This window comes from Hippopotamus amphibius, chromosome X, assembly GCF_030028045.1.
Source record: "Hippopotamus amphibius kiboko isolate mHipAmp2 chromosome X, mHipAmp2.hap2, whole genome shotgun sequence".
Lineage (NCBI taxonomy): Eukaryota > Metazoa > Chordata > Mammalia > Artiodactyla > Hippopotamidae > Hippopotamus > Hippopotamus amphibius.
In genome coordinates, this window is record NC_080203.1 from 105,389,518 (window position 1) to 105,533,696 (window position 144,179).

Here is a 144,179-nt window from a genome sequence, read left to right on the forward strand (position 1 = left end):
TAAGTAATCTATAAAACAGCTACTGGAACTAATTAGTGAGTTTAGCAAGGAGACAAGGTACAAAAGCAATATATAAACATCAATTTCATTTCTTTATAATAATAATGAACAATCCTGCATTAATATAAAAATACTTGTTTCCTTAATGTTTAGTTTTAAGTGTTATTTGCATATTTTGAATACAAGTCCTTTATCAGATATATGTTTGGCAAGTATTTTCTCCCAGTATGTGATTTGTCTTTTCATTCACTTATTGAATATGTGTCTTTCTCAGAGCATAAGTTTTTAATTTTAATTAAGTCCACTAATCATTTTTTTCTTTCATGGATCATGCTTCTGATGGTGTGTCTAAAAACGTATTGCCAAACTGAAGGTCACATACATTTCTCCTGTGTTATCCTCTAGAAATATTATAGTTTTTCATCTTACATTTAAGTGTATGATCCATTTTGAGTTTATTTTAGTGAAAGGTATAAGGTCATTATTTAGATTCATTATTTGGCATGTGGATGTCTGGCTGTTCCCACACCATTTGTCCAAAAGACTGTCCTTTTTCCTTTAGATTACCTCTGCTCTTTTGACAAAAACCAATTAGCTGTATTTGTCAGTTTATTTATGGACTTTCTGTTCTGCTTGTCACTTTGCCTAGAAGGAGAAATAGCCAGTATGTGTTTATATACTGTTTCATGGACTGTGGCCAATGACTTGGCTCGATGGTCAGGGACTTGAAAGGAACATGACTGGAAATCTATGTGGACAGACCTCATTGAATGGGCAAAAACTATGAAGATCTTTGTGTCCCATATGAGTGTTCACCGAAGGGTTACCTCAGCAGAGAAGAATTTTAAAATCAAGTGGATAGGACGACCTGTTCTGTGGATACCAGTCAGCCTCTTTCCCCAGGCACTCCTGTCATCTCCCAGCGCGTTTATAAGCAAATTGACCTTGGTGGCTAGGATGGAGGTTACGCACGGGCTTAGCAACATGGACTTCCTCTCACCTAGTCCGATCTGACTACAACCACCAATAAATGTCCAATCTGCCATCAGCAGAAACCAACACTGAGTCACAAATAGGACGCTATTCCCCAAGGTAACATGGTGACACGTTGATTACACTGGACTACTTCCATCATGGAAGGCACAGCACTTTGTTCTTATTGGAATAAACACTTACCCTGGATAAGGATTTATCTTTCCTGCATGCACTGCTTCTGCCAAAACTACCATCTATGGACTCACAGAATGCCTTATCCACTTTCATGGTATTCCACATAGCGTTGCTTCTGATCAAGGAATTCACTTAGGAGCAAAAGTATGGCAGTGGGCCCATGCTCATGGAATTCACTGGTATTAGCATGTTCCCAGCATACTGAGTTACCTGCCTTCACAGAATGGTGGAAGGGCCTCTGGAATACTTAATTACAGTGCTGCTAGGTGGCAATACCTTGCAGAGCTGGGGCGAGGTTCTCCAGAAGGCTATATATGCTCTGAATCAGTGTCCAATATATAGTGTTTTTCCCAATAGCAAGGATTCATGAGTCCAGGAATCAAGGGGTGGAAATGAGAGTGGTACCACTCACTACAACTGCTAATAACCCACTAGCAAAATTTTTACTTACTGCTCCAATGACTTTATCCTCTACTGGCCTAGAGCTCTTAGATCTAGAGGGAGAAATGCTTCCACCAGGAAACAGAACAATGATTCCACTGAACTGGAAGTTAAGACTGCCACCTGGCCACTCTGGACTCCTCAGGCCTCTGAATCAACAGGCAAAGAAGGGAGTTATGGTGCTGGCTGGGGTGAGTGATCCAGATTACCAAGGGGAAATTAGACTTCTACTCCACAGTGGAGGTGAAGAAGAGTATGTCCGTAATACAGGCGATCCCTTCAGGTACCTCTTAGTATGAGCACTCTCTATGATTAAAGTCAACTGAATAATACAACAAACTAATGCAGGTAGGAATACTAATGGCCCAGACCCTTCAAAAAAGGAGACCCACACCAGGTAAAGAACCATGACCAGCTGAGGTGTTTGCTGAGGCCAAAGGAAATACATAGGGGTAGTGGCAGGAGATCATTATTATAAATACCAATTACTACAGTGTGACCAGTTACAGAAATAAGGACAGCAATTATCATCCTTATTTTGCTATGAATAAATGTGTGTGTGTGTGTGTGTGTGTGTGTGTGTGTAGATACAGATATAGATGTAGATATCTTTGACTACTTTCTTACTCCTTTATTTTATAAAATGTATTGAGCTTATATCATAGCATTTAAGTATTATTAACTTTACATCATAGTATTTTTTCAGGTTTATATAAATACTTATTTTTAATTCAAAAATTAGAATTATAATCTATTTTCCTCCTTTTAATGTTCTCATATATTTTGTTTCTATGTTCTGAAGAAACATGGGCCACTCATATTCTCATACATTTTCACTTGGAAAAGAGGTAGAGAATGGACTATGCCAGTAGTGTTCAAACTTGTCAGATCAGCAGAACCATCTAGGAAACTTAAAAATATAGATACCTGGGGCCCACTCCTGGAGGTTTTGATTCAGAATACCTGCAAACTTCAAAATCTTTATTTTTCACAACCTGCATGGGAAATACAACTGGTCAGTCAGGTTTGAGAACCAATGGGATAGACCAAGTTTAGGGTCTATTTTAATCCATATATTTTGTGAAATTATAAAATTTTAAATCAAAGTCATTTAATTCCTATTAAAGATCACTTCTGATTTCTGTCATTAGTTATTAGAACTACATTTCTTCCTTCCTTCTTCCCTCCTTCCCTCCCTTCCTTCTAGTCAAACCGGGTAGCTGATTCAGTTGGTTGCCTAATGAGCACCCAAATGCCCTTTCTTTTGTGTTAGTAGAATCCTAATTCTGTGCCAGTATTTATTAAATAAATACTAATTGGCCTAAACCAGTCATATTGGACTCATTCTAGCTGCCAGAAATTGGTTGGTGGTATACTATATTAATCAGTTCTGGATAATGGAAGTGAGGGGAAATCTGCTGGAGTGCTTCTGGGAAAGGTTACTTTGCTCTTACACACAGCACGGAAGAAAAAGTCAACACTTTACAGATGGAGCTGGATATCCTATCTACATGTGACAACTGGAATTGTGATTGACATCTTGTGTACATTGTAGTATATAAGTTACAGGATATCAAGGAGAAGTGTAAACATCACTCAAGGCCTTTACCTCTTCTTCGTGGAAGGGGGTTAATGTGTTTTCAGTGGTACCCAAGATAGTTATATCATGTTAGGTAGAATTAAGACCTTGTTATTGTCTTTATACTGGAGATGAAGTGTGCTTCAAGGCAATGTACACGTATGGGTGCCAAAATGACAAAAGTTGGATTTGTGATGATTTGCTCCTGAATGGAACAAAAGGCAGAAGAAGGAGGAATTTATTCCTTTTATTTCCTGCCTGCCTGATTGAGCTGGGACATCTGTCTTCTGCTCTTGGTCTGGGATTCACTCTATTGGCTCCCCTGGTTCTCAGGCCTTTGTACTTGGGTTGGAATTATACCACCAGCTTTCCTGGGACTCCAGCCTTCAGACAATAAATTGTTGGACTTCTCAGTCTCCATAATTGTATAAATGGGACAATTCATATATATATATATATATATATATATATATATCCTATTATTTCTATTTCTCTGGAGAAGTCTAAGAAAGGTTTTAATGTTTAGGAAAAGGCCTACTTATGGACCCTCCACTAAAATGAGTCAAATAGGACTACAAGGGATCAGGTGGCAGATTTTAAAGACATGATAGCACATATTGTCTCGATCTATTCCTGATGCTGCAATTAATAGGTACTATTTACCACGTAGCTAGATAATGGTTGAATCTTTGAACAAAAATTGGAAGGTTTTTTTTTCTAACATGTTATGAGAGAATATAAATTTTACTCAGAAATGGCTGTGGGAAACTCTAGGGATGGTTGGTAAACAGACAATTGTGGATTAATATTTTCTAAGTGAAAGATTCTACATTCCTACAGCCATTTCTTGCTTACTTAATTGGGTCCAAAATTTCTTTAATGAGATACAAAACTTTCCATTCCAGAACTAGAAAGAATTCTGTCTTGGGAGAGCTCATGTAGCTAATTTATAAATAAGTGAAGTCAGGATATTTCCTGAGAGTGGTAGACTAGAGAAAAAGATACTGTGCTTGAATGAGAGCATCATAACTGTCAAAGACATGGGAAGGAAGCTCACGGATTATAGCAAAAATTTGTTCACTTTCACACTTTTGCCTGGAGCTCACTGCTTGCCTACCAAAGGGTACCAGAGACTTATCTCTGAGGATGATAAAACGCATAACCATTGAAAAACCACCCACAGAATTTTTCCCCTCATAGCACCAACCCAAACCTGAGAGCATGAGTGGCAGAGGAAGGGGTGTGTTAGCAAAGCCTGATGAGTCTACACATTAGGAATATTGCCCTCCCTAACTGTCTAATACAGATCTGTGTTGATTCCTTTGTTCTTGGCTTATCACCTTTTCCTGAATATCCTGCTCCCAACTTCTCAAGATAAGGCATTCACGGGTTACCTCCATGGTTTAAGAAGTGTTGGTAAAGATACTGCCTTTTTCTGAGTCTGTATTGATAAATCAGGTGGAGTAGTGACTCACAGAGTACAGAGGGAAGGGCCAAGAAAAAGATTCCTAGAAGTGGTGCTTTGAAATACCTGGGTTCACCTACAAAATAAATGTATAAAGCATCTAACAAGATTTGAGCTCCATATTACCAGCAGGCCAAAGCAGGCAGACTGTCTCCCTTTCAAGTATCTCTATAAGTAGGGCTTGATAGTCTAGAGATATGTTCCTTCTCATTTATGGGGTTTAAAAAAATACTCAGTGGAAGCCTGTGTTGCTTTGGAGTCACCAAGGGAACAGACCTTGTGACAAGTATTTTACTTGGAAGTTGATATGGGGAAACATCATAGGGCCTAGGGAGGTGAGATAAGGAAGGGAAGAAGCTATAAGTGGTTTGTTAATATGGTAGTAAGGACTGCGCACAAGCAATGAAAGCTCAGGCCATGGACGTGATGGACCTCTGGGCTTCACATCATTGGCTAAGAGCTGCTTGTTGGGCGTACTAATTCTCTTGAGCACTTTGGTCTGCCCACTACAGAGACTCAGCTAGCTTCAAACAAAGCACTCATTAAGGGAGTAGCAAATGTTTGCAGTAAGCAGCTTTTCTCGCATTGCGCGTTGCGGTGAATGCTAACAGAGGAGAAGTAAGACACCAACAGCATCAACTAAAGGGCCCAACTCAACCAAAAATGAGTTGAGAGCACAAAAACTTCCATTTCCCACCCAGAACAATCTAAATGCCATGAAATCTTTGAAAGCTTGTCTTCTGCAAGGTCATTAAATGTGCCAGTTGGGTTTCCAGTTGGCAAACATCACACAGAATGGAGATGAAGGCCAGTTACAACCTAGTGTGAAAGGTATTGCCATTTGTATACTGTACTACAGACACATAGCCATTTAGGAAATTTGCTGCTTGTTAAGTTTTCCCCTGACATCTCATAGACTCACTGGGAATTTCTAGTGTGTGCCAATTCCTGAGCCACACTCTTGCTGCACAGTAGAAGGTGATTATTCTGTATCATGGTCCACTGCTTAACCCCATCTGCCAATAGCTAGAAGGATGGTTTTCTCTCCCACTTGGGTCTGCCAGATGAGAAAATTTCCCAACATTATTGTTATTGTCTTTGTAAGCTGATTTTCCATCAGGGTTAGACCTTTGGGGAAAATAGGTTTCAACTTTTTTCCCAAGAAAGAAATCTTAGTAGTGGTTGTTATTAGAAAGTTCAGCGCATAGAAAACACTGTGTTCTTACTGATAAAAATTAGGTATCTAATAAATGTGTAAATATCATTTCTCTGCAATTTGAAGACTTTTTAAAAAATTCACTAATATTTTGGTTACGAAATATGAATTTTATTGTAGCATTGTTTTATAAGCAGAGAACAGTTAAATGTGTAATGACAAATGCAGTGACTCATCACTTGTAAATCTTATGGAAGGTGATCCTGGAAAACACTTTTAAGGGAAGGGGAAGTGACAGCGGACACAATTTTGTTGATCTGTATTCATTTTGAAATTGTTGAATTGTATCCATCAGTATAGCCCATGGAAATAAATCAGATTTAATAATCTCACAATAGTCTCTTTCCCATAAAAAATTCTCTATTTTCTAGAACCACAGCTCTAGGGTACACATTTTCAACCTGTTCATGAATTGTCCTGTTTACTTACTGCCCTGAGTGAAAGCAATAGGTATGTTAGCTGTAATTTACTTTGTAGATACTCTTTATCAGGTTGACGAAGCTCCCCTCTATTCCTAGTTTTCTAAGAGGTTTTAATATGAATCGGTGTTGAAATTTACCACATTTTTTTTCTGCATTATATAAATTGTGTGATTTTTCTTGTTTTTCCTGTTGACATGGCATATTATATCGATTGATTTTTGAGTACCTATAAAGCCTTGTATCCCTGGAATAAACACAAATTTGTCATCCTGTAAAATTCTTTTTTATATACTGCCAAATTCCATTTGCTAATATTTCATTAATAATTTTTTCCATCTATATTCATGATCGATACTGGTCTATATTTTTCCTCTTTTGTACTTTATCTGTTTTTGCTATTAAGGTAATACTAGCTTTAAAACTGCATTTAAAGTGTTACCATTTTTTTTTCTGGCAGAGATAGGGTATAATTATTGTTAAATATTCTTTAGACATTTGGTCAATTCTCCAGTGAAACTATCTGGATCTGGAGATTTTACTGAGGGAGTGTTTTAAATTAAAAATTGATTTCCCTTAATAGTTATACAGCTATTCAAACTATTTCAGATTCAGTGTGGTATGCTAGTTTACACATTTTGAATAATTGGTCTCTTTGATGCAAATTGTCAGATTTATTTTTTTAGTGCTGTTCAAAGTATTGGTGTTTGCAGGATCTATACTGTATCTCCTTTTTCATTCTTGATTTTAGTAATATGCATCTTCTCTCTGTTCTTTTTTCTTTTATTGTGGTAAGAACATTAACATGAGAGCTATCCTCTAAACAACCTTAAGGGTACAATACATTATTGTTCACTATAGGTACAGTGTTGTACAGCAGATCTCAAGCTAATTCATCTTACTAAACTTAAACTTTATGCCTTTTGATTAATTACTCCCCATTTCCTCCTCTCCCCAACCTCTGGTAACCACCATGCTTGTCTCTGATTTTATGAATTTGACTATTTTACATAACTCATATTAGGCCACAAAACAAGCCTCTGTAAATTTAAGAAAATCAAAGTCATATGGCGCATCATTTCTGATTACAACACTATGAGACTAGAATCAAATACAAGAAAAAAATGCAAAAAATACAAACTTGTGGAGGCTAAGCAGTATGCTACTAAACAACCAATGGATCACTAAAGAAATCAAAGAGGAAATTAAAAAAAAAAAAACATAGATAAATGAAAACAAAAGCATGATGATCCAAAATCTATGGGACACAGCAAAAGCAGTTCTAGGAAAGAATCTTATATTGATACAAGCTTACTTCAGGAAACAAGAAAAATCTCAAATAAACAACCAAACCTTACACCTAAAGCAACAAAAGAAAGAACAAACAAAACCCAATGTTAGTAGAAGGAAAGAAATCATAAAGATCAGAGGATAAACAAATGAAATAGAGACTAAAAAAGAAAAGCAATGAAAAAGATCAATGAAACTGAAAGCTGGTTCTTTGAAAAGATAAACAAAATTGATAAACCCTTAGCCAGACTAATCAAGAAAAAAAGGGACAGGGCCCAAACGAAGAATATCAGAAATGAAAAAGAAGTTACAACTGACACGGCAGAAATACAAAGGATCAAAAGAGACTACTACAAGCAACTGTCTGCCAATCAAATGGACAGCCTAGAAGAAATGGACAAATTCTTAGAAAGGTACTATCTCCCAAGACTGAATCAGGAAGAAATAGAAAATATAAACAGAACAATTACCAGTAATGAAATTGAATCAGTAATTAAAAATCTAAAAAACAGAAGTCCAGGACCAGATGGCTTCACACATGAATTCTACCAAACATTTAGAGAAGATTTAATACTTATCCTCCTGAAACTAATCCCAAAAGCTGCAGAGGAAGGAACATTTCCAAACTCATTCTACAAGTCCAGCATCACCCCAATACCAAAACTATAAAAAGATATCACAAAAAATTGAAAATTACACGCCAATATCACTGAGGAACATAGATGCAAAAATCCTCAACAAAATTAGCAAACCGTATCTAACAATACATTAAGTGGATAATACACCATGATCGAGTGGGGTTTATCCCAGGGATGCAAAGGTTCTTCAGTATTTGCAAATCAATCAATGTTACATACCACATTAACAAACTGAAGAATAAAAACCATATGATTATCTCAACAGATGCTCAGAAAGCTTTTGACAAAATTCAACATCCATTTATGATAAAAAACTCTCCAGAAAGGGGGCATGGAGGGAACCTACCTCAACATAATATAGGCCATATATGACAAACCCACAGCTAACATCATACTTAATGGTGAATAGCTGAAAGCACTTCCTCTAAGATCAGGAACAAGACAAGAATGCCCACTCTATCCACTTTTACTCAAAGTATTGGAAGTCCTAGCCTCAGTCATCAGAGGAAAAAAAGGAAATCAAAATTGGCAAGGAATAAGAAAAACTGTCACTGTTTGCAGAGGACATGATATTATACATAGAAAATTACTATTATATTATACATAGAAAATCCTAAAGACATCAGCAGAAAACTACTAGAGCTCATCAATGAATTTGGTAAAGTCGGATACAAAATTAATATATAGAAATCTATTGCATTTCTAGGCACTAACAACAAATTGTCAGAAAGAGAAATTAAGGAAACAATTCCATTTACCATCACATCAAAAATAATAAAACACCTAGGAATAAACTTGCCTAATGAAGTAAAAGACTCGTACTCAGAAAACTATGCCACTGATGAAAGAAACTGAAGATGACACAAAGAGATGGAAAGATACACCATGTTCTTGGACTGGAAGAATTAATATTGTTAAAATGACCATACTATCCAAGGCAATATACAGATTCAGTGCAATGCCTATCAAATTACCAATAGCATTTTTCACAGAACTAGAACAAATAATTTTAAAATTTGTATGGAAATACAAAAGACCCTGAATAGACAAAACAATCTTAAGAAAGAAGAACAGAGCTGGAGGAATTACACTCCCTGACTTCAGAGTACACTGCAAAGTTACAGTAATAAAAACAGTACAGTACTGGCACAAAAACATACATCAATGGAACAGAATAGAGGGCTCAGAAGTAAGCCCATGCAATATGGCCAATCCATCACAAAGGAGACAAGAATACACAATGGAGAAAAGACAGAATCTTCAGTAAGTGCTGCTGGGAAAACTGGACAGCTATATGTAAAAGAATGAAATTAGAATATTTTCTAACACCATATACAAAAATAAACTCAAAATGGATTAAAGACCTAAATGTAAGACTGAATACCATAAAACTCCTAGAGGAAAACAGAATACTCCTTGACATAAATTGTAACAATGTTTTTAGTATCTGTCTCCTAAAGCAAAGGAAATAAAAGCAAAAATACACAAATGGGACCTAATTAATCTTAAAAGCTTTTGCAAAGCAAAGGAAACCATAAACAAAATAAAAAGATAGCCTACAGAATGGGAGAAAATATTTGCAAATGATGCCACTGAAGGGATTAATCTCCAAAATATACAAATAGCTCATACAACTCAATATCAGAAAAACAAAACAACCCAATCGAAAAATGGGCACAAGAACTAAACAGACACTTCTCCAAAGAAGACTTATAGATGGCTAAAAGGCACATGAAAAGATGCTCAATATCACTAATTATTAGAGAAATGCAAATCAAAACTACAATGAGGTATCACCTCACACCAGTCAGAATGGCCATCGTCAAAAAGTTTACAAATAACAGGGACTCCCCTGGTGGTCTAGTGGTAAAGAATCCATCCTGCAATGCAGGGGACACAGATTCGGTCCCTGGTAGGGGAACTAGGATCTCACATGCTGTGGTGCAACTAAGCCTGTGTGCCACAACTACTGAGCCCACACACCTCAACCTGAGAGCTCATGTGCTGCAAACTACAGAGCCCACATGCTCTGGAGCCCACACATCACAACTAGAGAGAAAAAACCTGCATGCTGCAACTAGAGAGAAGCCCGTGTGCCACAATGAAAGATCCCACATTCTGCAATGAAGATCCCGTGTGCCGTAACTAAGACCCAACACAGCCATAAATAAATAATAAATAAATAATACTTTTTTTAAAAAAAAAGTTTACAAATAATAAGTGCTAGAGAGGGCGTAGAGAAAAAGAATCCCTCCTACACTGTTGGTGGGAATGTAAATTGGTGCAGCCACTATGGAGAAGCACATGGAGGTTCCTTCAAAAACCAAAAAACAGAGCTACCATGTGATTCTGCAATCCCACTTCTTGGCATTATATCCAGAGAAAACTCTAATTCAAAAAGATACATGCACCCCAATGTTCACTGCAGCACTCTTTACAATATCCAAGACATGGAAGCAACCTAAATGTCCACTGACAGATGAATGGATAAAGAAGATGTGGAACATACATAGAATGGAATATTACTCAGCCATAAAAAAGAATGAAACAATGCAATTTGCAGTGAGATGGATGGACCTAGAGATTGTCATACTAAGTAAAGTAAACCAGACAAAGACAAATATCATACGATATCACTTATATGTGGAATCTAAAAAATGATACAAATGAACTTATTTACAAAACAGAGTCACAGATGTAGAAAACAAACTTATGGTTACCGCATAGGGAGGGGGGAGGGATAAATTAGGAGTTTGGGATTAACGTATACACACTACTATATATAAAATAGATAACCAACAAGGACCTACAGTATAGCACAGGGAACTATACTCAATATAGTATGTATAACTAGATCACTGTGCTGTACACTGAAACTAACACAATATTGTAAATCAACTATACTTCGATTTTTAAAAATTAAAAAAAAAGACAAAAAACAGAACAAAAAAGACAACCTACTGAATGAGAGAAAATATTTCCAAATGATATGACCAATAAGGGGCTAATATCCAACATATATAAACAGTCATACAACTCCACATCAAAAAAATAAAAAAACCCATTTAAAAAATGGGCAGAAGAATGGAATAGACATTTTTCCAAAGAGGATACACAGATGGCCAACAGGCACATGAAAAGATGTTCAACACTGCTAATCATGAGGGAATACAAATCAAAACCACAATACGATGGCACCTCACACCTGTCAGAATGGCAATTATCAAAAAGTCCACAAATAACAAATCTTGGTGATGATGTGGAAAAATGGGAACCCTCCTACACTGTTGGTGGGAATGTAAATAGGTGCAGCCACTGTGGAAAAGGGTATGGAGGTTTCTCAAAATAAACTAAAAATAGACCTACCATATGACTCAGCAATTCCACTACTGGGCATAAACCCTGAGAAAACCATAATTCAAAAAGATACATACACCCCAATGTTCACTGCAGCACTATTTACAATAGCCAAGACATGGAAACAACCTAAATGTCCATCGACAGATGAATGGATAAAGAAGATGTGATACAATGGAATCTTAGCCATGAAAAAGAATGAAATAGTGCCATTAGCAGCAACATTGATGGACCTAGAGATTATTATACCAGGTGAAGTCAGTCAGACAGAGAAAGACAAATGATCATATGATGTCACATATGTGGAAACTAAAATATGACACAAACTTATTTGCAAAACAGAAACATTAATGAATTTAAACTGCCTAAAAAGAAAAATATTTTAAAATTGGTTTCTAAAGAAAAATCCAAGAGACAAAATAAGACACGCATCTAAAATGTAGTGATTCAAAATGGTTAAAATTAAAGAGATGGGCCATGATTTACTAGGTAAATGGAGATGATATAAAAGCAGAAGTTGTTATTTTGGTAACAGACACAACAGAATTCAGGGAAAAGATCATTAAATGAGGCACTTTTTTATGCTAAAAGTTTTATTTCACAACAAAGATATAACAGTTATGCACATATATGCATTGAATAACACAGTAAACATATAAAACAGAGGTACAGAAGATGCAAGGAAATGCATAGAAAAATCAATTAACAAAAGATTTTAATATACTACTCTTCATACAAGAAAGATCAAGTAGGAGGAAAAGTAAGCATATAAAGATACAAACAACATAATAAGGTAGATATTTTGGTTATATATCTAACTCCCCACCCTAATAACTGACATTATACTTTCTCAAGTACACATGGTACATTCACAAAAATGGAATGCCTACTAGAGTATTAAAAAGCATCAGTCAACTGTATAAAGTAAAACTATTAAAACAATGTTCTCTAATTATAATGCCAACAAACAGAAATCAAAATGGAAACCATAAAGCAAAATTAAATGAAACAAAAAACAAAACAAGAAAAGTTTACCCCACTTGGAAAAAATAAAAGCGCTATTAAATTCCTCCTGGATTAAAGGAAAAATACAAACAGAAATTACAGAATTTCTCTAAAAAAAGGTAAAATGCTCAATAAATAGTTTCATATCAAAAAATACAGAGTAGTCCTACTTATTAATTTTTGCTTTTGTTGCTTGTGCTTTTAGTGTCATACACAAAAAAGTCATACTAAAAAACTTCACAGCAATCAGCAAAATTAAAAGGCAAACTATAGGGCTTTGCTGGTCGCGCAGTGGTTAAGAACCTGCCTGCCAATGCAGGGGACATGGGTTCGAGCCCTGGTTCAGGAAGATCCCACATGCCACGGAGCACTAAGCCCATGCACCACAACTACTGAGCCTGTGCTCTAGAGCCCGCAAGCCACAGCTACTGAGCCCACACACCATAACTACTGAAGCCTGCCCACCTGGAGCCCACGCTCCACAACAGGAGAAGCCACCACGAGAAGCCCACGTACCGCAATGAAGAGTAGCCCCCACTCTCTGCCAACTACAGAAAGCCTGTGCACAGCAACAAAGACCCAACACAGCCAATAAAAATAAATAAATAAATAAATAAATAAATAAATATTTTTAAAAAGCAACCTATAGAATGGGAGAAAATATTTGCAAATCATATATTTTATATATATAAAATCATATATTTAATATCCAAAATATATAAAGAACTCATACAACTCAATAGCCAAAACAAATAATCAGACCAATTTAAGAATGGGCAGAGGGGACTTCCCTGGTGGCGCAGTGGTTAAGAATCCGCCTGCCAGTGCAGGAGACATGGGTTCGAACCCTGGTCCAGGAAGATCCCACACGCCTCAGAGCACCTAAGCCCATGTGCCACAACTACTGAAGCCCGCATGCCTAGAGCCCGTGCTCCACAACAAGAGAACCCACTGCAATGAGAAGCCTACACATCACAACTAAGAGTAGCCCTCACTTGCCAAAACTAGAGAAAGTACACCCACAGCAATGAAGACCCAATGCAGCCACTAAATAAATAAATAAATAAATTTATTAAAAAATTAAAAATTAAAAAATTAAAAAAAAATTAAGGAAAAAATAAAAATGGGCAGAGGAACTGAATATTTTTTCAAAGAAGATACTCCAATAGGCAAATGAAAAAATACTCGATATCACTAATCATCAAGGAAATGTAAATCAAAACCACAATGAGCTATTACCTCACACCTGTTAGAATGGCTAGAATCAAAAAGATGAGAGAGAACAAGTGTTGAGGAATATATGGAGAAAAGAGAAAAGGGAACCTCTGTGCACCTTTGGTGGCAATGCAGATTAGTACAGCCACTATGGAAAACAGTAGAAAGCTCCTAAAAAAATAAATAACAAAACTATCACATGATCAAGCAATCCCACTTTGGGGTATATATCTGAAGGAATTGAAATCACTATCTTGAAGAGATATCTGCACTCCTATTTTCACTGTAGCACTATTCACAATAGCTAAGACATGTAAACAACTTATGTTTTCATTCATGCATGGATAGATAAAGAAAAGGTGATACACACACACAATGGAATATTATTTAGCTATGAGAAAGAAGGAAATATTGCTATTTGTAACAACATGGAAAGACCTTGAGGGCATTATGCTAAATAAAATAAGTCATAGAGAAAAAGATGAATACTGTATATCACATATATAGAATCTTAAGAAAGCCGCTTGAAGAAACAGAGAGTAGAATGGTGGTTATGGGGTGGGAGGAGTGGGGGAAATGGGGAGATGGTAGTAAAAGGGTGCAAACTTACAGTTATAAGATGAATAAACTTGGGGGATCTAAGGTATAGCATGGTGATTATAGTTAATATTATATACTTGAAAGTTGCTAAGAAAGTAGATCTTAAATATTCTCACTACAATGAAGAAATGCTAATTATGTGAGGTTATGGAAGCGTTAGCTAAACAACATGTGCTACACCTTAAACTTACACAATGTTATGTCTCGGTTATACCTCAATTAAAAATATGGGGCAGGGGACTTCCCTGGCAGTCCAGTGGTTAAGACTTCACCTTCCAATGCAGGAGGTGTGGGTTTGATCTCTGGTTGGGCAGCTAAGGTCCCACATGACTCACAGCCAAAAAACAAAACAAAACAAAACATAAAAAAAACCAAAATCAATATTGTAACAAATTCAATAAAGACTTTAAAAATGGTCCACATCAGAAAAAAATTTTTTTAAATATATGGCAAATTTAAAGCAGTGATCAGAGAGAGTTTCAAAGCCCTAAACACATCAGTAAAAATAAAAGAATAAAAATTAATTAAATCTCTAAATTAAAAGGCTAGGTAAGGTATAAAAAATTAAATCACAAGAAAGCACAAGGAACTAATATAAAAGCAAAAATTAATAAGGACAGAGAAACAGGAGATGAAATGAATAAATCAGAAATGATTCTGTATAAAAATTCAGTGATACAGAAAAAAAAATCATTAGTTAATTTAATCAAGAGGAAGAAAGCACAAACTATATGTGAATTAGAAATAAGGAATGATACAGAGAAAGTAAAAATAATTTTGAGACTACTTTGCACAGCTCCATGAAAATGAATTTGAAAACATAGTTTGATATGAATTGTATGCTTTGTAATAACTTCATTAGAAACTTCCTCGGTAGCATTCTTGGAGGGATTGGCGGGTATGTTAAATGGAATTGTGAATAACTGCCCTTCTCTCAGGAGCCAGTTTTGTGAAGTGGAGATTTCTAGATTCTTTACATGAAGCCAGGTACTTTAATGGAAAGAGCATTAGAGGATGACATCAGGGATTTTCTTTCCCTCTTAAGTTTTGTAGACTTTGAAGAGCTCTGCAAGTTACCTATAAAATTAACCAATGAGTTCTCAAAGATCCTTTCTATTACTAATATTCTATATTTTCCTATCAGTAAACTTTTTGTTCCTTACATGATTTTTTTTCTGGACCTATTTTACGAGCTTCCCACTGTTTTTACCCAGCCCCAATTTACAATTTGGTAGATTTGATAATACCCATTTCATGATGAGCAGCTCTCATTGCAAGGTAACTTGATGTCCGTGGTCAATTGTTCAGTCTTTATTAGGAGCCAGTAGCATACCACTAGCATCACTGTTAAAGAAGAATAGTTTTTTATTGTATAAAGCAGGGCTAGTCAATAGAAGTTTCTATAATGATGGAAATATTCTACATCTGTACCACTTAATATGGTAGCCACCGAGCATATGTGCCTATTGAGTATTTGAAATGTGGGTAATGAGACTGAGGAATTGAATTTTTAATTTTATTTAATTTTAACTTATTTAAATGTAAGTAGCCACAGGTGACTTGTGGTTGCCGCATTAGATAGAATAGGTGTAGAGCACAGCTTTTCCCCAGAATTAGGGGTCCACTCTGTGATTCTATCAAGACCTGCCAGAGACTCTACAAAGTATCCTTGGCATGCTGAAACCTCCAGCCCAAATGAATATGCTAAGTCATATTTCCAAAATGGCATGATAGCTTGCATCTCACTCTGCACCTAGTCAGAGCCTTCCCTTGTACTGTGTGCCACTCAAAACTGGCAGGCTTCTGTGTTACCAGATAGATGGATAGCGCTACCATGAAAGGCAGTATATGCCCTGAACATACATGTGATTATATGGTGTTGTATCCCTAATAGCTAGAAAACACTGGTTTGGAAATAAAAGTGGGATATAGGATAGGCCCATCTTATCTCTCTCACTGATCCAGTTATGCAATTTATGATTCCTGACCCACAATTTTAGCCTCTGATTGGTTAGAGGCCATGATTTCCAGAGGGGAAATACTCTATGAAGTTAACAATGAAGAGCAAGAATGCTACTGCACAATGGGAACAGAGAGAAGTATACCTCACACCCAGAAATGTCCCTGGGGCATCTCTTAATGTTTCCAGATTAGTATAAATCAGGAATTTTAGCAACACCAGATCAGCAAGGGCAAGACAACTAAGGGTTTAGCCCTTGGGGATGAATTTCTAGTTTACCCTACCAGACAAGCAACCCAAATGAGACAAGTGCTTGCAGAGGGTTCTAGTAATCTAGAATGGTGGTAAAGATGAATGTCTATTATAGCCTCAGGATCAAGTACAGCAACAGTCATAGAAGTCTTTGTAACTTTTTAGGAGATTACAACTGACAAAGATTGGATCTTTACCTCTATTTTCAGGGTGTATACTGGGGGGTTCGATTGGTTTACCCAGTTTATGCACCTACTCAGATTCTCTTGGCACCATATGCCACTCTCTCACCCCCACCACCTAAAGACTTCACCTACTAGTGGAGAACCTCATCTATCACTGTCATGGACACATCTCCTCACACTGCCATTTATCTCAGCCTCCCAGTGTGATAAAAAGTTTCTACATGTCTCAGAGCAGGAGCTACTACAGCTCAGACAACCCTGTCCTACAACCCGTAGAAGCTATTGCTACTTCCATCCCTCTGGGTTTAGATGATGTCTTGCAATCATGAATAGGGAAATTTGACCATCCCAGTAGTTTCCTAGAGAAGCTCAGTAACACAACCGGGAGGGTTAGGAAGTTAATGCTCTATGTGGCAAGCTTGAGCCAGTGTGATATGGTAAACAAGAAGATTTTGTTAGATAAATCCCCTCCTTTTCTTCTTCCCATCTATTCTCTGAGGTGCAATGGCTCCATATAGCCTCTCAGGGGATGGTCCATGTGACTGATCAAATGACTAAGTTTTCTTATGAAGCTGTGGCCAATTTGATAATGTTCTATATTGTATTTTCTTTTTTTTTTTTTTTTTTGCCTCAGTTCCCTTTTATGAAGTATTCCTCCCTGGAATTTCACATGCTCTTCCAACCCCCCACCAGTAAAATGTTACTACTAATCTTTGCTGTCGGCGCTGCTTTCTAAGGAACTTGGGCTGAGATAGGAATGTTTAATGATTCTGCACATGCATTCAGTGGACTGTCTATAAGAAGGAATCCTGGGAAGATGAGTGAGACTTCTTGTCATGAAAAGGAACAGGTCAATTGTAAGGAAAATCACAAAGAGAAATGAAGTGATGTGACATGCATGAAACAGAAGAAGAAAAAAACCCAGAAATGTGAGCAGCATGAAGATGGGAAATTACTCACCAGATTTAAACATTAAGTGTCCCTTGAGTTTTCTTTCAGGGACAAAGAAGGGTAACAAATTTGGAATATGAAATTAAGAGTGTGTTGACAGAAAGAGAACAAATGAACTCCCAGAAAAGAGCAGGCTGTCAGGAATCTGTCTTCTTTCTTACCTTTGTAGACTTCTTTAGAATTCCATGCAGATATTCATATCAAGGCCAACATTATTTTAAGTTGAGATAAAGAAAAAGCATGGTGTGTGACCTTGGATATTTATTTGTGAAATGAACAAGAAGCAAAGGAAATAATGGAAGTAAAAGAATATTAAAAGCATCATGCTGTGGTGTTATGGCCGTGGCCATTTTAGGGGTTTTCTTTACAAGTCTGTTTGAATCCTGGTTTAGGGACAGCAACAGATAGACTAATTTCCAAAACTTTATTTATAGCCTAATCAAGGCAAAATTTCTCTGGGGGCAAGAATGTGAATATATAAGTCAATATCTTTGTCTTTATGTTATTTTTTCTCAAGCTTTCATATGCATCAGAATCACCTGAAGGCTTGTTATAATGCACTGTAGCCTCTCCCTCCCCAGAGTTTCTGATTTGGTAGGTCTAGGATAGAGCTACAGATTTTGCATTTTTAACAAGTTCCTAGGTGATGCTGATGTTGTTGATCCCAAGAGCAAACTTTGAGAACCACTGTTGCATGTTATTTGAAGGAGTGGTGTTATAGCCTGGTCAGAGATGTAATTTTAAGAACTATGGTGGTCATAGAATAGTAGGACATTCTCCATGGGAACAGTCAACAGAATATATTTGAAATTTATGGTCAGTCATGTCCTATAGACTTTTACATTTTAATGCAAAAAATATAGTCCCACTTAAGTTCATTTGAATGTTGGAAAAAAATTTTTAAAAAGGTGTTTCAAAAATAGCTGGAATTGATGTTGTCATTTTGTGTAGTCCTATAAATTTTTTGTACTTATATAGGCATGAAGATTTTTTCTTAAAATGACTCTAATATCCTAAAGTATCACCCTGACTATCTGTCAGAAATCTAACATACAATGAAAAGTTGCTGTTTGAGATGATTAACTGCAGTGATAGCAAGGTAGAGTTTATTTAAAAATTCAAGCTGCATAGGATATGATATGAGAAAAACAACTCTTCTCCTCTACAATGCAAAAGGAAACATATAAAAAAGAGTCTAGGCCAATGATCTTGACCTTGGCTGCATATTACAATAACATGGGAACTTTTAATAAACATGATTCCCATGCGTCATTCAATACTAATTAAATCAGCCTAGGAGTGTGCATTGGTTTTATATTGCTTCATAACAAATTACCACAAACTCAGAGTCTGCAAACAACATAAATTTGTTATATCACAGTTTTCCATGGATCAGGTTAATTGGGTTCTCTAATCAGGGTCTAACCAGGCTGAAATCAAAGTACCACCCAGAACTATGATCTCATCTGAGGCTTTGAGTCCTCTTCCAAGCTCACTGGTTGTTGGAAAAATCAGTTCTGTGTTGTTGTTGGACTGAGATTGTCAGCTCTTAGCAGTTAGCCATCATTTCCTGCATGTGCCCCTTTCCATAACATGGCATTTTGCTTCTTCAAGGCTAAAAAGACAGCATGTATGCTACTTTTAATCTCTCTAACTTTTTCTATATCTCATCTATAGTCCCTATTAAAAAGGGCTCACCTGATTAAGTCAGGTCAACCCAGGGTAATCTCCTTATTTATTAATTTAAAATCAATTTATTAGGGACCTGATTACATCTACAAATACCTTCACTCTTTCCATATAATGTAACCTACAGGAGTAATATCCCATCATATTCAGAGGTGTCACCCACACTCAAGGAATATATACACCCAACATTGGAGCACCTAAATATGTTAAGCAAACTGACATGAAGGGAGAAATAAACAATGCAATAATAGTAGGGGAATTCAATACCCCTTTCGTCCATGGATAGATTATCCAGACAGAAAATCAACATGGTAATGTTGGGCTCAAACCATACATTACACCAAATGGACCTAACAGACATTTCTAGAACACTCCCTTTAATGGGATCAGAATACACATTCCTCTAAAGTACACATGGAACATTCTCCAGGATAGATCACATGATAGGCCCCAAAACAAGTCATAGCAAATTCAAGAAGATAGAAATCATGCCAAGGAGCCAATAATCAAGGTAAAATGGAAGAATTTAAAACTGCTTGATTAGTCCAAAAGAAGGCAGGGTGAGTGGGTAAGGTTGAATACAAAAGTGTTTGAGATAATTTTGGTATTGATGGAACTGCACTATACCTTAGTCTGGTTTTGGTTACACACGTATGTATATTTGTCAAAACTTACAGAACTATATACTAAAAAAGGTGAATTTGACTCTATGTAAATATATGTAAGTTATATTTTTGTAAAAGTTGGAAAAAGTTGATTTCCTATTACTCTAATGCAAAAATATTTCATTAAAATAAAACTTGAGCCTTAATCACTAGGACCTGATGTGCGTTTACTAAATGAATTGACTAATGAACAAAATGAAGAATATATAATATATCTGGCTTTCTGGAAGCTACTAGAAAGTCCTATTATTCTCCCTGAGAAAAAAGAGAATAGAAAAACCATTGGCTAAATTTAGGTGATTTTGTAACAGGTTGATTTAGCACGGCAAAATTGATGCTGACAAAATGAGTTGGCATTGCTGTGATAGAAATCTACCACAGGGCCATTTCCATAGATCTCTGTCCTCATCACTTCCCTTTTTATTTGTAACAGTTCTTTGGATGAAGCCTTATCGGTTTCTTCTATCTGTAGATCACAGTAATTGGTATGATATAGACTATATTAAATATCAGAATAGAAATAAAAAGAAAAAACATTGAAAGGTGGAAAGGTGAAATGGACCTACATATAGTCCTATTTGTATTTATTAATTTTTTTAATGCTACAGAGAGACAGGTTATACACATGCTAAGAACTGTTTAAGGGTAGAATTGATTGCTCTGAGAAGCAGTGCTTTCCTCTGGTATTTGTTGGAGTTTAAATTGAGTTAAAGCCAGCTAGTGGCTGATAATGAGAAAAATCAAGGACTAACAACATGGTTTAACTGGCAGGCCTTAAGGAATCTTCCAATTCTGAGAATGTTCAACATTTCTGAAGTGCCTGCCATGAGTAGGTCATTATTTCCAGCCTTGAAGCGGATTCAGATGAGCACAGAGCCTTGGCCTTTAATTGTCTTTCGCTCATGCTGTCCCATCAGGATGCCCTCTCAGCTCTCCCTTCACAAGACACCCAGCATCTGACCACTGCTCAGCATCTCCCCTGTTACCAACCTGGTGCCATGATTTTTATGTTTTGTTTTCTGCTGTATTCTCAGTGTTCAGAACACTGCCCCGCACAGAGTTGGCAATCAATACACAATTGTCAAAGGAATGGAAGAAATGATAAAAGTCCATAGTGGAACCAGCCATATTCATTAAGCACTGGTTCTGGGCCTGGCACAGTGCTAACCACTTCACATGCTAATGTGTCCATGAGTCCTTGTGACAACTGAGCCCCAGGTAAGAGGTAAAGAAACCAAGGTTCAGAGAAATCAGGTAAGTTGTCCAAGGTCTCACAGCTGGTCAGTGCTGGGCCAAAGATAACGTTCAAGAGTCCACAGCCCCACCGTTGCCCAACTCATTAAATCAAAAGTGTATCCCACCTCCCCCTTCTCACTGTCCTCAGCTTGATCACAGGGGCAAGGCACACGTCACCCAGGGAGAGCAGACCTATCAACTGTGATTCTGTTACAAGGACATTTGAGGGACTGAAGACATTTTCCCAGCATGGATTTGGTAGATTTTATTTGGTGCTGCATCTCAGGGAAGTCAGGACCTGTGGGTTGCCATGGTAACAGAGAGCAGCTGCTCACAAACTCATTTCCTGTGGAGTGATAATCCCTTCTCCGTAGTTTGAACTGGGAACAAATCTGGTAACTTGTTATGATGTGGCTGTTGCCAGTGCTGATGGTTCTATTTAGACCTACATCTGATATTTTCTTTTCTCCTTTTCACTTTAAAAGTTAGTTAACCACGTTATAGAAAATTTAGAGAAGAAAACAAAAAGAAAATCCATAATGACCTGGCCCAACACAAACTCATTGTTACATATTCTGATATTTATTTTTCAGAAGGCAATTCTGGTTCTGCCATCTGAGAGTCATTTGACCTTGGGGAAATGTTCTAACCTTTGTAAAACTAAGTGAATCTCAACTCTCAATGATGCTAATAATCATTATTTTATAAATTTTTAGTTTTATCTTTTTAGTTTTTATCTTTGTGGATTAAATGAAATAAAGTATGCAATAGTCTGGTGCTAGAGGCTTCCTAGGAATGTCTGTGTCTCCAGATTTCCTTCTTTTTTATTCATATTATCCACTAACCTGCCACGCAACAGATACCCACCCCCCAATGAGCACTTTTAGAGGTATATTTGAAAAGTTTAATTATTGGAAAATAATATATAACCAATAGTAAGACAGTGCTGATGTGTGAAAGCTAAAACTCCCCTGTGAACTTGGCTTTTCTAAATAACAGTGTTTTCAAAGCCCTTTGCCTCTCTGCATTGTTACTGCTAAGTACATAGGGTCTCCCTGTGCCTCAAAGCCAAAATATCACCTAAAGCTCAAGGATCTGTCTTGCATACCTGCACTGGACTCACAATCACCATCTTCAGAACTTATTTAGACACACAAGTATCTCTTGTCTTCTGTTCTCTGTTCAACATCCTCAAACCTCTGAAAGTAGCATCCCAGCTCTGTCCCGTATTAGCTGTGTAACTTCAATGCCTTGGTTTTCTCATCTCGAAAATGCAGATGGTAACAGATGTAAGTTCATAATTGTTGCCAGGATTAATTTAGGTAATGCACAAAATTTCTTCACCCTAAAGCTGGAAAATACTGCCCACACACAGGATGAACATCTGAGCCTTCAGGAGAGAGTAGGGGGAAATCTTACTTGCCTTCTCTCACTATTCACCATTTCTTTTCTTTTTCACTTACAGTCTGGCCCATTTCTATCTTTGCTAGTTTTTTTTTTTTACAGAAATAACTTTATTTCCTGCTGAGTCTTTGGCCCATTTTCTAGTTCTCTGTCTCTGCAATCATTACATGTAATCCACCATCAAGACCACCACACACGTGTGCAAATTTTGATGTGAAGGAATTTTGTCTTCTGTTATACCAAAAATATATATTAAATACCTTGTAGATTGCCACACACTGTTTCTGGCACTTTAAGGAGATGTTCAGCCAAGTTTCTTTCATTTTTGAAGCTTAATTCTTGTAGGTGTTCACAGCCCTCATAGCTCACATGCTTTCTGTTCCATACCCTGCCGCAGTTTACTGACATCCCTCTGCCTTGGGTCCCATCCCCACTGGAAAAGTTTTTAGTCTTGATCTTGAACTCAGGACTTAACCCAAACTAATGTGCCATTAAGAGTCATGCCATTCAATGAACATTTCATTGAGCAACTGTTTATTCGGCCCCTGCTGTATGCCCAGCTCCATGTTATTCCCTCTATGTTATACATATTCATTTTTACCAAGCCTTTTAGAAAATAGTACTTTAACCCAAAGGATATCAGTTGAAAAATTCAGGCAGGTTGGGAAAATAACTATTCAGGAGGTAAACTTTTTAAAATCATGTTTATGTCTAATAGGCATTACGTATTTCACACTGGATTTGTTAGCCCCTGATGCCACATTTTGAACTGACATACGTGATGACTGTGATCAATGACATTCAGAGGAAGAAAATGAAATGATCATTTTTAAAGTCAAAGAAGGTCATGGCATTCCAAAGCAAACAAGAGGTATGAAACATTAAAACGGCATTTTCTTCAACTAAAATTTGTGTCAAGTGTACAACAAAGGGGAGTCATTGCCAGTGGGGTTATCAATTCTGCTTGAGGTATTAACTTAAGACATCAACTTGTTACCAGTCGAGCATCCATCTTGGAAATGTCTCCCCTGCAGAGTAATGGTTGCATATAACACTACAGGCTAAACTAGTACTGTTGCCATTTGGGGTTCTAAAATCCACCGCACATTAAAGATTCTATCTGAGCTTCCAGCCTCATACAAGAGTTGATGAACCAGGAGCTTTTCTAATAACAGTGAACTCCGCATAAATGGAATGTTCATTCCATAAGCTCCATGGTTAATAGCATAAAACCACTCTGGGTAAATAAAACTAATAGCACTTTCTTCTAATTGATGCTCAAGAGCCACCTACTTCTTCTGTGCAGTAAGACAACAGTAAATTTGTGTTGTTCTTAACTTGCGTGGGATGCTCTCTTGAGACTAAGAGATTTGTTCAGACTTTCAGAGTTTTCCTCATCAGTTAACCTCTGTTAACTTTCTATCTACCTACTTCCTCAGGAGCCTTAACCCAGGGGTGTGCAGGGATTTGTGAGTATGCAAATATCAGGCTCTATTTCCCTTAAAGCTAAAGAAGGGCTCCTCGCTGGCCATGCACAGGTACCCACGTTCACTATGATGGGTTACAATCTCAACACTTTAAAAGAGCACCTTGGCATTTCCTTTATGAAGTGAGGGATGACAGTGGATTTAGTTCACATGCCCTCAAATGAGAAGCTCCAAGATTTGTCTGTGGACAAGTAAGCCTGTAAAATGATGAATTTATATACCTGTGACTGATATGTTACGTTCACTGTTTCCTCAGAGACGACTGAAGCCAGAGACATTCTTCTCACTGTTGGTCCATTATTCATTTGCCTAAAACATCCCCCTCATCTGTAAATTAGAGATGATCACCGGAGTCCTTTCAAGAGATAGTGAAGAGGATATGTAGCAATGCACGCAGAGTATGCTTTGCTTCTGCCAAAGGCTGGTCCATGATAAGCTCTCACAATGACCATTTACAACAATTCTAGACTTAAAACAATTACCAAATTTTTCTCAATGCAGATTGTTTTCATGCCTCCAACATTGTTTCAAGGCAGGCAAAAGGGTAGAGGAAACAGCACAAAATCCTGCAGGATGCAGCCGTCAGTTCTAGTTCTAGTTCTGTGGTGATTAACCACGGAGATGCTGGTAAATCACAATGTTTTAGAACTTGAATTTCCTCCTCTGTGAAACCAGGCTGACTGATGTCTACATTACACAGATGCTAGAAAAATCAAACAGGATAATTTATATAATGCTATTTCAAAAAAAACAGAGCCACATGTAAAGCATTATTGGGATTTTAGGGTTTAACTTTTGTTGAATGAAAAATCAATAATCTCTTTGAAATATCTCTCAGAGGATTGAAAACCCATTAACTTTATTTTTATCTATAACATTATTTTCTTTGGTAGAGGTTTTAAAATGTTTAGCTTATGAATTGCAAAACCATCAAATCAGAGCAAGACTGCCAAGGGCGCAACACACAGAACTAATATATGTCCATGGCCTTACTTTATCTTCTTTCTGCAACTCATCCAGATTGCATTCTGCCTTTCTCATTAGCGAGTATGGACATGTGCTTCTCACCACTAACGTCTTTCACTTTCTCGCACATGACAACTTTAAAGGATGCCCGGGGCCTTGACAATGCCTTAAAGAAAAGTAGAGGAATGTTTTACTTTTTAATTGACCAATGCAGAAGTTAACTTGGAAATGTTCATTTAGTTTGAAACATCCAAAAGTGAGAACTACAAAAAAATGCTGTATAATTTATGTTTTAAATATATGCCTTCATTATATTTTCTAGTGTCCCATAATAATACATAATATTGCCATAACCATCCTCTTGCAGAAATGAAATCCTATTAAAAAGACATTTAAGAGCTTTAAGGAAAATCATTTTTCAAATTATCTTCCTTAAACCAGTTGGCTGTGCTTTTTTGATCTAAATAGTAGGAAGTACTGATAACAGTCAACTGATTTTGAAACTATTTTGATATAATATTTTTAACACTAGTTTAAAGATGCACACTCAGCACCTGTTGTGGTAACTGGTGATGCTAAAATAACTATTGAATCAGAGGCCATTTACTTGTGTTAGTCCCCTGAGCCTGAGAATCCTTTTAGAAGTGAAATAAGAGGGTAGAAGGAGGAAGTATGTTTCACACTACAGTTTTGTCCTGTGATTGTTGCAATGCTTCTTTCTATATCTGATGTCCTTTTCCTCCCTCATCTTGTCGCAGAGAAAGGGCTGTGGGGAATGTGCATGCACTAATATGGCCCAGAGACTTATTTAGACAGGACCAACTATGGTCTGCCATGGACATGTCTTTTTTCTGTTTCTCAGTCCTTGACTCTCGGTTTGTGGCCTGTGGTTGACTTCTACTCCTTCCCCTTCTTTTTCTTATTACAATTCTAGGATCAGTTTACCTGTGCTTTCTCCATCAGGCTGCCTTTGGTCTATCTATGCACGCTGTTCTTCATCTAAAATATGGAAATAACATCTCATCTTGCAGAAGCATTGGCAAGAGTAAATGAGATGATGCTTAGCTCCACACTTGGTAAATAAGCTCAATAAGTTACAGGTATTGTGACATGGATTATCTACTCATATTGCTACCAAGTCTGCTAAACCAGTGATTAAAATGTAAATATCTTCTCTCTGCAACTCATCCAGATTGCATTCTGCCATATAAGTCAGTGAGTATGCTTCTTACCACTAATGTCTTTTACTTTCCCACATATGACAACTATAAAGGGTGCTGAGGGTCTTGAATTTTATATTGAAAAAGGTTATCTGCTGTTTTATTTTTACTTTCCTTCTACTAAGTCTCCTTGACTTGGGGTCTCACTGCGTTGTATTTTCAAGGATTCTCACTGTACCAAACAATTTATTTAGGTTATCTTGTTATCTGATTCCCAAATTCCCATTTGCTTTATCATGTGACCCTTTATTGTCAGAGTTTGAACACCATAACCAGTTTTGTTTTGTAATCTGCTATGGAACTTTTCTTTGGTAAAATGAGTTTGCCATTAAATAAATCCATGCAACAAGTTAATTTATAAGTTGTTAAGATACATCATCATAAATTGCTAAGTCTGACACTTCAGTTGATAAAAATAAAAATTTCTTCTCTTTTTCATCTCTTTGAACTTTTTCCAAATATAGCTTTTTAGAATTTGAAACTTTCTACTGAAGTATGAAATACATACAAAAAAATTTCACAAATTATAAATGCATTGTGCAAAGAATTTCACAATCTGAACCCATGTGGCCTCCCAACCAACCTAATTCTGAATATATGAGCACAAGCCCTCACATCCAGTAGTTCTCTTCCTCCTCTGCAACCACACTCAGAATCTGAGAACATTTCCTATGAAAACTCTGAATACCCACAGGGTGGTGGATTAGTGGGACAAAAATGAAGTCTTGACGTAAAGGGGTGTTCTATGTTTCCATCAAGCTTAAGTATAGAATCTCACTTTCTACATTAAAAATAACAACAATACATTGTAGGCTTTGTTATGTGTGTAAGAATAAAATGCACACAAACAAGGCCACAGTGGCCATAAGAGGAGAAATGGAAGTACACCAATATTAGGTTTCCATACCATTTGTGAAATGGTTGTAATCAATACAGAATAACGACAGCAAGCAATGGAGTAAGTGGAAAAAGGGGGGCCCCCTTTAGGATACTTCTATTTTAAATCTTGAAATGTCTATCCAAAATTATTGTTTTGGGCAATCAGCTGTTCTTGCAGATTTGGATGGAAAGACTCAAGGTTAGTCTGAGAAATGTCAACCCACAGAGTTAAAGATAATATTTAGCTCTGCCTCCTTTTCTTCTTTTGGATCCTATCACTCATCTTTCCTGAGAATTTCACTAGTTAGACCACACTTTCATTGGATATCATTAAAAAATTAAGTGAAAATTGTGACGAACTTTGTTATGGGCCCAGAAAAATAACTTTCCTTCTATCGTCAGGGCAGACCTAACATGCAAATGTCATTAGAAATGCTATACTTTAGCCACCTACAGGAAAGACACCCTACAACTACTTGAGCTTCCTTTGATCTTATTATGTTAAATGCCTGGCATTCCAGCTTAAACGAAAAGCACAGGAGGATCCTGATCTAGGCACTAATAATGAGGTCAAGGTTGTGAGTAGGTTTTACAGAAGAGGCGTGGTATCACAAAGATCAGCACTAAGACAGGATGCAGTTAAAAATGCACATGGACCAGAACCCACTGGCAGAATTGGCAGAGCTCAATAACAGTGAAAAATAAACTCAAAGGATACTGGAAGACCATGGCTAATAGTGTACCTGTAGAGGTTTAGCAATAAAATGACATGTATTTTCAAATTATCTTTGTGTAGTTTCTATGATAAGTAACATGTCCATAGCATTCTGAACCCAGTTAACCTAAAATGCAAGGAGTGAGATGGGTACCTTTAAAAAAATGGTAATTCAATATAATATTGTACCAGAAAGTGCACTCAGTGGCTGGAAGGAGTGAGCCCAGTGCACACCAAGCTGAGCTTCTTTCGAGCTGCGCCTTAGCCGAGTGCCACAAGGTGATACCCAGGTGAGCAACAGGATGGCGGCGAAGTAGAGAGACGTGGAGTGCATCCCTCTCCACAGATGCATTGGGAATGCACGGAAGGACGCAGTCATTCCCACAGAGAACCAGCTGAACACCAGCAGACGGCCTCGGACACCAGAAAGGGCTGCGGGGAGCCTGACATAGCCGGTAGGGAGGCATCTACGAGGGCTCAAAGAGGGTGAAGCGGCGGAGCTGTGGCAGACGGGAGGGAGTGAGAAACATACGGAGGGTCCGCAGCGCAGCTCAGCGTTCCCGGACCGAGACATCGATCCGCGGCTGAACGGAGGGTCCAGGAGCGGGAGCGTGGGAACCGGAGAGCTGGTTCAGGGTGAGAAACATTGTTGCCGGTAGGGTGACGGACCGAGAGGACAGGAGGGAGGAGGTCCGCGGAGAGGAGTGCCGGTCCCTGAGAGCTGCCCGGCCATGATGGCGGCTGGAGGCTGCAGGCTACCGGGCAGGGGGGAGGAGCCGCGCGCATAGCCTCTCCCTCTCTTTCGGTGCCTCTGCAACAGGCAGAGGAGAGACGCCCTGCAGGCCACCTAAGGCGCACAGGGATAACAACCACCCTCAGGCGCTCGGGCGGGGCTAGATTAAAACTCCTTGCAACGCCAGCAGCAGGGAGGCTGCCGAGAGAAAAAAAAAAAAAAAAAAAAACCAGCATCAAAAAGAAAAAACCCCGAGAGAGGCCCAACTCTAAGACTTTCTGTGTACGCCTGAGCCACCAGCGCCCTCTGCAACAGGCACCTCCAAGCCTGACTGAAGCAACAGTGCGCCACTGCTCACTCCCTCCCAGGAGAAGGAGCCACTATTGCACCCTCTCCCTCCCCACACACTGAGGCTTACAGACGAATAATAAAGGAACCTCTGCTGGTCACAGAATAACGCAAAAAAAAAAAACCCAAGGCAAGGAGAAGGACACTTACAGCTGAGACGCTAAGGAAACAGAAATAGTAGTATCAATACCTATTGAACTGGTCCATTCGGGGATCAGTTCTGGATTTTTTTTTTCTTTTTTTTTTTCCTTTCTCTCTCTTTTTTTTTTTTTTTGATTTATTAAATACGATCTTAGCCCTAAGGGATCTACAAGTTTTACAACATAATTTTTTAAGGATATTTTTTACTCTTTTTTTTTTTTTTTGCCTTTTTATATACTTCTATATCTAGCTAAGTTTTTGGTAGTACGGACAAAATATCTTTCATACTTTCCTTTCATCCCTTTCTTTTATACACTTCTATTCCTTTCTTTTTCTTTGCATATTTCCAACCACATTACGCTCTTCTGTTCCCCTTTCTTCCAGCCATTTTAAGTGTATTTTATCTTAACATACTTATAAGCAACACTATCGGTCTGCTCAGACTCCTTGCTCTATTCTTCAGATGATGCACTGCCTTGGTATTAATATTAGGCTTTTGTCTTTATCTTAGTTCTTAGTACAGTTGTCTAATTACATTCTGAGAATCTCCATTCTCTCTGGTGGTACTCCAGCTCATTTCTATATTTGATCCTAGCTTACAAAATCTCCCTGGATTGATGTTTGTATGTGTAGCGTGTTATTTGTTGTTTGTTTGCTTTTGCTTTTGTCTCTGATTTGTTCTGTTTCAGTTGTCAATTTCTGCTGGGTTTCTCTTTGAATATCTGATAGCACACTGGGGTTCTGTCAGGTCTTTCTAGAGCCTTATGTCCTAACGGATTCAATAATTGTGTGTCTTATACATGTATGTGTTTCCTAGACTGAATATTCGTTTACTCCAATACTTGGACATTAGTCTGAGGCTTGGACAGTCTTCTATAAACACCTCTATCACCAGGACAAGCAACCCCAAAAGCTTGGACAACCATGAGGAAACAAAGAAACACCATGCAGGCAAAGGAGCAGGAAAAAAACCCACAAGACCAAATAAATGAGGAGGAAATAGGAAAAATGCCTGAAAAAGAATTTAGAGTAATGATAGTAAAAATGATACAAAATCTCGATAACAAAATAGAGAAAGTACAAGAAACAGTTCATAAGAACTCAGAAAAACAAACAGCAATGGATAACAAAATAACTGAAATTAAAAATACTCTAGATCCTCTAACCAGCAGAATGACTGAGGCAGAAGAACGAATAAGTGAGTTGGAAGATAGAATGGGAGAAATACACGCCACAGAGCAGGAAAAAGATAAAAAAATAAAAAGACTGGAAGACAGCCTCAGAGACCTCAGTGATAACCTTAAACGTACCAACATTCGAATTATAGGCATCCCAGAAGAAGAAGAAAACAAGAAAGGGTCTGAGAAAATATTTGAAGAGGTTCTAGTGGAAAACTTCCCCAACATGGGAAAGGAAATAATTCACCAAGTCCAAGAAGCACAGAGAGTCCCATACAGAATAAACCCAAGGAGAAATACACCAAGACACATATTAATCAAACTAACGACAATTAAACACAAAGAAAAAATATTAAAAGCAGCAAGAGAAAAGCAACAAACAACATATAAGGGAAAACCCATCAGGATAACAGCTGACCTTTCTACAGAAACTCTGCAGGCCAGAAGGGAATGGCAGGATATACTGAAAGTCCTGAAAGAGAGAAACCTACAGCCAAGAATACTCTACCCAGCAAGAATCTCATTCAGATTTGAGGGAGAAATCAAAAGCTTTCCAGACAAGCAAAAGTTAAGAGAATTCAGCACCACCAAACCAGCCTTACAACAAGTGCTAAAGGAACTTCTCTAAGTAGGAAACACAAGAAAAGGAAAACACCTACAAATACAAACCCAAAACAATTCAGAAAATGGTCATTGGAACACACATCTCAATAATCACTTTAAATGTAAATGGACTAAATGCTCCAACCAAAAGACACGGACTGGCTGAATGGATCCAAAAACAAGACCCTTCTATATGCTGCCTACAAGAAACCCACTTCAGACCAAGGGATACATATAGACTGAAAGTGAAGGGATGGAAAAAGATATTCCATGCAAATGGAAGTCAAAAGAAAGCTGGAGTAGCAATACTCATATCAGACAAATTAGACTTGAAAGTAAAGACTATTAAAAGAGACAAGGAAGGGCACTACATAATGATCAAGGGATCCATCCAAGAAGAACATATCACAATGGTAAATATCTATGCCCCCAATATAGGAGCACCTCAATACATAAGGCAAATACTAACAGCTATAAAAGGGGACATCGACAGTAACACAATTATAGTGGGAGACTTGAACACCCCACTTACATCAATGGACAGATCATCCAAACAGAAAATAAATAAAGACACACAAGCTTTAAATGACACATTAGACCATCTCGACTTAATTGATATTTATAGGACATTCCATCCAAAAACGACAGACTACACTTTCTTCTCAAGTGCACATGGAACATTTTCCAGGATAGATCACATCTTGGGTCACAAATCAAACCTCAGCAAATTCAAGAAAATTGAAATCATATCAAGCATCTTCTCAGACCACAACGCCATGAGACTAGATATCAATTACAGGAAAAAAACTGCAAAAAATACAAACACATGGAGGCTAAACAATTCACTCTTAAACAACCAAGGAATCACTACAGAAATCAAAGAGGAAATCAAAAAATATCTAGAAACAAATGACAACGAAAACACAACAACCCAAAACCTATGGGACGCAGCAAAAGCAGTTCTAAGAGGGAAGATTATAGCAATACAGTCCTACCTTAAGAAACAAGAAAATGATCGAATAAACAACCTAACCTTACACCTCAAACAACTAGAGAAAGAAGAACAAAGAAACCCCAAAGCGAGCAGAAGGAAAGAAATCATAAAGATCAGAGCAGAAATAAATGAAAAAGAAAGGAAAGAAACCATAAGAAAAATAAATAAAACTAAAAGCTGGTTCTTTGAGAAGATTAACAAAATTGATAAACCATTAGCCAGACTCATCAAGAAAAAAAGGGAGAAGATGCAAATCAACAGAATTAGAAATGAAAAAGGAAAAGTCACAACAGACATGTCAGAAATACAAAACATCATGAGAGACTACTACAAGCAACTATATGCCAATCAATTGGATAACCTGGAAGAAATGGATACATTCTTAGAAAAATACAATCTTCCAAGACTGAACCAGGAAGAAATAGAAACCATGAACAGAGCAATCACAAGTACAGAAATTGAGGCAGTGATTAAAAATCTCCCAACACACAAAAGCCCAGGACCAGATGGATTCACTGGCGAATTCTATCAAACATTTCGAGAAGAGTTAACACCTATCCTTCTCAAACTCTTCCAAAATATTGCAGAAGGCGGAGCACTCCCAAACTCATTCTACGAGGCTACCATCACCCTGATACCAAAACCAGGCAAAGATGTCACAAAAAAAGAAAACTACAGACCAATATCACTGATGAATATAGATGCAAAAATCCTCAACAAAATACTAGCTAACAGACTGCAACAGCACATTAAAAAAATCATACACCACGATCAAGTGGGGTTTATCCCTGGGATGCAAGGATTCTTCAATATACGCAAATCAATCAACGTGATACATCATATCAACAAATTGAAGGATAAAAACCATATGATCATTTCAATAGATGCAGAAAAAGCTTTTGACAAAGTTCAACATCCATTTATGATAAAAGCTCTCCAGAAAATGGGCATAGAAGGAAATTACCTCAACATCATAAAAGCCATATATGACAAACCAAAAGCCAACATTGTTCTCAATGGAGAAAAACTGGAAGAATTCCCTCTAAGAACAGGAACAAGACAAGGGTGTCCACTCTCACCACTGTTATTCAACATAGTTTTGGAAGTGTTAGCCACAGCAATCAGAGAAGAAAAAGAAATTAAAGGAATCCAAATTGGAAAAGAAGAAGTAAAATTATCACTCTTTGCAGATGACATGATACTATATATAGAAAACCCTAAAGACTCTACCAGAAAACTGCTAGCACTCATTGATGAGTTTAGTAAAGTAGCAGGATACAAAATTAATGCACAGAAATCTCCTGCATTCCTATACACTAACAACGGAAGAGCAGAAAGAGAAATTAAGGAAACTCTCCCATTCACCATTGCAACCAAAAGAATCAAATACCTAGGAATAAACCTGCCTAAGGAGGCAAAAGATCTGTATGCAGAAAACTTTAAGACATTGCTGAAAGAAATCAAAGACGACACAAACAGATGGAGGGACATACCATGTTCCTGGATTGGAAGAATCAACATTGTGAAAATGACCGTACTACCCAAAGCAATTTACAGATTTAATGCAATCCCGATCAGATTACCAATGGCATTTTTCACAGAACTAGAGCAAGAAATCTTACGATTTGTATGGAAACGCAGAAGACCCCGAATAGCCAAAGCAATCTTGAGAAGGAAAAATGGAGTAGGTGGAATCAGGCTTCCTGACTTCAAACTATACTACAAGGCCATAGTGATCAAGACAGTATGGTACTGGCACAAAAAGAGAAAGGAAGATCAATGGAATAGAATAGAGAACTCAGAAGTAAGCCCAAACACATATGGGCACCTTATCTTTGACAAAGGAGGCACGAGTATACAATGGAAAAAAGACAGCCTCTTCAATAAGTGGTGCTGGGAAAATTGGACAGCAACATGTAAAAGAATGAAATTAGAACACTTCCTAACACCATACACAAAAATAAACTCCAAATGGATTAAAGACCTACATGTAAGGCCAGACACTATAAAACTCCTAGAGGAAAACATAGGCAGAACACTCTTTGACATACATCAAAGCAACATCCTTTTTGACCCACCTCCTAGAATCATGGAAATAAAATCAAGAATAAATGAATGGGACCTCATGAAACTTAAAAGCTTTTGCACAGCAAAAGAAACCATAAACAAGACTAAAAGGCAACCCTCAGAATGGGAAAAAATAATTGCCTATGAAACAACGGACAAAGGATTAACCTCCAAAATATACAAGCAGCTCAGGCAGCTTCATACCAAAAAAGCAAATAACCCAATCCACAAATGGGCAGAAGACCTAAATAGACATTTCTCCAAAGAAGACATACAGATGGCCAACAAACACATGAAAAGATGCTCAACATCACTCATCATCAGAGAAATGCAAGTCAAAGCCACAATGAGGTATCACCTCACACCAATCAGAATGGCCATCATCACAAAGTCTGGAAACAACAAATGTTGGAGAGGGTGTGGAGAAAAGGGAACTCTCCTGCACTGTTGGTGGGACTGTAAGTTGGTACAGCCACTATGGAAAACAATTTGGAGGTTCCTTAAAAAACTACAAATAGAACTACCCTATGATCCAGTAATCCCACTCCTGGGCATATACCCAAAGAAAACCATAATCCCAAAAGAAACTTGTACCATAATGTTTATTGCAGCACTCTTTACAATAGCCAGGACATGGAAGCAACCTAAATGCCCATCAACAAATGAATGGATACAGAAGATGTGGCATATATATACAATGGAATATTACTCAGCTATAAAAAGGGATGAGATGGAGCTATATGTAATGAGGTGGATAGAACTACAATCTGTCATACAGAGTGAAGTAAGTCAGAAAGAGAAGGACAAATATTGTATGCTAACTCACATATACGGAATCTAAAAATGGTACTGATGAACTCAGTGACAAGAACAAGGAAGCAGATACAGAGAATGGACTGGAGAACTCGAGGTATGGGAGGGGGCGGGGGGTGAAGGGGAAACTGAGACGAAGCGAGAGAGTAGCACAGACATATATATACTACCAACTGTAAAATAGTCAGTGGGAAGTTGTTGTATAACAAAGGGAGTCCAACTCGAGGATGGAAGATGCCTTAGAGGACTGGGGCAGGGAGGGTGGGGGGGATTCGAGGGGGGGGGGCGTCAAGGAAGGGAGGGAATATGGGGATATGTGTATAAAAACAGTTGATTGAACCTGGTGTACCCCCAAAAAAATAAAATAAAATAAAATAAAAAAATATAATATTGTACCTCAACTCTATTTCAATAATTTTTTTAAAAAAGAATTAACAAAATTATAATTCTACAAGGATGAGTCAAAAATTATCCGCACTTTGGCTGTAGAATTTACAGAAGTTTTAATATAACTGGAGTACAGATAATTTTTGACTCACTCTCGTACATTTGAAAAACAGTTATTCTTTTTTTTCACTATAACTATTATTTTTAATCTACTCGGAGCTTGAACTAAATCAGGCACTTGAAATGAGAGAAAATGACTGCCTGACTGTTCAAATACTGTATTTTCTCATCAAATGATAGTGAGAAAAATACCTCCCTTTACGTAGATTAAGAATAAATGATTATAGTAGGTCCTTCCAGGGACAGCCATTAAAAAAGCCAAATTCTGAATCCCTGAGATATTTTCAAATGCTCTCCATTATCTTATGTGATACTATAGGTAAAAATGCATTAAAATAAGAAAAAAATATTCAGATTTAAAAATTAATGCAAAGAGGAAGACTAGTTTTCATGATGTAAAATGTCAAGTCCTGGTTTGTGTTGTTATAAACTGTTCCCCCTTCCCCCAAGCCATTTAAATATTGTGTATCTTGGGCCCCAGTTATGTTTGCTCAATCATCCACCATCACCATCACGGATTTCCCCAGCATCTATGGATATCTGGTGACTAATACTGCAAGATATACTTCTTAGGTATACTTGTGATTCAGGTTTCTGTATGTGGAAAGTGTTCATTTTAGAGAGTGGAAAGAATGAGGCCAATTCAGAAAGAAAATTAAATTATGGACAAAAACTGAAGAGGGATCCTGAGCTTTTTAAGAACTTATATTCTAGTCGTTTCTGAGTGCTTATATGCCTTAGCGGCTCTGACATAGCCAGAGAAACAAAGAAACAAGGGAAGACTATTCTTTTAGGATGTATCTTGGGAGAGATGTAATTTTACATAAAATTATAAAAATGTTTGGAGGTTTTAGTGAAAAAATGTTAGCAGAACTGAAATTAACCTAAGTTATTTCTTTTCTTTTCCATTTTATTTACTTATTTATTATTTTTTGGGGGGGGTACACCAAGTTCAATCATGTTTTTATACACATATCCCCGTATTCCCTCCCTCCCTCGACTCCCCCCCCCACCCTCCCCGTCCCAGTCCTCTAAGGCATCATCCATCCTCGAGTTGAACTCTCTTTGTTATACAGAAACTGAAATTAACCTATTTCTTTTGAAAAAAAATTATCCAGTACAGAAATGCATGAGTTTTCTCTCATGTTCGATTTCTATATATATTAGATTGAGTATTATTGACTACCTGCGCTTGCAAAAATGTTTCTGTAGTCAATGTCTTTCCTAATCAGATTCATTTGTCAGTGCTAAACATGAAAATATATTATGTGCATGTGAATGTCTGTGTGTATATATGTATGTATTATATTTACATGTGTATATATGCATTGTGTAGATTAGATAGATAATTATGCAGAAATTACTATTTTAAACTAATGACAAGCTCTTCCAAGGAGCTAAGGTTTCTATAGGAGTAAGTAAAAAATGGTTTTTAGAACTGGAAATTGTTTCAAAGCAGGTACCTATAATACCTGCAGGCCTTGAGTTATAACTCAGGAAAAAGAGAACTATGTTTACATTTGAGAGAAGTGCATTATAGGAAGTTTTTCCATACATAAACTTCCTTGACAGTGTATGAAGGCTGGCCTAGTTACAATTACATCTAGTTACAGATATACACAACAAATGCTACAAGTTTAGTGCTGTAAAAGAACCATTTTATTATGCCCATAGATTCTGTGGGTCAGAACTTTGGAAAAGGCACAATAGGGAATACTTGTTTCTTTTCCATAGTGTCTGGGAAACTTAAAGGCTGAGGATGAATTGATGGCAGGGGCTGTTATTAGGTGAAGCTCATTCATCTGGGATGGCAGGACTTGAAGACTAAGGCTGCCAACAGAAAAAAACATCGATACGTGGTCTCCCTCATGACTTGGCGTTCTTACAGCATGACAGTTCCAACATAATTTGACTTCTTACATGGTGGATAAAAGATCCAAGAGCTTCTGTTCTAGTGAAAAAAGGCAGAAGGAACTTTGTTTTCTATGACTGAGCCTTAAAAATCAAGCAGCATCACTTCCATCCCATTCTATTTGTTACAAACAAGTCACAAACCCATCCAGATTAAATAGGAGTGGTAATGTTCTAGAATGGCATGAGGGATGTGGGAAATTGTTGCAGCCATCTTTTGCAAATCCAATATGCCACAGAAGCTAAGGTTCAAAGAGTCTGAATGACTTGCTGAAGCTGAACAATAATTGGTGAAACCAATTCTTGGTGTTTGACTAGAAGACAGCATTTGTGATCTACAAACCATTGTTCAAAGTCTGCAGCAAAAGAAGTGAGATGAAATTGTATCACAGCTACAAAATGGAGGTGTGGGCCTCAGTATAGTAATAATATTTTAAACGTTCAAAATTCAAAACTTTATCTCTGATATCTATTTTTCTCTTGAGGACCCTACTTTTTCTTCTCTGTACATTAAAGTCCTATATCCTGGTTGTTCTGAGCTATATTCAATATTCAGGAAATATCTTAATCTAATGCAACTGTTAGAGCAGATTTCCCATTGCCAAACTCATAAAATGAGACTTGTGTTGTACAATTTAATGATATCTGGGGGGACTACTTCACAGCAGACATACATTTTCCCTGAGGGTTTTCATCAGTGCTGAGTCCATTTTTGTCTGATGTGCTGCTTATTTCTTAGCATATGCTGGATCTTGGAGTTTTTCCCCCGTAGCAACTGAGTGTCATCAATGAGGACATACATCTTAAATAAAGAGCTCTTTCCCATGATGGTATTCAAGATCCTAAAGGGGAAAAGATGACCCCTCTCTGGAGGTGCAATTTAACAAGGACCACAAGGATTTTCCAACTTGGCAGCTGAAGTGGAAAGCTCCTAGTTCCCAGAGCAGCAGCTGGCATCACTGGGGGAGCCATGGCATGATGTTTCCCAGGTGAACTCATGATGGGGTTAGCAGTGCCCTGGCATGTGAGGAAAGGAGGGATTGAATGGCAAAAGGCCATATCATGGCTCTTTGACTTATAGAAGCAAATGTGTTTCATGCCTTCCTTGTAAAATGAGAGTCCATTCAATCATATGTCATTAAACCCATATTCAGGTTACTGCAGCCATCATAAACAGAGGACTTACAGTCTTCCTGCCATCAGCGGATGCCTGACAAAGTACCAAAATGAAGAAAAGATTGTTCAGTGTCTCTCTTTATGTTCCTTTATATGACTTCTTACTATCGTCCTTTTAACTCACACTTAGGATTACCAACCCCATCTGTTTGCCCAGGACATGCCTGTTCTTATCAGACAGCCAATATTTTTCTCAGCCTCAATAAACACAGAAGAGCTACTGCTATTTGACCTAGACTGATGTGTAATTGCTTCCAGAAGGTAAAAACTAATAGGCATACCAAGAGCTTAACCTTTTACAAAATTCAGATGCATTGAAACCTAATGGATAAATCACATATTTGGGGATAAGTCTGCACTTTGGTAACTTCTTCAGTCTTGCTGAATTGTAGTTCCTCCTCTTAAATATCAGTTTTAAATGTAATACATAGAATTGCTATAAACTTTAACTTAGGAAAATATTTCAAAAGAATATTACACCGTGTCAAAATGTCTGTATGTACTATTTACTCAGTAAGTTCATTAAAATTGATGATTCCATGTTCCCACTCTCAATATGTCTGGGACAGGGCCCAGGAATCTTCATTTAACAAGCTCCCTGGGCAACCCTCATCTTAGAATAATACTGTAAGTAGGATGTGTCACTCAAAAGAGAGAGAAATAAAGAACAACAGTAATATCTTTTAAAAACATAGAAAAAAACCAAACACAAGAAGGTATCTTTTTAGGAGCTTTAAAAAGTAATGCAAGAGTCACACAGCTGTGAAAGAGCATGACTGCCACCAGACACACTCACATGCCTTTGCTTTATAATCAAAAGAGATGCTTCACAAGAGAGCAAAATTTATAAACTGCTTTTCTGTAAGTTGACCTTGGACTCAAGTAAAAGTAGCTTCTTTATGGGCATTAAGGGTTTCACTACACTTGGTGTTCCATCAGGTTTTGGTTTCTTTGATGACAGAATTTTGTGAATCCCCATCCCTGATGCCAGCTATTGATGAAAGATCAGACTCTCTTCAGGTAGTGACATCATTGCCCTTGACGTGTCCCCTCTCTTCCACACTCACACACACACATGCTCAGCTGTCAGCCAGCACTAGGGCTTGCGTCTATAGTTACCATGCCCTCCCTGGACAGTTCAAAATGCCCAGCTATCTCCTCTCTCCCAATGAGTTCAGCAAACTTATGTTGAACACAGGTCATGGTCTTTTATTTCTGGTTTCTAATGGTGAGAGGAGAATTTTTTTAATGAATTTACTTATTTATTTATTTATTGGCTGCATTGGGTCTTCATTGCTGCACACGGGTTTTCTCTAGTTGCAGCGAGTGGGGGCTACTCTTTGTTGCGGTGCACAGGCTTCTCACTGCAGTGGCTTCTCTTGTTGCAGAGCACAGGCTCTTGGCGCAGAGGCTTCAGTGGTTGTGGCACATGGGCTCAGTAGTTGTGGCTCGTGGGCTGTAGAGCACAAGCTCAGTAGTTGTAGCGCAGAGGCTTAGTTGCTCTGCAGCATGTGGGATCTTCCCGGATCGAGTCTTGAACCCATGTCATCTGCATTGGCAGGTGGATTCTTAACCACTGGGCCACCAGGGAAGTCCTGGTGAGAGGAGATTTGACTCAGGGGAGGAAAAGGAAGAGAAACATTAAATGGGAGATCCACTCAATACTTGATGATTCATGAATATTCACTAAATGCAAAGTGGAGTTAAGTATCTAACACAGACGCCTCTCCTGCTACATAGTGTGCTCTTTATCTGTATTTTGTACATTTTTACTATGACATTATGAGGATGCTATGTTCATACTGGTTTTACAGATGAAGAATCTGAGGCTTAGAATGCTAATTACCAAATGGACACGAGGAAACATTTCTGAGGTCATTGATTTGTTCATTATCTGGACTGTGATAATGGCTTTATGGACATACACATGTGCCCAAACTTATCAAACTGTAAGTTTTAACACATGCAGTTTATTTTATGTCAGTTACACCTCATTAAAGCTGGGAAAAAAATAAACAAAATGCTACATAATGTGTCCAGGACAGTACAAACAGAACAGTACTTCTACCATCTCACCTCTGAAACCTAGGTTCTTACTCAGCAAGCCTTGCAGCAGAACACTGGGGAAAGATGTCATGGCCTAGCTGGGAGGAAAGGAGATGGAGTGAAGAGGAAGATGCACTTGCATTTTGGTTTTCCTTAGAATATTAGCACCTCCTCCTGACATGCAAACCAACTTCAGGAGAAAATGAAGCCCAAACTGTGGTATATGGATTGTAAGTTGCCCAGGTGGATCTGCTGTGTCCTTTGTTTCTGAGGTAGAGATGCTGGCAGCTTTGGTCCATTCACTCCCAATAAGATTTCTTCTCAAAGAGAAAATTCTATGCTATACCACAGATCACAGCTCTAGTATGGAGGCAGCTGTGAGTCCAAGGATATTGGGATGCCTGTCAACCTTGGAAGAAGGAGAAATAGTGCAAACTCAAAACCGCTAAGTGGTGACGTCTGTTGGGGCTCAGGTTGTGGACGTCCTGTCACAGTTGTAACCCCCAGCACATGTGGCATGTGGTAGATGCTCAATAATTAATTTGAAATAAATGATCCAATGAATCTCCAACTCTACAAAATTAAATCCAAGTGGCTCTTTTGCCATTGGATTTACATGGAAAAGTTACAACACTATAGATATGGTACGATGTTTATTTTGAGAAAGGTAGAGATGAATATCTAAAAGTGTGAATATGATCTAAAGATTTCTATTACCTATGCTTCCCCTCTGAGCTAAAATCATATCATTTACATCTTAATCAACTTTTCTCTACAACTGCACTTTGCAGTAAACCTCTGGCTTTTATTAGGGACAGACATCTGCATTAGCAGACAAAAAAAATATCATATTAGCTTTTAGCTTGTTCTGCTTGTTTTCTCACACAATTCAACTCATCATGACTTCTCTAAAGAAATAACACTTCTGGACTTCCCTGGTGGTACAGTGGTTAAGAATCCACCTGTCAATGCAGGGGACACGGATTCGAGCCCTGGCCCAGGAAGATCCCACGTGCTGCAGAGCAACTAAGCCCGTATACCACAACTATTGAGCCTGCACTCTAAAGCCCGTGAGCCACAGCTATTGAGCCCACATGCCACAACTACTGAAGCCCACGCACCTAGAGCCCATGCTCCACAACAAGAGAAGCCACCGCAGTGAGAAGCCCGTGCACCACAATGAAGAGTAGCCCCTGCTTGCCACAACTAGAGAAAGCCCACGCAGCAATGAAGATCCAATGCAGCCAATAAATAAATTTATAGAAAAAGAAATAACACTTCCATTTTTGTAAATATTCATAAATAGTTATATTTACATATTTATTGATGGATAATGGATATTGATGGAATTTTAGACAGTCTAGCTACATGACAGGACATGAATCAAGTAAATCACAAGGTGTATGTGCCAATGTAATTTCAAAAAATGTAAGAAAATTTTTCTACTATCCCACTTTAAAACTGTTAGTTTAAATTAAAAGAGGGATCATTTTATTCCTTAATGATGGAGACTTACAGAAATTGAAATGCTACTGAACACTTGTCAATTGGCCCAAATTTTTTCCTTGTCACTTCCGCAGGTCACACCATGTTTGTGTGATAGGTAATATGAATTCACTGCGTTGGGAGGTCTGACGCTATTAACTTTCAAAATCTCTCTTAGCAGACAAGTTCAATCAGCATAAAGAGCACAATGAGGCATGGAACTGTTATGGTGTATCAAGGAGCAAAGTAATTTATTCCTTGAAACATCTGAAAATGAACAAATGCATGTCTGAGGCATGAGAACATGTATTCTACATTGTGGGCTAAGATCCATTTAGCCTGACGGATAAAGTTTCAAAATCATATTAGGAAGTATGCCTGTTTAGATGGCTTGGGTGTAAAGCTTGTGATATTAGGAGGGAATAGAGGATACTCGGCAGAAGGTAGCCAAAATGGAACAGAAATCAGGGATTTTGTAGTAGACAACACAGTACGATGAAATTATCGAGACCCTTTCCTCTCCTGTCCATGCTGGGGAGATTGTGCCATTCCATAAGTTTTCCTGTTTAAAAAAAATGTAATTGTGGTGGTATTTGAACTTTTGATCAAAAAAAATCTAATTGGATTGTAAAAATCCATCAAATTGGCTCTATAATTCCTTTGAAGAAAGAGTTAAACTCTTTTCTTTGTGTATTGTCTGTTGAGTAATAACAATATTAGGCTTCTTTATTTTCTTCCTTTGCCATTTTCCTGCAGTGAGATTCTTTCCAATTTAATCCTCTCTCATCTGTAATTAGTAGTGGATAACAACAGCTTGATATGCTCTCTCTCTTTTGCATACACAAAACGATGTGATTAGCAATATGCATTTCGTCATCCATTTAGGAAAATGTGGAAGAATTTCGTTTACTGTCCTGCCTGGCTGTCCTATACCAATCCTCCTACTACTCACCAAAGGGGGAAAATTAAGGCAAAGCTAGTTCACTTGATACTGAAGGGACCAGAAGGTGTGCTGTGGAATGCAGTTTTAGCCTTAAGTTGACCATATTTGTATGGACAAAGTCCATCAAAATGAGAAGGAAGGAGGGGAGGGAAAGGCGACGAGGAGAACCCATTTCTCAAGTGCTGAAAGTGGAGGCCGGTGCTCTGAGTGTGTTTATCAAGGCGCCCCGGGTGTTGGAGTCACCAAGAGGGCGATGGAGGCCGTGCAGTGGGAAGCGAATTTGCACTGCAGGTGATGCTGATTAGAGAATAAGCTAGAAAAGAGGTAATTACAGCTGAGGGTGACAAGTTGACAAGCACAACTGAGAAGGTGCAAATGCAGAGACAGCAGCCAACAGAGCATCTCCACAGGCTGTGGCCAGAGGCTCAGGGGCTCCTCCCAGCCCGAGCCTTTCCGGGCACGTCTTGAAGCCTCATCTTAGATCCAGACAAGTTGCCAGGGTTCCATCTTTCCCTCTGGAATTACTGCCACTGCGTTAAACACAGTCACACTTGATAAAAGCCAAGATGAAGCTGGCACTGCAGCCTCTCGCTGGACAGCTGACTTTATCTCTCACACACCCATTCCAGTTGGCAGGACCAACAAGCCACCCAGTTAAAGAAACCTGCCTGCGAAATTCATGAGGGAGCCTCGCGGGCTCTGCCCCTTCCCCTCTCAACATCTGAGCAAATCATGCCTGTCTAGGCTGGCGAGCGCCACACACAACTGCTCCAGAGGCTGCGTCTGCCGGGTGTGAAGGGATAATGAAGAAACCTCCAGTTAGGGTGAAATGAGCCCTGCTCACGGCATCAGACTAAGTGAAAGGAGGACTCTGTATCCTTCCTCAGGGAGAATTTTCACAATTACATCACATCACCTTCTGCTCCAGCGTCCTTATTTCACCCAGTGTCCCCAAGATGAGCGTTCCTCTGCAAACCTGAGTCTTCTGTTGTGCTGCCACCCGGTGATTTTCACAACATTTGAATATTAGCACTTTTCATAATGTGTTTGGTTAGCACACAGCTTAGGAATTCGTAGCATCGTTAACATTTAAAAGTCTAAACATGGGTCTTTTAAAGATTCCAAATCTTTTTATTTGGCTTTTGCTTCCTAGGGTGTGGGAAGACATTCTGGAACCTTTTTGAAACCTTGAAAATGTTGAAGTATGTGGGCCGAGCGATGGGATTCAGAATGTCCTGCTTGAGCAGCGGAGGAGCTGAGGGTGCGGGGCGTGGAGACTAATATCACCCTGTTTGGTCCTGAGGGATGGCTGGTTAACCAAAGACGGGTAAGATTCCTCAGAGGAGGAACAACCTAAGACAGGCACAGCCGCAGAGGGGCCAACAGGGGTGGTGCATAGAGCCTTCCTTATATCACCGTGTTTGGCCCTGGAGGATGACTGGTTAGCCAGAGACGGGTAAGATTCCTCAAGGGAGGAACAACCTAAGACAGGCACAGTCGCAGAGGGGCCAACACGGGTGGGACACAGACCCCTAATATCTGAGAGAGGTCTCCTGCCCCCAGGGCTGTTTTGCTCTCCACCCCCAGCTCAAATCCACACCTGCTCAACTCGGACCCAGGAAGTAAACAAAGATAATTGCCTCAGTCATGTGAGGCCTTTGATTGTTTATGAGTGTAACCTGAGAATGTTAGCCCACGAACTCAATAAAAGCAACCTGGGATGAGTCAGCAGGGCTCTTGATCCGAGAGGTCTTGAGCCCCCCGTCCCACTTTTCTCTTCAGTCTGTGTCTGTGTCTTCTTGAAGCTTGCGGCACCCGTCACTCACCTCGAGTCGCCGAGCTGGTCTCGGCACTAGGGAAAAAAATTGTTAAAATTAAGAGTCACACCAAGTACGAAAATACTGTAAGATATATGTGAACTATAATATATGCATATGTATCTTATAAGCTACACAAGATGCATGCAGGTAAGGTGTATATTATAAAATATGTAAATATGTTATATTAAGTATGTATACATGATAGAGTAAATACATATATAGCAGATATATGTGATAGATTTAGTATATGTGTAACATGAAAATATTAAAGATATATGTAAGATATATGCATATATTATATATGTGATACCTTCAGTGTGTATACACACACACACACACACACACGCATATATAAAACATGTATATGAAAGCCCCACTATGTGAAAAGCCCTTGTTGGGTGTCCTAGATAAAATTATAATGCATGATAAAATTTTCCTTTTTCTTAGAGGAGTTTAAGATTTTATCTGGGCATAGACATAAATATTTAAATTGAGAATTATGTGACAAGGCAGTGTGAATAGTAACAGTAATTATTGATTAGAATAGTACACATTTTTCTTTATAAATCACCTTTGCTTATTCATATATACATTGAAATAGTGCCAACAGACTACCCTCTTATTTTATTTATCTTTTTAAAATTTTGGCTACACCACACAACTTGCAGGATCTCAGTTCCCTGATCAGGGATCAAACCCAGGCCACAGCAGTGACAGCACTAAATCCTAACCACTAGTCCATCAGGTAACTCCTGACTACACTTGAAACAGAGCAGGACTCTATGGGCCTTGCCCCCATGTTCTCAGCCTACCTTTTGTGTGTGGAAAAACTTTAGCCAAAGAATAAGTTTAATCAGCGAAGTGAGAAAATGCAGAAGCAAAACAAAGCAGTCAAACAGGACAAAATAATAGTTTAGTCACTAAGCAAAGTCAATGACCTTTAGTTCCTTCTCAAGGGCTACAGATGATATTCTGCGCCAAATCCTATGAGCTGTCTTGTAGATACTCAAACCCCCACCAGGTGGAAGACGTTAACTACATGATAACCAGACTGTAGCCATGACATAAGCTGCTGCAATTCCAAGAATTGGCCTCAAGAATATGGGAACAAACTGATCCTGCAACTAAAGATTAACTGTACTTAAAACAATCAAGATGACGTTGGTCAGCCCACAACATGACCAATTTCAAGATGACTGTCAGAACTGACTGTGCTGTTTCTGCATGTAGCCCCCTCCCTCAGCCTATAAAAGCTCTTGCCCACTGATTGTCAGTGGGCGGGGGGGAGTCAGCCTTTGGACAGGAGTCCCCGCCACCCCTCCACTGTTGCTGGCATCCAAAACAAAGCAAACTTTCTTTTCCACCAACCTTACTTCTTTATTGGCTTTTGCGTGGCGAGCAGCTGGACCCCCTTTTGGTAACACCCTCTTCTTAAGGTGAATATTTTGCGAGTTATTTTTCATTTTATTTAACAAGAACAAAAAGCAAATCCAAATAAAGTCATCTTTTGTCCCTTGCAAATTGGTGTAAAACCTCTTCAGCGAGCCCATCATTCAAGTAAGCACGGGCTATCTGCTCCTTTACGGTGGTCCTAACTACTATCACAGGTTCCAATCTTTATTTTTAAATGTCAGAAGGACCCTAAAAAGAGAGGGTCTTGCATCCTTGTGGGATGATTTCGTGTGCAGATTCCCATAAACTCCTACAAGAAGGTAGCAAGAATAAGGAAAGAGAGGAGAAACTTTCCTCAATGTAGTCATCCTAGGAAGAGCCAACAAGCAAAATGGGGCCCTGGGCTTAGAAGGAAGGGGCCGTCGGTGAGGGACCAAGTCATCAAGAGTGTTCTTATTACTCAGGCGGCTCTGAGATGGTGCATCCAGCCCAGCAGTCAGCTGAGGGGTGACTCACACGTTATTCAGGACCCTGATTTGTGGTGCACTGACGCCAGGAAGCATACCTGGAGCCGCAAGAGAGATTCCTACAATCCTCGAGTGCCTCATCCTCACAAGTGGCAGGTAAGGCTTCCCAAAGGAAAAGAAGAGACTCTTACAGAAGGGATCCAAGAAGTGAAAATGAGAGGGAATGGTACTTCTAAATATATATATAGTGCAAAACATGCTTAGGAAACCTTTTTTTTTTTATAAATGAAAAGTTATTGTAAGAGCCATCAAACTTCTAAAACCAGGGACTACATGATTTTTTCCAGAAGAAAACCTACTTTTTACCTAAGGGGGAAAAAATGACCAATAAGCCAAGAAGAGCTACAATGTCTGTGCATAACCTGGAAGGCCATCCAGGGACATAAAGGCGGAATTGACTCTGTATTGAGTCAGTTCCCTATGAGAAAGGCCAAGGACCAGCAGGTGGGATGCAAGGGTGGCTGTGGTCATGTCTCCTGGAGCAACCCAATCTGCTTTAAAGAGTGAGCAAGTAGTCAAAAGTAACCATTAAAAGGATATATTGTAGAGGGAGTTTAAGTTACAGAAAAAAGAACAAGTCCTATTCTTGTGTTATTTCAGGTAATCCATTTATATTTGATATTTAATAAAGATTAGCAGGGAATATTGATCAATTAACCCCCCCCAAATCATACTACCATGAATTTTAAACATTATATATATTTTGCCAGCTTGTAAAAGATATGAAATATTTAATTTTTATTGTGGTCAAATATACACAACATAAAATTGATCCTTTTAATAACCATTTTTTAGTGTATAGTTCATTAACATTGTTGGAGGAGGTCACTGAGAGGATGTGACTTCCAGTTGACCCACAAGCTAGATCCAAGCAATTGGAGGCTCCTCACCCTCTCCCTCCTCCTTGGAATGTACATTTCACCCACCATTCCCACACTAGAAGCTCTTTCAAGGATGCAGCCTTGACATAGTAATGTGTTGTTGAGACATCTGTTCTACGTGTGTGACTAAATCCCGTTAAGGCCTCTATATAAACTTTAAGATTCTGGTGGGTGGGTGTGGCGATCTGCTTATCTTGTGGCTGCCTAAGAAAAGCCTCATGTGTAAGTTCCCTTGCTTATTAACCTACACCCACCAATAAGAAGTGATTTGCCTTTTTCTCTGGTGTCTCCTTGCCTTCCATGTTACGGGGGCCAGGTTGCAAACCAACAAGCATTAAGCATGTTCACATTGTTGTGTAACCATAACGTCCATTATCTCCAGAGCTTTTTCATCTTCTCAAACTGGAACTCTGTACCCATTAAACAGTGACTCCCATTTCTCCCTTCTGCCAGCCCCTGGCAACTACCACTCTGATTTCTACTTCTATGAATTTGACTACTCCAGGTACCTCATATTAGGAGAATCATACAATTTTTGTCCTTTTGTGTCTGCCTTATTTCGTTTAGCATAATGTACTATAGACTCATCTATGTTGTAGCACATATAAGAATTTCCTTCCTTTTTAAAGATGAATAATATTCCACTGTGTGTATAACCTGCATTTTGTTTACCTGTTAATCTGTCAATGGATATTTAGGTTATTTCTACTTTTTGGCTAATGTCAGTAATGCTGCTATGAACACTCTTTCACTACTTTAAATTTTAAACACAAATGAAAACTCCAATTGGTCACATGAAATGACAAGATTGATGTCATGTAAGTTCTTTTTCTTTGCTTGATTAATCATTATGGCAACTGTTCAATTTGAATCTACTTTTTTAACATTCATTGTTCAATTTGAATCTACTTTTTTAACATTCATTGTTCAATTTGAATCTACATTTTTAACATTCATTGTTCAATTTGAATCTACTTTTTTAACATTCACACCACTGAGGGCAGTAGGAACTCTAAGAAAACAAGTAACTGAGTACTGTGTTAGGACTTTTTGTGTAATGAGTTTTGCAAATTAAGTTGCAATGTTTATATAAGAATACTTAATAAAAATGCTTATTTCAAGATTCCATCTGTAGTACGAAAACTCAACAATGACCACAGAGTTTCAGACTTATATCACCTAACAGAAGACTTCTCAGGATAGGAGTATTTTATCCCTGATAATATCTATAATTGCCCATCATATATAATAAAAAGTCAACTGACTTTTAGTTACTTTTGTTACTGTTTGTAAAATCTCCACAGATGTTGTATCCTCTTAGTGCTGACACTCAGGGTAGACAGAATTCTCCCACAGCTGGCCCTTGGTAAGTCACCAGGATAGAAATGGCATTCAGTTTTATCAATTATTCAAGGTGGTCCCTGACATGGAAACTATCATACTTCTCCAAATTTTACTCTCAAGATTAAAGATGTTTTGCAAATGGAATGCTTGTATTTTGGAAAGCTATGCCCCCATATTTGAAAACTGTATAAAACCAAACATTTTAACTGATATTTTTCTTAATCTGATAAGAAATGTATAATTGATTTGACTTAAATATTTTCTAGACTGAAAATCTCTGAGTAGAAAAGGCAGAAGACATAATCCATTCTTTTTCCTTAGATTTTGTTTTTCCTCTTAGACCATTTCCTCCCAAAAGCAGACTCTACTTTTGAGCTGGTTTATAATGAATGTTCTATATCAGACTTGTCCCTACCTTCTCCTCACCCCACTTGAATGGATACAGATTAAAGGAAGGAAATACTATATATCTAGTGTACCCAACCTAACTTAACTTCTCTCCTGCTAAGTGCTTTGTTCTCACATGGAGAATAGTTGTGATTAATTTACTAGTGGTTAACTAGACACTAAACAGTATTTCCTTTTCATTGGTGGATAAGCCTGATCAGGCTAGTAATGTTCCATTAGATGGAATGCCCCTAGAATTTTTGGATCTTGCCCAGGAAGGTGGTTGATATAGGTCACTCTCTCTACTTTACTGGTAACCTCCTCTTTTTATCTTTTAAAAATGTCCACTATTTATTGAGGTTGATGTAATATTGAGCATCACATAGTTGTTGAAAGATAAAATTATTTGTAAATTATGCTTTATTCTGGCACTTTGAAAAAGGACTATATATAGATGTAGACACATTCTAAAATGAGATCCTGTTGGAAATTCAATATACTTTAGCAAAATTAAATATAAATGAGATTACACGGAAGTGAAATTAAAAGTGAGACCGACTACCCACAGAATGACTGATAATTAAAATGTAAGGTGAAGTATGTAAGCAGATGATGAGGTATTGAGTGCAGGAGTAAATGAAGAGGCAAACGAAAGAAATAACTAGGTCAGTGAAATCAATAAATAGATTTTAAGTTTCTCAAACAACTCCTATTTGTTTAATAAGCATATGTTCTTGTTCATTTTCTCTTCAGATGTTGTTTAAGCACAGAACAACATATGAGCTAGCTATTTCTGACATCACTTGATATGTTTTAAAAGCAGTTTGCCAATAGCTTTACTGGAACATGCTTTTCCCAGGAAAACATATGAGGCAAAAACATCAGGGGTCATGTACCTTAATTTTCTAGCATTTCAATCAAGCTGTTTCTTCCTTTAAAAGAAAGAAGACAATTTTTTTTATTTTTATTTTTTGGGGGTACACCAGGTTCAATCATCTGTTTTTATACACATATCCCCGTATTCCCTCCCTTCCTTGACTCCCCCCCCCTCGAGTCCCCCCCACCCTCCCCGTCCCAGTCCTCTAAGGCATCTTCCATCCTCGAGTTGGACTCCCTTTGTTATACAACAACTTCCCACTGACTATTTTACAGTTGGTAGTATATATATGTCTGTGCTACTCTCTCGCTTCGTCTCAGTTTCCCCTTCACCCCCTGCCTCCTCCCATACCTCGAGTTCTCCAGTCCATTCTCTGTATCTGTATCCTTGTTCTTGTCACTGAGTTCATCAGTGCCATTTTTAGATTCCGTATATGTGAGTTAGCATACAATATTTGTCCTTCTCTTTCTGACTTACTTCACTATGTATGACAAAAGAAGACAATTGATATTGATCTTTTACTGTGTTCATGGCACCTCAAATTATCATACAGTCTAAGATTTACATACTTAACCAGAGAGTGTGGTTAAGGGAAGATAAATAGACATTAACAGCACATGTGAACATTCTATTACTTTAAAATAGGAAAGATATAATCATTAAAATTATTTTAGAAAATTCTAGGAAGTTCATAGCAATAGCATCACATTTTAGTTTTGATGATGTGATATATCCCTTAAACTTCTGAATTTTAAACTAAGCACTTATGAAGTATACCACAAACTAACAAATACACTTAACAATGGGCTCCTGTGGAGGAGAAGGTATTCCGATAGTTGATTTGATACATAAATGCTACCAAATGACAGGTGATGAAACAATGAGTAGTGATTTCATCAAATAGTATGTTAACCAGGTAATTAACACTGGATGTTTCAACAAACCACCCAAAATCTCAATGGCTTAATCCACTGAAGGTTTATTTTAAGTTCAATTCACAGACTGATAGTAATATTTAAGTATCAGGACCTTGACAATTTCCATCTTGAAATGCCAGCATCTCCCAGCGCTCCTTGGCATATTCTGCTGCATCCAGTGCATCCAGACAGACAACAAACAACAAGAGTTTTCTTATGGCTGAGCATGGTTATACAGCATATCACTTTCGCCTGCATTACATTGTTCAGAACCTGATTTTATGACCCTAGTCTAAGTGCAAAGGAGGCTGGGAAATGTAGTTTCCCAACATGTCCAAGAAAATGAAACGAGTCAGTAAGCATATGCCCAATTTCTACCACAAATAGCGCTGCTAAAGGAAATTTCTGAGAAAGTATGAACAGAGAAGAAAGATTAGTGGAAACATATTTATATAGGTTTTTGCAGTTTACCAAAAAAAATATTTTCTATGTCAATTTAATTGGATATTTCTTTTTTTCCTTTTCACAGCAGTCATGTAAAATAGGCAAGGGATATATTATTGTAGTTGTTTCACAAATTAAGAAACAAAGATTCGTGGGGGAAAAAAGACACTTAAAGTCATATATGTGCAGCGTCATGCACAAAACAAGTCAGATACTTCTCAGACACTCTACATTATTCTCTGCAAAATCACTAGCTCACTCTCTGAAAGCCTAAAAACAACATTGGATGAGGACCCCATGGAGTGTCTCTATTTAGGAGACAATTTTAAAATATTTTCTAACCCTTTTCTCTTTCTGTTCAAAGTAACCAATTTTATGAACTGCATAGCCAGTTTCTATGTTAAGAGCAAAGTAAATCTCTATAGCTTGGTGAATGGTGACTCTGCTCTGAGAAGAGGATTGTCTGTCCCAGATACAGAGCTAGTGCTGTGGTGGGATAGATGGTAGACTCCAAGCCTTTGTCTGTTCTATTGAGGTTGCCCAAGTGAGGGACTAATCAAGGCTCCTTTTGACTTAAAATTATAGGGAATTTTGGGTATCTGGCCATACTGATACTGTCAAGTTAGCCATAGACCTGGAGTTAATTTGGGTCCAACTGCCATCCTTTATCTGCTCTGTGACTTTAAGTCAACTCACTTGGAACCTGTAAGCCTATTATTTCACTTGAAAACTGGATATCATGATGTGTTTCCAAAATAAGTCATAGATGTGATGAGAGGATAAATAAGTTAGCGGATGTGGAAACGTTGATTATACAATTATATCCTGTGACTGGAATATAGAGCTGGTTTATTGCGGGAGCTCAACATGTTGGAATTACACACAGAAAAGAGGTTTTTATCATTGTTGTTATTATTTCTTCAATTGCTGGTCTTAAACATGTGCTCTTGAATCCCCCTTTCTTTTCTTTAATCATATCTTGGGACATTCCCATCATTTCTGGTCATTATTGGTTATTAAAGCAGATTAATCCAATATAAAACTATCAATCTCATAACCTACTCAGATTTTCCCCCAGCAGCCTTCTCTTACAGATTCTAGCTCTTCTAGACTGTGGGAATAAGGAGGATAGTGGTAGAGTAGGGCAAGGGGCTCCATGTATAACTTGGCTACATTTGTAGCTCACCTCATATTTTATTTCCTGATTTTCTGGGTAACTCAAACTGGACCCCAGTGGCCTCTTTTGGCCCTTTTCTGAGTTATGTGTTTGTTCAGGGGGCTGTTGAAAGGGACCGGTAGGGCCTCCCCAATGAACAAATCTCTGAGATGTGAAAGATTATCCCCCCATCAATTCAGCCCCCATCAGCTCCCAATACCAGCAGTCTCTTATGGCTTGAGTCTTCTCTATCTACGGGTATTTCTCTGAGGTAGGATGTGAACAAGATGACAAAAAGTCAACTACCATCCATGGTGTCCACTGAGCCCATTAGAGCCTCATATAACCTTGCTACAACTGATGGTGAGAACAGAAGGTAACTTACAAGTGTACACTCTCTCCATTCCACAGCCCTCTGCTCTCAGTTCTTTTCTTTCCTAGCCATATAGGTCAGGGACAGAACAGCAAGTTTACTTCCTAAACACACATCTAACTGAGGAGTATATTTCCTATCTCCCTTTGTTACAGCTCCACACCCATAATTTCTATACTTTCTATTATTTGGGTGAGACACTGCTCTTCCTACTTCAGTACATCAGTGCTAGGAAATAACAGATTTAGGCTGATCACTCTGGTTGAAGTGACCAGGGGAGTGTGACTTAACTGTTAAGTAATTGCACACAGTGACCGTGACTAATTCATTGGTGACATACTCTCAAGGAAAAGGATCTAAGTGGAGTGTTGGCTCCTTGAACACCGAGTGACTGAACAGAAGACAGGCTGGTGAATAAACAGTACATTTTTAACTTATCATTAGCTTTCAGGGATTGAGTTTCATATTTAACCCTGCTGGTTTGGGAAACTTGTAGCAGTGAGGATAGGGAATAGAATGTACCTCTGTGTGTGGGTGGGGTGGGATGTTGGGGGTGCGATTGATCTCTACCTCCAGTGGAGAGAGTGGCCAAGTACACTGAGGAAAAGCAAAATACTTGGTAACATTTGTGTTTCCATTCCTCTCCCTGAGGTGCACTGGTTTTGGAGGCTCTGGCCCAGAGGCTCTTATTACAACCGACTCTTGAAGAAATCTGCCCTTAATCTGTGGCCCTTTATCCTATATACAGGACTGGGCAAGAAATTTAGCATGTGCTCAGTATTTGCCTGTTTTCCACTTCTTAAGGCTCTTGGAATGGATCCACTGATGAGTCCCATCCATTGTGTGGCTCCATCCCTTTATGGGCTGGAACACACAGAAAAGCCATGATGGCCAGGTTCTCTCAGGGCAGGGCAGCTACACAGGCCCAGGATTTGGTATGTCAGGGTGAGCCTGGGCAATCGCACGGATTCCCAGTGTGTGCTCTTCTACTCTTTCCACTCGATGCCCACATTTCTCTTTGCAGATGACTGGACAGGGCCCAAGTTTCCTTCATGTGATTTCTCCTGGTGACCATGACTCATATCCTTTAACACAATACCAACTGAAGGCTAGGAGACCTTAATATGCTATTTAGTTCTTTCCACTCCTCCTTCCAAGCATGTTTTTTATACCCATCCCTGACGGTTCTGAAGTACCAGAAAAATACCATATGCATCCAGCCTTCCAACCAGACCATAATGGTTTATTACTAAGACTATTGTGATTTCTTCCCTCTTTGTCCTAGCCCTATAATATCCCAGCCTATCCTAACAGACCACAGTCTCGACAAAGTGTCTGGATGAATGTTTGAATAAATTAATCACAAATAAGTAAACAATAAAGTAACAGGTAATATTGAACATATTCTTCCATTTTGCCCTGACAATTTTTAAAATAATTTCAGACCATTGTCATCTCCCCTGAGCACCTGCGAGGCTTTACTGATTAGTCTTCCTATGTGCGATATTGTCAGTCTACAACATCTTCTCCATATTGTTACTAAGTTATATTTGCTAAAAATACAAACATGATACTGTTGCACTTCTACTTAAAACCTTTCACTTCCATCTATCATTCACAGATCCAGTGTCTATAGCATAAGGAACCAACCCTAGAGCCTGGTTTTCATTGGTCCTCAGTGTCACACTCCAATCTGAGTACCATCTCCTGGCATCATTCCTTATACACTAAGTTATTCATCCATAATAGATTAGTCCCTATCATGCCTCTGTAATTTACCTCCTGAATTTCCTTCTACACCTTTCTCTTCTATAGTGGTTGTGATAAGGCCCATTTTAACCTGCTTTGTGAAGGTTTTCTTACTGATCTCAGACTGTTTCTTCCTCTTTTGTATTCCTAGGGTCCTTTATTCATAATATCATTATATCACTGATCATATCCTGATATATTTATATGGGAATCCAGGTGCTTCCCCCACTGGATATGACCTCCTTTAAGACAGGCCAAGGGACTTCCCGGGTGGTGCAATGGTTAAGAATCCGCCTGCCAATGCAGGGGACATGGGTTTGAGCCCTGGTCCGGGAAGATCCCACATGCCGAGGAGCAGCTAAGCCCGTGCACCACAACTACTGAGCCTGTGCACCTTGAGCCTGTGCTCTGCAACAAGAGAAGCCACCACAATAAGAAGCCTGCACACTGCAATGAAGAGTCGCCCCTGCTTGCCGTAACTAGAGAAAGCCCACATGTAGCAACGAAGACCCAATGCAGCCAAAAATAAAATTAATTAATTAATTAATTAAAAAAAGAGACAGGCCCAGTATCTCCTTCATCTTTGTGCTCTACATCACAGACAATTTCTAGCACATTGTAGCTGCTCCATAATTATTGGAAAAAGTAATAAGGACACAGAATTAAAAAGTCTCAAACCCAAAAATGAATCATCACTTGGAGATTTTTCAGAAGCCTGTCCGTAGCAAACCATAATTCATTACTAACAGTGTAAATTAATATTATAATTGTGGAATGCAATTTGGATATACACATCAAGAGTCTGAAAAGATTCTTATTCTTGGAACCAGAAAAATTACTCTAGAAATCCATTATCAAAATGGAATCAGAGATGTTAAAATAAACAGAAATTTTTCAGTTTTAAGTGTTTAAGTTACAAAATAACTTAAACAAAAAAGTGGAAATAGGATGCTTCTAGAACTTGAAGGAATACTGGTGAAGGTAAAAAAATTGAAGCAAGAGTTGCAGTACTGAGGGCCCAAGGTCAGGCAGTAGGGACCAGTATGTTCCAGGGCTCTCCTGGACTCCATCTATCGTTCTTCTCTGCTAGTTTCACTTGATTTCATTCTTCAGGTAGGTTTCCTCTTAAGGAAGAAACTATGGCCCCAGCAAAGATAGATTCCCATCCTCTCTGCATTAGCAACGTAAGAGGTAAAAGAGCATTTATTCTCCTATTCTCCTAGCATCTCTCTATCAAACCAGAAAATGTATTGAGCTGACCTGCTTAGATCGAGAGAACACCCCATGTCTAATCACTGTTTCCAGGAGAGTTGGATAGAAAGTGCTGGTGAGCCAAGGTGAGGATGCCAGAAGTTTAAAAATAAATGCATTAGTAAATCATATATCCACTGTGAGTCAGAGGATTACATTCAAGGGCATGCATCATATTACAATACTAAAGAAGTGGTTGAAAACAAAAAACAACTAAAAGACTAAATGCCTAAGTTAGTGGTAAGGTTGAATTGTGTGCATACACTGAAACATTATACAATCATCTCAAAATTGCATTTTTCTAGAATTTTTTTGAGGATATGAAAAGGTAGACATGATATAGCAAAAACAAAACAAAAACATACCAAATATTTGCAGGAAATGCACTAAGAATAACTGAAGTTAAATTTAGGATAGGAAACTATTGGGGTTTTATTTCTTTATAATTTTCTGGATTTTCTAAATTTTCTACACTGATAATTAATTTTATAAAAAAATAGTTTAAAATACCTGATAAATATCAGGAAATAGAAATATAATAGCCAGTCTTAGGGCTAGCAGATGAGAGTTTGTAGTCCTGGTAGAGAAACTATATAGAACCAAAGTATTATTTTCTCCACTAACATCCTTCTTTTAGGTCTAGTATAGTTTTTAAATTTGGGGAATATAGGAGGTATGTATTTGAGTTTCTTACTATAATATGTTTTAGGAAAATGGGGATATTGCCCAAGGCTCTTCTAGAATTGATCTCTGAGCTCAACCATCCAAGAATTAATATTCTGCAGCCAGCATCTTTAAAAGCAAAGCCAAATTACCTATTTTTATTGACAATGTGAGTTGAGGCAAAGGTGAAAATTCAAATATATAGTATAGCTAGTAAAAGTGCAGTCCTGGACTTCATTGTCCAATGGAAAACTTATGAAACAATGAACACTGTAAAGAGCAAGCCCTTGTTTATTAACATTTTCTATTTTCTCCCTTGGGAGAGGTAGTGTCAAACCCCATGAAATGGAATGGCACCATAAGGTGAAAGATGTGAGAACAGGTCAAAGAAATCTAGTTACTCTTCTTCCAAATCCAAGAGAGAGCTAAAGGGATGCAGAAAGAAGGGTGATATCCAAAGAACATTAAATTAAAAAGAACTGGTGAGGTCAATCTTACTCTTGATGAGATGGTTGACAATCAAAAATGGCAACAGACTTCCACCTCTATTCAAGATCTATTAATGGGCTGAGTTACCCTCCTACATGAACGAACTGAAAACACTGGCCAAAATATATGAAACAAAATTCTTAAGGTACTGAATATCAGGCAATGAAGGAATGTGATTTCTAAGACTTAGGAAACAAACTGATGAACCCGACTATTGATAAAATGGGCAGGGTAAAAGATGATGCTTTTTAAAAGTGGCACCAGATTTCAGAGGTAGAAATACGGGACAGGTCACATACTATCAAAAATGATGGAGGCACATCGGCAAACAAGATGGGGGAAATGGATGAAGGGGAGTGATTCTTTGGCTTGAGGTTTGGGGGTTTGTTCACTGGCTGGTTGATTTTTTCGTTTGATTTCTTTCTGTGCTCTCCTGTCACATTCTACAAGTTTAGGGATCAGATGAAGAGACCCTAAAAACAATATAATAGGTGGTCAAAGATCAGTGAATCAAGGGCCAGGAAAGATGAATTTAAAAAATGATACATAGACTGTTGATAGCTGTACTTTTTAAAGACATATGAGTTCTGCAAGGGAGCGCAAACCAAAGCAGTTGAATGTAAAGACAGGTCCATTTTCACTAAAGGGTTGGCGAGATGTATTCTCCCTTATGCTAAATCTTTATAACTCAAACTATAGTGAAAGAATGGCAATTGTCTACTGAGTTGAGGCAGTAAATAACTCAGCTTGAATCCTGGTATGCCTTCAATTTTCTAAATAATAGAAGTGGAAAGAAGATGTGTAAGAAATATTCCTCATTTGTCCTCGTCTGAGGTATTTTCCTTTTATCATTATCAGTAACCTAAGTAAGAAGGTTTCCAAGCTATTAAAATAATTTAAATATTCATAAAAAATAAGACAACTTCTTTAGTTCCAACATAAACATACAGGCACCCCTTCTCACTAAATGTGCTCTCATCTTTATGGCTTTCATTTGCTCACTTATAGCTGGAATTTCTGCCAAGTTTCTAGTGAAGTAAAGCGTCTTTATGACTAAGACTGAATTTCACAGCTTCAAAAACCCTCAACGAGATACTTAAGAAACTTGATATCTGAAACTAGATACCTGAGAAATACGTCTCTATGGAACTTGACAAGTGAAGATTTACTTTCTAATCTTGCAGTGTGTCCGGTGCGGGCATGGATGAAGAGAATGAGTTCAGGCTTGACAGCCTTGAACATGGCATATCACAAAGGCCAGCATGGAACCCTGCTGTAACTACACTGGCTGGCTGGCCAGTACTGTCACAATGGAATCCATTGGCTTTCATGCTGCGGAATTTATAATTTAAAGGCCATTTAATAGAACGAACATCTGGAAAGAGTAGCACAGAGTGTGCCAAGAATTCTAAGAACCTTTTTACCCTTTTAACTTTTCCACAGACTCCATGAGACAGCAGTATGAAAAGAGGGCAGGAAAAGGACACTGCTAAATTGGCCACAGGCTCTGGCATGCAGGCTGAGGCAGGGACACATTGCTCTTCTCTGAAGAGGGCTTTGATAAGTCATCCACTTAAGGATATACCTGTCTTTTTTTTTTTTTTTTTTGACCCACCAAAGAAGAACAAAAAGAGTCTTTCTAAAAAAGAAGTTAGAAGATGTAACTTCCCTTTAAATGATGGAAGCACTTGAGTGTTTAATTTTGAGCTGTGGTGTTCCTTAGCAAGTGATCTATAGATGAACTCTTAGAGAGTATAAAAATCAAGAGGCACCAGTGTTAAATTATCAAGAAAAATCAGTACCCCTAGTATGGTTTCTAAGTGAAGCAAATATGGTGTGGGAAGATGACGCCATGAAAAAAAGAAAATTGAAATAGAAGCACTGGGATAGTAGTAGTTTTATCAAGTGTCCTCAGAGACAGCTCAGATTTGTGGTATTTGTTGAAAACAGATGATATGTTTGTTTTGTCAAAATGGCATATCAGTCTGGGCAACATCAGGAAGACAATATTAAGGTTAAATAAAAAGGAATTGAGTACAAGCTTTGAAAGCCAACAAATGAATAAATGATTTAAAGAATAGTAAAGACATTTGTTTGTGCTGGTACCATAGCAGCGGTCCACAACCTTTTTGGCAGCAGGGACCGTTTTCATGGAAGACAGTTTTTCTAAGGACCAGTGGGGGGGATGGTTTTGGGATGATTCAAGCACATCACATTTATTGTGCACTTTATTACTATTACATCAGTTCCACCTCAGATCATCAGGTATTAGATCCCAGGGGTTGGGGACCCCTGCTAGAGCATGCTGGCTTAATGCAAATCACAGAAGGTTGTAGGCAATGCATGTCATGGTGCCAGTCAGGAGACTCTATAATTCTTTGGAGAGTGTCATTCTTTGCTTTCTGAGACTATGTGTTGCATTTTATTGTTTAAGGATGCATTCATAATGCATTATTGCATTTGTCTTTTTTTCTTTTCTTTTTTTTTTTTTACCATTTAAGGCTATTAGTATCTTAAATCTATGCATTTTTCTTATGAATTAAATATGTGTATTGCCATGATAACTGGACTGTAAACCCCCTTGAAAAGATAGAGAGACATAGATACCAGAAATGATTTTCAATAAGCCGATTAGGGAAATGGAGATTAACATTGATGCTAATGCAATTCATGTGCAGATCTCCTCGTAACATATGTTCCTGTCATCCTCCAAGGTCATCTGGTCTCCAAAGGACAAATCCCATATTGAGGAAATGGTCATTTGCGTCTAAGTGGTCAAAATTAAGTGTGCAGAATTCTTCACATATTTTATTACCTTTTAGATACCTGCAGGGTCTTTAGTGATAGCTCCTGTTTATTCCTGATATGGGTAATTTGTGTCTCTTTTTTGTCATTCTTACTAGAGATTTAGCCATTTTATTAATTTTTTCAAAAAACCAGCACTTTATTTCATTGATATTCTCTATCATTTTTCTGTTTTCAATTTCATTGATTTTTTTTCAATTACTTCTGACCTCTGCTTGCTTTGGGTTTATTTTGTGCTTTCTTACATTCTTTAAGTGGGAGCTTAGATTATTGATCTGAAACTTTCCCTTTTCCCAAATAAATGCATTTTGTGCTATCACTTTGTCTTATCCATGCTTTAGCTGTGTCTCACACATTTTGATATGCTGTATTTTCATTAATTTTTAGTTTATTATTTTTAAAAATTTTGCTTGGAATTTCCTCTTTGACCCATTGACTCTTTAGGAGTATACTATTCAAGTTTCCAGGTGTTTGGAGATTTTATATTCATTCATTTTTTTTAGATTCCACATATAAGTGAAAACATACAATATTTTTTCTTCTCTGACTTATTTCACTACACATCATACCCTCTAAGTCCATCTATGTTGTTACAAATGGCAAATTCATATTCTTTCTTATGGCTAATATTCCACTGTATATAAATATCAATTTTTCTTTATCCATTCATCTGTTGATGGACACTTAGATTGCTTGTGTAACTTGGCTATTGTAAATAATGCTGCTATGAACACTGAGGTGCATATATCTTTTCAAATTAGTGTTTTTGTTTTCTTCAAATAAATACCCAGGAGTGGAACTGCTGAATTGTATAAGTAGTTATATTTTTAATTTTTTGAGGAACCCCCATACCATTTTCCATAGTGGCTATACCAATTTACATTCCCACCAACAGTGTATTACAGTTTCCTTTTCTCCACATCTTCACCAACACTTGTTATTTGTTTTCTTTTTGACAAGAGCCATTCTGACAGGTATGAGGTGATTTTGATTTATGTTTCCCTGATGATTAGTGATGTCAAGCATTTTCATGTGCCTGTTGGCCATCTGTACATCTTTGGAAAAATGCCTATTCAGGCCCTCTGCCCATTTTTGAATCAGATTGTTTGTATTTTTTATATTGAGTTGTATGAGTTCTTTTTATATTTTGGATATTAACCCCTTTTCAGACACATCATTTGCAAATATATTCTCCCATTCAGTAGGTTGCCTTTTTGTTTTATTGATGGTCTCCTTCACTGTGCAAAAGATTTTAAATTTGATTAGGTGCCATTTATTTATTTTTGCTTTTCTTTCCCTTGCCTGAGGAAATAGATCAAAAAATAAAATTGCTAAGACTCTGTCAGAGTGTAATGCATATATTTTCTTCTAGGAGTTTTATGGTTTCCAGTCTTACATTTACATCTTTGATCTCTTATGAGTTTACTTTTGTATATAGTGTGAGAAAATGTTCTAATTTAATTCTTTTACATGTAGCTGTCCAGTTTTTTCAGCACCACTTTTTGAAGAGACTGTCTTTTCCCCAAATGGATATTCTTGCCTCCTTTGTCCGAGATTAATTGACCACATATGCATTTGTTCTTTTCTGGGCTTTTCATTCTGTTCCACTGATCTATATGTCTGTTTTTATGCCAGTAACATACTGTTTTGATTACTGTAGCTTTGTAGTATTAGTCTGAAGTCAAGGACCATGATACCCTTGGCTTTGCTCTTTTTTTCTCAAGATTGCTATGGCTATTCAAGGTCTTTTGTGGTTCCATAAATTTTTTGAGGATTACTTGTTCTGGTTCTGTGAAAAATGCCATTGGTATTTTGATAAGGATTTCATTAAATCTGGAGATTGCTTTGGGTAGTATGATCATTTTAACAATATTAATTCTTCCAATCCATGAACATGGAATATCTTTCAATTTATTTGTATCATATTCAGTTTCCTTCTTAATTTAAATGTCGTTTTCAGCATATAGGTCTGTCACCTCCTTGTTTAAATTTATTCCTAGGTATTTTATTCTTCTTGATGCAGTTATAAATGGGATTGTTTTCATGCTTTCTTTTTCTGATTGCTCATTATTAGTGTAGAGAAAAGCAACATATTTCTGTACATTAGTCTTGTATCATGCAACTTTACTGAATTCATTTACTAGTTTTAATAGTTTCTTTGGTGGAGACTTTAGAGTTTTCTATTTATAGTATCATGTCATCTACAAATAGTGACAGTTTTACTTCTTCCCTTCCAATTTGGATGCCTTTTTATTTCTTTTTCTTGTCTGACTGCTATGGCAAGGACTTCCAATACCATGTTAAATAGAAATGGCCAGAGTGGGCATTCTTGTCTTGTTCCTGATCTTAGAGGAAATGCTTTCAGCTTTTTACCACTGAGTATGATGTTAGCTGAGTTTGTCATAAATGGCCTTTATTATGTTGAGATATTTTTGCTCTATACCAACTTTATTGAGAGCTTTTTATCATGAATGGATGTTGAATTCTGTCAAATGCTTTTTCTGTGTCTATTAAGATGATCATGTGATTTTTATCCTTACTCTTGTTAATGTGGTTGATTTGTGGATATTGAACAATCCTTGCATCCCTGGGATAAATCCCACTTAATCATGCTCTATGATCCTTTTTATCTGTTGTCAAATTTGGTTTGCTAATATTTTGTTGAGGATTTTTGCATCTATATTCATCAGAGATATTGGCCTGTAATTTTTTTTTTCAGTGTATTCGACTGGTTTTGGTATCAGGATAATGGTAGCTTGATAGAATGAGTTTGGGAGTGTCCCCCTTCTTCAACTTTTAATGATGGTTTTGAGTGTTTATCTTTGTATAGTTTCTTTAATAATTGCTCTCAGTATCATATTACACATGTATAACTTATCACAATCTTATCGTGTTATCATTTTACCACTGAGTAAAGAAATCTTTTACCTCCCTTTACATCTTTTATCCTCTCCCATTTATAACATGATTATCAAATATTTCCTATACTTGCATTCAAAACTATATCAAACAGTATTATGGGTTTTGATTCCACTGTCATACACAATTTAGAAAACTGAAGAGGAGAAGGAATATTTACGGTATTTACTCATATTTTTGTTTATCATACATTTTCAACCTTCCTGATGCTCCAAAGTTTCTTCTTTCATCATTTTTTCTCTTTTTAGAAAATTTATTTTAAGCACTCAAAGTAGGTATGTTGGTGAAAAATTTTTGGTTTTATCATGTTGTGGATTGGGAATGCTGTTTGTATGCTGTTTGTAACCATAAGAATGAGATGTGTGTGGGGGGGTGTGGGTGTGTGTGCGCTAAGTAAATCGTAGTCAATTTTCATGAATTTCCCACGTGCAACTGGAAATAACATGAGTTCTTGATTCTCAGAGTTTGATATTTATATCAATAAGATCTAGCGGATTGTATTGTGTCATTGAATTCTCCTGTAGACATAAAATTTTTTGGTTTACTTGATCTGTTTTTGTGAAAAGTAAATGTCCTGTTGATACTCAGTTTCCCTCTATTTCTCTTTATATTTCAGGTTTTTTCTTACGAATTTGGTTCTGCTGAGTTATTAAGTGCATAAATATTAATACCTGTTTTATATTCATTGAGAATGTCACTGTAGCATTATAAAGTATTCTTATCTGTCTCTTTTTATGTTTTGTTTGATGTCTACCTTCTCAGATACCAAGTTTAGGACCTTTACTTTCTTTTTATTTGCATTTACATGTTTATCCATCGTGCATTTAAAAATTTTTATGAGCTGTCTTTTCTTTATACATCATAGTTATGTTTTACTTTGTAAGTGAATCTTATTTTTTCTCCTTAAAGTAGGCATGTTAAGACTAGTTGAATATTTTTACATTGTTTAATGTAAAAATACACACACATACATATACATATATACATACACACATATACATATAGTTTTGCACTGTGCCATTTATTTCACTCTGTTTCTCTGTCTCTCTCTCTCACATGCAAACATTTTGGATTCTTCTGGTATATAGTAAAGTTTATATCTTTTGCTCCAATTGATATCATTAAAATATGAATTTTTAATAATATTTTTATTCCATCCAATTTTTAGCTATTGTCTTTTAGTTCTGTATTATGAGCAATATTGAAATTAGCTAAAATTATCTGCTCCCTACCATCTAATATGAAGTAACATTTTTATTCAGTTAATAGCTATAAGGCAATGCGTGAACTTATCCTATTTTATTTACACTTTCTTCATTTTCCTACCATTTTTAATATTTATACTGCATCTACAGTGTCAGGAGGTATCAATGTAATCATTACATACTGTCCTTTCTTCCTTAAAGCCATAATTTTGATTTATGTTTATAGGTAAAAATGAATTTAATGCTTATGTTGATACTGCTCCAGTCATTTTGATTGCCTGAACTTATTTCTTTACTTGATTCTTCAGGAAGGACTTGTGAAAATAATATTCTCTGAGCCTTTATTTTTGAAGATAAGTTTGGGTTGTGTATTAGTTTCCTAGGGTTGCAATAACAAATTACCAGAAACTGGGTGGCTTAAAACAACAGAAATATATTTTTTCATAGTTCTGGAAGCCAGAAGTTTGAAATCAAGATGTCAGTAGGGTTATGCTCCTTCCAGAGGCTCTAGGAGAGAATGCTTCCTTGCCCCTCCTAGCTTCTGGTGGCTCCTGGTGTTCCTTATCTTGTGGCAGCATAATGGTCATCTCTGCTTCTGTCTTCACATGGCTTTCTTTCCTTTATGTCTGTGGGTCTTCTTGTTTGTATGACAGATGTCATAGCTAGATTGCCCTCACATCCTTGTTTGTTTCTTGTAAGGACACATCGTTGGATTTAGGGTCCTATCTAAATTAAAGATTTGGAGATTCTTAATACATCTGCAAAGACCCTCTTTCCAAATAAGGTCACATTCCCAAGTACTAGAGTTTAGGACATAGACATATCTTTTCAGGGCCGTTATTCAATCACTACAATTCACCTTCTTGTCCCCAAAACTTTATTTCTGTCTCATGTGCAAAATACATTCACACCATCTCAACCTCCCCAAAACTCTCAACCTATTACAGCATAAATTCTAAATCTAAAATCTCATCTGAATATCATCAGCTCAAAAAGCCCCAAATCTCATCTAAATCATCTAAATCAGGTATGGGTGAGACTCTGGGTATGATCATTTGGGGCAAAACTCCCCTCTATTTGTGTACCTGTGAAACTACCAAACAAGTTATCTGATTCTGAAATAAAATGGTGGGGTGCTCATTAGTTACATATTCCTGTTCCCATACAGAGAAACTGGAGGTAATGAAAGGGGTCATTGGTTCCAAACAAGTTAGAAACCCACCAGGGAAAAATCCATCATATTTCAAGACCTGAAAATAAGACTGTATGCCTTGAAACTCTACCTTTTGGGCCCATGGAAGGTCTCTGGGCCCACCTCTCTGGCTTCTACACAGCTCTGTATCCACAGTTCTTCCCTTGGAGACATGGTTCCTTTCTCTTGAAGGATATCACATGTTTGTAGCTGATGAGCTCTATCAGCCTGTCTCCTGCCTAGAGAATTTTTGAAGTGGATTGCCCTCTTTCACTTTGTCCTATCTCTGTCCCCTTCAGTCCGAGCTGGCAATGCTTTTGCTGATACAATATTCTCAAAAAACACTGTGGTTCTCCCGTGCTTTCCATGGGGATCTATGCCATAAGACAAGGTCCTCCACAAATCTTTCCTAGGTAACTCCGTATCTTGCCCTGGATTCTGTTGAGATGGTTCAGTATATCCATTAGTCACATGCCTAATCTCTTCACCAAGGGTTGTCCAGGCAACCCCATGACCCTCTCTTCAAGGCATGTTTTTCCAACAATGAGTTTGTTAATTTTAGCTTCATTTGCAATCTGGATAGGTCAAAAACCTCCCAAATCATTGAATATTGGGTTTGTTTGTTGTTGCTTAATAGTGCCGTCCTCAATTTAGTTCTTTCCTCTCACGTTTTACTATAAGCAGCAAGGAGAAACCAGGCTGTACTTTCAACACTTTACTTGGAAATCTCCTCAGCTAATTTGTTTTTTATTCTGGTGTGTAAACAACAGAACAAAATTCAGCCAAGTTTTATGACGCTTTATAACAAGGATCACCTTTCCTCGAGTTTCCAATAACATGTTCCTCATTTCCTTCTGAGACCTTTTATAAGAAGCACTTTTTTTTAAAGCTCTTTATTGGAATATAATTGCTTTACACTGCTGTGCCAGTTTTTGAGGTACACCAAAGTGAATCAGCTGTATTTATACATATATCCCCATATCCCCTCCCGCGACTCCCTTCCACCCTCCCTATCCTGGCCCTCTAAGGCATCACCCATCATGGAGTTTATCTCCCTATGTTATGCAGCAATTTCCCACCAGCTATCTGTCTTACATTTGGTAGTGTATATATATCAATGCTACTCTCTCACTTCGTCCCAACTTCCCCTTTGCCTCCCCCCCACCCCGTGTCCTTGGAATATTACTCAGCCATAAAGAAGAATGAAATTGACTTATTTGTAGTGAGGTGGATAGACCTAGACTCTGTCATACAGAGCAAAGTAAGCCAGAAAAAGAAAAACAAATACCGTATGCTAACTCATATATATGGAATCTAAAAAAATGGTACTCATGAACCCAGTGACAGGGCAAGAATAAAGAGGCAGATGTAGAGAACAGACTTAAGAAGCACTTTTAATGTCCATGTTTCCACTAAATCTCTTCAAGACAATCTAGGCTTTTTCCATCATGTACCTCAAAATTCTGGAAGCTTCCACCCATTACCTAATTTCAAAGCCACTTCTACATTTTTAGTGTTTGTTACAAGGGCACCCTACTTCCAGGTACCAAAATCTTTATTAGTTTCCTAGAGCTGCCTTAAACAAATTACCACAGACTTGGGTAGATTAAAACAACAGAAATGTATTCTGTCACAGTTCTGGATGCCAGAAGTCCAACATCAAGATATAGGAAGTGCCACGCTCCTTCCAGAGCTCTGGAAGAAAATCCTTCTTTGCCTCTTCCAATTTCTGGTAGCTCTTACAGTTCCCTGGCATGTTGTAGCATAAAAACAATCTCTGCCTCCACCTTCACGATACCTTCTTTTTAATGTGTCTCTTTGTCTTCTTTTATGTCTCTTATAAGGATACTTGTTATTAGAGTTAGGGCCCAATCTAAATATAGGATCATATCATCTTGAGATCCTTTACTTAATTACATTGGCAAAGACCATATTTCCAAACAAGGTCACATTCACAGGTGCTGGGGGTTAGTACTTGCACTTATCTTTTTGGGGTCACTATTCAACACACTACAGATGGATATATAAAATCCTTAGCTATCTTTTTATTTTCTTTTAAGTTTCTTAACTCCATCATTTCCTGACATAAAGTGGGACTGCTTAAAAGCTTGATGACAATTTCATTGTCTTCTCTTTGTGAGTTGATCTTTTTGCCTAGATGCCGAAGTGATTCGTTTTCCTTTAAAATATAAATATTTTGTAAAATACATCTCAGTGTAGAGTGTATTGCTATCAGTTTTCCCTATATGTAGTATGTCATGTAGTTTCAAAATTTTAAGCAATTTTTCTTGTATTAAAGTTGTTGTATAACAAAGGGAGTCCAACTCGAGGATGGAAGATGCCTTTGAGGACTGGGGTGGGGAGGGTGGGGGGGGCTTGGGGGGGCGTCAAGGAAGGGAGGGAAGATGGGGATATGTGTATAAAAACGGGTGATTGAACCTGGTGTACCCCCCAAAAAAATAAATAAATAAATTATAAAAAAAAAAAAAAAAAAAAAAATTTCCTCCTTTTAAGGCAATTTCCATGATGCTTATTTACTAATGTCTCTCTTAGTTTACTCTTCACTTCATTTTTTAAAAAAATCATTTCCTTTCTGTCAGCTCACTTTCCCACATCATCTGGTTGAATTTTCTAATTCAGACTTATGTTTTTGTTATATATTTTCTATCTAATTTTAATTAAAAAGTTAAAAAATTAAAACATTAAAATGTAAATTTTAAATTTTATTGTATTTTTAAAATATTTGTTTATACTTTTCATCTGTTTTGTAGCCAAAAATCTCTAAAGTTCCTTCATTTAATGCAAGAATGTAATTTTGCTTCAAAAAACTCCACCCCACTCTCAGAATTGAACAATAGATTTTTAAACAATGTTGAAATAATCAGGTCAACAACTAATTATTTATTATTCTACTGTATTTAATGATTCAATTTCATAGGATCTTTTAAAAATAAATAGTCACATCATGTCACAATATGTACACATTTATTCGTAAAGAGGATGACTGAAAATCCAAACGTTTTATGTAGTAATGCATTAGAATGACATGTTGGCTGTCATTTATGGGCCAAAACATATGATTCTCACAGCAAGACTACAAAATTATTACTTTATCCATTTTATAGAAAATACATTTAGATTTGGAAATATTAATTAACCTAGCTAAGATAACTCAGCAAGCAAGGGGCAAAGCTCAGATTTGGTTTAAAAAAGCCAATCTTCTGAGCCACTCTTAGAAAGCCAGTTGCCTAGGTAAACCTCAATTCTATTACAAGGATGCAAGGTGCTATTTTAGGAATAGTTTCTCCTTCTCTGGAGTACTCTATCCAGCATCCTGGGGCATTAGCAATTATTTTATAAAAGTACTGTCCTAGTTTTACTTTAACAAGGTCTGGCAAGATAGGATTATAAAAGATTTCATAAAGCGTGCACATGCGTGCACACACACTCGCATAAATAGTAATTATATAGGTGACTAACACCAAGAAACTTAGCAGGCAAATTTCAATCTTAACTGTCTAGCAGCATGTCACTTTTACATTCAAATGCATCTTCAATCTGACCACTTCCCAGTATCTCCACAGCTATCACGTTTAGTCCAAGATACTTCCATCTCCCCTTTGTTTTCTGCAATAGTTCCTTAAATGACCTCGCTACTTCCACTTTTGCTGTACAGTTAATTTTCCATATTGCAGCCAAGGTGATCTTTAAGAACATAAAGTGATTCCTATCAATCACCTTTCAAAATTCTCTAACAGCTACTCTAATAGACAACAAAAGGCAAGTTCTTGTACTAATCTAACAGGATTATTTGATTTTTAATTGTTGATTTACGAGTTCTTTATAAATTCTGGATATAAGTACTATATCAGAATTATGAATTGCAAATATTTTTCCTTATTCTTGGGTTGTCATTCCACTTTCTTTATGGTGTCCTTTGAAATACAAGAGGTTTTTAATTTTGATTAAGTCCAATCAATTTTTTTCTTCTGCTGCTTGTACTTTTAGTGTCATATCTAAAAAGGCTTTGTTTAACTCAAGGTCATGAAGATTTTCTTTTTGTTCTAAAATTATAATTTTAGCTCTTACATTTTGGTCCATGACCCATTTTGAATTATTTTTTGTATATGGTATAAGAAAAGAGGTGCAACTTAATTGTTTTGCATGTAGATATCCGATTGACCCAGCACCATTTATTGAAAAGACTTTTCTTTTCCTATTCAATTGTCTTGGCATAATTTTCAAAAACCAATTCACCGTAAATGTAAAAGTTTATTTCTGGATTATCAATTCTCTTCCACTAGCCTGTATGTCTAACCTTGTCAGGACCTGACTGTCTAGATTACTGTAGCTTTATAGTAAGTTTCATAGTTGGGGAGTGTGACTCCTCCAACTTTTTTTTTTCCAAGATCATTTTGGCCATTTTACATCCCTTGAATTCCCATATGAATTTTAGGATCATCTTGTCAATTTCTGTAAAGATGTCAACTAGGATTTTGACAGGGATTGGACTGACTCTATAGAGCAAACTATGGAAAACTGACATTTTAATAATATTATATCTTTTGCTCCAGGAACATGGGGTGCCTTTCCATTCATTCAGGTCTTCTTTCTTTTAAAGACAATATTTTGTAGTTTTCAGAGTATCAGTTTTATATTTCTTTTGTTAAGTGTTCTAAGTATTATATTTTTCAACATGGTATTAATATAAATGAAATTTTATTAATTTAATTTTCAAATTTTTTTTGCCAGTGTATAGAAATAAAATAGATTTTGTGTATTGATTTTGCAAACTGGCTGAAATCAATCATTAGTTCTAGTAGGTTTTTTTTTTTCCTTTTTTAGGGAACTCATTAGTTTCTATATACAAGATCATGTTATCTGAAAAGAAATATAGTTTTACTTTTTCCTTTCTAGTCCGGATTTCTTTTTTAAAATTTTCTTGCCTAATTGCCCTAGGCAGAGGCAATACAATGTTAAGTAGAAGTGGTGAGAGTGAATTTCCTTGTCTTATTTCTGATCTTAAGGGAAAGATATTCAGTCATTTACCAATAACTACAGTGTTTAATGTGGACTTTTAATGTATGGGTCACATTTTCTTGCTCTTTTTTCCATGGATACTTAACATTTTAGATAATATATTATAGCAGCTCTGGATACTAATACCCTCCTCTTGGATTCATCAGTATTGTTTGCTTGCTTAGTGGTTTAGTGGCTTGGCTGGACTATTTTAGTGAAGTCTATTTTCCCAGCAGGATGTACCTTGTGATGTAGCTCGTCAGAGGGCACAGCCTTGGACATGCACACATTCAACGTGGGGTAACAATGGCTTCAGTGGGCTCTCTTTGTTTCTTTCCCTGATCTCTCCAGGCTCTCTGCTGCAGCTGTTAGACTGATGTTGCTATTGGTTTCAGTACTGCCCTGAGGCATAAATTTCTCCACAGTCTGATCTCATTAACAGTCCTCTCTTTGTAGAAGTAATCTGCGAGGCCAGTCGCTGACGTCTGTTCCTACCCTAGGATGACTCTCCTTAGCTACCTTCTTCCCTGGTTCTCTCTGATATACATCTAGCTGGTTTAGAGTTTAGCTTGCTGTTCTCATTGAGCAACCAGCTTTTTTGTAATTGTACTGCTAAACTCTCCATTGGTTTCGGGAGCACCCTTAGCCTTGAACTACCCAAATTTTGTTCCAAATGAAGTAATTTCCCTTGGAAAGAGCTTTAGAACTCTCTGTTCTTACAACCTGCCTCTTCCCCTGAGCAAAACCACACTGACCCAGGGCTGGGGGCATAAAATATGGCCCAGTTCTCTCAGGGACACCTCTGCTTCATGTGCAGGGTACTGGGCTGAGGGACCAGCCTCTGGTCTTCTTGTTTTACTCCTTCCAGCACAGAACCTCCAACCGCTGAGTGAGCTGGGGTGATGGTGACTGGAGACCCAGTATTGTTGACCTGCCAAGGCTAGAGTGAGGCTCTGTCCAAAAAGTGGGAGCTGGGTAGAGGAAGAGATCCCCCAGGTCTCTCAGCCTACTGTTTCCTGGAATAGAACCTCTACAGCTCCAAGCTGCTGGCATTGAGAAATGCTGGTGGCCTGTTCCTCTGGGGGAAATACCACTGTCCTGAACTGGGACCTGGAGGGAGAGAAAGCCCTGTGCTCTTGTCCGTATCCTGTCATAGTGGAGCTCCCATCACACTGTGTTGGGAGGAGGATACAGGGAGGAGGTTGTGGTTCAAATGTGACAGACTCTCACTGTACTTACTGAGATTCAGTAGTTATTCTTGAACTTTTTTTTAATTTGATACATGTCCTTAGAACAATTCCCGGAGATTTTAAGTGTTTGCTTTGAGACAATATATAATTTTCACCAGTTATGGTCGTTTCACTGGAAAAAAAGATCCACAAAGCTACTCATCTCCTCATGCCATCATTCCATAAAACATGTTGAAATTCTTAGCCTATCTCTGAATTTGTGTTTTTAAGTGGATCCCCATGGGCCAGTGGAGAATGTGACAGTGTTTGAAGCCTCCACTCAGATTGCCCCACCTCTTACCACCTCCTGGCCTCTCTGGTAGAGCCTAAGCCCCACCCCAGTGCTCTGGGCTCCACAAAGCCTCTCCTTCCTCCCACCCATCTAGCAACCACTGCTGCCTTCTACCCCATGGGGCATGGGCCTGGACAGAGGCACAGAGAGGGTTGGAGTCAGGTGACTGTGCTCCATGGCACTCTGGGACAGGGCATGGTGATGGCTACCCATGCTCCAGGCTGTCAGTGCCACGGCCCACTTGGAGTCAATATGGAGGGGCCAAGACCTTCAACCATGCTTGATTCAAGTAAGAACCAAGTGTGTCCCAGCATGGAGGTTGAAATCCCTTTGGCACTGTTCATCTGTGGCCCATGGGAAGCTAGGTGCTTGGCTCAACTTCCCCACTTTCACAAGTCTCATTGCTTTGGCTGCTGGTGGGAGATGGAACAGAAGGCCAATGGGCCACATGTGCTCCAAACCTCAGGCCAGGCTCCCAGGAGCCTACAAGTGTTTGCACTTGCCCTGTCCATGTTGACTTACAGGAGGAAAGGTGACGTGAACTAACAGAAAATGAAAAACAAACAAACAAAACACATCACGACAGATTGAGAAGGAGACCACGGAAGGAAATTTTATATTTCAATACCATTAAGAGGACTTTTTTCCAGCATCTCTGACCTAGAGGTCTCACATTTTCATTTTGCACTGGGTCCTGCAAGTTATGTTGCTACACCCATCTTTAGACCTTGGCATAGGCTGTCTCCTCTGCCTACAGTGCCACTTCCCCCCATCCTTCCTTCCCCACTCACCTGGTAGTCACTCCTATTTACTCTTTATGGTCTTAACTTAGAGGTCACTTCTTCTGAGAATCTCTTGCTCCAATTTGGATTAAGTACTCTCACGTGCTTCAATACAGTCTCTCCTTCCCAGATCTAATTACTTATGTTCAAGCATCTATTTGCTCAATTATATCCCACCAAAACTCTTGAGGGCAGAGATTATTTTCTTGGTCATCATTGTATCCTTGAGTTCTCACACAGCGCCAAGTATCACGTGTTTAATACTAATACATCACCATTTAATGATGACTAAATAGACAAAGAAGCCTCTCAGATGTGATGTCTGGGCTGATTTCTGAAAGAGGACTAGGAGATGATAGGAGGCAATGTGAGAGGAACGTGCAAAGGCACAGAGGAGGTGTGGCGTAGCCAGTGCATCCAGGGGCAGCCAGCTGTTTCCTGGGGCTGGAACATAGGGTATAAGTTGATGTGCACAGAGATACCTTGCACATGGTCTCAGTGAGATTGGCCTCCATCTGGAAGGTAATACAGGGCCACTGGAATGATTTAAAATGTGAAGTTAGCACATCTTAGTGAGATCACTCTGGGTCTAATGCAAGAAAGACTGGCTATTGTGGTCACTCACAGGGGAGGAAAAAGAGGGCCTGAGTTAGGGCAGTGGGGGTACTGGGGAAGGAATGGGTTAGAGTGGCCCTTAAATAGGACTCAGTGACTGATGGAACACGGAATATGAAAGAGGAATGACTACAAGTGTTCCAACTCAGGTGTCTAGGCGATGCAGGTGCAGTGAGTCACGGTAAAAGCAGAGAGGGAAGAGAGGATATGAGGTCTGGAGCGTAAGGGAAGATGGAGACTTTGTTGTATATATGTTGGCTAAAGTGCCTTTGGGAAATGTGGGAGGTAAGATGACAGTGTCAACCGGACATATACGGCAGTGTGGACCCAGAAGCACTGTTCCTCAAGTATACAATGGGTGCATGGGCTTAGGGCAAGGGTTCGGGATGCTATTGCTGCCTTTTTTTTTTTAAACACTGCTTCTATGGCTGAACACCATGTGAGTTAGAAAAGCTAACTTAGAAATGGGATTTGAGGATATAATGTATTTATAAGTTAGAGTCAGTCTATATTTAGATTTGTAGTTGACTATTAGGGTTGACACTGAGAACAGTATAAACATGCAACACTTCAAAAAGTAATAATAAAGAAGTCACACTGCAAAGATCCAGCACAAGATGGCCTTAGAAACTGCCTCTCTACCTCAGCCCTCAACTTCTTCTATCTCTTTCTGGATTTCTGCCTATATGCTTGGTTCTTTTTTTTTTTTTTTTTTTCCCCGTTTGATGTCCTTATTCATGGGAGAACAGAAATGTTTCATGTGCCTTGTCTACAGTGGGATTATCCCCTATGCCCTGAAAATATGTGAACATCATATTGAGCCAGGTGACCTACAAAGCACAGACTTATCTTCAGTTATATCATCACTGCTGCACGTGCACAAGCATGCACACACGCCTATACACATACACATGTCATTTGCTTCAGACCCTCTAGTCTATATTCAATTCTTTCAATGTGCTAAGGTCCCTTAAACCTCCAAATCTTTGGCCATGCTGTTCCATCTGCTGGAATTTCTTTTCCTCCTCTTCTGCCTGTATACTGACCTTTCTGGCTAATCCTTACTTGTCCTTCAAGAATCAGCTCACTTGATGCCAATGGGTCCCCATAAGCATCTTCACAGTCCTCAGGCTGACTCAGGAGATGCTCCCTTTTCACCTTTTTTTAAAAAATTAATTAATTAATTAATTAATTGGCTGTGTTGGGTGCTCGTTGCTGTGCACGGACTTTCTCTAGTTACAGTGAGTGCGAGCTACTGTTCGTTGTGGTGAGCACTTCTCGTTGTGGTGGCTTGTCTTGTTGTGGAGCATGGGCTCTAGGCATGCAGGCTTCTATATTTGCAGCACGTGGGCTCAGTAGTTGTGGCTCACGGGCTGTACAACGCAGGCTCAGTAGTTGTGATATATGGGCTTAGTTGCTCCGCGGCATGTGGGATCTTCCTGGACCAGGGCTCAAACCCATGTCCCTTGCATTGGCAAGCAGATTCTTAACCACTGCACCACCAGGCAAATCCCCCTTTTCATCTTATCATACAGTATGGCAACGACTGATGTTCTTCCACATGTCCTCTTCTCTATGCTGAGCATTTTGAAAGTCAGTGGTGCTTAGTGCCTGGCCTTTAATATGTATGAAATGAGTGCATGATCCAGTGATGCTGAGGAATGAGAGGTTATGGGTGAAGGTTAAGGAAAACCTTCAAAGTGCTTTTGGAATAAAGGAACAGAAAGTCCACAAGAAGAAAAAAAGTCAACAGAGAACTAATAAATTTGCTTGGGATAGTCCACTAAATTTCTACACCCTTTTCAGAAAAAAAAGCCTTGATGACACAAGTAAAAGCGTAAGTTTTCAGAATCAATAGGCCAAGATCCAGTTTTATTACCTAGGAATAGAGTATTAAGTTTCTTTGTAAGAAGAGCAACAGGAAGCCTTATCTGCTGGTCATATTTATTGGTAGTTATTTGTAGGGATGTTCTTATGACTTATTATTCATTGATTGCTTCTTTTTTTCTTTTTTTTTAATTTATTTTTATTTTTTTAAGCTCTTTATTGGAATATAATTGCTTTACACTCTTGTACCAGTTTTTGAGATACACCAAAGTGAATCAGCTGTATCTATACATATATCCCCATGTCCCCTCCCTCTCGCGACTCCCTCCCACCCTGCCTGTGATTGCTTCTTATAAACAGGCTATTTCCACCCTAACCAGGTACTAGCAGCCTGGTAGTTGGCAGCTGGAGATAGCATCACATCTACTAGACTGAGAAGGAAGTAGGTTTTCTCTGTTTCCCTGTAAGGACCCATGGACATTTGCTGCCATCGGGAGCTGCTATACTTGGTGTGCAGTCATCAGTAAACCAGGCACTGAAGTATTGAGTTTTATTCTCACTGCACTCACAAATGAGTCATCTTTTCACAACCATCTGTAGCAAATCAAGAATAAAGTAACAGAACTTCCCCGTTAAAACCACTTGTGATTACCAGGGGAAAAACACGGATTCACTGGCTGCAAGAGATTATACTTAGAAGTGAAAATTGTGAAGCATTTGCAGATTCAGCCTATATGGCACTGTTTCCTCAGCACAAGCTCCTTGAGGATGTTTCTATGATGCAAATATCAATCTCTCACGTCCAAAATCAGCCCTTTATGACCTGTTCAAACACCTGTCATATGGAGCTTCACTTTTTCGTGTGTGGTATCATCAAGCAAATACCTCAGCACACCGTACTGCTCGCCACTTCGGATTACCCCCCTTTGGTCAAACAAACCAAAATGCTATTTCTGGGATTTTTTCATCCCACCATCAAGATTCCGCCCTCATTCTGCTACATCCTCCAGTGGTTTTTTTTTTTAATCGCTTTAGAGTTCATGGATAATATTTATTTTGGAAAGAGATCTGTAAATCTTCACATTTCACTTTAGCACCAAACTGATGTTACATAAGGAGAGAAAAATTTGTAATCCATCATATGAAGGGAAATGAGAATGAATGCAGCTTACACCATTCTATAAAATGGTTTTATCCTGCCTGTGGGGAATAAGTTAACGAAATTGACCTGAATAGATGCTTAAATGGAAAACATCACAAGCGAGATTCAGCTGTGTATTGGATGGAAAAGAGGAGGAGCAGAAAACTGCAGGGCCCAAGAAGTCATTTTAAACCAAGGACTTCCAGGTGAATGATCTTTCCAAGAAAAATGATCATGTCCAGAGAGAAAATTATGTATTTAACTCCAAACAAGGCTGTTGTAAGCTTTCTCCTTGAAGTGGAATAATATCAGGGTGAAAAATGATTTTGAGAAATGCTTCATGGGATATTAGAAGCCATCCACACCTTTCTGCCTTAACTAAACTTAGGCCCAGCGGATTTCGGGGACTTGCCTCCCCATCTGTTTTTATCTCACAAAATACTTGTTATTAACATTCAAAGCATAAGCAGCCGTCTTTTGTGCTTAGAATAAGGAAAACACCCTTTCCCTTCAGCTGATGCAAGCGGTGAAGGCACGCTGCCTTTATCAATACAGTGAGGATCCCAAGCTTCTGAGCATCCCAGGCATTTGAAAAGCTGTGTATGGCTGCACAGGATGCATTCTGCCAAACGTGAATGAACCTGCCAGCCTTTGCAAGTCCAGAAATATCTAAAGCTGTTCTTGGCAGACATTCCGGGAACAATTTAAATTTCTGAGGGCTTTGAAAATGTATATTTTTGGTTATCTCACATGGGAAGTGCAATGATGAAATCCTACTGTCTTCTTCTCAGCCCACTGGTTCCCACGCCTAGCAAGCTCAGCTAACTTCTTTGGAGAAGGTTTAAATTCCCCTCAAGCCCTTGTCCTAGCAGACTTCCAAGAGAGTCATCAGGAAAAGGTCAGCACGAGAATGGCTAAGAGCTTTCTGAAGTCCCCAGACTCTACCCTAGCACTTGGTCTAAGGGTTCATGGTAAAAACTGGTAAGGCCACAAGTTTTTGCCCATCTGAATTCAACAAAGTGTCTATGTGGCCACAACTCCTAATAGGAACCCAGAAATGTCACCCTCCCTTGGGAGGTAATTTAACTCCCACCAAATAAGACTATCCCTCATGCTACCAACAAGCTCAGTCACATTATCACGGCTATTATTTCAACTCCTGTTATAAAGGTGGTAGCATGCACCCCAAAGGGAATTGGATCGAGCCCCCTATTTTCAGAATGAAATGTTATATTAGCTTCACTGAATAGAGTTTGGGATCATTTAGCCAATGCAGAGGACATGATAATTGGAATAAGAGGTTTCATTCACTGTGAGATGAAGGTATGCCAGCCACCAAGCATGAGACACTTGATATTCTATATCCCATTTTTCATATCAGAAGACTGAGGCTTAGGGAAGACACATCACTTCTCCATGGTCATGTGGACTAGAAACTGGAAATTTAGAACATACATTCAGGCAGGTGGACACCAAAGCTACCTCTGCATATATATTGTTCATTTTCCCCAGCAGTCCCCATCCCTATCCCTATCATCTGGAAGCAGCACCTCTAATCTTACGGTATGATCATCTTTCCTCTTTCACTACAACAGAGGATCCTGGGGGAGGCCACCCATCACAGGCGGGCATCTTCCTAGACACAACGATGGGTACAGACTCTGTGCCAGGGGGTCAGAGTGCTTCTCTGGGATTTGGGCTCTGCTCAGCCCCTCTCTGGTGGTGAAGGTGTGAGGACAAGAGCTGTGAGAGCCAGGCTGAAGAACTTGTGGAAGACGCTGGTTAACAGCAGATAAAGGAGACCACCACAGAGAAACAGAGGCTGTCAGAGAGAGCACCACTGTTCCCACTGTCTCAGAGGCCTGGCCGCACCACTGCCCTCCTTCCCTTGGTCACTAGAGTGGATCAAGTCCCCTTTGTGCCTAAATTTGTTCAAGCTGAGTTTCTAGGGTAGCCTCTGACTAGGATCTTTAAGATAAAACTATCGACTGTGTTTGGTTTTTGTTGTTGTTGTTTTGTCTTGTTTTAATCTTCTGCTCCTAATATAGTGTTTGGCATGAAGTAGAAACTCAAAAATAAAAACATTAAGAGTAAAATAAAATGAAAAGTAGCTGGGAGTAGTGACCCCCTACTTCCTCTTTCTTGAATGCATATTCATGGTAAAGTGATATGCTAAATACACTAGTAATCTGAGGAAAACAATTACTTCAATATGAAAATGAGAAATTTGACTTTACAAAAGAAGATCAGACACATTCTTTACGCTCTCAGCAAATTTTCATAGAAGATTAGGGAAGTCTTTGAGATAGGCTTCAAAGAGGCAGAAGAGGCAATAGGCAAAAAAGATAAAACAAATCCAGATAGGAAACTTGTGTCAAGATGTGGACACTGCCTGTTTTATGATAAGAATCAAGTCATCGGGAGAAGAGAAATAAGTTTTATATTCTGACTATAATAATAGCTAACCTTTTTTGAATGCTTGCCACGAGCCCAGCATAAGGTATATAATGAAATCTTCACAACCCTATCAGTAAGGATTCCAAATAGCAATTCCTTCCCCCAATTTAGCAAATAAGAAAACTAAAAGAGAGACTTAAAGTGTCCTAAGGATGCCTTTCTAGTCAAGGGTGGGAATGGACTGCCACAAGGTAAAGTCCATAGCCCTCATGGGTTTAACAAACCACTTCAAAGTGTTTAGTATTAAAAACTGTAGGATTAGATAAAAGCCAAAAAAACAAACAAAAAAAGCAAAACAAAAACCAGAAGATGATTTAGTTAAGTGAGGTAACATGAATTTTATTGCTTAATATCATAGGAAATTAAAAAGTCACAAATAATAAAACATTAAATAACACAATATGACAATACATACAAAACATCATTTTCAGAAGTTCTTAGACTATGGGGAAGGAGAAGTATTTAACTTAAAGGTGAATTAAATCTGGTAGGTATACTATTCAAAAAGAAGCAGAGTTCTAGTAGTTTCTGCATGGGATCATATTTCTGTCTCCTGCAGTAATCCTAGATGCCCACTAGAGAAGCCTTTATTAAAGCATTATTAACAAGCCCTATGTCTGTTTGGCCAATGGAGACTTGCATGCATACTCAGGGATAATTTTCCAAACCTAATTAGATGTAGAGAGTTAAGGCACATTAGCTTTTCCCAGGATAACTTCATGTTGGAGCCTACAAAACCCAGCGAAACAGCGTCAGTGGTTCATCCACCTCCTCACAGCTCATTCAACTTCTCAGTGGTTCCCAATGACTTGAGTTTTCTCTCTTCCAAGACTCAACTTCGCTATGTGCTCTAATTATTGCAAATCATGAGCGCAATTTCTATGGCAGATTATGTTGGCAAATTCTCTTCAACTACCTCCTTTTTCTTTATCATTCATTTTGCTATCTCTTTTTGTTGTTGTTAGAGTTTCAGCACTTTCTATAAGATGAAGATTGATGGGAATTGACCAGGTATTTTCATTAGATAATAACTTTTGTTCCAAATACCCCATCTAAAGTTCTCAGAGTTGGAAAATATTCAACTCATTTTTCATGCATTAGAAAAATCATGAAAAGTGCAATCGACAATTCTGGGTCAGAATTTTTAAAATTAGCACTATGTTTCTTGTTTATAACTTACCACTTTTTTGATTACCACTCCAAAAGAACTTAAGCACAAGCTAGTAGCCCCTCAATTACCCTCCCTGCCAGCAGCCTCTCCTCTTCCAATCTTCTAAATTAAATTGCATAAAGTCAAAATCATTATTAAAGGTAAAGAAAAAAAGTTAAACATGTTCCCTAAAGCACAATTTCTAATAATGCCACCATAAACGAGCAAGTAAATTTATATGGATAATATTTTTTTAATCAACATTATAGCAAAATGTAAGTAGAACTTGAGATGTGATTATTCAGTGTTTCTGAACAGAGGCAGACCTTATTAATTTAGAAGAAAAGCAAGAATATACATGAGGGAAGATGAAGCTGGTTAACTGCTTGCACTGCTTCCCACTCCCTTAGCAGATATTACCATTTCGCCCACTTCTCTTAAAAAATAAAATGAATAAATGCTCTTCACTAGTTCTTGGAAAACATTTTCTATTTATTGAGTGCCATTTAACTTTTCTTCATAATACCCTGTGAAATAGTATAAGGGTATCTAATTTTAATCTTAATATTAGTGGGTAACTACCCACTAAGTAATTCGTCTCCAGGTTACAGAGAGGCTGTCAGAACGTAAGAGTATTCAAGTCTTCTACCTCCCAAAATATTCACTTGGCAACACAAAAATAAAATTTTAACTATGGATATGTCTACATTACATCAAAATAGCAGATTGATTCAGCTGGGGAAAAAGCATATACACATTTATGACATTGTATTGTCAAACATATGAACTGACACGTTTAATATTTTCATTTTGATTTGGGTGCTGTGAGGATACAGCGGACATGTGACAAACACTAAGTTAGTAATTGGAATTCAGAGCAGCCAATTTTGAAAAACACTCAATATGCTGATCATCCACACATATTATACTTTTGGCCACACATTTATTAACAAAACCTGTTTCCTATCACTCCTATATGTCCTTTTAATGACCATCATGGCCAAGCATTTCCTATCCTTCAGAGACAGCAGAGTATGAAATGCCACTAATTTCTTAAGATGTAATAATTTCAGAGCAATGCATAGAGAGTAATGAGGAGCTTCTTTTGCATCATGGTGACGACTTGGCTCTCTTTGATTTTACATAAATCTCAACTAGAGAGAGTGTACGTAATGTAGTGAAAAAGAGACCTGGCTTGGGAGGTCTCCTTGTCACAGCTCTGTCATCCCTAATGGAGGAATGTAAAAAATATCATTTAGTCTCTTCTAGCCTCTTCTGTCTTGTCATTTTCAGAAGAAGGGAAAGAAAGCAGAAGGGAAGGAGGTTGGCAAGGAAGCTCAAAAACAAATGCAGGGAGGATAGAGACAGAGGGAGGGAACATATAAAGGGAAGGGAAGGAAAGGAGATAAGAAAATAATGGAGGGAGGAAGAAAGAAAAGGAGATATAAGACAAGCATAGTTGGCTGAATAATGGCCACCCCCAAATATCAAGATCAGATCCTGGAACCTGTACATGTTACTTCATATGGCAAAATGGACTTTGCAGATGTGATTAAATTTAGAATCTTGAGAAAGGCATATTATCATGGGGACTTTACAAACAGAAGAGAAGTAGGCAGTGTGACCAAAGAGGCAGCAATTGGAGTATTGCCTGAAGAGTTCCAACAGCTACCAGAAGCTGGAAGAAACAAGAAAGGATTCTTCCTCTAGACCCTTTGGAGAGATCATGGCTCTGTGGACACCTTGACTTTGGCCCAGGGATACTGATTTTAGACTTCTGGCCTCCAGAATTGTGAGAAAATAAATTTCTACCTCTATAAACTACAAAGTTTGTGACAATCTGATACAGTAGTCATAGGAAGTGAATACAAGTAAGAGGCAAAAAATGTGTTGCTGTTGTTATTATGATCATTAGTTTGCTGGGGCTGCCACAATGAAATATCATACACTGGGTGGCTTAAACAACAAAAAGTTATTTTCTTACAGTTCTGGAGGCTAGAAGTTCAAGATCAAGGTGTCAACAGATTTGGTTTCTTCTGAGGCCTCTCTCCTTGGCTTGTGGCCACCCTCTTGCTGTGTGTTCACATGATCACTCCTGTGTGTGTGTGCATCCCTAGTGTCTGTGTCCAAATTTCCTCCTCCTCTAAAAATACCAGCCAGATTGAATTAAAGCCCACCTTAAGGGCCTCATTTCAATGTAATCCCCTCTTTAAAGGGCCTATTACCAAATATAGTCACATTTTGAGGTACGGGGGGTTAGGGGTTCAACACAGTAATTTCAGCAGGACACAGTTCAGCTCATAACAACACGTAAAACTCATATTATTTTCTGTTTCACCCAACATATCCACTGAAACAGAAACAAGATATGTTCAATCTCGTCATTTGTTCAGCAAGCATTTATTAAGCACTATATGCCAAGTGGCATGCTTTGTGCTGAGAATAACATGATGAATGTGACAACATACTTCCACTCAATGTTTCAGAGTGTAGCATAACTGGTAAAATCATTACAATAAAGTTTGGTGTTCTAAATACAGTCATTGCTTAGAAAGAAGAGAAATCAATTGTGTCTGAGGTTTGGAGGCAGTAGGGTATAAACACTGCAGATAAGAGAATTATTGATTTGGATTAGGAATAGCAGTAAGATCTCACCCATGGAAGAGCTAATGAATGGTGATCCTCTGAGAAAGAAAATTTTCAAAATATGGAAGAGAGGAACATGTAGAGCTTTAAGTAGGTCAGTAGAAGCTAGATTCTTGGATTCAAAAGGGTATATAGTAAGAAACAAGGTAAAAATCTATTCATAAATGGCCTATTTTGCCATCCTAGAAATTTGTGTTTTCTTGGAGGCAATGACGGATAAGTGAAAATATTAAACCAAGGAAGTAATATGATTAGATTTTTATCTTAGCAAGATATTATGGAGGATGAAGTAGTATGGAGAAGAACTAAAGTGAAATAAGGTGGATACAGTTAGAAACTAAAGAGGCCAAGGGAGAAATGATCAGGGCTTCTATTAGGGAAAGATCAGCACAAATGATGGAACAGTAAGGATGTGAGGGATGGAAAAGAAGAAAATTGAATTTAGAACTTGATGTAAAATAGAAGGGGTGAACAAAATGAAGTCAAGCTTCCTTGGATGATGATATCTTCAAGGAGAATAAGGTATATTGTTTTATAATGCATTTATGATAGAACTAATCAACTCCAGTCTGGACATGATGAGTTCAACACACTTATAACTAGGGGTGGGGCCTATCTGCTTAGCAGTGGTATTTATGGACATCAAGGATCCAGGAGCCATATTTGTGATAGAGATTTAGACTTAAGAGTCATCCAGGTATATGGCTATTAATAACATTATTGTAGACACAGTTACTGAATAAGAGTTTGTAGAGTGACAGTTAGTACAGGGTTGCCCAAGGAATTCTAAGGGAAATCAACTCTTCAGATATAAGCAGTGAAAAAATCAAAAGTGGTTAGAGGAGCTGGAAAAGAACTGGTATAAAATAGTACCGCAAGAAATCAAGGTCAATAACATTCAAGAAGGGAAAGGCTTCTGGTGTCAAATGGAGAATAAGGTCAGGAAATAATGACAACCGTCTCCACTGTGTTGAGAATTAAGAGATCATTAATAATATTGGCAAGACCAATTTCAATGGAGTCATGAGGGAAAAATAATTACAGTGGGAATAAAGAAAATGGGAAAGGAAAAATTGATTTTTTTCAGCCAGCTTTTTTTTTGTTATGACTAATCCATAGATACAGTATTGTATAAAATATCTATGCATTGCATCACAATCAGAAACAAAACAAACTTAAAAGTCTCTCTTTATGCTTCCCCCTTTATTTCTCTCCTTAGATGTAACCACCATTAACATATTGATGTGTAACCTTCTGTTTTATTTATTGTACCTTTATGTGAATATATGTATTAAGCACATATTTATTTTTAAAGCAAAACATAATATTTAAAAGCCATAAAGAAAAGGATTGACAGAACAAGCCGTATTAAAATACTTTTGTATTCTAAAATAATTCATAAAGTTTGAAGATAAAAGACTGTAAGATGGGTTTTTTTTTTTTTTTATCATATTCAGCAGACAGGGATGGATAGCCAGAATGAGCGATATGTAAATACAAACTAAATGGAAAAGCCAAACAATTCAATAGAAAAATGACCAAGACTATAAATATGAAAATCACAAAAAGCAAATATAAATGATAGATTGCCATGTGAAATATATTCAACCTCACTGATTATCAGGGAAATTCAAAATGAAACAAGAGTTTTAGTCACCTATAAGATTTACAACAATGTAATAGCTTGTTGTCATCAATTATTGGTGAAGCTGTAAGGAAAAGGGCACTCACATACTCTTGTGAGAGTGTAATTGGAAAAGTTTTAAAAGGCAGTGTTGCAATATCTATTTGAATGTTAAACACACATATGTTTTGCCCCAGCAATTATCCTTCTAAAAATACTCACACATATGTAACAAAAATATAAGCACTAGGATGCTCACTGCTGCATTATTTGTAATGGAAAAAAAGAAAAAGAATAGAGAATCTAGATGTCCATCAAAAAGGGAGTGGTTAAACAAATTACATCTTCTACTCAAGGTCTTACAGACACTAAGAGAAGGGTGAAGCCCTTGTCTTCGCAAAGCCAGAAGCAACAATACCAAGGAGAGTCTCACTGAAATTCAGCAGCTGTCTGAGGTCATATCCTTTTCAAGACTCAAGGCATGACTTGGGGGGAAGGAGGAAATGGGCACTGTTACAAGAGTGAGGTATCTATGGTAAGGGAGCAAAGAATGAGGACTATGGATGGGAAAAAATGTAAAGGGAAAGAGATCTCAAAAGTAGAGGAAGAAAGGGGGAGAATTAAGGAAAAAGAAAGCATCCAGATGATATTATTTTAGAAAACCAGAGTGTATAAAACAACTAAGTAATTCAGTCATGGGTTGATTAATTTTTCACTGGAATACACTGTACATATGAGATTGAGGGCATGTGGGTATCCCATACAAGTAGAAGGAGGTCCTCTCATCTATGATTACTTAGAAAACACAGGTGCAGAATAAAATTTGGGAGGAAGATTAGTCTTCAGAGGAAAACCCAGCAGGAAAACAGGGATTTGATCAAACAATCTAACCATTCTAAAATTTTAGCATGCATCAGAGGGCTTGTTTCAATAGAGAATGCAAGCTCTACCTTAGGCAACTAGCAAAAGAAGAGTAAAGTAAACATGAAGTAATAAGAGGAAAGAAAATTATACAGTTAGAGCAGAAATCAATAGAAAATAGAGAAAATCAATGAAAACGAAAGCTGGTTCTTTGAAAAGATCAACCAAGTTAATAACCGTTTAGCCAGAATAACCAAAAATAAGAGATAAGATACAAATCAACATTATCAGGAATGAAAAAGCAAACAACACTACTGATTCCACTGGCATTAAAGTATTAACTCTCTGCCCTTGAAGTCAGTAACTTAGATGAAATAGACCAATTCTCTGAAAGACACAAACAACCAAAAATCACTCAAGGAGAAATGGGTAACCTGAATGGGCCCAAATCTATTAAAGAAATTGAATGTGTAGTTAAAATCCCTCCTCCCCTTCTCCCCCACCCCCCAAAAAAAACCCCTGTGGTCTGAGTGGTTTCACTATAAAATCATCACCAAAATTTAAGGAAGAAGTAAGATCACTTCCACACTTCTTCCAAAAAAACAAGAGAATACTTCCAAACTCATTTTATAAGTCCATCAGTACCTTAATACTCAAACCAAATGAAAGCATTAAAATTAAACATAGCTATATACTAATATTTCTAATTAACATAAATGTAAAAATCCAGAAGAAAATATCAGCAAACTGAATCCAGCAACATATAAAGATGAAAATATATCACAACTAAGTGGGGTTCATCACAGGAACTCAAGGCCAATTCAACATCCAAAAATGAATATAATTCAACATATTAAAACACGAAATTTTAAAGTATGATTATAATTCATAGGTGCAGAAAATCATTTGACAAAATTCCACATTCATCCATGATAAAAACACTCAAAAACTAGTAACAGAGGGGAGTTTCCTTGGTCTAATTGAAGGTATCCACAAAATCCCTACAACTAACATTACACTAGAAGGTATGAGATTGAATGCCTTCACCTTAAGATAAGGCAAGGCGTTGCCTCTTCCGACCACTGCTATTCAATATTTTATTAAAAGCACTATCTAGATTAGTAAAGCAAGAAAAAGAAATATCAGATATACAGATTGGGAAGGGAGAAATAAAACTTTATTCTCTGATAACATGATTGTCTATGTAGAAAATCCCAAAGAATCTACTGCAAAACTCCTAGAACTAATAAGTGAGTTTAGAAGGTCACACGATATAATGTCAATACACATAAGTAAATTGTATTTCTATATACCAGCAAAAAATAATCAGAATTTCAAATTAAAAAATGATAATGTCATTTATAATTGCACTCCAAAAATGAAGTACTTGGGTACAAATCTAATAAAATATGTGCAGGATCTATATGTGAAAAACTACAAAACAATGATGAAAGAAATCCAAAATTGAGCTCAAAAAGAATCATATAATATATATAACATATATATTAAGTGTACCAGTCTATACTGATATAATAAATAACTGAAGTAATTAATTAGGGGAAGGAAGACAAATCTTCCTTACAGAATAATTCCAATTAATTTATGTCAATACGATCCAAAAAGTGCATTTAAATTCTCCTAACTTCCCTTGAGTGTAGGCTGGACTTAGTGACTTGATTCCAAAGAGAAGGGTATAGATGGGAGGTTGAGTAACTTTACAATGGAGAAACCTAGCATAGCAAATCGGATCCAGTGATCAAGGTTAAAATCGCCAGTGATAAGTCATATTGATAACATGCACACATTTATATAATGTCATTAGAATGACATTTCACCTATGTGGTATTCTTTATAAAATCCCATCACCCAGTCTATTCATGAGAAAACATCAGAAAAACTTAAATGGAAGGACATTCGACAAGATACTTGACCAGTACTCCAAAAAACTGTCAAGTTGTCCCATGGCTACTTTGGCCCTTCAATAGAAAACAAGGAAATTGTGGGGAAATTGTCACAGTCCGGAGAAGACCAAGGAGACATGACAAATGTAATGTGGTATTCTGGATTAAATCCTGGAACAGAAAAAAAAAAATCCAATTGTGGAAAACTAATGAAATCCAAATGAAGTCTGTAATTTAGTTATAAATAATGTGCCAGTGTTGGTTTTTTAGTTTTGGCAAGTGTATCACAGTTTTTAAGATGTTAATCATAGGAGAATCTAGGCGATGAGGATACAGAACCACTCTGTAATCAACCTAAAATTATTCCTTCTTTTTCCAAACTTAAATAAAAATAGTCCTTAAGACCCTTGAACACACACATACACAAAATATACACATATACACAGAGATACACAGATTGCTGGGCCTCAGGAGGCTGCCCCAATAATTATCCTGACTTGGCCATTTCTCTTAATGGTTCTCACCTGCCTCATCTGGCAGTACAGGCTATGGAGCTCACCACACAGATTTTTGGCCTCCTGTCTCTGTATTCACAGGGATCCATGCAAGGAGCCAAGAAGAGATGGTTTGGGCTGATACCAAGGTTCACCCTACTGCTGGACCTGGTGATATACATCTGTTCCCTGTTTTATTTACCTGCAAAATAATTAAACTCTATACAAATCCCTAGGATGGCAGGGCTTTTGAGGCCCAAACTTTATTGCCATCTGTGTTTTCTGAGAATTACTGTGAGACAGATTATGCTTGGAAGGCATTCTCCATTCTCCAAACAGGCATTTATCAATCAGCAGATTCAGTGATTTCAAACTCTCCACTGAGCAAACATCACAGCTCATTTTGCAGGCTTGGAAGACGGTTCATGCTTCCAAGAGCAGGCTCAGAAATACTCTGGGAAATGCTTTTACATGCCATCCTGCCAAATCCCCCAGCAGACAAGTAATGCTCACTTCCTACTCACTGCCAGACTATGTTCCAAAGCCAAGATCAGGAAACAGACTGTTTGCAGCCTCCAAAGGAAGGATGGTTCAACTATTAGAGGCAAACGATTGAGTAAGTAAACCCTACAACCTAAACCAGTTTGTTCACGCACAGCTATTAAGTTGTTTTTGGTAGATACACAACAAGAGCAGCCAAAGCTCTGATGTGGTTAACAGCTGAAGAAGCCCCAAAGCCTCACTTCCAGGTCATACTAAAAGCCAGCTTTGAATCAAATTCTAGCATATACCCATTTATTAATTACCCATTATCAAGCATCCATAAAGCAGTTTAGGCAACTTGGTAGTGGCACCTGATAAGTGCATTTTTAACAAGCATCTCAGATGATCCTGAAGCACACAAAAGTGTTAAAACCACTGCCTAAAGCTGTGCATACATCAGAGCTGATTCCTGCCTTAGCTGCCTCCCATTTGGTCTTTAGGAGCTGGAAGAGACCAGGAAAGAACTGCTGGAAGGACGCCCAGGGAAGGTAACACTTGAGGCAGATTGGAGGTGTATTACACATGCTCTTGAGCTTGTTTATTTTATAAAGCATGGAAATTATCTGAGGAGATTATTTTAAATACAGGGCTATGGAACGTACCCCCGGCATGCTGAAGCTGCATGCTTGCTGTGGGACAGTCACATATATTTTTCAAAAGCTCTGTGATCAATTCTAATGCGTGTTTATGAATCATTGGTATTGTGCTAGCCGAAAGCCCCTTTCCATTTCTCCTGATCTAGTTCTAGAAGTTACCAGCAACAGAAAAATATTGTGTTTTTCTGCACCCGGAGTTGCTATTAATGATCACTGGGTTCTCAGGCAAGTCATTTAACTATATCAGAACTTCAGTTTTCTCACAAGAAAATACACTAGTATAGATGCGCTGATAAAATGTCAGAGCAGTCATCTAGCCACAAATTTTTGTTTGCAGGTGTGGCAAGAGACAATATTTTGATAACAACTAAGGCTTTTCTTTCTCCCATTTTCTTGATAATCTGAGATCCTTCATTCATTGGCTCACTGGTATTACGCGAGTCAGAGCAAGACTTATCCAGCTGAGAATAAGGAAATTTACTGAGTTTCTGAGTATTTTAAACTGGTAGAATACACGAGTTACGAAAACCTGGCACTCCAGTAGACTCAGCCTTGAAGGAAGCAGACCTAGAGTTTATGCTATATGTATTCCATTCAAAGGGTTGTATAACGATGTGAGAACAGTTTCCTAGCCTGTCCTGATAAACAATCCATGCATTTGCTTTAGGGAAAGAAAAATAATTGACAGACTTGATCAAGGAAGTTAAATTGTGGATTAAATGTCCCCAGCCTGTATCCTAAGGCTTAGGGTTAGTGGGACCCAAACATAAGAGGGGTTAAGGAAAGGTCCCTGGAGAAGTCCCATGGCTACTCTGGCACTTCTATTTAGAGTAATTAAGTTATGAGTGTATGTTCTCAATGTGGTGGTTGGAGGAGCATCCAAAAGTGGCTTACAACTTTCAGAGGGACATAAAAATGGCTGAAAGTACACTGGCAACTTGGTTATACCCCAAAATGAAGAAAAATGAACATACACACTGATCTGTAATAAACTGGGCACCACAGAGCAGAGGGGCATGGATGTTTGCGCCAGAGAGGCAGTGGATAGATGTCAACCAGTAATACCACTTAAGATTATGCATTTCAGCCAAAGTCAGTGTTTAGTTGCTTCCAGTGTAAAGTTATACATAATAAATAACATATATTCCCCAAGCACCAGCTTATTCATAAATCCCCTTGGAACACAGAGCACCGCCAGGGCAAACAGAAGGAAAGGAGAAACAGGAATTTCCTGAACTAGGAGAGTGCTATCCTAAATAAAGCAGAATTTCAAACCAGAATTTACCTTCAATTTAAAAGAATACATTTTTCATTACTGAACTGAAATGGAGGCTCAAAATCTAATTTTAGTTCAGGCAAAAACATAAAGACATATTAGCCCTTTTGTGGTTAGTGACTATACTCTACCAAGGACAATTTTGCTTTCCTGATTAAAGAAAAATTATTTACTTATTATCAGATGTGTCTACTCTTTGGTGAATATGGTAATTAAGTTTCTGTCCAGAATTTAGTATCCCCAAATAGTGACTATTTTATGCAAAACAGATCATGCAGTATAATTGAATTTTTTGTTTGTAACTCCTTTTTTATTTCCTACATAATTTTAAATGCAAATATATAAAACAATAATTATACATCTGTATTAATGTGCACACAATGCATAGAGATGTAATTTGTGACAACAATAACAAAGGTGGGAGGAGCTGTATAGGAGCAGAGTTTGTGCATGCTATTGAAGCTAAGTTGGTATTAATTCAAACTAGATGGTTTTAAATTTAGCATGTTAATTGCAGAGCCTATGGTAACCACTAAGAAAATATTTTATAAATACACAGCAAAGGCAATGAGAGAAGAACAAAAGTGGTACACTTCAAAAATTAAACATAAAAGAAGGCAGAGATGAAGGAAATGAGGAAAAAAGGGAATAAGAAATCCAGAAAGAAATAGCAAAATGCCACAAGTATATCCTTCCTCATCAATAATTACATGTATTTGGGTTAAACTCCAAAAGCAATAAACACAGATTTGCACAATATTTTTTAAAAACCCATAATCCAACTATATGTTCTTTACAAGAGACTCACTTTGAATCCAAAAACACAAATTGCTTGAAACTGAAAGGATGGAAAAAGATGTTACGTATAAATAGTAACCGAAAGGGAGTTGGAGTGGCTATACTAATATTAGACAAAACACTAGTACAGGGGACAAAGGATTTTATATTGTGAAAAATGGATCACTTCATCAATTAGAGCTGAAGAAATTTATGAAGGCCTAAAGAAATGGAAAGATATCCTATGTTCATGGTTTGGAAGACTTAATAGCAAAGCTACTCAAACTAATCTACAAATTCAATGTCCTTACTATAAAAATTCCTTTTTTTTCAGAAATGGGAAAGCCTGTCCTCAAACTCATATGGAATTTCATGGGGCTCCAAATAGCCAAAACAATTTTGAAAAAAATAACAAAGAGGACTCAAACTTCCTGATTTCAAAACTAGCTGAAAAACTACAGTAATTCTAACAATGTGCTACTGGCATAAAGACCAAAGGAATAGAATTGAGAGTCCAGGGATAAACCTATATATCTAAAGTCAGTTGATTATTGATAATGATTCCAAGACCATCTCTTAGTCTCCTGGGGCTGCCATAACAAAATATCATAGACTCAGTGGCTTAAAAAAACAGAAATTTGTTTCTCATAGTTCTGGAGGATGGATGTCCAAGATCAAGGTTCCATCAGGATTTGCCTTTCCTGAGGCCATTCTCCTTGGCTTGGAGATAGCTGTCTTCTTGCTGTGCCCTCACATACCCTTTCCTTTGTGTGCATGCATCCCTGATGTCTTTTTTTTCCTTTTATAAAGATACCAGACATATTGGATTAGGGCTTCACATTTATGACCTCATTTAACCTCACCTCTCTTTAAAGGCCTATCTCCAAATACAATCACAGTGGGGAGTTAGGGCTTAAATACATGTATTGGGGGGGAATACAATTCACTCCATAACACTATCCAAAGTAGAAAGATTCTTCTTCTCAACAAATGCTGCTGGCATAACTGAATATCAACATATGAAAGCGAAATTAAACCCTTCCTTCACCTCATATACAAAAGTTAACTCAAAATAAACAAAAGATTAAATGCAAATGCTAAAATTATAAAGTCGTTACAAGGAAATATAGGGATCAATTTCATGACCTTGGATTTGCTGATGTATTCTTGGATAAGATACCAAATGTATGACCAAGAAAATAAAAAATTGAACTTCATCAAGATTAAAAACTTACATTATAAAGAAAGTGAAAGACACCTACAGAATGGGAGAGAATATTTGCAAACTATATATCTGATAAGAATCTAGTATTCAGAATAAAGAATTCTTAATACAAGTCAACCTAATTTTAAAAACAGCCAAAAGACTTGAATAGACATTTCTCCAAAGACATACAAATGGACAAGCACATGAAAAGATGCTCAACATTTTTAGTCATTACAGAAATGCAAATCAAACAGAACTGAAGTATGACTTCACACCCACTAGGATAGCTGTAATCAATAAAACAGAAAATAACAAGTGTTGGCCTGTATGAAAAGAAACTGGAATCCTTGTGCATTGCTAGTTAGAATGTAAAGTGGTTCAGCCATTATGGAAAACAGTCCTTCAAAAACATAAAAAAAAAACCAACAACAGTAAAACATAGAACCACTGTATACCCATCAATTCTGCTCTTAGATTTGTATATACCCAAGAGAATTGAAAGCAAATACTCAAATGCATGTATTTATATGTCCACGGTAGCACTATTCACAATAACCAAATGTGGAAACAGCCCAAATGTATATCAAGGGATAAATGGATTAACATGTGTACATACAGTGGAATATCATTCAGCCGTAAAAAGGAATGAAGTAGTGATACATGCTACAACACAGATGAACCTCAAAAGCATTACGCTAAATGAAAGAAGCCAGACACAAAAGGTTACATATTGTATGATTCTATTTACATGAAAAATTCAGAATAGGTATATTTATAGAGACAGACAGAAGTTTGGTGTTTGCCAGGGACTAGCAAAAGAGAGGAATGGTAACCAACTGCTGAATGGCTACAGAATTTCCTTTGGGGATGATTAAAATGTTTTGGAACTAAATGGAGATGGTGGTTGTACAACTTTTTGAACATATTAAATACCACTTAATATCATTCACTTTAACATGATTAATTTTATGTAATGTAAAGTTCACCTCTATAAAGATGAAAAATCTTTGGATTCTCAGACCAGCCCCCCACTTAGGTTACTACAATTAGCGCAATCATAACATTTGGTGTGCAGAGATATAACTTGTGCTACCAGGTTAAGTACCAAATTTTACTATTTTCCAACTTGCAGAACAAATGACACATAAATTGAACATTTATGGCAAACAGCAATTTCTGGATTTTTCTCAGTATTATTTAGGAAGGAAATTCTGGATTTTCACCTTCGCCATCTGTTTTCCTCTGGGCTATATATCCTGTGGTTGGTGGAGTACTTTATATTGTCACATTAGGGTTTGTGTTTGGTCCATAGCCACTTTCTGCTCTCTATGGCCTCTGCTGAGATGCCTCTAACTTTGCAATCAATCCCATCTTGTTGATTCCTCTCTGATGCCAGATCTACGCAAGATATGTCATCCTCCTTATCTAAACACTGAGTCCCTTCATCAAATCCACTGAGACTTCCTCAAACTGTCTCCTTTCAGGGACACTTGGAATCTCTGGATGTTCAAAATTTGTCTCATTCTCAGAGAGCTAACTATACTGCAAGAAATTTGGGGATGTAAGCAACTTGCGACAGTCAGAATGGCTTTAAAATCACATCTTTCCTATGGCCATTTTTACTGTGAGGCTGCAGATGTTGGCATGTGGCACTCTTGGAGTTCCAAATGAAAAGTGGCCAATAAATCATGTCTGATCTTATGTCACCATAAATTGGCTCTACCTAGCAGCATCCCTTTCTCCAGAATGTATATCAATGACTCTCTCTCTCTCTCCTCTCCCAGTTCTTCCTTTCTCTCCCACTGAGCTGCATTCCAGGGGTGGAAAAGACCAACTCCTTCATAATTATGGGTTCATTCAAAAGTATTGTTCAGGACTTCGGGTCTCACCTCTCATGTTCAAAGCAGAGTTTCTGAAAGCCAGTGAATATTTTCTTTTCTCAAGCAGCAGAACTCAAACTCAAAAAACTTAGGATATCAGGAATATTGTTAGAATTCTAAAATTCCTTGGAAATGGAGTTAACTTTTTTGTTTTGTGCTAAAATGCTACGTTTGTTGAATTTTAATTTCTGGTTAAGGTGGGCTAAATTATTTAGATGAACTCTTTCACTAAAAATAACTTAAAACATTGGATAAAATTTATGAGATCACTTTAAATACACCAAGGAGCAGGTAAGATCATGGAAAAATCCCAGGCCAAGGTTGTACTATAAAGTGAAACCCAGGAAGCTTAGCAGAGAGCAAAGCAATTGGTCTCACCTCACCGCCCCCTCAACCCTGAGAGCTTTGTGCTTCATTCATTTTGGGAGTTAGATTCTCGGGCTTGAGTAGGTATGAGGGAAAGAGGGAAGAAGGAGGGGAACAGAGAAGCCAAGACTCAGGGTCTGCCCAAGGAAGGGAGTCGGTGATCAAAAAGGGCTACATCCTTTGTACTAGAGAAAACCAGAACTAACGTACCCCCAGAGGATGCAGGAAAGTTATCTTGGGGCTGAGCAGAGAGAGGAAAGACAGAAAAAAAAATCAGTTAACATATGCCATAAACAGCCCTACAGTAGATTTACTAAGGCAAAAAAGCATTACAAGAGAGAGAATTCAAAAATCTGAATGACTCATTTCATCAGGAAGATAAAGCAACAGCATAGGCTCAACACACACACACACACAGAGGCAAAATATACAAAATTACAACGAGAAATGGAGAAATGGATAAACCCCATAGGTGTGGGAGATTTTAGCATACTCCTCTTTTGGTAACAATCACACAAAAAAATCAAACAGGATATAAAAGATTTCAACACTACTAACAAACATGGCCTGATGGTTGTGTGTGTGTGTGTGTTTGTTTAAATCACTTCACCCTACAACAGCACAATATACATTATTTTCATTACCATGTAGAATATTTACAAATATTGACCATAAAGTTGATGTACTTAATTGTTTACGCTGACAAAAAGGCAGCAAGTGGCAACCATAATAGACAGGATGTTTTGTATCAGTTTCAGCCTGTCCAGAGTGATGTTATTAGCTAGAAATGCCTGGGGCACTCATCTGGGCCCATAATACTTGTGGGAGCCCCCACAGACATTTCGCCAACCAGAGCCAGTGTCCTGGCTGGACTGGCCCTTATGGTTCTTATTATGATTGCAAGACGCACCTCAGCAACAGCCATAAGGGAAATTTGCAAAAACAAAGCTTATTTACTCACAAGTCCTGGAGAGTACACAGCAGGCCTGGGCCACACAGTGAAGCCGAGGGTAGAGAGAGAGACACAGATAGAGAGCATGCGCGAGCAAGTGAGCACACGCAGCCCTGGGTTCTGCTTTTATTAGGATCTAGTGTGGGGTGCTTAAGGCTTCACAGGTTCGCTCTTTATTGGTAAATTTAAAACATCAGAGTGAGAATTAAAGCGCAGGAAAGGAAAAACAAGAGGTCAGTCAATAATATAAGGTCAACCAGAGCTTTCTAAAAAGGGGCATCATGGCTGGGGCAGCCTGGCTCTTTACTTAGTTGTGTAGCTGGCAATATGTTTATTCGAGATGGATGTCTTTGAAGTGGATGCCTCAACAATCAAAAGCTTCATGTCAGGCACATACATTACAATCAAGAAAGCTCATTGTCAGGTGTTTACACTACACAGAATAAGCTTTACTCTGGTGATTGTGATTGGTAGGGAAATGGGATGGTTACATAAGTATTCACTTTTCAATTTTCTATTTAACTATGTATTTGTGTTTTATGGATTTTTCTATAATTGCATTACATTTCACAATAAAGTTGATTAAAAAGTAAGGACAATCAATACTTTCACTTTCTTCCCAAGTGATACGCGTTTAATGTACTTTAATTTATCCAATCCCAATTTATAAATTATTATTGCCATGCATTTAATTCTATATATAAATCCACTAGACATTATTAATATTTTAACACAGTCAATGTGCATATACCTATGTACTTACCATATTTTGCTCTTACTCCCTTTTTTCACCTTGGACCTTCCATCTGGAATCTTTTTTGCTTTTTATTCTGGAGAGGTGTACCTATAGTCTTAATGTTCTGGCAATTTCTAGGTCTTGAACAGATGTTTACATTTTGATCATTTATTACACTGTACATGTATCCTTTATGTTTCTGTATGCAATATAGTAATAAAATCAGAGAAGGTAAAAAATAATAACCTTAGATTTTATTTCAAATTTTTTTGGATATGTTAGTTTAACCCTCATCCCATTGTTGGCTGAATATAACGTACATGTTTTTCTGTTGTCTCACTCTCCAGTATGTATTTTGCCACAATAAAATATTTCTTTAGTAAGGGATGATGCTTTCCTTAGACACCACAATATCCAAAGAGACACAGAATTGATCGAGTCAGTGATATATTTTTGAGGGTCACAGATTTGGAATCTGAAGTTTTAGGTTCAGATCTAGGCATTACCATTTTTGTAGCTGTCTCAATTTACAAAAATTCTTTAACCTATATGAATTTCAAATTTTTTTTATTTTTTTAATTAATTAATTAATGTATTTAATTGGCTGTGTTGAGTCTTTTTTTGCTGTGTGCAGGCTTTCTTTTGGTTGCGGTGAGTGGGGGCAACTCTTCATTGTGGTGCACGGGCTCCTCATTGCCGTGACTTCTCTTGTTGTGGAGCACGGGCTCTAGGCGCGTGGGCTTCAGTAGTTGCAGCACATGGGCTCAATAGTTGTGGCTCATGGGCTCTAAAGCACAGACTCAATAGTTGTGGCGCACGGGCTTAGTTGCTCCGCGGTACGTGGGATCTTCCTGGAGCAGGGATCGAACCCATGTCCCCTGCATTGGCAGGCAGATTCTTAACCACTGCGCCACCTAGGAAGCCCCTCAAATAACTCATCTTTAAAAAGGGAAAAACTACCATTTGTGCCCATTTCACAGAAATGTTGAGAAGTACTAATGAAACAAAATATGTGAATCTGCTTTATAAAATGGTTAAGCAATGACTTTAAACTAGTATTATTTATGTGTATATGGAGAAGAAGAAAATGAAAATTAAATGTTTTGTGTAAATTGGAGATGAGGATATATTTAGGTATGTGGGAAAAAGCATTATGAAATAATGGACACAGTAGATTTTTTTTTTGAGTCAGATATAATAAATTGCAATAATTTATATTACTGCTCCACTGCCTGCTAGCTCTAGAATCTCTTGCAAATTAACTTTTCTGAGTCTCAATTTCCTCATCTGTAAAAAGGAACAATAATACTTCATCCATAGGTCATTTACTGTGAAGATCCAATAGGATACTATGTCTATAGCATCTGGGGCATAGTAATTGCACTATCAATGTTAATCTCTACAATGAAAATTCAGTTAAAAAAAGAAAAAAGAATAGAATGCAATTATGGTGTTGATAGAAAATGGTCTATGCAGATAGGATTCTGCTCTGGAGGTGAGAATGAACTGAGAAGACTAAATTTCAAAATAATATAACCGTAAACTCCAGGAGTCCTTTGGGCATGTTTAAAAACTGCCCCTTGGGTATACCTATGGCCTTTTTTGAAATCTGACTAATCAGCTTGTTCCAAGGTTTCTCTCCTTTGGTGTTCTCTGGCTCCTGCTGACTTGACAGGAGACACTCTTGCCCAGGGAGTCAACCTCTTGCTCAGGGAGTCAGAGAATACACACGTGTGATACCCAGAGACCAGGTGTGTGTGACAGCTTTGAGGTAACAGTGACTTCATGCACTGAGTGTGTATGTTACTGACCCAAGTCCTTGGACTCTTTAATCAATAGAAATTGATAAGAGGCCAGGCAAGAAATTCAGGCAAGGCTTTACTCGGACTCATGCTACCGCATGAGGGAGAGAAAACAAGAAACAGGTGCCCTTGCTCACTGGTTGGTGGGGGTCAGGGCGGGGGGGGACTGGTTTCGTAAATGATGTGAGAGTAGCGGGTGGATCAGTGGGTTGGGCAGGAGGCTTGTGTTAGGTGGTCTGCCAACCCCCCGTGGTGGTGCTGTGTGCAGGGATAGTGAGCAGTACCCTGCCTTTGTTCTCTGGCACCTCAGAAATGGCAGTTGGTTTGTGGCCTTTTAGTATCTTATTGATTGTAATTGCCCCAGCTGCGCATGTGTGCAGTAATTTTTAGTCCCTTAGTTTCTCTGGATTCCGTTGCTGGAGGAAACATTTGTCCAGGTGCAAGCACTGCAGTAAAGGGTCCTAGGTCCCAGCCTACCTCATTTACTGTGTGCTTGGCACCTACAGGGCATTTCATGCATGTTTTTGCTTTTCAATCTCTCAAGAATCCTATTTTTTTATAATTCAATATTTTTAATATAGTATTACAATTATCAACCATAAGTCAGTTTTTTTTCTAAGCTCTTTATTGGAATATAATTGCTTTACACTCTTGTACCAGCTTTTGAGGTACACCAAAGTGAATCAGCTGTATTTATACATATATCCCCATATCCCCTCCCTCCCACGACTCCCTCCCGCTCTCCCTGTCCTGGCCCTCTAAGGCATCACCCATCATCGAGTTGATCTCCCTTTGTTATACAGCAACTTCCCACTAGCTATTTTACAGTTCGTAGTGTACATATGTCTATGCTACTCTCTCACTTTGTCCCAGCTTCCCCTTCGCCTCCTGCCCCCCCCAACCCCGTGTCCTCCAGTCCATTCTCCACATCTACATCCTTAAAGAATCTGATTTTTAAAGTTATCATTTTACAGACGGGTTGACTGAGGGCCAAAGAGGGTATATAACTTGTCGGAAGTTAGGCAGCTAGGGTTCAGATCACTGTGGTACAGTCTAGAGTTGCTGCAGTGAAGCAAAGAGTAAATTCCTAATCAGTTTTCAGTTTATTCTTCAGAAAGTAAGGTGATTTTTAGATGTGTTCTGATTATCATATTTTGCTCAATAATGAATAAAATTGTTTTCCCACAAATATGTTAGAACTTACAAAGTTTCTTCATAAAGCAATATTTAGGTAAAAATGAAAAAGAAATCAGCCTCTAACACTAGTGGTCAAAGCATAATGTTTTCAGTAAATTAGCCTTCATTGCTGAAGTGCTACACTGAAGTCATGGTCTCACTGTTATATTGGTTAGGCTGTGTTTGCTCTTTAATTATAGTTTATACATGTCCCAGTTGAACCCTGGCTGGTTTCCGATAGTGAGGGTAGAAGGAAATAGCAAGTCCACCAACTGAGAGTCTCTTTACCTTTCCGTCCCCGAGGCTAACCAATTACTAAACTGACAGCCTCTGTGTTGATGCCATTACCTAGGATGATCCTTACACTCACGGGGAAAAGCAACACCAGATCCATGATTCAAACTGCAGAATTCTAGTTTACTTTTATTCACTGTGGGATGTGATCAAGGCACAATATAATAAAAGCTGGTGTTTGGTTGTCATTCTTTGACAGGCAAGTGCCCAGAGAATCTTGTAGAAGATGTTGTTCAGAGATGCAGACAGACTAGCGGACACTGAGACTTGGGGACAACTCTCAGTAGGTGCTAGACACTGGCCATAAACTTGGGTTTCTGGTCAGGACACCAGTACTTAGTAAGGGAAATAGCAAGAGTACATATGGCCCCAAGATTCTAAGGGGGGGCCTCAATATTTGTAGGCAATTATTATAGGAAGGTTGGGACAAGGATTAAAAGAAAAGCTCAGGTGGCAGCAGGACAGTTAACTCAATTCTGAGCCCTGGTGTGTTAAACTCTGTTTTCCCCTAAGAGAAAGCAAAATGAATCTACCTTCATTATTCTTTCAGCCTTGGAGCAGTTGTCAAAAGGTGGAAGAGAGAATAAGTAATGAAAGTACTAATCTTACTAGCCAGAATCAACATTGGCTTTGTCCTTACCATTCACTGTAGAAGAGAGAAGCTCTGTATTTGTTTAAGGACAAATGTGTTAAGAATCACAAATTTATTTTCACAAAGAGTTTCAAAAGGAAAAAATTTAAATTAAAAAGCTTTCTGATGGACAAGTAAATCGATTCCACAATATAGTAGATGCATTACAACACTTAGCAAGGACGGGCATAGATATTGAACTAAACATCAGAGGGCTAGTGTGTACTTTAAATGTTGGTGAGTAAATTCAATTTCCTGTAATAAACACTCTAACAGATAAGATTTTCTATAAAAAAGCATGTACAACAAGCCCTGAGTAATTATAGTCTTGAGGTTAAGGAATACATTGCACTGAAGATAAAAATAAAACTCTAAGAATGCAAACAGAATGTTACTAGAGAATTTCGTCCATTTGCAACAAACTTGCACCCAAATCAATTTTACAACGGCAGGATAAAGAGTATGTATAGATTTAGTTAAATCAGTACATGGCTAATGCTCTTTATACCTTGTGCTTTTATGATGATTGATCCATAAATATTTTTCGACCTTCTCTTTTATCTTTTCAATAAGGATTAAGGAAGAGACCTGTATCCTGGATATGCAAAAGCACTTTTGTCAAAAACAGTTATCCCTCCTAAAGTTTTCTCATTATGTATTATTAAAATATCTAGGTCATGGTTTTATTTTAGCTGAAGTGAATCACAATGTTTGGCATGTAAATATGTCCAATTCTAGGTACTTTCTGGTGGTCTAGTGGCTAAGACTTCGTACTCCTAATGCAGGGGGCCCAAGTTCGATCCTTGGTCAGGGAACTAGATCTCACATGCCGCAACTAAGAGTTCACATGCCACAAAGAAGATCCCGTGTGCCGCAACTAAAAAAGATCCCGTGTGCTGCAACTAAGACCTGGCACAGCCAAATAAATTTTAAAAAAATGTAACTTTTATTTATTTAAGGAGAAAGATGACAATTTGGGGATGACATCTGAATTATACTCTAATTTAGGTGTCTTTATAAGTTAATAGTTTAAAGTCTGTGCAGAAAATGAGTTCTACCCATCGAAAGAACAGGACTACTAAGTGATTTTTGAGGGCCCTTCTGAACTTCTATTTTATGATTATATTTAAAAAAGAAAGTTATACAGGGGTCCTGACAATAGACCTTGGGAAGAAATATGAGGCTGGGAGTTAGGAAACTGATATTCTGATCACAAGATTTTTACAATAACTGAGGAATCTGGAGGAAGTTATAGCATCCTTTAACTTCACTTTCCTATATTCAATATTAGGAGACTGAAGTAAAGCATTTCTAAGATGACATTCAGCTACAAAATTCTACAACTTTAAAACATTTGGATCTCATTTCATTCAGATGGTTTTAGATCACTTTACTCCTGAGTTTATGATTTTCAATTTCCATGTCAATAATGTAAAGGAAATAGAGCAATAAATAACACTTTTTCCCTCAATTTTATGTACCTACACCCCTGTTCTGTGAATAGAATTAGTCTATATTTACAAAAACATAAAAAGTAAGCAACCAATAGTATATAAAATGCATTTATACAAAAAATTAACTCATGATGAATGTAACGTGGGAGGTATGTAAAATATTTAGGCATAGATACCAATAGTTTGGGTGAAAGAAAGCATCTGATATAGACATGAAGAATACCCTCCCTTGCTCCTAAAAGAAAATACACATATGGTTGAGGGTTTCCATCAATACTATTGGAAGTGTAACAAAATACTTGAATAAGTATCTCAAATTATACCCAGCACAAACCATTTGATATTATGACAGAGATAAAGCAGTTTCAGATTTCTGAGAAATCTCACAGAGTACACACATCTATGAATGCCAGTTTTCAGAGTGTTTCCCCAGTATCTTGCCATCACGACCCACTGGCATTTCCAGGATCTCTTTCGTTCACCTGGAGGGCAATCCGGGCCACTCTGGCATTGACAGCACCATGTGAACACCATTATGAGATGGTCAACAGCACTTTCTTGTCCTGTGAAACTAACTATAGCATTCTTTGAATGTGGTCTCAACATGAACTTTTGTATGTCTCACTTAATATCATCAGGGACTAAGATTAGACTCTGGCTATAGAAATACATGATTAAGAATAAGGCTTCACAAAAATAATCAATAATTTGTTTTGCTGATGCTGATTAGGTTGACCACATTTCTCCCTACTTGCTTCTATATGAAATAATATCCTGCCTCCCATATTGTTTGGCAAATTCCTATTAATGTTGCATGCAAGATCAAATGTTACCTCTTATAGGAAGTTTCCCAAATTCCCTCAGGATCAACTGCCTTCTTTCCTATCATCTCATAGCATGTTGCACACAGCTCCCTCAGAGCACTCACATGCTGCAATAGAGTTAGTCTTTTATTTATGTAGCTTCTCACTGCTCAGAATTCGATCAAGGAATTGTCCATCCAAACATTCTTCTGGAGAGTGTCAAGATGTGAGGGCATGATAAATTACTACTGTAAAAAATATAACTGGCTTGCTACTTAATTCAGGCTTGCCCCAAACCACTTGCACAAATGGTGGGATATAAACTGCATACTGCAGTCCAGAGTGGAAATGACAAATGAAAGGATGAAAGAAAGAAGTTAAGAAAGGAAGGAGGGAGGTGGGAGAAAGATAGGGACAGAGAAAAGGAGCGGGGCGGGGGGGAGAGAAACGGTCAGTTTGTAATTCTCATATTTAGTATCATTCACATGTGACTTCATGGTGTAGCTTCATGACATTTTACCATCCCTGATACTAGTCAGCTACTGCTTGAGTGCCATCAATAGCTGTAACTACTGAAATTCTGAAATCAAGTAATGCAAAAGTAAAGTTCTTTTTATTTCTGGGAATGAATGATTTATTTTCTTACCTTATTCAAAATATTTTAGTGTGTTTTTAAGGTGTCGAGTTCAGAAAACTGAAAAATAAAACTGAAAGGGAGAAATAAAAATGGAGAATTAGATATCAGGAAACCTATGTAAAACTCAGAAATACACTTCCAAATGGAAAATCAGGAAAAAAAAAAAAAAGCTTTAAGGATACTTTGTTCAAGACTTTGAAACTATCTCCATGTACAATGATTTTATCCTTGGTGAAAATAACTAACGCCATCCAGTTGTAAGTGTCAGGAATAAGAGATAATTCCAAATAAAAATGTATGCATGCAGTATTAAATCTCTCATTTTTAAAAGCTTTAAATAAATATGAGAACAAAAGCTTGTAGCCAAAAATTTGGCTTCACCCATTTCTAATGAAATGATGCTAATGTTTGAAGTCTACAGGGTGCCCATTTTTCTCAGTCCTGCTCTGCTCTTGCTAGAGTGGGACATACCTTATTTCTTTTTGACCTCAGGACCCCAAAAAGGTAAATGATGAATGCTTTTTGAATGAATGAATTATTGTCTTAAATTTTCTCATTTCAAAGACAAGGCCAAGACTCATTACTTCCTTGCCAATATTATTGTCATCACCATCAGCTTCAAATTAATTAGACCCAGTCTTCTGTAGATAAACGATTGTGGTTGCTGACTGTGAAATTTGCAGAGCATTGTGAAAGCCCTTTCCATCAAAAATAACTCCTTGATTCTACATTAGCCAATATCACATTAAAAGGTGATATTTCCTTTAAAATTGCTTTGTATGGGTCTGGAAATGCTTTCAGTCCTAGAAGGCTAGTGACCTGTTCTTTTTGATGAGCACTCCTTTGCAGAGAAGTTCCATATTCCACAGATTCAATGGAGCATGGAATTGGTATGAGATAAATGCCTTTATTATAAGAGATCAGAAAAACTAAAAATAAAAGTATAATTTTTGAATCATACATTCAGGTTAACTAAAACACTTTATGAAGCTGCAAGCATTGATTTGTATAAAAGAAGTAGAGATATTTCAAAGTAATCCTATCATCAAGCCTCCCCTCTAAAGTTAGTCCTTTCTGTGTCATTGTCATAGATCATTTTGCCATTCTACTTAGTAGCTTAAGTAGAGTCTTCTCCCACGTCACTTGCAATGACTTCTGTTGGAGGAATCGGTAGAGGTAGGCAGGACACCGAGGCTTATAATGCAGGAAGCAATGTTTATTGTACCGGTACAGGGCCAGTGGATTCACATCCAAAGACTAAGCCCCGAACCAAAGGAGACCTTCTCCTTTTATAGACCAGTTCCCACACTTTTGGGAGCCTATAGCTATGTTTATCTATGCAGAAGCAATGTACAGAAGCCAGAGTGCATACGTTAGTTTTTCCTTATCTCGTTGACCCAGATATTTGCGATGCCACTGGCAGGGTCTTGTGAAAGAGGCCATAAGTTATTTATTCCCTGAAGCTTGCATTTTCCTATGTTTGCTTTGTCCTTCCCTGTTTTTGTTATTAACCTGCCTCACTTCCAGGTTAACTTTCCCATTTTATGGCTTCATGTTACATCCCAAACACATTGAGACAAGGGTCATGCAGCATTTTTATCACTGTTTCCTCTGTGATATGTGTATTTTTCCAGAAGAGCTGACCATGAGGATTTGGGGAAGCAATCTGATAACTCCTCCGATTAATGATGTTGCCCAGGTTTCATACATTTCTTATTATATTACATCCTTCTTTGATGGGAATTTTGACCTGTACAAAGAATTACTCTGCTTTCCTTTCCTGAGTTGGGCTGCTCCCTTCCTGCAAACAAACTCCCAGATGTTGGCTTTATTGCCAGCTATTGTTGATATTAATACCATAATCACTGGTGATGTCTGCGAGATTTAAGTTCAACACGGGCAGCAATGCCAAAATCCAGTGGAAAGAAGTGATACCTATTAGAGAACGAAGGGGATTGTTCTCACGCAGAAGGCAAACACTGATGTTAACCTCTTCCAGGAGAGTAGGCAGTGTTGTGCATTATCAGTTTGTGAAGAGGTGGTAACATGTTTCATCACATCAGATTTCAGTATTGGAATCTGGTTTAAGATTACAGCTTGTTGGCTTCATGGCAGCGTTTCAGCACACAGATGTGGCCAAGAAGAGTCTCCCAAAGTTAAAATGTCTAAATGAATTACTTGGACCTCTCAGGTGGTTGGGTGTAATACCAGGAATCCTAACAGTGAAGGGCATTCCAAACAAAGTGTTCACGATTTTGTATCTTAACTAAGAGCTAAAGTGGAAGCAGAAGCACTAATATAGGGACCGAGGAGTCAGGGGACCACTTCTGCCCCACTGCTGCTTCTGATGGATGTCATTATTAATGTTCTGCCATCACTGAAGTAGCAAATGTCATGGTTATGGGGCCTGAGCTGCATTTTAGTTGCATCACTCCTGTGATACTGAAGAAGTCATTTCCATATCTTAGCACCTCAAATTCATCCTCTGTAAAATATGACCTAAAAACCCTGCCTTTTTACATGAGTATTGTGAAGAGTAAATGGAGTAATTATGCAAACACATTTTAGAAGCACTAAAATGTTATTAAAATATAGTTTATTATTAGCCATTCACACATTCCTCACCAATGCAATATTTATTGAGCAGCCACCATACGCTTCTGGACCTTCCCTTTTCCTCTCTTGGGTCTCTGACAATCCCTTCTTCTTCCCTGGCCCTACCCACGCCCGCCACCCCCATCCCATGCCCTGATTATCTCTGACTCATCCTTCAAGATCTGGGTAAATAGTACATTTGCCTTTCCTGTCCACGTATGCCCCTCTCCAGATAGTTGATTCTTCCCTCTTTAGTGCTAATGCTCTACCAAGTGTGCACCTAGGACTTTACGTTTCATTATAATTGGTTTTGGTCCCTCTTGTATTTGTAAGGTCTTTGCTCTCAAAGACTATAACATGTTCATGTTTGTATTTTCAGTGCTGAGCAGAGGATTCTGGGAGATTGGGGATGTTTGATGGAGGAACAGTGGGAGAAGAGGCCTGTAGGTATGGTCCAGACTATTTCATTATTTCAGGTTTAATGAATGAATTTCAGGCATGGCAGCAGAGGCTTAATCCTATGCGTTGTGCCTGTCTACAGGATTTCTGCCTGTCTACACTATCTAACCAACTAGCCATGTGGGCCACCAGAGTCCTGATTACAAGAGGGACTCAGGAAATTTCTTGGTGATAATCTTTTTAAAGGAAGCCTTAATCAAGCAGGCAGCTAAACCTTCATCTGTTGGCAGAGGAATAATTCTAATTCCAGTGTAGGGTGATATTCAGATGTGTCTAACAAGCAGCCCTTTATGAACTCATGTCTGAGCTTGAGGGGGAAAAAATGTGACTATACACCCAAAGAGCTAATTTCACTAAAACCTCTTTATGAAATGAAAGCAGAATGCAGTGGGCTTTTACATTGCCCAACTTGCACTCCTCCTACCCCACCAACCCATGTATAACACAGAAGGGAAGAGGAATGATCCCTACATTCTTCACAGAGTAAAGATTTGGCACCTCAGGGGTCATAAAACATCAGCAGTGATAACCAGCAGAAGCAGCTTGGGCACTGATCATAGCCATGGTGCCCAGAAGGGCAAAAATACCAAGCAGTGGAGGCAGGAATCAGGCAGCAGCAGTGCTCACCCCAGCCTCTGCAGGTGCCTCACCTGAGGACAGGTGAGACAGGATGACAGTTAAGTGGCGAAGGACCCTTTTCCTAAGCAGCCACCTGTTGACTTTCAGACTTCCCCTTCTTCTTCAGTTTTCCCCAGGCAACACTGCTCCCCATCCCAAGGATCACTTTCATCCCACAATTGAGTGACTTCTGTCATCCTTCAAGGCTGTCATTTAAGTTCCTTTTAGCTTGATTCTTCCATCTGCCAAGAAAACACTCTCAGCCACCTTAGTGGCCCTGCAACCCCTTACAAATGTCTCCTCTTTTTTCTAGATCCAACTCAAGTGATTCCCTAGTGAAGTTCTAGCAAAAACACTAGGATTGCAGATGGCATGTGCTCCATCCTCTGGGCCAGGGGCTGGGGATGTGGGTTCTGGAGCCAAAGGGCCCTGGGCTGCAGTGGGAGCTCCACAGTTTATCTGTTGTTTGAACAAATTCCTTTCTTTAAATCTCAGTTTCTTAGCCTGTAAAATGAGGCCACATATCACACCTACCACACAGTCCACTGGCCGGATTTAATTGAGTTAAGCAGTTAACTGAGTGAGCAGCACACTTGAAATGCTTTTAAAAAGTAAGCTGTGCTTATTATTACTTGCTGACCCTATTTTGTGACCCCACAATTATTATTCCTGATAGGCTGTGAACTCTCAGAGGGAAGGGATGGATTTTGTATTTCTTTCATCTTTATATCCTTGTTACTTAGCACGATGTGGGGGCCTGGCTCTAGTAAATGACTCTTAAGATGTGTGCATGATTGGATAATTAACTGAATGAAGGATGTGGTAGTAACAGAGGGGCCTTTAAAATTTGTGCAGTAGGCGATGCCTCCAGGGATGATCAGCAGGCAGAGGAAATTATGCCACTAAAGGACAGTTGAAGGAAAGCAACTCTGAAGAGTGAATTCTGAAGTTATGTTTTTGGTTCTTTCGAGGGGTCATTTGCACAGCGTGACATCCTGTGATCAATGGACTCTAACCAGCCAAGATCTGGTGTCTTACTGTTGTTCTTATTAAATTTCCATTGGTTGTTTACCCTTTAACCTTTCCTTAAATGATATGGTTTTTTTAAAAAACTAAATACTAGTGACTCATTTTCTAGAAGGCAAATACATAAAGGAGAACTGAGAAGTATTCATATGCCTCAGAGAAAGCAGATTTTTTACTATATATACAAGCCATATGCCCTTTTTAAGGGATACATAGGAGAATTCTTTCATTTGGATAAAACAATAAATACTGTTGTGAACACTTGCTTAGAGCCCTCACTGAGTTTTATGTCTCTGTTTTGTTCTGTTCTTCCTTTGCTTTGTTGGTCTTTCTTTACATGAAGAGGGAGTATTGATTAATTCAGTTTGATAGGGTTTATAAGCAATGGGGAGCACAGCTCAAGTATTTAAGAGCTTCTTGTGAAGCTTGTGAAAAAGGAAAAGGAATACTACTTTTATCTCTAATTTATGGCAATTTTGCACACTTTTCTCTTTCAATTCTGTCTTCTGTATCAATTATAGATTATATACTGTAAGAATTCATATAAAGCTCCTCAGAAAGTTATAGACAAATTCTTGTTTGTGCCTAAATTAATTTGGGGGGATCAATTTGTGGTCAGTTCAGTTAATTGAAACAATTGCTCTGTGATCATAATTAAGAGACAAGTATATTAACTCCTTATGGTAGAAGTGTCCACTTTGAGCAAGTATTTGAATATGTAAAGAAAATATATTTAGTATAAGCTTTTTCATACTAGTAACATTGGAATAGCATAGGTACATTTAATCAATCCCATGAAGCAAATTGAAACTTTAGCTAGTTTTTTTCTATTGGGTTAATATATCTGTAGGACTTGGTATAATTGGTTATGCATTAAAAATCTTTCTAATTGACTATTTCTAGGTTGTACAAACTTTTAGTTTGGTACAAGTACATTTATCTTTGTCAGTAACTCAAACACCAAAATATGTACTTCTTCTGGGTAACTCCAGTATTAAAAAAAATCTAAAATTCTAATTTATGCATATATTTTGTTCTTTCTCCTCTTTTTTTTTTTTTTCCCTCTAAATCCTTACACGTAGGCAAAAGCCTATTTTTTCTCATTTCACACTATTCTGCCCAGAGAATTTCCATTTAGGAAACACTTTTGTTATCGAATATGACAATTTAAATATGCAGCTGTTTCTTTTTTCTGCATGGTCTCATCCTCCCAGATTCCATCATTGTTCCAAATATAAGCATTACTTTGCTCTTGCTAACATCCATGTTTGCAGTAAATGAATATCTTATATACTGCAAGTTTCAAATCATAAGAGTGTCTTTGTAGTTCACTTCTCAAATGAATTAATTGGCAATGAGGAGCCCATATGTCTAATTATCTGATAAGACTAATTGGGCTAATTATCATTTCTATTTCCTGAGGGCAGAAAATTAGAGTCAGCTCCTAGATGCATACTTTTTGTTGAATCATTTGCATTTTCAGAAGTCTATCTGCACTGCCAATGTTTGCTAGCCAACCTCCTCCAAATTGTTGTACTGGTTTAATTTTTTAATGTTATTTTTAAGCAGCTTTATTAAAGTAGAGCTGACATACCATAGGCTGCATACATTTAAACTGTATAATTTGATAAGTTTCAACATATATATGTGAAAACATCACCACAATCAACATAAATAACATAGCCATCACCCCTAAAAAGTTTCCTCATTCCCTTTTGCAATCACTCCCTCATTCCTCTCCTTACCCCTTTCCCATCGCCAAGTAACCACTGACGTTTCTATCACTGTATATTAGTTTGTAATTCCTACAATATTATATAAATGGAGCCGTACAGTATGCAATCTTTTTTGTCTGGTTTCCTTCAATCATCATTACTATTTTGAGATTTATCCATGTTGAGACTTGTACCAATAATCTATTCCTTTTATTGTCAAGTAGTATTCCATTGTATAGATATATCGCAATTTGTTTATTCTTTTATCTATTGATGAAGGTGATGGATATATTCTGTATTGTGGTGATGGTTTGTTTCACGGGTATCTGAATACAGCCAAACTCATCTAATTATATACATTAAATATGTCCAACTTTTTGAAATGTCAATTATAGCTCAATAAAGCTGTTAAGTGTAAAGCTATTGTACTCCAATAAAGATCAAAAAATAGGAAAAAAAAAAACAGTAGAGGAGACTGGGTGTGGGATATATGAGAACTATCTTTTAAAAATAAATCTAAAACTATTATTGAAAAAAATCTATCCATTTTATTGATGACTAGTATTCCACTGTATAGATATATGACAATATGGTTATTCCTTCACCTATTGATGGACTCTGCAGCTATTTCAATTTGGGGGCTATTATCAATAAAGCTGCTATAAACACTCATGTACAAGTGTTTCTATGGATTTATACTTTTATTCCTTTTGGATAAATAACTAGGAGTGGAACAGATATGATAGCTTTTTAACTTTTAACTGCCAAACTGTTTTCCAAAGTGATTGTGTCATTTTTTTACACCTCCACCAGTATACGTTAGAGGTGAAGTTCTTGCATCTACTAACATTTGGTATTATCAATTTTTAAATAAATATTTTAGCTATTATGATAGATGTGTAATGTTACATTGTTGTGACTTTATTTTGCATTTCTGGAATGACTATGAAGATATGCATCTTTCCTGTGCTTGTTTGCCCTCTGTATACCTTCTTTAGTAAGGTGATTGCGCCCATTTTTAAAAATATTTATTTACTTACTTACTTACTTACTTAGGCTGTGTTGCATCTTCCTTGCTGCATGTGGGCTTTCTCTAGCTGCGGAGAGGGAAGCTACTTTTCGTTGTGGTGCATGGGCTTCTCATTGCGGTGGCTTCTCTTGTTGTGGAGCACGGGCTCTAGACACGTGGGCTTCAGTAGTTGTGGCACGTGGGCTCAATAGTTGTGGCTTGCGGGCTCTAGAGCGCAGGCTCAGTAGTTGTGGTCACATGCTTAGTTGCTCCACGGCATGTGGGATCTTCCCAGACCAGAGCTCGAACCCATGTTCCCTGCACTGGCAGGCGGATTCTTAACCACTGTGCCACCTGGGAAGCCCCATGCCCATTTTTTTTTTTTTACTGGATTGTTTATTATCAATTACTTTTAAAAGTTCTTTATATATTGCAGACACAAGCCCTTTGTCAGATGTGCAATTTGCAAATAATTTCTCCCAGTCTGTAGCTTGCATTTTCATCTCAATGAAATATTGTGCAGAGCACAAATTTTTCATTTTGATGAAATTGAATTTCTCAATTTGTTCTTTTGTGAATCATGCCTTTGGTGCAATGTCTAAAAATCTTTGCCTAACCCAAGGTCAGAATGGTTTTCATGTAGAAGTTTTGTAGTTTTTGGTTTTACATTCAGGCCTATGATGCATTTTGAGTTATTTTTGTATATGTATAGCACAAAGTATGGATCAAATTCCATTTTTTTGGCACATGGATATTCATTTGTGCCAACACCACATATTGAATAGATTTCCTTTCTCCACTACATTGCCTTTGCACCTCTATCATAAATCATTTTTTCAAGTATATGTGAGTATATTTCTGGAATCTCCATTCACTTCCATTGATCTGTCAAATTTTACGCCAATCCCGCTCTATGTTGATTACTGTACTATATGTCAGTCTTGAATTCAGGTAGTGTGGTCAGAGCGTATACTTTCTATTTCCTGAATATTTGCGAATATATCAAGATTGTTTTACGGCCCAGAATGTCGTCTACCAGGGTAAATACCCACTATACAATTGAAAAGAATGTATATAGTCTGCTGTTGTTGAGTGGGGTGTTCTATAAATGACAGTGAAGTCAAATTTGTTGACAGTACTGTATTTTCTGTATCTTTACTGATTTTCTGTCAAACTTGCTCTTTCAATTATTGAAAAGAAGGAAGTGAAATCTTTATCATTTTGGATTATCTAATTCTCCTTTAGATGTATCAGTTCTTGCATCATGTATTTTGAAGCTCTGTTATTAGATGTATGAACATGTAAGATTGTTATGTCATTTTGATAAACTGACCATTTTATTATTGTGAACACTGTCTCTATCCCTCGTAATGGTCTTTGCTCTGATATTCTCTCTGGTGTTAATATCACCACTCCAATTTCCTTTTGACTAGTGCTACTATCATATAACTTTTTTCATCTTTTACTTTTAATCCATTTGTATCTTTAGAATTGAAGTACATTTCTGGTAAGCAGCATGTACTTGCATCTCACTTTTTTATCCAAACTGACAATTTTTGTTTTTTAACTTAGGTATTTAGACCATTTATATTTTTTCCATTTTTTTAACATTTTTGAAATAATTATATACACTTTATTCAGGTTTTCCAAATTGTTAAATATTGCAAAATTTGAGTTTAGTATCAAAAACAGGAAACTGACATTGGTAAAATATTTGTGTGTAATTCTACATCATTTTATGACCTGTGTAGAACTGTATAACCACACCACAGTCAAGATACAGAAACACTTCATCATGGCAAAGACCTTCCTCATGATACTTACGATTGCACCTGCCATTTCTATAATCTCCATAATCAAATCTCTATAATTTTGCTATTTTGAGAATGTTAATAAATGGAATTTTACTGTATATGACCTTAGAGACTTCTTTTTTCATTCAGAATAACACCTTTGAGATCCATACAAGCTGCTGTGTGTATCAAAAGTCTACTTCTCTTCATCGTTGAGCAGTATTTCATGGTGTGGATATACCACAGTTTGCTTAACCACTCACCTACTGAGAGATATTTTGTCTCCTTTGAGTTTTTGATTATTACAAATAAATCTGCAAGGAACAACATATACAGGTTTTTATGTAGACCATATGTTTTATTTATCTGGAATAGATGTCCAAGAGTATAATTGCTGGTTCTACGAGTTGCATGTTTAGGTTTTTAAAGACACTGCCAAAAAAATTTTCAAAGTGGCTACAACATTTTACATCTCCACCAGCAATATATGCTTCTCTACATTCTTGCTAGTATTTAGTACTGTCACTAAATCTTATTTTAGTTGTTCTGATATGTGTGTTATAATATCTCATCATGGATTTAATTTGCATTTCCCTGAGGTGTAGTGATGCTGAACATCTTTTCATGTGCTATCTGCTATATGTATATATTTTTCAGTGAAAAGAACCTTCATGTTTTTTGTCCATTTTCTAATTAAACTGTTGCTTTGTTTTTAATGTTGAGTTTTGAGAATGTTTTATATACCCTAGATGTGTCTTTTGTCAGATATATGGTTTGCAAATAATTTTCTTTCAACATGTACCTTGTTTTTTCATCTTTTTGACTGGATTTTTAACAAAGTAAAAGTTTTTCATTTTTATGAAGTCCAATTTACCAATTTTATCTTTTAGAGATGATGATTTTGGTGTCAGGTCTAAGAACTGTTTTCCTAGTCATAGACCTTGAAGATTTTCTCCTATGATTTTTTTTCTATAAATGTTATAGTTTTGTGTTTTACATTTAAATTTGTGCTCCATTTGAGTCAACAGTTGAAGAAAATGTGAGATTTTATACCAAGGTTTATTTTATTTTATTTTACCTACGTATATTCAGTTGCTCAAGCACTGTTTGTTGAAAAGACTATACTTCTTTGATTGACTTGCTTTTGCACCTTTGTCAAATATTAGTTGGTTACAAATGTGTGGGCTATTTCTGGGTTCTCTATTTTGTTCATCTATTGATCTATGTATCTATCCCAGGATATGGTCCAACTTGGTATGTGTACCATGGATGCTTGAAAAAAAATGTGTATTTTACTGTTATTGAGTAAGGTTTTCTATAAATGTCAATTACATCCTGTTAGTTCATATATTCTTAATGTTCTTGAATTATTCTATATCTTTGCTGATTTTCTGTCTAGTTATTCGAACAATTGTTAAAATAGGGACACTGACAACTCCAATAAAATTGTGGATTTGTCTATCTTAATTCTAACAGTTTTTGATTTACCTAGTTTGCAGCTTTTGTTTTCCTGTTGTTTTGGTACACACACGTTTAGGACTGATCTATCTTCTTGGTGAATTTACTATTTTATTATTATGAATTTACTATTTTATTATTATTAGAAATTATATGGAGTTCCTCTCTTTGCTGTAAAGTCTAATTTTTCTAATATTAATATAGAAACTCCTTTGAGTAACATGTACCCAGCATATTTTTTACACCCTTTCACCTTTAACCTGCCTACATTGCTGTATTTGTAATAAGTGTCTTACACACACAGTATAGATGGGTCATGTTTTTAATCATTTTGCCAACTCTTGTATTATTTGCTGTATTTAGACATTTTACATTTGATATGCTTGGACCAATTACTTAATGTAAATATTAATATGTTCAGGCTTAAGGCTGCCATTTTATTTGTGCTTGTGTGTGAGTTTTGCTTGTTTTATCTGCTTTTCTTTTCTTTTTCTGTTTACTTTTTCTTGCCTCCCTCTGGAATACTTGAACGCTTTTATGAATCTAATTAGATTTATATACAGTATTTTTCAATGTATCTCATTATATAGACTTTTTAGCAGTTTCTGGTAGACATTACATTTTATAGACATAATATCACAATCTATTGGTGTCAACATTTTACCAGCTAAAGTGAACTGTATAAACATCATCTCGTCTAGCTTTACTTCCCTTAAACTTCTCTCATTTATAATTGTCTTAAATATTCACTCTAGTTTCATTCATAACCAGTTAAGACACTATTATAATTTTGCTTGAACCATCAATCATAATTTTAAAAACTCAGGGAAGAAAAATCTATTTTTACCTATAATTTGTATCTTTCTATTATTCTTCTGTCTTGATGTTTCAAGTTTTCATCTTTTAATTTCCTTTATGTTTAGAGAATTTCCTTAGCCAGTATTTTAGGGTACTCTGCTGAAAAAAATTCTATTCATTTTCCTTAATCTAAAAATGTCCTAATTTTCCTTCATTTCTATAAGATTTTTTCACTGGATATAACACTTGGGGTTGACAGTTCTCTTTCAGCACTTGAAAAATGGTGTGTCACTTCTTTCTAGCCTCTGTGGTTTCTGATAAGAAATCTGACATCATTATTTTTTATTCCATAAAAAATATCTTTGGGATTTTGAGAGGGGTTGCATTCATAGGTCATTTGGGGGTAGTATTGTTATCTTAATATTGTCTTCCAATCCATGAACACGGGATGTCTTTCCATTTAACTGTGTCTTGTGTGAGTCCTTTCATCAAAGCTTTATTGTCTTCAGCATATAAATCTTTTACCTCCTTAGTTAAGTTTATTCATAAGCGTTTTATTCTTTTTTGGTGGTATTGCAAATGGGATTGTTTTCCTAATTTCCTTTTCAGATAGTTTATTTTTAATGTTTAGAAATGCAACTGATTTTTTATGTTGATTTTGTATCCTTCATTGTTACTGAATTCTTTTTATTAATTCCACCAGTTTTTTAATGGAATTTTTGGGGTTTTCTATGTATATGATCATGTCATCTGCAAACAGGGATAATTTTATTTCTCCCTTTCTGACTTGGATGCTGTTTTTTCCATTGTCCAATTGCTCTAGCTATGACTTCCAGCACAATGTTGAAAAGAAATAGCAAGAGTGGGAATTGTCTTGTTCCTGATCTTTGAGGAAAAGTCAGTTTTTCACCATTGAGTATGATGTGGGCTTTTCATATACGGCCTTCATTATGTAGAGATATTTTCTTTCTATTCCTCGTTTGTTGAGAGTTTTTATGCTGAAAGTGTGTTGAATTTTGTCAAATGCTTTTTTCCTGCATCTATTAAGATGATCATGTGATTTTTATCCCTTATGTTGTTGATGAAGTGTATCACATTAATTGATTTTTGTATATTGACGTATCCTTGCATCCCAGGGATAAATTCCACTTGGTTGTGGTGTATGATCCTTTTATTGTGCTGTTGAATTTGATCTGCTAGTATTTTGGTGATGATTTTGGCAACTACATTTATCAAGGATATTGCCCTGCAGTTTTCTTTCCTTGGGGTGTTTTCATCTGGCTTCAATATCAGGGTAATTTTGGCCTCATAAAATGAATTTGGAAATGCTCCCTCCTCTTCAATTTTTTGGAACAGTTTGAGAAAGACTGCTGTTAATTCTCCTTTAAATGTTTGGTAGAAGTCAGCAGTGAAACCATCTGGTGACTTTTCTGTAATGTAATGCTTTTCTGTAATGTAAATCTATACAGAAAAAAATTGTGATATGTAATGCCCTCTGCAGCCTAAATTCAAATTTTCTATTTTGGTAAACTTTGAAAATTGTTTAAATTGCTAGGTAAAACACTACTTTTTGTTGAGGGGAAGTTTCAACATAAATGGGAGTGCCCAAAGGTGATGAAAAACCCACTTGTGAGTGCCTGATAATGCCAAAGAGGGTAAAACTGGGTATCTAGTGTCAAAAGAACCAGTAACAGCATGTCATCTGATCTTGGCCGTGCTTGGCCAGTTCCTGCCCACTTCTAAGCCTAGTTCTCTATCCTTCCAGCTGAATGTCTGCTTTCCTTCTAAAAACTTATTTTTCTTCGTAAGTGAGCCAAAGTTGTGTTCTGCTGTTTTCAACCAAAAATCTTGACCGAAATCAATAGTAAACAGGAACTTATGTAATTGCTGGTTTATAATTGCAAAGCAAAATGCTTATGAGCAGATATTGGCTGTCAAAATGTTATAAATAAAATGCATTAGAGATGATAAAATATAGATTAAAACTTGGATGCTAATGATTAGAGCATGTACTTCATGTTGAAAGGGAAGTACTTTGAATCTTTTATTGTAGTGTCACCTTAGCTTGTCTACTTGTTTGATAAATCGCCATGTATGAATATATATTGTGAAAGCAATTAAAATTGCCAAGCCTCAATCTTTAAATCGGAAAATTAAACAAACAACTAAGTAAATAACTAAATAACTAAATAAATACTGAGAAATTTTGGAAACACTAGGAGGTGGAATTCTAGGGTTTTTACATCTTTCCCTGCCTTTGATTACAGTTGTGTGTGCTTCCAAGTAACTTTAATTATTTCCCATCCATCCATTCAAGTATCCCCAAGATGAAAGAACTAAAGAGGAAGAAAAAGAAAGTTTTACTAATCATTAAGGTACTTAAGAGTGAATATTATTCTCTAATGGATACAGAAGAAGGAAAATGTTATTTTCCATAATTTTCATTTAAGCAGATGCAGCTTAGTTTTTCTTCCAACTGTAGAAACTAAAACAGATCTAAAAAGCATCAACACTGCATCTCTATAACCTGAAGCCTATGAGCATTACTGCAATTGTTGAATTTCTAGTGGAATGTATTTATTAGTCATCATATTTCATGAGAGTTCATAGTATGTACATATCTGTAAGAATGTGATTGTCTTAAAAAAGATAAGAAAAGGAAAGAAAACCTGAAACAGTGGCTTACACACACAGGGTGTATTTTTATCAGTTTACCTGTCAGAGAATCATGGCTCCTTCCATCTTCCTACCCCACTATCCTACCCTCATGTGTCAGACTGGAAGAAGAAGAAAGGTCAAAACACTCTCCTCCTAAAACTTTTCTCCTCCCCTTCCCAACCCCCTCCTTTTTTTTTTGTTTTGTTTTTTTTCTTTTTTTGTTTTTTGAAAGACTACTGTATACTGTATACATCTCACTAACAAAACTACCTCTCATCTGGCCACCCTAGCTACAAGAGAGTCTGAATCAGTGACTAATTTAGCTTTCCTGTCTCTTTAGTAGAGGGAAGCAAGGGAGAAGGGGTTGTAAATAAATAGCTTTTGAGTAGCCAATCCACAATATCTGCAGCTGTGTGTTTACCTGTTAGAGCAATTTCAAAGCACTTTGAAAGAAATGAAACAGTTAATCAAACGATTATTTTCATAATCGATAGTAGGTTTAGCTGAAAGAACCAAATCAATTAGTTGTTTTGGCACCTGAGGAAATAGCTTGAGAAGGACTAGTGGCTTTGGGAAAATGACACAATAGCAAAATCTTTAGAATGTGCTGTGTGATCGTGGCCAGGAAAAGATTCTCACAATATTGTGTTGTTCTTTTGAGGCAGAAATGTGAGAAAATCTTCTGGCTCAATGCCCAATTTCTTTCAGGTTTTATACTAAGGCAATTTGTACCATAACAAAGTGTGTATTTTTGTTTCTTAACTAACCGAGGGTATAGACCAAGTCCCATAATGCCACACTTTTCAATGAAGCAAAGATAGTTCGTTTGAAATTTGAAGGTCATTTAATACTCTGTCCAAGACAATTAAAATGTGATTCTGTGAAATGAATTAATATGTTCAGAATATAGATACTTTTGAAAGAAAGGTCTAGTTTAAATGTCATTCATTACTTTAGAGATGAAATAATAAATGAACTCAAAGAATAGTTTTCTGAGGCCCCCAAAGTTTACTGTATTCTATTTTTCCCCAAAGAACTGTTTTTTTTTTTTTTTAATTTACCTGCTGACTCTGTTGGGATATAATATGCTAGGCTTGTGTCTCTCACTGTGATATGTGATGTAACCCCATAGGTGGTCTGCATTGCTGTGTTGTCCTTCCCCTTGGATATGTCAAACCTGTGGCATTAATTTCTTTTATCAGTCATGATTTATGTCCAAGGCACGTGTATATGACACATCTGCCCCCCTCAACACACACACGTGTGGAAATCAAGGAGAGTGAGTTATTAGAAAGCGTTTGATATAGTATTTTTATAAATTGGTCTTTCTAATATGTTTGATGAATTCTAATGTTTTACCTTCTTTGAAACCAAACCATAAAATAAACAATGAAGAAGGGATATCTCTTCTTGACAGTAGAATTCTAATTAATAATTGGCTAAGAAATGATGGAAATAGATAATATCTATTAGGTAAGCCCCAGAAAATCATTACTGGATGCTAAAATTAATAGGACAAAGCATGGCAAGAAACAGGATATTTGCCTAGTTTTAAAGTTTCTCTACACAAGATACATATTAATAAAAAGGGGGAAATGGTACCTTCACAGTAACGGGACCTGACAGACACCACCTGAGCTAAAAGATCAAGGCTAACAGTGCCAGTCACGAGACATACCATCTTCCTGCACCTCCTCATGGTCAGATGCACTGAAAAGGGCCAGCATCCCCTCTGACATCCTGGTGGCTCTCTCTGCAGTCTGACCTCCTTCACTTCTCCTTCTGCTAAGATGACGCCAAGCTCCTGTACCTTATAGGTCTATCAGTCTCATGACTATTTCTCCAGGAAATTTCTAGGTACATCATTCAGAAGGCTGAGTTAGTGTAATAAGGAATATAAAAAGAATAAGACACACTGTTGAGCCTCCACAACTTTTCAGAGCATGGCCAAGAATACATAAATATGAACACATAAATATATGACAAATGTAACTAAGTTCTATGAGTAGGTAGAAGCAATGTCACTGGCACCAGTGAGCTGGGCCTGGACGAAATGAGGCTTGCTAGTATATCTAGAATCTTGTATCTGTCACATTCTTAGGGAAGACATGCATCCTCAGATAAGAACCATTAAAATACAAGACCGCATGTATAAAAGGAGATAAAACAGAAAGTTCTGCCTGTCCACACCCCTGCTCAATTATCATTCTGATAGTATATCAAATGTTTCTCTCCTTTTATTTCCCTTCAATCATTTTCTCCCCCAAATTGTCCTATGATCTCTTACCCCCTTCTTAAAATCATCCTTTCTATTTTTCTGCTTTCAATATGTTCATAAAAATTTCATGTAGATGTTGGTAATGGGAGGAGGCTATACACATATGGTGGCAGGGGTTATATGGAAACTCTCTGTACCTTCCACTCAATTTTGCTGTGAACCTAAAACTGCTCTAAAAAGTAAAGTCTGTTAAAAATTAACATAATTTCTTAGGTATAGTGATATACATGGTGTCATAATTTTCATATCATTTAGGCATAAACGTAATTTTTTATCTTTAGAATTGTTAATTACTGAAAAATTTGTGTGTGTGTGTGTGTGTAATCTGTTTTCCTTTGGGTCCATCAAAATGAAATTACCATCTGTGTTTGAGACTGATTTAAATATTTTCTTGACTGAAGGCCAAAGCATTAGCAGGAAGAATCCTTGAAGTGCTTTCTAACCTTGCATTTTCTTCCCTTTTAAGGCATTTTAGCAAAGCATCACCTTGTTCGTACACAATGACAGTGAATATTGGTATCACTTATCATCGATTAGTAGACTGTTCCTTGAGATCTTGGTATCAATTACGTTTTACGTATAGTATTAGAAGACCAAGGATGAAAGAAAGTCATTCAGATGTCTAGACAGTGAGTTACAGAGGTTAGGGCCCCTGGGAGAATGTGAATTAAAGATTAGCAAAGAGAATGAGAATAGTATGCAAAGAAAGTCATCAGTTTGCCCTTGAAGAGAGGAGATGAAACAAAAATCACAAAACAAGCACCATAACTGCCTAAATTCTAATTTCTCATTTTTTTCTTGGGAGATCAGGTCTGTATACTGGTCAAATCTTTGTCCTGCTTTATAGCAAATTTTAAAATAAATTGTAATGAGTATTTGCGTGGTGCTTTTACCTTGTACAAATGGCTTTCTCTCACACTATCTCATGTATTTCTCCATAATTCTCTGAGATCGGTATGGGAAACACTCTCAAAGGATAGACGAGTCTCAGCAAAGGGCCAGTACTTTGTCCCAGTTAACCAGGTCTAGTACATAGGGGACCAAGTTCTCGGACCACATCTCCTGCAACAAAGATCTTCTCGTAACACCGCTTAACTACTCAGAAACTAGTTGGGGAAACAAATTGTCAATAGCCATTGTCTGAAAGTTTTTGATCTAGCCTCTATGCTTAAAATTCTTCCTTCTCAAGCAACCCCAAAATGAATGATAAGTGATTTCTAGTATAACTTAAGAAAATACAGCCTTGGAGGTGGTCTCCTAGAATAATGTGAAGAATTAATTGAGCCCTCTAACCCAAGAGCTTCAGGGAGAGTAACCAACTCTCTCTTCCTCCTCCCACACCCCTCGTCTTCCTGCTCAGCACCAATTCTGGATACCATTGCCATCCTGGGACACCAAGGAAGCTGACAAATGTGTTACTCTTCCCTCAAGCTGCTCATTACTTTATCAAACTTAATTTATATAGTGAGTATGTCTTGCAAATGGCGCTTAGATATCTGTTCCTTTTCTGATATTTTCTAGGAAAGACAAGATGTGATTCAGACAGTTCAATAGATTGATTTCATGAAGCTGCCACATCTTCACAGGATGACAAAAATGTGCTGTAGCCTGAGAGATAGGAGAGAACAATACAGAATGGTAACAAAAGGAACCATACAAATGCCCTTTCATTCATCAATCAATAACTACCTTCAGATATGAAATTCAGTTCATAGCATTAAAATGCATAATTACTCTGTACAGCATAAATACTCTGTACAGCATATTGTTGGTGAAAACATTTCTTAAAGCTGTTCAGCATTCTTTTAGACTTTAATATGGTATCTCCATAACTTCCTCCTTTGAGGAAAGTGTTGATGTCAAATTATTTCTTCCAAAGCAGTGCCCTGACATTAAGTGGAGTCTCATTCCATACATAGGCTTTCCAGTAACCACTTACAATCTCACCTTCTGTCTGACTCATCCCTAGGACTCCTGCAGCTTTTCTGAACCAATCACTAGTCATGTGGAACTTGCAGAAAACTATTTACAAACTCTGCCCACCAGGAACCACCAATTAAAGGACATGATTTAAGTGTGGAGAGTATCTGAAGGTTGTGTGATCACAACAGTAAACATGATGAGAATAAAGAGAAAACAAAGGGGAGATATTCTATCATCCCATGTTCTAATTCCTCAGTGATACAACTTTTCTGGTTCATATTCTTTACGCGAGTAGGTCTCCATTTCATTTTATGTTATGTTATCCATGTATATATTTATTTCCTTTTGGAATTAGAGGTCCTCATTTCTCCCCTTCCAGTCTCATCCCTTTCACTACCATTTCCAGAGCCACATGTACACTAAATGAGACTAAGTTATTTTAACTGCTATTTCCAAAGTCATTACAGATTCCTATAAAACTTCTCTCTCTTAGGCCTTGGTTAGTAAATTAGACAGCCTCACTGCATCTGTTGAATCTCACTGTAATGTGGAGTCAATTCATCACATTTGAGTGGAAAATGTCTCATCACATTTGCGTGGAAAATTTGAGAAGTTAGAGAGAAAGTTTAAAAGTGAAAGGATTTTTTTGTTAAGTTTTTAAAATTTTGACTAACTCACTTGAATGAAGTCAATAGCCTAAGATAGGATGGTCCAAGTAAATTGACTAGCACTGGTTTACCTATAACCCATTTTCTTCCTACTGGAGGCTCTATAGAGCTCTACTTTGGTTAATTTATAAAGTAATGAATATTCCATTAACTACCATTTCCAGGGGATTCACAACAGCTGTTTTATTATGTTGTTATCCCTCATAACACTAAATGTAGCGTCATAAGGAATAAGTATTTAGTAATTGTTTATTGATTTTTTAAAATAAACATTTATTTACTTATTGGCTGTGTTGGGTCTTCATTTCTGCATGCGGGCTTTCTCTTTTGTGGTGAGTGGGGGCTACTCTTTGTTGCAGTGCATGGGCTTCTCATTGCGGTGGCATCTCTTGTTGCGGAGCGTGGGCTCTAGGTGCATGGGCTTCAGTAGTTGTGGCTCACAGGCTCAATAGTTGTGGCTCGTGGGCTCTAGAGCACAGGCTCAGTAGTTGTGGCACACGGGCTTAGCTGCTCCATGGCCCGTGAGATCTTCCTGGATCAGGGATCGAACCCATGTCCCCTGCAGATTCTTAACCACTGCACCACCAAGCAATTCCCTGTTTATTGATTTTTAAGTATTTTATGAGGAAGCACCTTTGTCTTCAAAATTACTTTTTCAATATTTTTCTGTTACTTTTAGTTTTCATTTTTAAAATACAGAAGATAATACCTTACCAAAGAAGACACACATATGGCAAATAATCACATAAAACGATGCTCAATATTATACTTCATTAGGGAATTGCAAATTAAAACGATAAGCTACCACTACATATGTATTAGAATGGCTAAAATCAATAACACTGACGATACTAAATGCTGATGAGGATGTGAAGCAACAGGAACTCTCACTCACTGCTGGTGGGAATGCAAAAGGGTACAGCCACTTTGGAAGACAATTTGACAGTTTCTCACAAAACTACACATAATTTTACCACAAGACCAAACAATCACACTTCTGGGTATTTACCCAAATGAGTTAAAACATATTCACCCAAAAATCTGCACATAGATGTTTATAGCAACTTTATTCATAATTACCAAAAGTTGGAAGCAACCAAGAAATCCTTCAGTAGATGAATGCTTACATAAACTGTGGTGCATCCAGTGCTAAAAGAAAGGCGCTATCAAGCCATGGAAATACATGGAGGAATCAAATGAATATTACTAAGTGACAGAAGCAAATTTTAAAAGGCTACATACTATATGATTCCAACTATGACATTCTGGAGAAAGAAAAACCATGGAAACAGTAAAAAGATCAGAGACTGTCAGAATTTTTAAGGGCGGGAGGGATGACTAGGTACAGCACAGTGCAGTTTTAGGGCAGTAAAACGATTCTGTATGACACCATACTGATAAAATAATATCATCATACATTTGTCCAAACCCATAGAGTCTGACACTAAGTGTGAACCCTAATGTAAACTATGGACTTTGGGTGATAATTGTGACTCAGTGTTAGTTCATTGATTGTAACAAATGTACCACTCTGGTGCAGGATGTTGATGGTGCAGGAGGCTGTGTTGGGTAGAAGGGGAGGGAATACGTAGGAATTCTCTATACTTTCTGCTCAATTTTGCTGTGAATCTAAATCTTCTCCAAAAATTATAATCTACATATGTAGAAAAATACATAAGATAAACATTATATTTGATATTATTTTATAAAGAACACACCTATAATATTTTCTTATGGCATGAACTCATATGTTCTTTGGGTCTAATATTGATATTTTACTCCAAAGATGACTACGTCTTTTGACTTTCAGCTCACATGCGTAGGTAAGAAATCAAGGACGTGGAGGAATCAAGATGGCGGCGTAGGAGGACATGCACTCACTCCCTCTTGCAAGAGCACCGGAATTACAACTAAGTGCTGAACAATCATCGACAGAAAGACAGTGGAATCCACCAAAAAAAACCACCCCACATCCAGAGGCGAAGGAGAAGCCGCAATGAGATGGTAGGAGGGGTGCAATCGTGTTACAATCAAATCCCATAAATGCTGGGGAGGTGACTCACAAGCTGGAGAACAGTTATACTGCAGAAGTCCTGAGGGTTTTGAGCCCCATGTCAGGTTTCCTAACTTGGGGGTCCAGGAACAGGAGGAGGGATCCCCAGAGAATAAGACTTTGAAAGCCAGCAGGATTTGATTGCAGGACCTCCACAGGACTGGGGGGAACGGAGACTCCACTCTTGGAGGGCAATAAAGAAGTGTGCTCACCAGGACCCAGGGGGAAGGAGCAGTGACTACATAGGAGAATGAACCAGATCTACCTGCTGGTGTTGGAGGGTTGCCTGCAGAGGTGGGAGGCAACTGCGGCTCACCGAGGAGACAGGGGCACTGGCAACAGGGGTTCTGAGAAGTGCTGATTGGTGTGAGCCCTTCCAGAGTCCACCATTAGCTCCACCAAAGAGCCTGTAAGCTCCAGTGCTGGGTCGCCTCAGGCCAAACGACCACCAGGGTGGGAACACAGCCCCACCCATTAGCAGACAAGCAGATTAAAGTGTCACTGAGCTCCACCCACCAAATCCGATTAAAGTTTTACTGAGCTCCACCCACCCAGCCCAACCCACCATCAGTCCCTCCCATCAGGAAGCACACACGAGCCTCCTAGACAGCTTCCTCCACAAGAGGGCAGACAGCAGAATCAAGCAGTATCAGCACTATTTCATCTTGTGGAACTGAAAATCACAGCCACAGAAAGACAGAGAAAATGAAAAAGCAAAAGACTTTGTACCAGATGAAGGGATAAGATAAAACACCAGAAAAACAACTAAACGAAGAGGAGATAGGCACCCTTCCAGAAAAAGAATTCAGAATAATGATGGCAAAGATGATCCAGGAATTTGAGAAAAGACTGGATGCAAAGATTGAAAAGTTGCAAGAAAAGTTTACCAAAGACCTAGAAGAATTAAGAACAAACAAACAGAGATATGCAACACAATAACTGAAGTGAAAAATACACTAGAAGGAACGAACAGCAGATTAACTGAGGCAGAAGGACAAATAAGTGACCTGGAAGACAGAATGGTGATAACTGATGCAGAAAAGAATAAAGAAAAAAGAATGAAAAGAACTGATGACAGCCTAAGAGACCTCTGGGACAACGTTAAACGCACCAACATGCGCATTATAGGGGTCCCAGAAGGAGAAGAGAGAGAGAAAGGACCCGAGAAAATACTGCAAGAGATTATAGTTGAAAATTTCCCTAACATGGGAAAGGAAATAGCTACCCAAGTCCAGGAAGTGCAGAGAGTCCCAGGCAGGATAAACCCAAGGAGAAACACGCCAAGACATATAGTAGTCAAGCTGACATAAATTAAAGACAGAGAAAAGTTATTAAAAGCAACAAGGGAAAAACAACAAATAACATACAAGGGAACTCCCATCAGGTTAACAGCTGATTTCTCAGCAGAAACTCTACAAGCCAGAAGGGAGTGGCACAATATATTTAAAGTGATGACAGGGAAGAACCTACAACCAAGAATACTCTACCCAGCAAGGATCTCATTCAGATTTGAGGGAGAAATCAAAAGCTTTCCAGACAAGCAACAGCTAAGAGAATTCAGCACCACCGAACCAGCCCTAAAACAAATGCTATAGGAACTTCTCTAAGCTGGAAACATAAGAGAAGAAAAGGACCTATAGAAACAAAAACAAAACAATTAAGAAAATGGTAATAGGAACATACATATCGATAATTACCTTCAATGTAAATGGACTAAATGCCCCAACCAAAAGACACAGACTGGCTGAATGGATACAAAAACAAGACCCTTATATATGCTGTCTACAAGAGACCCACTTCAGACCTAGGGACACATACAGACTCAAAGTGAGGGGATGGAAAAAGATATTCCATGCAAATGGAAATCAAAGGAAAGCTGGAGTAGCGATACTCATATCAGATAAAATACACTTTAAAATTAAAAATGTTACAAGAGACAAGAAAGGACACTACATAAAGATCAAGGGATGAATCCAAGAAGAAGAGATAACAATTATAAATATATATGCACCCAATATAGGAGCACCTCAATACATAAGGCAAATGCTAACACCTATGAAAGAGGAAATCGACAGTAACACAATCATAGTGGGGGACTTTAACACCCCACTTACACCAATGGACAGATCATCCACACAGAAAATTAATAAGGAAACACAAGCTTTAAATGACACAATAAGTCAGCTTGATTTAATAGATATCTATAGGACATTACATCCAAAAACAGCAGATTACACATTCTTCTCCAGTGCACATGGAACATGCTCCAGGATAGATCACATTTTGGGTCATAAATCAAGCCTTGGTAAATTCAAGAAAATTGAAATCATATCAAGCATCTTTTCTGACCACAACACTATGAGATTACAAATCAATTACAGGAAAAAAACTGTAAAAAACACAAACACATGGAGGCTAAACAATACACTACTAAATAGCCAACAGATCACTGAAGAAATCAAAGAGGAAATCAAAAAATACCTACAGACAAATGACAATGAAAACACAGTGATCCAAAACCTATGGGATGCAGGAAAGGCAGTTCTAAAAGGGAAGTTTATAGCGATACAATCCTACCTCAAGAAACAAGAAAAATCCCAAATAAACAATCTAACCTTACACCTAAAGACACTAGAGAAAGAAAAGCAAACAAAACCCAAAGTTAATAGACAGAGAGAAATCATAAAGATCAGAGCAGAAATAAATGAAATAGAGACAATGAAAACCATAGCAAAAATCAATAAAAATCAATAAAACTAAAAGCTGGTTCTTTGAGAAGATAAATAAAATTGATAAAGCTCTAGCAAGACTCATCAAGAAACAGAGGGAGAGGACTCAAATCAATAAAATTAGAAATGAAACAGGAGAAGTTACAATGGACACCACAGAAATTAAAAGCATCATAAGAGATTCCTACAAGCAACTTTCAGCCAATAAAATGGACAACCTGGATGAAATGGACAGATTCTTAGAAAGGTATAACCTTCCAAGACTGAATCAGGAAGACATAGAAAATATGAACAGACCAATCCCAAGTAATGAAATTGAAACTGTGATTAAAAATCTCCCAACAAACAGAAGTCCAGGGCCAGATGGATTCACAGGTGAATTTTATCAAACATTTAGAGAAGAGCTAACACCCATCCTTCTCAAACTCTTCCAAAACATTGCAGAGGAAGGAACACTCCCAAACTCATTTTATGAAGCCACCATCACCCTGATACCAAAACCAGCAAAGATACTACAAAAAAAGAGAACTACAATATCACTAATGAATTTAGATGCAAAAATCCACAACAAAATACTAGCAAACAGAATCCAACAACACATTAAAAGGATCATGCACCATGATTAAGTGGGGTTTATCCCTGGAATGCAAGGATTCTTCAATATATGCAAATCAATCAATGTGATACACATATTAACAAACTGAAGGATAAAAACCACATAATCATCTCAACAGATGCAGAAGCAGCTTTTGACAAAATTCAACACCCATTTATGATAAAAACTCTCCAGAAGGTGGGCATAGAGGAAACCTACCTCAACATAATAAAGGCCATATATGACACACCCACAGCAAACATCATTCTCAATGGTGAAAAACTGGAAGCATTCCCTCTAAGATCAGGAACAAGACAAGGATGTCCACTTGCGCCACTACTATTCAACATAGTTTTGGAAGTCCTTGCCACAGCACTCAGAGAAGAAAAAGAAATAAAAGGAATCCAAATTGGAAAAGAAGAATTAAAACTGTCACTGTTCGCAGATGACATGATACTATATATAGAAAATCCTAAAGACGCCACCAGAAAACTACTCGAGCTAATCAATGAATTTGGTAAAGTTGCAGGATACAAAATTAACACACAGAAATCTCTTGCATTCCTATACACCAACAATGAAAGATCAGAAAGAGAAATTAAGGAAACAATCCCATTCACCATTGCAACAAAAAGAATCAAATACCTAGGAATAAACCTAACCAAGGAGGTAAAAGACCTGTACTCAGAAAACTATAAGACACTAATGAAAGAAATCAAAGAGGACACAAACAGATGGAGGGACATACCATGTTCTTGGATTGGAAGAATCAACATTGTGAAAATGACTATATTACCCAAAGCAATTTACAGATTCAATGCAATCCTGATCAAATTACCAATGGCATTTTTCACAGAACTAGAACAAGAAATTTTACGATTGGTATGGAAATGCAAAAGACCCCGAATAGCCAAAGCAATCTTGAGAAGGAAAGATGGAGTTGGTGGAATCAGGCTTCCTGACTTCAGGCTATACTACAAGGCTACAATGATCAAGACGGTATGGTACTGGCACAAAAACAGAAATATAGATCAATGGAACAGGATAGAAAGCCCAGAGATAAACTATGGTCAACTCATCTATGACAAAGGAGGCAAGGATATACAATGGAGAAAAGGCAGCCTCTTCAATAAGTGGTGCTGGGAAAACTGGACAGCTACATGTAAAAGAATGAAATTAGAATACTTCCTAACACCATACACAAAAATAAACTCAAAATGGATAAAAGACCTAAATGTAAGGCCAGACACTATAAAACTCCTGGAGGAAAACACAGGAAGAACACTCTTCGACATAAATAACAGCAAGATCTTTTTTGATCCACCCCCTAGAATAATGGAAATAAAAACAAAAATAAGTAAGTGGGACCTAATGAAACTTCAAAGCTTCTGCACAGCAAAGGAAACTATAAGCAAGATGAAAAGACAACCCTCAGAATGGGAAAAAAATATTTGCAAATCAACAGACAAAGGATTAATCTCCAAAATATATAAACAGTCATGCAGCTCAATATCAAAAAAACAAACAACCCAATCCAAAAATGGGCAGCAGACCAAGATAGGGTTTTCTCCGAAGAAGACACACGGATGGCCAAGAGGCACATGAAAAGCTGCTCAACATCACTAATTATTAGAGAAATGTAAATCAAATCTACAATGAGGTCTCACCTCACACCAGTTAGAATGGGCATCATCAGAAAATCTACAAACAGTAAATGCTGGAGAGGGTGTGGAGAAAAAGGAATGCTCTTGCATTGCTGGTGGGAATGTAAATTGATACAGCCACTATGGAAAACAGTATGGAGGATCCTTGCAAAACTAAAAATAGAACTACCATATGACCCAGCAATCCCACTATTGCGCATATACCCAGAGAATACCATAATTCAAAAAGACACATGCATTCCAATGTTCACTGCAGCACTATTTACAATAGCCAGGACATGGAAGCAACCTAAATGTCCATCAACAGATGAATGGATAAAGAAGATGTGGTACATACATACAATGGAATATTACTCAGCTGTAAAAAACAATGAAACTGGGACATTTTTAGAGACATGGATGGATCTAGAGACTGTCATACAGAGTGAAGTGAGTCAGAAAGAGAAAAACAAATATCATATATTAACACATATATGTGGACTATAGAAAAATGGTACAAATCAACCGGTTTGCAAGGCAGAAATAGAGACACAGATGTAGAGAACAAACATATGGACACCAAGTGGGGAAAGCAGGGGAGGGTTGGGGGGGGAATGAATTGGGAGATTGGAATACCAAATTGTACACTCTAAATATATGCAGTTTATTGTAAAAAATAAAAAAATAAAAAGTTAAGAAAAAAAGAAATCAGGGACGTAATACACACACACACTCACACAGACAAGCTTTATGGGAAATACGTTTTCTAGGTGACATGGAGGTAAATGGGTTTACTTTTGGATTTTTTAGGTCATTTAAATATGCTCATTTGCTTCATGACGCTCGACAGAGAGATGTGGTATGTAGTGTTTCTGAACATATCTGAGAAATTAACCCCTTTATCAAGGAGCTTCTTATATGCCAAGTGATCAAAAAATAAGTGTGAAAAAAACAAATAAGGATACGGAGACCAACTGTCCTAGAATTGGATGACTCCACAGTTCTCTCATTTGTACCACTCACAGAAACTGCACTTGTAAGGTTATCTGTTACGTCTTCGTTTTTTAAATCCAATGACCGTTACTCAGTTCCCATCTTTCTTCTTGTAGCATTTCACACTATTGATCACTCCTTCTTGAAACTATTTGGCAAGCAGGTCACAACGCAGCCTTATTTTATCCTACTACCTCATTTGTTGCTGCTTCTGTTAACTTGGTTGGAATTCCTTGACCTCTAAATTATGTTGAAAAGCTTAGGAGCTCAGGTCTCAGATCTTTTCTTTTCTCTCTGTTTACTCTCTTGGCAATCCCATTTAATCTAACTTTAAATGCCCATCTATATCTGAAGATCCTCCAAGATGTATATGATTGCATCTTCATTATGCAGCAAGTCAAGAGTAGAATAAGAATTAAGAAATGTCAAGTTTTACATTACAAAATTCTGTGCTGCATATTCCTTTGAAATAAATGTTGCAAAGTGTATTTTTTATTACATAGTATCTCTGTTGGTTAATTTTATCTGTCAGTTTGGAGGGTGGTTTTAGATGAGATTAAACTTTGAGCAAGCAGATTGCCCTCTGAAATGTGGATGAGTCTTGTCCATTCAGTTGAAGGCCTCAATAGTAGAAAAAGACTGGGCTTCCTGAGAAAGAGAGAATTCTCCAGCAGACTTCAGACTTCATCTGCACCAGTGGCTCTCCTGAGTCTCATGCCTACTGGCCCACACTGCACATTTGGACTTGCCAGCCCCCATATTCACATGAGCCAATTTCTTACAACTAATCTCCTTCTATACATATTCACATCCAATAGATTCTGTTTCCCTGGAGAACCCTTACTAATACACCATCCAAAGATTCAAAACAGAGGGAACAAACAAAAACGAAGGAGGCTTACATTTACTTAATATTTTCTGCTTAATTTTCAAAGCTCTGATGATGTGCTTTGAAGTAAGCTGTCTTCTATGCAGCTGTGAGATCCCAGGCAAACATCAAGGACAAAACATCTTTTCTTTCTTTTGAGCTTTTTTCTTTTACGAAAAACAGGCCTCACTTGGGGGGTGAAAATATGTGTTTTACCACGAAAGGAAAAAAAAAGATGCTAAACATCAACAATGAACGTGCTTATTCTGAAGAACAAAGCCCTTTGAGTGCTGTAATACATAAGTGAGGAAAGAGTAATTTTAACCCATTTTGAGAATTTTGAACTTGATAAGGAACTCTATTACTGCCTTGGAATCTCTAATTCCTGGCCTTGACTGACAGCAAGTATGGAAACAAGAACATGCAGGTATACCTATCTTGAAAAAAAACTCAGTTACTGCTTCTTCTTAGGAGAATTTTCTGGTTTTAGTTTGAAATATTCACTCCTGCGCATATTTGAGACAGCGAATATCTTTTGCAGAAATATAATATAAATAACAGACAACAAGAAAACCTTAACAGTTATTTGACTCTTACTATGTGATAGGCTCCTTGTTAAACACTATTATACATTATTCCTCTTGGAACTTATACCACTGTGAGACAAGTACATTATTTCTCCCATTTACAAATGATCATAGTTAGAAAATTTATTAATTGTCATTTGTTAATTTCACTGATATTTCAGTTGAGGAAATACGTTAAAAGTGGTTAGGTGAGTTGTCTAATGATACATGGCTGGTTAGTAGTAAAGCTGAGATCAAAATGCTGGCCAGTAACTACTGTTTGGTTAAGTCACGGTAAATCATTACTGTGCCATTCATTGTGCATTATAGCAGCCTTTCTCAACCAGGGTTTCTTGAAAGAATTAAGCCTTATAGTCCTAAGACATCCATTGTATTTAATGGATGCAGCTATTTTCTCCATGTCTAGAATTCATCCATTAACATATGGCTAACTCCTGTTTGCCTTTTATATCTCAGTTTCAATGTCACTTCCGTAGGGAAACCCTCCCGTCCCCCTGGACATGCTAGATCCCCCTGTGAGTCCTTGGCCCACACTTTTTACTCATAGCCCTTATCACAATTAGGGCTACTGTGATATGTGCCAGTTTCTCCCTCCACTTCCATCCATAAACTACACTGAAAGCGCTGTGAGGGCAGCAGCCAAGTCTGTTTACCACCAACTTCCAGCACCTATCCCCTGGCCTGGACACAGGAGGCACCTAACTATTGATATATGGGGTGCTGGATTCATGAATGAAGTAATGAATGGACTAATGGAACCGGGACGGCACAATGCAGGAACACTGCAACCCCTTCTCGTTTTGCCTCATTTGGCTAATGTGGCCTGGATACGCTGGGAGGCTGACATTCCATCTCCTATACTTGGGCAGGGAATACATTGTTTCCCAAAGATCCATGGTGTCCTTGTTCTAGTCTCATAATGAACAACAGTCATTCCTTCCCAAGAATAAAACCATCTCTCTGGAATCAACATAAAACCCGAAGGAAAGGCAACTAACATTATGTACCTACTATTTGCCAATCAATTATGTATTTTATTTGATTTTTCACATCAGTTCTACAAAACAAATATAATTCCTATTTTTAAAGGTAATGCAATTGAGACTCAGAGAAGTTAAATGCCTTCTCATGGTCACAAAAAAAGGCTAATCTGAAATGTGGACCCATGTATGTGTGGTTCTAAAGCCCATGCTATTTCTAATATACCAGGCTATGGTGGAGGACGGTGTCATGGTGAGCCATTCTTAGTTTGAGTGCCACTGGGAGAGCCCATGACTGCCTCTCTGTTTGCCTCTAAAACCTAAAGGTATAGAGGAGGAGAACCTCTTAAAAAGGGAGGAAAGAGAAGAGTATACATAAAGAAATGGGACCAGGTGTACTTCTATTTATTCCTCAAATCTTTATTAAGTACCTATATCAGGCACAGAGGCTGGGAACAAAATATGACTGTTTTTTTAAAAAATAACTTTAGATTTACAGAAAAGTTGTAAAGATAGTCCAGTGTTCCCTGTCTACCTTTCACCCAGTTTTCCCGAATGTAAGCCTCTTATACAACTATGGAACATTTATCAAAATCTAGTAAGTTAAGGGATGCAGATAAGAGTTTGCATGCCACAACTAAGATGCCCACATACTGCAACTAAAGATCCCGCATGCCACAACTAAGAGTCCGAATACTGCAACTAAGAAGGCCACGTGCCACAATTAAAGACCCTACATGCTGCAACTAAGACCTGGTACAGCCTAAATAAATAAATAAATAAATAGCTATTTAAAAAAATTAAAGAAAACTAGTAAGTTAACATTGGTATATTACTATTAACTAAGCTATACATTTCACTATTTTTTTCACTAAATCTCATTGCATGCTGAGAAATTACAGCCTAGAATGTTCATACTTATAGAAAATGTTATTTTAAATAGACTTTAGTTATATTTAAAGGAGAAGACCTTTGTTTCATGATGGAAATACATAGTTTTAGTTTCAGTGAGAGATAAATTAGGTTTAATTTAATTACACATACAAGTGCCATGGGGCTATGACTCTACTGAGTTGTGAAATAGACAATATGAAATATCATTGATTTATATAATGCATTAAAAAGTGGTGAGGTTCATGAATTAGACCTTCTAACTTAACCCTCCTGGACAGATGTTTCCAAACGGTGTGATTATAATAACATCATTGAGAACAACAAAAACAATATCTGATATCTATTGTAGAGGAGGAAGAAATTTTTCTCTACCCTTCTAGGTTCTTCTGACTGGTCTAAAAATTAAAATGGCATGAGAGTTAACAGGAGAAAATCAAACAAAAATTTAGTAGCACGTATGCATGGGAGAGACTGTGGAGAACTAAGTAACTCGCCACTGTGGCTGAAAACTTCACGTTAAATACCATCTTCAGCTACAGACAAAAAAGGGTGCTGGGGGCAGTGGTTTGGGACCTCAGAGGGGAGGAGGGCAACAGACATGAAGATGGAAAAGCAAATGTTTGGTAAACAAATGTTTGCTGGGCCAGGCAGAGACAATGGGACAGAGAGAGGAACTTTAACAGACTTTGCTAGGATCCTCCCTGTCTACGCACCTAGCTCACACTATAGTTATCTATGGTAATAGTTCCCTTCCTAGAACGGGTCCTCTATCTACATTCTTTAGGCAGTTAGGAGAAAGGTCAAAGTTTCTTCCTGAGTCTTTTGGGGCTTGATTGTTTTCAGCCAGAAATAATCCACATGCCAAAGAGACGTTTTAGGGTGACAAATTTTCCTCCCCTACACTACTAAGAACATAGTATATGCCAGTTATAGTTCTTTTTATTCTATGTTATTATTTTTTCTAACTTTATTGAGATATGATTGACAAATAAAAATTGCATATATCTAGGTTGTACAATGTGATTTTTTAACACGTACAGTGTGATGATTTAATATATATGTATAGTGTGAAATGATTCTCAGTCAATTTAATTACGATATTATGATTTGTAAAAAGAAATATGTATCTGGTCTTTGACCCCTTTCCTGGCACAGAGCTCCCAAAACCCTTGGAATTTTCTGTGGTAAGAGCAATCAAGGTATCTTTTGTTATGTTAATAAAATGACTTTTGGAAAGCCCTTGAGTAACCTCCAGAATGGGGGTTGGTTGCCCCAGAACTGACCAAAAATAGAGGGTTGGAATTTTCAGTCCCACCCTCTATGACCTCTAGGAAGGGCCGATGGCTAGAGGTAGAATCAATTGTCAATAGCTAATGATCTAATCAATCATGCCCATGTAACCAAGCCTCCATAAAAACCCAAAAAGACAGGTTTAGGAGAGTTTCCAGACTGGTGAACAAGTGGAGGTTCGGGGACAGTGGTGTGCTCAGAGAGGGCAATGAAAGCTCCATGCCCGTCCACACATGCTGTGCCTTCAGAGTCTTTTCCATCTGGATGTTCATCTGTATCCTTTATTGTATCCTTTTTTAATACAGTGGTACACAGTAAAGTCAACAGTTTTCCTGAATTCTGTGAACCACTCTAGGTAGATACTGTCAGAACTGAGCTAAATTGTAGGGCACACAGCTTGTTTGTGAGAATTGCTTGGCATGGGGAAAACACCCCCCATTTAGTGACCAGAAGTGTCAGAAGTGAAGTGCTCTGAGTGAGCGTGGTAGTTGTGTTAATTAAAGGAGAAAGACACATAGGAGGGAAGAACTGGAGTTTTTCCTGATATTCAATTGGTGACTGTGTTGTGTTTTTCTACTTCATCATTAAACACATCCATCACCTCACACTGTTACTGTTTGTGTGTGTGTGTGTGTGTGTGTGTGTGTGTGTGCGTGTGTATGATGAAAACACAACATTTGCTCTCTTAGCAAATTTCAAAGTCTATAACACTGTTATAAACAAAGAACAACAAAGAGATTTTCTCACCATCCTGTTCTACAAGGTCTACGTCATACCCTCCTGCAGCTGCCCACAGACAGTGCACTCTGAGAGGAATTCAGGATGAAAAACAGGATAAGGCAACCTGTGCTTTGGAAAAACAGGCCCCATAGATAGTTCAATGTATATCTCAGGAAGAATTGTAATGAACCCAGATTCTTACATTTTCCCATACATAGAAAAGCATTAAAATTGTTAACTTGAGATATCTGCTCTTTGTGAATACCAGTAATCTTTTACCAAAATGTATGCTTGACTGCACGGATTCCTAGCCAAAAGTCACATACAAGCTGGTTTCTCTCCTACCTCTTTGGAGCAGCCCCCTCAGAGCTACTGAGAGGCTGTCTCCCAGGCTATAGTCCTCAGTAAGACCCTGAATAAAACTTAAACTTATACCTCTTATGTTGCACATTTTTCTTGAAGTCTACACAGTACTACTAACTATAATCACTATCCTGTTCATTAGAGCCCCAGAATTTACTAATCTTATAAAGGAAAGCTTATACCCTTTGACCAACACTTCTCCATTTCCCCTACCCTCCAGCTCCTGGCAACCACCATTCCACTCTCTGGTTTGACTGTCTTCCTGTGTCTAGCTTATTTTGCCAGCTACTGTTCTAAGAGTTTTATGTCTTAATTGATTTAATCCTCAAAACACCTATCTATGCAAATTAACATTAATGTTGAAAATAAATTAATATTCAAAAAGAAATGGCAACTGGTGAGTTGAAGGCAAGATATTTTGCTCAGTGTTAAGTTTTGAGGTTGGTTAGAATGAGAAAGTAGGGAAGTATTTAAGAAACATCTTCTGTCTCCTAATTTACAGGTTAGTGAACTGATGCCCAGAGGTGACAGGTAAATCACAGTAGTCACATAATAATTCTGAAACATAGGGTTCAATTCTGGTATTTCGTAACTTTTACATAATTCACAGTTTTTCTCATCTCATCTATACAACCAAAGGCTGAGAAATAAATAGATCGATGGAATAGAAAGGAGAGCTTTGAACCAGACCTGTGTGTCAAAATGTAAGGTATGATAAGTGGAGACAGAATTGATTGCTTAGTTCAGTGATTCTTAAGGTTGGCCCTCCAAAACATGGGGATCTCTGATACTTCTTCAGGCGGTCTGAAAAGTCAGAAACATTTCTAAAAGGTATACTGCTATAACCCACATGGATAAATAATTTTAATTTCCTCAATTAAAAAGTATAAAGGCTTGCTAAGACCAAAGATTTTGGTCTGGCTTAGAGATGGACTGCTTAGTTTGGGTAGAATTGGTTCAGTCTTTGGGGAGAAATAAAGCTAGACTCTACATAATTTATAAAAGAAAACGCATATAAGCATAAATCACCACTATGTATTTTATAAGCATATTCAAGATGTCAAACTACAGTGAGTATTTGTTTAATGCAGGAAAATAGGAATGAGTTTGGAGGTTCAAGATAGGAAAACAAGAGGAAAATGCTGCTGAAGTGGACAGATCGTAGTGTAGTATGCCATAACTTAAGTGTATTAGTAAATCTACCTTCTGCAACTGAAGTTGTGAAAAAAAGAAAATCAAAGTCAAGTTTTTGTTGTATTGCATAGTATGGTTTTAACTTTCGTCATAACAAATGCAAGAGAATATTAGAAGACAAGAATCTGGTGTAAAAATTATGTTATGATTCTATGAAAATGTCTTATAAATGAAGTGCTTAAGGACTTCCCTGGTGGCACAGTGGATAAGACTCCGTGCTCCCAATGCAGGGGGCCTAGGTTTGATCCTTGGTCAGGGAAGCAGATCCCACAGGCCGCAACTAAGAGTTCACATGCCACAACTAAGAAGCTGGTGAGCCTCAACTAAGGAGCCCACCTGCCGCAACTAAGACCTGGAGCAACCAAATAAGTAAATAAATAAATATTTAAAAATAAATAAATGAAGTGCTTAAATATTTATAGCATTAACTATTTATAGGTAAATATTGATGACTTGAAGATTAGTTAGATAGTGATTCACACACATCTGAAAAACTTCACTCAGCCTTCTCAATTTCCCAGCAAGCTGATGATAAGGTTCTATTCAAGAACTTCCACTATACATGATATTACTGTCAAGACTCTCTTCTTTTCTAGCAATAAAAAGTCTCTCTCTTGGGGAAAAAAGATGGTGGCGAAGTAGAGAGACGTGGAGTGCATCCCTCTCCACAGATGCATTGGGAATGCACGGAAGGACGCAGTAATTCCCACAGAGAGCCAGCTGAACACCAGCAGACAGCGTCGGACACCAGAAAGGGCTGCGGGGAGCCCGACATAGCCGGTAGGGAGGCATCTACGAGGGCTCAAAGAGGGTGAAGCGGCGGAGCTGTGGCAGACGGGAGGGAGTGAGAAACATACGGCGGGTCCGCAGCGCAGTTCAGCGTTCCTGGACCGAGACATCGATTCGCGGCTGAACGGAGGGTCCGGGAGCGGGAGCGTGGGAACCAGAGAGCTGGTTCAAGGTGAGAAACATTGTTGCCGGTAGGGTGATGGACCGAGAGGACAGGAGGGAGGAGGTCCGCGGAGAGGAGTGCCCGTCCCTGAGAGCTGCCCGGCCATGATGGCAGCTGGAGGCTGCAGGCTCACGGGCGGGGGGGAGGAGCCGCGCGCGTAGCCTCTCCCTCTCTTTCCATGCCTCTGCAACAGGCAGTGGAGAGACGCCCTGCAGGCCACCTAAGGCGCTCAGGGATAACAAGCACCCTCAGGCACTCGGGCGGGGCTAGATTAAAACCCCTTGCAACGCCAGCAGCAGGGAGGCTGCCAAGAGAAAAAAAAAAAAAAAAACAACAACAACAGCATCAAAAAGAAAAAAACCCCGAGAGAGGCCCAACTCTAAGACTTTCTGTTTAAGCCTGAGCCACCAGCGTCCCTCTGGAACAGGCACCTCCAAGCCTGACTGAAACAACAGTGTGCCACTGCTCACACACTCCCAGGAGAAGGAGCCACTATTGTACCCTCTCCCTCCGCACACACCAACGCTTACAGACGAACAATAAAAGAACCTCTGCTGGTCACAGAATAACGCAAAAAAACCCAAGGCAAGGAGAAGGACAATTACAGCTGAGACGCTAAGGAAACAGAAATAGTAGTATCAATACCTATTGAACTGGTCCATTCTGGGATCAGTTCTGGATTTTTTTTTTTTCTTTTTCTCTCTCTCCTTTTTTTTTTTTATTTTTTTGTTTTTTGTTTTGTTTTGTTTTGTTTTTTTCTTTATTAAATACGATCTTAGCCCTAAGGGATCTACAAGTTTTATAACATAATTTTTTAATGATATTTTTTATTCTTTTTTTTGCCTTTTTATATACTTCTATATCTAGCTAAGTTTTCGGTAGTATGGACAAAATATCTCTCATACTTACCTTTCATCCCTATCTTTTATAAATTTCTATTCCTTTCTTTTTATTTGCATATTTCCAACCACATTACGCTCCTCTGTTCCCCTTTCTTCCAGCCATTTTAAGTTTATTTTATCTTAACATACTTATAAGCAACACTATAGGTCTGCTCAGACTCCTTGCTCTATTCTCCAGATGATGCACTGCCTTGGTATTTAATATTAGGCTTTTGTCTTTATCTTAGTTCTTAGTACAGTTGTCTAATTACATTCTGAGAATCTCCATTCTCTCTGGTGGTACTCTGGCTCTTTTCTATATTTGATCCTAGCTTACAAAATCTCCCTGGATTGATGTTTGTATGTGTAGGGTGTTATTTGTTTGTTTGTTTGCTTTTGCTTTTGTCTCTAATTTGTTCTGTTTCAGTTGTCAATTTCTGTTGGGTTTCTCTTTGAATATCTGATAGCACACTGGGGTTCTGTCAGGTCTTTCTAGAGCCTTATGTCCTAACAGATTCAGTAATTGTGTGTCTTATACATGTATGTGTTTCCTAGACTTAATATTCGTTTAATCCAATACTTGGACATTAGTCTGAGGCTTGGACAGTCTTCTATAAACACCTCTATCGCCAGGACAAGCAACCCCAAAAGTTTGGACAACCATGAGGAAACAAAGAAACACCATGCAGGCAAAGGAGCAGGGAAAAAACCCACAAGACCAAATAAATGAGGAGGAAATAGGAAAAATGCCTGAAAAAGAATTTAGAGTAATGATAGTAAAAATGATACAAAATCTCGATAACAAAATAGAGAAAGTACAAGAAACAGTTCATAAGAACTCAGAAAAACAAACAGCAATGGATAACAAAATAACTGAAATTAAAAATACTCTAGATGCTATAACCAGCAGAATGACTGAGGCAGAAGAACGAATAAGTGAGTTGGAAGATAGAATGGGGGAAATAAACGCCACAGAGCAGGAAAAAGAAAAAAGAATAAAAAGAATAGAAGACAGTCTCAGAGACCTCAGTGATAACATTAAGCGTACCAACATTCAAATTATAGGCATCCCAGAAGAAGAAGAAAACAAGAAAGGGTCTGAGAAAATATTTGAAGAGGTTATAGTGGAAAACTTCCCCAACATGGGAGGAGAAATAATCAAGTCCAGGAAGCACAGAGAGTCCCATACAGAATAAACAAGGAGAAATACACCGAGGCACATATTAATCAAACTAAGGAAAATTAAACACAAAGAAAATCTCTTAAAAGCAGCAAGAGAAAAGCAACAAACAACATATAAGGGAAAACCCATCAGGATAACAGCCGACCTATCTACAGAAACTCTGCAGGCCAGAAGGGAATGGCAGGATATACTGAAAGTCCTGAAAGAGAGAAACCTACAGCCAAGAATACTCTACCCAGCAAGAATCTCATTCAGATTTGAGGGAGAAATCAAAAGCTTTCCAGACAAGCAAAAGTTAAGAGAATTCAGCACCACCAAACCAGCCTTACAACAAGTGCTAAAGGAACTTCTCTAAGTAGGAAACACAAGAAAAGGAAAACACCTACAAATACAAACCCAAAACAATTAAGAAAATGGTCATTGGAACACACATGTCAATAATCACTTTAAATGTAAATGGATTCAATGCTCCAACCAAAAGACAAAGACTGGCTGAATGGATACAAAAACAAGACCCTTCTATATGCTGCCTACAAGAAACCCACTTCAGACCAAGGGATACATATAGACTGAAAGTGAAGGGATGGAAAAAGATATTCCATGCAAATGGAAGTCAAAAGAAAGCTGAAGTAGCAATACTCATATCAGACAAATTAGACTTGAAAGTAAAGACTATTAAAAGAGACAAGGAAGGACACGACATAATGATCAAGGGATCCATTCAAGAAGAACATATCACAATGGTAAATATCTATGCCCCCAATATAGGAGCACCTCTATACATAAGGCAAATGCTAACAGCTATAAAAGGGGACATCGACAGTAACACAATAATAGTGGGAGACTTGAACACCCCACTTACATCAATGGACAGATCATCCAAACAGAAAATAAATAAAGACACACAAGCTCTAAATGACACATTAGACCATCTTGACTTAATTGATATTTATAGGACATTCCATCCAAACACGACAGACTACACTTTCTTCTCAAGTGCACATGGAACATTTTCCAGGATAGATCACATCTTGGGTCACAAATCAAACCTCAGCAAATTCAAGAAAATTGAAATCATATCAAGCATCTTCTCAGACCACAACGCCATGAGACTAGATATCAATTACAGGAAAAAAACTGCAAAAAATACAAACACATGGAGGCTAAACAATTCACTCTTAAACAACCAAGAAATCACTAAAGAAATCAAAGAGGAAATCAAAAAATATCTAGAAACAAATGACAATGAAAACACAACAACCCAAAACCTATGGGACGCAGCAAAAGCAGTTCTAAGAGGGAAGTTTATAGCAATACAGTCCTACCTTAAGAAACAAGAAAAAGATTGAATAAACAACCTAACCTTACACCTAAAACAACTAGAGAAAGAAGAACAAAGAAACCCCAAAGTGAGCAGAAGGAAAGAAATCATAAAGATCAGAGCAGAAATAAATGAAAAAGAAAGGAAAGAAACCATAAGAAAAATAAATAAAACTAAAAGCTGGTTCTTTGAGAAGATTACCAAAATTGATAAACCATTAGCCAGACTCATCAAGAAAAAAAGGGAGAAGATGCAAATCAACAGAATTAGAAATGAAAAAGGAGAAGTAACAACGGACACCTCAGAAATACAAAACATCATGAGAGACTACTACAAGCAACTATATGCCAATCAATTGGATAACCTGGAAGAAATGGATACATTCTTAGAAAAGTACAATCTTCCAAGACTGAACCAGGAAGAAATAGAAACCATGAACAGACCAATCACAAGTACAGAAATTGAGGCAGTGATTAAAAATCTCCCAACACACAAAAGCCCAGGACCAGATGGGTTCACGGGCCAATTCTATCAAACATTTCGAGACGAGTTAACACCTATCCTTCTCAAACTCTTCCAAAATATTGCAGAAGGCGGAACACTCCCAAACTCATTCTATGAGGCTACCATCACCCTTATACAAAACCAGGCAAAGATGTCACAAAAAAAGAAAACTACAGACCAATATCACTGAGGAATATAGATGCAAACATCCTCAACAAAATACTAGCTAATGGAATCCAACAGCACATTAAAAAAATCATACACCATGATCAAGTGGGGTTTATCCCTGGGATGCAAGGATTCTTCAATATACGCAAATCAATCAACGTGATACATCATATCAACAAACTGAAGGATAAAAACTATATGATCATCTCAATAGATGCAGAAAAAGCTTTTGACAAAGTTCAACATCCATTTATGATAAAAGCTCTCCAGAAAATGGGCATAGAAGGAAATTACCTCAACATAATAAAAGCCATATATGAAAAACCAAAAGCCAACATCGTTCTCAATGGGGAAAAACTGGAAGAATTCCCTCTAAGAACAGGAACAAGACAAGGGTGTCCACTCTCACCACTATTATTCAACATAGTTTTGGAAGTTTTAGCCACAGCAATCAGAGAAGAAAAAGAAATTAAAGGAATCCACATTGGAAAAGAATAAGTAAAATTGTCACTCTTTGCAGATGACATGATATTATATATAGAAAACCCTAAAGACTCTACCAGAAAACTGCTAGCACTCATTGATGAGTTTAGTAAAGTAGCAGGATACAAAATTAATGCACAGAAATCTCTTGCATTCCTATACATTAACAACGGAAGAGCAGAAAGAGAAATTAAGGAAACTCTCCCATTCACCATTGCAACCAAAAGAATAAAATACCTAGGAATAAACCTGCCTAAGGAGGCAAAAGATCTGTATGCAGAAAACTTTAAGACATTGATGAAAGAAATCAAAGACGACACAAACAGATGGAGGGACATACCATGTTCCTGGATTGGAAGAATCAACATCGTGAAAATGTCTGTACTACCCAAAGCAATTTACAGATTCAGTGCAATCCTGATCAAATCACCAATGGCATTTTTCACAGAACTAGAGCAAGAAATCTCACGATTTGTATGGAAATGCAAAAGACCCCGAATAGCCAAAGCAATCTTGAGAAGGAAAAATGGAGTTGGTGGAATCAGGCTTCCTGACTTCAAACTATACTACAAGGCCATAGTGATCAAGACAGTATGGTACTGGCACAAAAATAGAAAGGAAGATCAATGGAACAGAATAGAGAACTCAGAAGTAAGCCCAAACACATATGGGCACCTTATCTTTGACAAAGGAGGCACGAGTATACAATGGAAAAAAGACAGCCTCTTCAATAAGTGGTGCTGGGAAAATTGGACAGCAACATGGAAAAGAATGAAATGAGAACACTTCCTAACACCATACACAAAAATAAACTCCAAATGGATTCAAGACCTACATGTAAGGCCAGACACTATCAAACTCCTAGAGGAAAACATAGGCAGAACACTCTAGGACATACATCAAAGCAAGATCCTTTTTGACCCACCTCCTAGAATCATGGAAATAAAATCAAGAATAAACAAATGGGACCTCATGAAACTTAAAAGCTTTTGCACAGTGAAAGAAACCATAAACAAGACTAAAAGGCAACCCTCAGAATGGGAAAAAATAATTGCCTATGAAACAACGGACAAAGGATTAACCTCCAAAATATACAAGCAGCTCATGAAGCTTAATACCAAAAAAGCAAATAACCCAATCCACAAATGGGCAGAACACCAAAATGACATTTCTCCAAAGAAGACATACAGATGGCCAACAAACACATGAAAAGGTGCTCAACATCACTAATCATCAGAGAAATGCAAGTCAAAGCCACAATGAGGTATCACCTCACACCAGTCAGAATGGCCATCATCACAAAATCTGGAAACAACAAATGTTGGAGAGGGTGTGGAGAAAAGGGAACTCTCCTGCACTGTTGGTGGGACTGTAAGTTGGTACAGCCACTATGGAAAACAATTTGGAGGTTCCTTAAAAAACTAGAAATAGAACTACCCTATGATCCAGTCATCCCACTCCTGGGCATATACCCAAAGAAAACCATAATCCCAAAAGAAACTTGTACCATAATGTTTATTGCAGCACTATTCACAATAGCCAGGACAGGGAAGCAACCTAAATGCCCATCAACAAATGAATGGATACAGAAGATGTGGCATATATATACAATGGAATATTACTCAGCTATAAAAAGGGATGAGATGGAGCTATATGTAAAGAGGTGGATAGAACTACAATCAGTCATACATAGTGAAGTAAGTCAGAAAGAGAAGGACAAATATTGTATGCTAACTCACATATACGGAATCTAAAAATGGCACTGATGAACTCAGTGACAAGAACAAGGATACAGATACAGAGAATGGACTGGAGAACTCGAGGTATGGGAGGGGGCGGGAGGTGAAGGGGAAACTGAGACGAAGCGAGAGAGTAGCACAGACATATATATACTACCAACTGTAAAATAGTCAGTGGGAAGTTGTTGTATAACAAAGGGAGTCCAACTCGAGGATGGAAGATGCCTTAGAGGACTGGGGCGGGGAGGGTGGGGGGGACTCGAGGTGGGGGGAGTCAAGGAAGGGAGGTAATACGGGGATATGTGTATAAAAACAGATGATTGAACCTGGTGTACCCCCCAAAAAATAAATAAATAAATAAATAAATAAATAAAAAGTCTCTCTCTTTACCAAGATCAAACAAATGTCATTTTTTTCATACTAAGAGTATTAAATATTAGTTAAGAATAATACAAAGCAGTTAAAAATGCAAGTGCAGAGGTACAACAGGACTAGGCCATAGTAAGTACTGGTAGTAAAAAGTTTGTCTCATA